This window comes from Microtus pennsylvanicus, chromosome 12, assembly GCF_037038515.1.
Source record: "Microtus pennsylvanicus isolate mMicPen1 chromosome 12, mMicPen1.hap1, whole genome shotgun sequence".
Taxonomy (NCBI): domain Eukaryota; kingdom Metazoa; phylum Chordata; class Mammalia; order Rodentia; family Cricetidae; genus Microtus; species Microtus pennsylvanicus.
Genome location: NC_134590.1, coordinates 3,362,118 through 3,476,056, shown reverse-complemented (window position 1 = coordinate 3,476,056; position 113,939 = coordinate 3,362,118). Strand labels below are relative to the sequence as shown.

General features: G+C 46.3%; 1 protein-coding gene across 3 annotated transcripts; it reads left to right on the top strand.

Moving 5' to 3' along the window:
- Positions 1-20,353: 20,353 nt before the first annotated feature.
- On the top strand, positions 20,354-97,917 carry Lrrc8c (leucine rich repeat containing 8 VRAC subunit C). Of its 3 annotated transcripts, XM_075942474.1 has the most exons (5): positions 20,489-20,627; positions 44,300-44,375; positions 53,976-54,077; positions 67,300-67,441; positions 91,556-97,917. In XM_075942474.1, exons 4-5 carry the CDS (start codon positions 67,304-67,306, stop codon positions 93,827-93,829), a joined length of 2,412 nt encoding a protein of 803 aa, XP_075798589.1. In that variant the 5' UTR covers positions 20,489-20,627; positions 44,300-44,375; positions 53,976-54,077; positions 67,300-67,303; the 3' UTR covers positions 93,830-97,917. The 3 variants fall into 3 exon arrangements, with proteins under 3 accessions (XP_075798588.1, XP_075798590.1, XP_075798589.1); XM_075942473.1 differs by lacking the exon at positions 53,976-54,077 and having other exon boundaries at positions 20,354-20,627; XM_075942475.1 differs by lacking the exons at positions 44,300-44,375; positions 53,976-54,077 and having other exon boundaries at positions 20,383-20,627.
- Positions 97,918-113,939: the final 16,022 nt, after the last annotated feature.

The window sequence follows — 113,939 nt, the reverse complement described above, 5'->3', positions numbered from 1 at the left end:
TAAGTAGGCAGGAACTCCATTTTATAGGTGAAAAATAGGCTCAGGCAACTTGACTGCCATACCAGACTGTATGTTAGATTATACAGAAAGTCGGTACCACCGCTGGGTTTTGAGCTAGAGACCAAACCTTGCACCATATCTCTACCGGTTACACACACTAACACTGCCGAGGTCACGTGTCTAAGGAGTATGGGGTTTGGAGTACTACAGGCCCTTTCTAATATGAGGGTCTGAAATGAATATTCTGAAAAGGGGATGCAAGTGCCAGCTAGTATCCCCACACAGCTCTAAATGGGATGCAAGTGCCTGCCAGTACACCCACCCAGCTCTAAACACATCTTAGTAGAAATATGCCATCCAAGTGACTGTTTTTAGACTGCATATATTTAAGCATGCATAGCTTTTATTTCAGCGCCTTCCCTTGAGCTGCTCTCATTTGAAGGAAGGGAGACCCACTGGGCTGTGTAGCCTACGGCCCCTATCTATTGAAAAGTTGTTACCATTGTGGTCTTGCTCCCAGTTTGGGTTTTATTGTAGACAAAGTTACAGATTTAGTCCCACTCCCGCAAGCTCTGATTTATTATAGGAAAATGCTGGCAGGCATCTCAGACTTGCAAAATGAATTCCTCACACAGTTCTGCTACACTGCCCCCCTGTTGTGGACTTAGCTCCTTGGAGCATGAGGAGGAGGGGCGAGCTACACCGTCCTTATTGAATTCATCCCTTGTTCCAGATAAGAAGCTGTGGTCTGAGCTGTAAGCCCAGCTCTGCCCCTGGCTGACTGCATGGCTGAGCACAGAGAAAGGCAAGGCCCAAGCTCTCCCGTCCACTGCCATACAGGCCTGGCTCTCTTGGTTCTCCTTGTGCTCTTCAGATTGCTCGCCCTCTGAGACATTATGCACGTGAAACCTCCACAAATCAAGTAGCTCAGCTGCCTCCAAAGCTCGCCCACACTGACGGACTGCCTGCCGTTTTGGGGCCCCCACCCACATGCACTGAGATCTGCTAATGGAAAGATGACTTCCTGTGGCTCAATCATACAAACTGTTTTCTTCCTCCTTGAGAAGGAACCCGGCCCTTCCTTTCCCTTTGCTCCCTCTTTGGTAACGGCGGGTGTCTGAGAAGAGCTGAGGGGTTTTGCAAAGCTGGAAATGAGTTCAATGGCTGCTTGGGTGTTGGTGTAGGGTACTCAGGATAGGCACTGGTGAGCCAACAACAGGCAGGCCTGGAGAAAAGCAACCGACTTGGGGAACCTGACTGTGCTGAGGATGGTGAGGGAAGATAACGGTATCAGAGCTCACGAGCCCATCATCTCCAGTGTGCTGTGTCCCTGGCAGCACGCCCAGGGTCATGTCTGACCTCTGCGACCTCGCGGGCTGGTGGGCCCTCTGTTGCCTGAGCCACCAGCTGACGCTCATCTCTTGGTCGTCACACAATGCTGGGTGAGTGGGCCGTGTCGATGAGGGATAGGACTGAGTCATTTTCTTCAGCACGCATGTCACTCGTTTCTTTTTTCGGCCTTTAAAATGATTCACTTTCCTGACACATGAACAGAACTCTTCGCCGAAGAATCATCATTCTTCATCATAAGTGAGTGTGGAGTCATCTTCAAAGGCTGTTCTGTGGGGCAGCCCCATCAGAGAGCCAGGCACACAGTAATGAGAAGCTGTTTAAAATGGATAGGAGCAGGGTCAGCTGGCACGACGCTCAAGTGTCCGTTCTCTGGAAGTCCTGAGCTTGTGCCGGTACAGGAGACCTTAGAGTTGCTCTGCCCCTCCCCAGCTTGACCATGGGAAGTGGAAGATGTCCGGCATGCAGCCCGGGTCCTCCCAGAAGGAGATCCCCGCAGCTTGGGGTTCTCGGGTTTTGTTCTCAAGCTCTAAGCATAGGTGTCAACTTGGCCACATGGCAAAACAACTATAGGCTGGGAACTCTGCAAAGGATTGGCTCTGACTGGCTCCTAGGGGTAAGCTGTGCACTGTCAGGCTTTCTGCTATGCAGAGGCCTTCCTGCAGAGGGCACTGTGCATGACCTCTGTGCTCCAGTGCCCAAGCCAGGGCTGACTGCTGACTTCACTGCACCTAGAGGAAGCTAAGACCTCTGTCCTCAGTAGGGCTGGGCTGTCCTATGGTCCAGCAATGGTTAAAATCATTGTCAACTTAATGACCTTGAGAATGACCTGGGAGGTGGCCCTCTGGGCGTGCCTGTGGGGAATACTCTTTATGATGTTAATAAAGATATAACCACTGTGGATGATGACACTATTCCTTGGGCTGAGATCCTTGGCTGTATAAAAAGAGAAAATGCGCTGAACATGGGTGTCCATCGCTTTCTTCATGACTGTACACCAGCTGCTCCTAGCTCCTGTTGCCATGACGAATGGCCCCTGATACTGTGAGCCAAGATAAGCCCTTGTTCCTTGAGTTGCTTCTGTCAGGATAACATCATCACAGCAGCTCAGGGAGAAACTCAGATAGGCAGCCTGAGGGATACTTGTCTCCGTGCTGGGCTAGGGTCCTGTTTCCACCAATTATCCTTGTTTCTTTGTCTCCGCCTCGGTTCCTCTTTTAGAGGTATAAATGCCCTTCTACAATGATCTAGTCCCTGCCGCTACCCAGGGCTGCCTTAGGTAGTGACCGAGCAGCTGGCCCTTTACACACTCAGGAAGTGTTCATCCTCCTGCATGAAGTGTGACTCCAGCATGCCACTAGCCCTCTCAGGACCTCAGTTTCCTCTTCTATAAAAGGCGACGTGAACGACATATCCCTAAGGCTGTGTCAGCACTGCAGTGCTGTGATTACTGTAGCGTACAAGCGGGTTTCCTAACATGGGAATTAGCTGAACTGGGGAGACAGTTCAGAGAGTAAGGCACTGCCCCCTGGGGATTGCAAACCCCTGATCCCTGAAACCCAAGTAAAGGTGGAAGGAGAGAATCAACTCCACGGAGTTGTCCTCCAACCTCCACACGTGAGCTGTGGTAAGCATGCTTGCACATACATCGCATAACATGCATGCACATGTGCACGTAACAGTGAATGTGTTCATTTTCCCTGAAGAACATTTTCATGGGCCACCATCCTGACCCCAAAAGCTGTGTAATGATTACAGGTCTGATTATTCTTCCCTAGTGAGTCTTATTCCTAAACTGTTTCTAAGATGTTTGCGGTGCAGCTGCTAGCCCTGAAGAGACGGTTGTCGGTACCTGCAAGATCCCCAGGCGGGCTGGCTGAGCCCGCCATGGGACAAGCGGCTACAGTTTCCCACCAGCGGGAGGGCACGCGCCGCACGTGGGCGGTGGCGGCGGGTAACACGCATAGACACAAAAATAGGCATAAAGCTAAAACATTTATTACAGGAGAGAGGGAGAGAAAGAGAGAGAGAGAGAGAGAGAGAGAGAGAGAGAGAGAGAGAGAGAGAGAGAGAGAGAGAGAGAGAGAGAGAGATGGCGGCGGAGGTCAGAGGTAAAAAAGAAGTGGGCGTGGCTAGGGGCAGGGACCGAAAGAATAACAGTGAGTATTTCAAACATGCCCGCACAGTCCAGCATAACGTTTCTGAGTTCACTGTGAATTTCTTTTCATCTGAATAGTACACTTGAGTGATGACCATGTTCCCACTTGCTCCCCGTGGTTTATGCAGTTCTGAGTGTGACCAAATACCAGCCTTGCACAAGACTGCACCATTGCTTCCCGCCCCTGCCCCACCTACACAGCTGTCAATCAGACGCACGGGGGATGCTTTCTGGCTTCAAGCTAGAACTCAGGGTAGAAGACTTCTGAAAAGGACTAGGTCCAGGATGACCTCTGAGATGCAGGGTTCCCAGCCCTGCCACTCTAAAACATCTTGGTTTCTTGGGTTTTTAAAAGAATCCAATCTGCATGATAACTCCTTTGATGTGATTTTTATTTGGCAGGCTCTGCCTGGTGCCATTTCTCTGCAACATTCAGAAGAAGATACAATCTCTTTGAGTCAGCTCCATAGAGTGGACCTCTCCAAGTATTAAGAAACATCTGTCCTCCATCTGCAGGGCCTTGGGAAACAAGACTTTCGTTGAGTGCTGTGTAGAACATCAGTGCTTGCAAAGAGCAAGAATTTCTTTCTTTTTACTAAAATCGTGATAAATGTCAAACAGGATCTTTTCATCTTGCATATCATTTTCCAAAGAGCACCCCCAAAGGCCACTTTGGCAGCGTGGTTTAATGAGAACCCGAGCTCCACAGCAGCCAAACGCTAGTCAAACGTTCAGTGTATCGTGTGCCATCTGTGTAATCATGCAGTTATTTAACCCTGATAATTCTTGAATATGTAAAGCAGAGAAAATGCTGGCACCTTCCCTAAGAGAATATTCTCTCGAAAACCAGCACTGAGTTCTCGTTGTTCCTCTGTTGATGTTTCTGCTGTTGATATGAGAGGCACGAGGCCAGGTCCCTGGTGTAGGTGTGAGAACACAGGACTGAGTATCAGAACCCTGCGGTGTGCATCCCACTGCTGCCACTTAGCATAAGATGCTGGCAGAGACACTTGCTTCTCAGTTCAACTGGAAAACAGAAGTAGGTGTCTCAGATGACATCATGAGGCTCAAGGAAGACGGTTGCTGGGGATTCCCTTGGTCAATTCGAACTCTACAGATGTATAAGTATTATCGGTTATCCTCTGTGTTATAAACCAGGTATTTGTGTCCTGTAGCACGATTAATAAAAACCCAGAGACAGAAATTGGGGTTCAACCTCAAGGTCAGAAAAGCAAAACAGACAGCTACTGACTCTTATCTCTGCCTCCTTCTGAAATGGCGATCCTGCCTCTAGGAATCTCAGAATGAGACTGTCTGAGAGCTGTTCCTCCCATTTTATAATCCTCTCTAGTGCTGGGAGAAAAGGCGTGCACCACTACCACCTGGTTTCTATGGCAAACTAGTGTGGCTACTGGGATTAAAGGTGTGTGTCCCCACTGCCTGGTCTGTAATGCTGATCAGTGTGGCTGTCTTACTCTCTGAACTTCAGGAAAGGTTTATTTGTTAAAATACAAATGAAATATCACTACAGTGTCCCCCGGAAATTCCTATGTTGAAATTCTAACTCAAGTGTTAAGGTACTAGAAGGCAGGGCTTTTGAGGGAGGTTAATTAGGCTTGGAACAGTCATGAGGAAGAGCCCATGGCTGGAAACCAGGGCCCTGGTAAGCAGTGTCTGACAGCCCTCTCTTTTAAAGCCAGCTGTCCACTAGAAGGAAGAAACCGAATCTGTGGCCCCTCAAGCCTGCACCCCCCAGCCTCGGGCGTGGTCAGAAGCAAACGTCTGTTCTCTAAGCCACCTGACCGCAGCTCTTGTTACGAAACCCTAACTGACTGAGAGACTGAGACATGGAGTCACGATCCTCGCTGAAAAACACATCTCTTTTTTTTTTTAATTCAAGAATTTTCATTTACAGTAATTGTTGTGTTGAACTCAACTGATTGCAACTAATTACCGCCCAGTCACAGCAGAGGGCACACAGATGGACTGAGGACCAGCTGAGCATCGGCCTTCCCGGAACTCTGTCATCACTGCGAGCTTGACTTCCACACAGCCTCTGCAGGCATCTAAAATGCATGCTGGTCAAAAGCCCGTGTGTCTGCAGAGCGTGGCTCTCCCGGAGCTGGATTTGAGTCAACAAATGCTGGTTTTCCTGATTGACCTCCCTTCCAAAAGCCTTCAACTGCTTGGTCACTTCTGCCCTTTCCTCATGGTGGAGTTACGAGCTTGAGATCTTGTCACCAGCCGGGCTTTAAGTGAATCCTACCTCCTCAGTTGCCCAGCTGTGTCATCCTTAGCAAGCCACAGAAACACTTGGCAGGTCGTCTTTCCCAGGGCAAGACTGTGGAATAGCCCCCAGTGAGTTACTCAACACCAAGTGGTCAGCCTGAAAACATACACACTCAAGTAACAAATATAAGGACTGAACGGGTTGTACACACACACACACACACACGCATCTTTTCTTTCACTCTAGCCCCATGTTTACTCAACGCCAAAATGTTGGTTGTTTTTTCACTCTTTGGCTGTTTACTCTTTTGGTTCTTATGTTCCTTTGCTCTTTGGAGGCCCACTACCCAGTTCCCAAATAAATCACTCAGAGACTTATGAACGCCCAGCCTTAGGTTGGCTTGTTTCTAGCTAGTTTTTCTTATCTTAAATTATCCTGTCTATCTTTTGCCTCTGGGCTTTTATCTTTCTCTATTTTTGTATACCCTTCTTTCTTTCTTCCTCCCTGGCTGTCTGTGTAGTGGGGTGGCTGGCCTCTTACGTCCTCCTCGTTCTTCTATCTAGCTCCTCCCAGAATTTGCCATCTCTTTATTCTCTCTGCCTGACAGCCCCTCCTATTCTTTCTGCTGCCCCCACTCTTGACTGTTCAGCTCTTTATTAGAACATCAGGTGTTTTAGACAGGCAAAGTATCACAGCTTCACAGTGTTAAACAAACGTAAAAGAATGCAACACATCTTTGCATCATTAAACAAGCATTCCACAGCATAAACAAATGTAACACATCATCAAATAATAATCTACAACACACACTCACACACATATTGCACATTGCAACAGTTGAAGAAAAGAAGATCAAGAGTTTGAGAGAGAACAAGAGGTGTGCCCATGGAAGACATACAAGGGAGGAAAGGGAAAGTGATATATTTTAACTTCAGAAAATCAAGTTTTCAACATGGGCAAGAATGATAATACCTTCCAGGGCAGCTCAAGAATTGAGAGAGCATCCTTAAAACTCTTCCTCACACCTGGAACCATGTGTTCTTCCCAGCTTCGCTTTCCTGTCCTGGACACTCTTTCTAAACACAGAGAAACAGAAGGAAGGCACAGGGACAGATACACCTCAAAGGCCCCATCCAGTGCCCACTTCTTCACCTTTTAATAATCCACTCAGCTATGACTTAATTGATGAGGCGACACAGGATAATATTTATTTATTTTAGATCCTGGCTACATTTCCTTTCCCTCCTCTCCTCCAAGCCTCTCTCCCCACCTCTCCTCTACCCCCATCCACTCCTCCTCCATTTCTATACTTTTACTTCATTAGGTTACATCATACACTGGTAACATTAACTTCATTCATTAGTTTTTGCCCATTAGAATGGAGACACCAGAGAACTTGGGGTCAGTATGGCTCCTGCTACAGTTCTCTTGTGCAGTGCTGCTGAGGACTCTCCTTACCTTAACCAACTCCTTAGGTCTTCAGGACCTTAGAAACACACATAACCTGACTCCATTCAAGTCACGGTTACGTTGCTTATGTAGCTACTGAGAATATAAAGACTAGCCATACAGGAAAGTAAGGTAAGCTTCACCAGGTCTCTGTGTGAGCCAGGGCCTGGCCAGGCCTGTAAGACTGCAATAGGTTCTAATAAGTAACTCACCTCCTCCGCTGGAGTTCCAGAAGGTCCCCACACTAATATAAATACATGGTCTTCTCTATGACATTAGTCAAGGGTACCCTCTTTTGTATCAATAATAATAATATATAACAATAATAACAATAGTATAGCATTTGGATATATACACAATATAATTTTTTGAGACAAGGCCTCACCATGTAGCCCTGGCTGTCCTGGAACTTACTCTGTAGAGCAGGCTGGCCTTAAACTCACAGAGATCCATCTGCCTCTGCCTCCTGAGTGCTGGGATTAACCATGCCTAGTTTTAATACTGTATGGCCAGTACCATGACTTTCCTTGATCTTCCTTTTTCCCTTAAGAAATAGACATTTTTTAAAGGTCTGGTCCACCTGGATTCATTGTAGGGCACATACCTTGGTTCTGGAAAGGATCCTGCCACACACCTAAAGGTAGTGAAAGCTACACAAAGAGCCTGTATGAGCAGACAGCTTTGCTGGAAGACAGGCCTTCTCCCACGGAGTTAGATAGCATCCCTCCCTTGTACACAACCACACTGCTACTGACGTCATTGGGGTCAAAGCCAGGAGCCTGGCGGTCCTAGCAAGCTGTGCTTAGCCACCCAACCTCAGTAAGAGAACTAAAGAGATAAATAATAGTGACAATCAGAAGAAAGAGATGTATTCAATGTGGCCATGCTGGGGAGAAGGACAAGGAGTTTGGTGACATCATAGCTCCCTCTTTGGGGTCCTCAGAATAGGCTTAAATACGGGGAAAGTGGTGTGTGTATAACAGTCCAGTCTAGATTCGGTCCCACTCATCAGTGACTGAGAACTCTCTCAGCCCCAGTCCCTCCTGGACCATGGCCTGACAAGTTGACAGGAGTGTATAAAATTTCTTTCCAAGCTTCTCCTCCTGGCTGACACCAGGTCCCAGACTTCTCCTTGCCCAGCATGAGATTTTGAGGGAAATTCCAGTTTCTGGGGTCCACTGTTGCAATAGTCTGCTGGGCAGAGAGAGGCTACAGGGCCTATGCAGAGGATCTTCAGTCCAGGACAGTTCCAGCTCTCTATGCAGCACACCCCAGGTCCCAGGGTGACCAGGAGAGGATTTGCCTCCTCTGCCTCCCGTGTGGAAACATTTCATTTCATCCACTTGGATTTATTTTTGCTTTTATTTTATCTGTATGGGTTTTTCCTGCATGTGTGTCTGTGCACCATGTTCATACAGAAATCCCATGGATTAGAACGTGGGCCTGAGGACTTCTTTGTCCTGGTCACTCCAATCTGGTGCAGGAAGGGACAGTTGAGATCTGACAGGAGATGGCAGGCTAGTGTGTCACAGGGCGTCACTTTCCATGATCCAGATGAAAACCCTGCTAGAGTGTACTGAGCTGGAGCAGAAACAGCCAGCTCAGCAGGGTTGCTGGCAGGTCCTGAGCTCAGGGACCATGGTCTGAAGACATCTACCCGAGCGTTCCTCCTAAGACTGGCTTTCATGTTTGTTTTCAGCTGTAATTTTCTGGATAATGAAAGTACCATCTGTCTATCTCTCTAGGTTCCCATCAAACCAGGAAACCAAAACGCCAGATGATTGCAACAGATTTCTGCTTGTTTTCATGGGAAAACAACTGCCACGAACCCTCGGGAAATGAAGGGAAAGTGTGTTCTCTGGTTAACGCCTCCACTCTGTCTTCAGGCAGGTCCCACAGCTGCTCAACATTTCAACTCTAGTGAAAAAGCACCCTGCTGGTGGCCAGGTGAGACCTCAGAGGTCAGAGGGCCCCCTGCCCAGGACACTGAGTACTGTACTCCAGGGCCCCCGCTTTAAGTCCCTGACCAACCACACTAGTTCAGGGTTCCCGCCTAGCAACTAGAAGACACACACTGATGCAGAACGCAGCCTCATTGGCCAGTGTGCTTCAACAGGCTCCAGCCATGGTACCTGTCATCTGGAGGGTCGGGGACAATGCCCCGAGGATTCTTTCTGTGTCTTGTTGGGCTATCTACAACTAGACAGAACTAAGTTGGTGGTGGGGAAACCATTTAATAAAACCCAGTGGCGTCTGACCTGGGTGACTGTACCCAGGATGCTTCTAGGGTGCTGGTGAGGCTGCTAACACCTGCCCAGGACTATCACCAAGAGGCCTGAAGAGATAGTGGGAGGAGGAGGGCTAGAGGTGTCAGTGTGGTGGTGGTGGGAAGCTGGACTACTGGAAGACTGTTTCAAGGCTGGCTTTAGTTAAATGTATGGTTACTTTTCTTCTTGTTGTGATCAAATGCCTGACAGAAGCAACTTAAGGGAAGAGGGTGAAGATTCAAGAGGGTGCTGCCTGTCATCACGGAGGGGAGCTGATGGCAGAGCTCATCATGGTGGGAAAGTTACTCATGGGGAAGTTTATTATAGAGGAATCCATGATGACAGAGCTCATCATGCAGCAGGGTAGGGCTGGATGGAACTCATTTCTCCAGAGCTTAGGAAGCAAAGAGAGAGTAATGCCAGCACTTAAATGGCTCTCTCGCTCTCTCTCTTTCTTCCCTCTCTCTCTTTCTCTCGTGTGTGTATGTGTGTTTGGTACCCAAATGAGAAGCAGTCTAGTAAGTATAGTGAGCAAGAAATAAACACACATACACACACTCACACACACCTACCCATATAACATACCCATATAACATACACACACCTACATGCACACGCCACACACACACACACACACACACACACACACACACACACACACTGCAAACAGAGCCCACAATTCCAAATCTCTACAGTGTGCCCATTGCCTGTCCTAGAAAGAATGCTCAGATAACAGTGGGGCAAAGGTCACCCGTGTGGTCTTTTGCCAAAATCAACCATGGCTGTGACTCCATGGAAATGAGAACATAGATTGCAATGCAACTGAAATGCCATGCTCTGGCCGTCCAAACATTCTGACTCCTCTAGTCTGCAATGACTCATGAGCAGGATGTCTTCACAGGAGGCCACAGCAACAGAGTCCGTGTGATCATGTTAGAGAAGACAGCAGCGTCATTCTGTGGTCCCAGAGAGGCCTTGGGTAGTCAGGTCCCTTTGTTGTTTTATCACGGCTGTGTTGCATCGCCATGGTTCCTGAGAGTCACCTTCTAGGGATCCCAGCAAGTAGAGCTGTCCCGTTTCCAGTTCGACTCAGACACTTAGCTACCCGGAGTTGGCACGAACGCCCCTGCCTCCGGGGATGAAGAGACAACAGCACCATTAAATTGTCCTCCTCTCACGTGAAAACTACAGGAAGTCTCCTGAGGCCTCCAGGCCACCCACACTCCAGCCCAACTGGGATTGGTGAGGTTACCATGACCCCCTTGTATTCAGCAACTCACTGGGGTGATTCACCCAATCCACAGCTTTTTTAAAGGACACACTTCAAGAGGAACCAAACAGACATATAAGGCAAGAGGACAGCAAACTCCATACGTCACCCCAGGGGTCTCCCCAGGGGTCTTGGGGAGCAACACCCCCCATGATGAAAAGATACACACAAATCCCAGCAAAGAGTGGGTGTTAGCTCTGGGTAGTTTGTGTCAGGAGAGAGTTGGGGTGGAAACAAGACACGGAGAATACGAGCTATCGATAATGCTAGTAATACTAGCTACCAGTAATGTTAGCTGGTAGTCATTAGCAGAACTGTCAATCAAGTCTCTGGGAGGCAGAGCAGCAGGAAAGCTGATTCACTGACGTTTCCTTTGCCATAGCTTCTACCGCCTCTGTGGAAGTCATGTGACTTCCATTCCACTCTACTAGCAATAGAGACAGACAAGGAGAGCCTCGTGGTAGCATGTAGACTCCTAGAAATGGGTTAATTTAAGCTGTAAGAGCTAGTTAATAATAAACCTGAACTAATAGGTCAAACAGTTTGCAATTAATAGTAAGCTTTGGAGTGGTGATTTGGGAACTGACGGGCTGGAGAGAAACCTCCGGTTACAAAGAGGAGTCTGGTAGGTATGAGCAAGTGAGCCCAAGCACCCATCCCCAAAATCTTAGCTTATGTGCAAGGAGAAATAAAGGAAGAGAGACTGTTTAAAGTAGCAGCTCATCACTAACGATTACACAGTGTTGACCGGTGCTCACTACACTGCATGTACCCTGGGAAAGGTGGCTTGTTCTCATGTGTCTAATTTGTCCCTAGCAGCACAGAGTCTGTGTTCACCCGCCTGAGATTGTCATTGGCCCTCAATAAAGAAAGCTTTTATTTAGATTTTTTTAGATATATACAGGATGGAGGGCTATAAATGCAGCAGTAGTTGGCCTAGAAAAGCATTTATAGCAGAGGGTATTCATAGACAGGAATGGCCAAGGAGGGGAAAGACGGGAATACCAAATTACCCTGCCACTGCCCAGCCACTCAGGAGGAATGTCGGGGGCCAGCCTCGACAAAAATACCTCTTGCCAGGGTAGGGGTGTTGGATTTTAGAAATGTTAGTAAAGAATACCAAGACGCAAAAATAATAAGACAGAAAAACACAGAATAGTATCGGGATTTGCCTGGCTCAGCAGATCCACAGAAATGCTCTTAAGATCAGCCCCAGGCTGTTGTGCAACAATTATCAATGAGTAATTTTACCTTTTCCCTTTGAGCCCTCAGAACATGTGCGCCTGTCTTCCACAAGCTGCAGCTACATGTTTCTCAAGAAGCATCCTAGAACCCAGGGGCTAAAAGAATTTGTAAATACAAGGGAGATGAACCTGTGGTAAAGAAACAAGCTTGTGTTTTCTATATGAGTATGGGCCTGTTCTTAGGAGACATTCAGGAAATGAGTTGACAGAGCCTGTAATTCAAGTCTTTTTGTTTTAGATTTTTAAATATCTACTTATGATTTTTATATATGTGTGAATGTATCTGTGAGTGTATGTATGCTGGTGCATGCATAGGGAACATGCAGAACATCCAGCTTGTTATGTCTGCCCCCCCTCCCCACACACACACAGTTAGGGTTACAGGAGTGTGCAGAACAGCCAGATTGTTATATGGTTGCTGAAAGCCACACTCCCGTCATGGGGTTGGGTGGCAAGCACATTTAATACAGAACCAGAATCTCTTGAGGCCCTGATGGCTCTATACACACCAGCCATGTCTCCCTCCCAAAAGACACTGTAGCTTCCACAACTTGAAACCGTGTGTTCACATACCTGAGCCCACGGGGGAACATTTCAGACCCAACCCATAACAATTGCCAAGTAATCTGTGTTTGAACTTAGATAACCCAGAACACCTAGTGAGCTTCAGGTGACATAAGAATGTATAAAATTGGGGCTGGAGAGTTGGCTCAGAGGTTAAGAGCATTGTCTGCTCTTCCAAAGGTCCTGAGTTCAATTCCCAGCAACCACATGATGGCTCACAACCATCTGCAATGGGGTCTGGTGCCCTCTTCTGGCCTGCAGACATACACATAGACAGAATATTGTATACATAATAAATAAATAAAAATAAATATTAAAAAAAGAATGTATAATATCCCTTCTTATTAGTTTATTCTGTGAATTAATCCACAGACAACCTGTAAACCACAGTGGGCTTTACCTGGCAGAAAAGTCATCTCTGTTTAAGAAAATATAGAAACTAGCTTGAGGAAGGCAGTCTATTGCAGGTTCTCGCCAGGAAGGGGGTGGAGGGTGGGGAGACAGAGAGAGGCGTTTCCTAGAACAATTCAGTGTTTCAGCAAACATTAACAGAGTGTCCTAAATTTAATTAAGTTCTGACTCTGTCTATCTGGAGATAGCATCATCCCTCCTAGGCTGCCCTCTACCTGGCTTCAGATAGTATGGTGGTTTCAAAGAAAATGACTCCCAAAGTGAGTGGCAGTATTAGGAGGTGTGGCTTTACTGGAGGAAGTGTGTCCTTGTTGGAGGAAGTGTGTCACTGAGGAGGCGGGCTTTGAGGTAGCTTCACTCAGTGTTCTAGTCAGACCGCTTCCTGTTGCCTGCAAGATGCAGATCTCTCAGCTACTTCTCCCGCTCCCTGTCTGCTTGCATCCTGCCATGTCCCACCATGACGATAACGAACTGAACCTGGGAACTGTTAGCAAACCACCCAAAGAAATGTTTCCCTTTTTAGGAGTGCCCAGCAAACCGTAGGCTTGGCCCCACCTGGAAACCCACCTCTTCAACAGAAGGCCATGTTCAGTTGAAAGGGGCTTCTAAATAAATCACAGAAGAAACCCCCTTTATGAAATTTAATAAACCGAGGACAAAACCCAGAATGTAAAGGATCTCGCATAGCTCTAATCACTTAGAACAAAAAGTGTGAAAATTACAAACCAAGAAACATGAATGAAAACTGGAACACGAATATCTTAGACTATGGTGTAATGACTGCATCACTGACTGTATCTATCACTGGTCCACCTGAACCATTCTAAGAATGAGACTTTCTCCCAGTCTATGTGGCATTGCTTAAACTCTCGCAGTCACACGTCACGATCTCTCATTAAGAAGTTTCTGCTGGCCGGGCGGTGGTGGCGCATGCCTTTAATCCCAGCACTCGGGAGGCAGAGGTAGGCAGATCTCTGTGAGTTCGAGGCCAGCCTGGTCTACAAGAGCTAGTTCCAGGTCAGGCACCAAAAACTACAGAGAAACCCTGTCTCGAAAATCAAAAAAAAAAAAAAAAAAAAGAAGAAGAAGTTTCTGCTGGGTGTGGTGCACGCCTTTAATCCCAGCATTCGGGGACAGAGGCAGGCAGATCTCTGTGAGTTCAGGGCCAGCCTGGTCTACACAGTGAGTTCCAGGACAGGCTCCAAAGCTACAGAAAAACCTTTTCTCAAAGGAAAAAGAAAAGAAAAAGAAAAAAAAGAAGTTTGTTTCTTTTTTACCTCACTGTGGTTGGAGATGTGAGTTCTCAGCTTCCTGCTCCGGCTACATACCTTCCAGCTTGCTGCCCCACTTCCCCGCTATGATATAGTCTTATCCCTCAGAAAGTGTAAACCTGAACACATTCTTCTGTTTAAAAAAAAAAGGAGATGGTGGTGTGCACCTTTAATCCCAGCACTCAAGAGGCAGAGGCAGAGGCAGATGGATCTCTATGAGATCAAAGCCAGCCTGATCTACAGAGAGAGTTCCAGGACAGCCTGGAAATGCTGTCTTGAATTTCCTTATCAGTGCTTTGCATTTACAGAGTGAGCAGTGAGACCACCACAAGAGGGTGCATCTGGGATGTGCATTCCCGGGAGCGTGCAAGGGAGTGCAGAACGGAATGAGCCCGGATTAGTGGGTGGCGGTGTTTTCATACAGGCCTCACTTCCTGAATTCAGTCTCTGGGTTCCACGAGGATCAAAAATGAGGAGCTGCACGTGGCAGCTGGAATATAACCGGTCCCCATAATCCCAAAAGGAGGGGCACTATGGGGGTGTGGTTTTGTTGGAGTGGGTATGGCATTGTCGGAGGAAGTGTGTCACTGTGGGGGTGGGCTTTGAGCTGTCCTATGCTCACAATACTACCTAGTGTCTCAGTCAACTTCCTGTTGCCTGAAAGATGTAGGACTCTCAGCTACTGTCTCCAGCACCATGTCTGCCTGCCCACTACCATGCTCCCCGCCATGATGATAATGGACTGAACCTCTGAACTGTGAGTCACCACCTCAATTAAATGTTTTCCTTTATAAGAGTCGCTGTGGTCATGGTGTCTTTTCAACGCAATAGAAACCCTAAGACACTACACGAAACAACTACACAAAGCTGTCTTCTGATCTCCACATGTGTGCCATGGCCCACGTGCACCTGCACACACATACGCACATGCATGCACACACTACATTTTAAAAAGAAAATAAAACTTTTAAAAGAATGGCCGAAAAGCTGCACCACTAACAGCGACAGGTTCGTCTAAAACTCCTGCTTCTTTCTCACAGGATTGAGGAGTTGTGTATAACTCCCAAGTCAGGCTCCTCTAGGTTCACATATAACTCTTTCCCTCAAGGCTATGCGACCTTGGTTTGCTAAAAGAGTTTAATAAGATTTGGCTCATCCTCTGTCAACAGGACACACTGACGCTGCCCATTTCATGGGGCTATGGTGATCGTAAATAAGCCCGTGCAAAGGAAGCTTCTATTGGTCTGTAACATGTACGCCACACACACTGGTTCAAAACTGTTTCCATAGAAAATTTCACAAACAGACTGAACCAAAGTCTTCTCTCTTCTTTAGAAGAATTTAATCTAGAAGCATTTTTCTTAATTTTTACTCCCCCCCCCCCCGTGTGTGTGTTCCTATTTCCACTGTGGGCTCCAGGGCACCAACTCAGGTTGTCAAGCTTGGCAGCACCTTCACCAGCTGAGTTCTCACCTGCCCTGGATCCAAAGACTTAAAGTCTCTATGTTTAGGTCACTGGGCCCATTATTAGGTCATTTGTCTGGTGCCCGTTCGGCTGCCATCACCACGCTACCCAGCCAACTGCCTGAGCAGAGGCCGTTTCCAGGCAAAGGCATTCTTCGCACTGTTTTAGGGGTTGTGATATGGTGTAAAGTAGGGATTTCAAAGCTGTAACTCAAGTTGTCTCAAATTGTTGCAACAATGTTAACAGCTGAAACTTAAAACAGGCTGTTTTCTGTTAGTTCAGTTCCTTCCCACAATGCCAGAAAAGGTCTGGCTAGTGGATGCGTTGATGGCATAGAGGATTCGAGAGTAAAACCCTGGGGGTGGTTTTGACTGAGAACTTAAACTTGACTTTCGTTCTTAGCAAACAGATCAACTGACATTAAAAAGCAAGACAAAACGAAAACAGCACGTTCACCCTAAAGAATAATTCCAGCATTGAAAAGTCAGGTGTTATGGCCCATGCCTGTATAAAATACATAATGTTAGTATAACTTTTAAAGTGAGATTAAGAGTTTTGAAATGTATTAAATTAGCATACAAAATATCTGCCCCACTTTCATATGTATTCTTTACTAAGTACAAATTATTTACTAGCGAGAGTATTCAGATTTCAGAGCCTACAGTATGAGTTATACTGAAGGAATCAGTATAAACCAAATTTTAAAATATTAGAATTTAAGAGAAGGCTCTAGGCTAGGTACTGATAGCAGGTGTGAAGATGTATAATTACAGCTGCCGCTCTAGGGAAGCGCCCAGACTTCATGGTAAAGCAGACATGTAACTAAACGCTGTGAGAACACAAGAAAAAAAAATTTCCAGATGCAAGCACCTGACAAACCGATTCTTTAATTGTGCCTTCAAAGTATGAGGTGACAGTTTGGGGAGTTTTTCTCCCTGAAGCTAACAATAAAACAAGGCAACCACCTCACCATTTCCACACCACTTACAAGATAGCCCCCGTCTCACTGCAGCCCTAAAGAAGGTCTAGGAAGGAGATGAGGGAGCTGAAGTCTAAAGGGAGAAGCTAAAAACGACAGAGCTGGTGGCACGGAATCTGAGCCCAGATGTGCACAGTTCTCACCCCGGCCCTTTAGCCTGGCCCAGTCCAGAAGAGCCTGCTTGAGCTTCCTATCCAAACTGTCTGTGTTTAGCTGTTTACCTGGCATCTGCAGAGTCTGGATGTGGAACCTGAGAGTCTGGGAGCTCAGACAGAATGACAACTTTCTCTAGGGTAGAGGGCTTGCCCAAAAAGAGGCCGCGAGTTTGTCCCCAGTTCAGAGTGGGAGAAAGGGACTGGAGACATGCGTACAAAGTCAAGATAGAATTCCAGTTTAAACAGCCAACAACAATCTCTTCTCTCACTGAAGGTGAACCACAGTTTGAAGATGAAGACTTACAATTTCATACATTTCCCGGACTCCCTCTCCATTAACACCCCGAAGTCAACAGATGAGCCTTTGGACTTTGCCGAGATCTTGAGGACCAAGCACTCACATATGCCGACCGACTGCTGATTCATCCAGGGTTTTTACAGAGAGCTTACTAAGCATGTGGATTAACTGAAAAGACTAGACTTAATGTTCATAAGCTAGCAAATAAGAAAAGATGACCAAAACAGTATAGCGCCATGGCCTTTAGACTCCATATTTAATGTGCACTGTCAACCACCTGTCTATAGATGCAGAACTGTCCTGGTCACACTGGGAGTCTGGTAGGTCATCACAAATGAGGTCTGGGTACAGGCAGAAAGCAACTCTACAGAAGTCTTGACAAAGGGATGCATATTTCATTCCAAAACTTAACATTGTACCTCTTCTTGTGCTTTTCAAGACTGCTAAGAGGAACGATTTCAATAACTGTTCTCAATAAATGTACTGAGTGCTTACAGTGGGAAGTGCTTGGTTCACTCCCTTGGTGCTTTATGCTTATATGGAATCCTCCCAGCTCCCTGTGGTCTATAACTAGATCACTGATGGGTGTGTGAAAAAGAGCAGTTCTAAGAGGAAGAGCAGAGACAAATTCATTTCACCTTCACCAACAATCTAGGGAAGCAGTTCTCAACTGCTGACCCTTTGCGGTGGGGGGGTATGAACAACCCTTTCACAGAGGTTGTCTACCAGCTATCCTGCATATCAGATATTTACATTATGATTCATAACAGTAGCAAAAAATACAGTTATGAGGTAGCAATGAAAATAATTTTATGGTTGGGAGGAGGCCACCACAGCATGAGGAGCTGTGTTAGAGGATTGCCTGTTGGGAAAGTTGAGGACTACTGGGCTAGGGGCTGGTGGTGTCTTAGTAATAGTTGGGATGCTGAAGACAACAGCATGCTGATGTGGCCTGGGGAAGCTTCTGGAGACTAAGATACTGCACAGGAGGTTTTCAGCTTTAGGAATTGCTTTTCTGAGATTTATGTTTGGTGTTTGTGATCCAAACTCAAGGCCGCTGGAGACACTAGCACTGAGCGGCATCCCCATCCCAGTCCCTGCAGTATAAATTGTTTGAATTGGGAGCTACCTCATGGAACAGTTCTGCATCTACCTTGTCGGGGTCCGGTGCTAGCCACGACCCTCAATTATTTCTCTACCAAACCCCAACATAAACTATCTCTCTCTGGACCGGCGTGGAGGACACGAGAATAAAGACACGACTCACATGGTTTCATCGGGAGGGAGATTCTCAGAGATCCCTCATGATATGCTGAGTTCACATCCTGAAGAATTCCTCTCGTTTATTCTCCAAACAACCTTTATACCAAAACTTAATTTCAGGGAAATACCTTAGCATTCTGTCTCCTAGGTAACCAGGTGAATGGCTTTCAGTCTGTCCACAACTACCTGTGTGCTAGCTGTCAGGGAGGCTTGAATCAGCATCTCTATCAGGCATCCTCCAAATTACAAAGAAAGGAGCAACAACATCTTGACCTTTTGTTAGGGCAGTGACAGCCTGTCTGCAGGGCTATGTGACCACCGCAGGTGGGGCCTATGGCTTCAGAGCCTGGCTGCCACACCATATAGAAATATGGGCCTACACTACCTGCTGGGTTTCAGTGTAGTCGGGTTTCTTTTTCCTTCCTCCCTCCCTCCCTCCCCCTTCTTTCCTTCCTTCCTTTCTTCTTTCCTCCCTCCCTCCCTCCCTCCCTTCCTTCTTTCCTCCTTCCCTCCCTCCTTTCCTTCCTTCTTTTCTTTCTTCTTTCTCTATCTCCCTCCTTCCCTTCCTTCCTTTTTTCTTTCTTCTTTCTCTCCCTCCCCCTTCCAACAAACTGACAAAACCAGTCTCTGTCCTTCCCCCAGAGACCCTGAGACACCCCCCCCCCTTGTTTCCACCCCAGGTTGTTGGCTGTCCGAGGTTAATGATGCTCACGCAAGGGCAATTCCCCTAAGGCCTGAAGGGATTTAAGGCTATCTTCGCAGTCACCAACGGAACTGGGATTAGAGACAGTGTAGTATTTTATTTCGTGATCCCTAAGAACAGTTAAGAGCCTGAGGGAGGGTGGGCTTTTCTTTCTTTTTTATCATTCCTTGGGAAGTGATTGCCCTCTAAAGACGCAACTGTGCAAAAGCACACAAACTAATGGCTGTTGGCTGCCCATTTCTTTCCTCTCCTCTGTCTCTCCCAGGCTGCCTGGACAGCATAATCCTTATCATCAGTGCACTGAGGACAGCCAGCTGGGCCTGACAAAGCTCTCACTCCCAGCAGACTCCGCTACCGTTATCTTGTCTGCACCCCCACACACACATCGGGGAATTTTTCTATGTAGGGAGCTGCAAGCTTTCAGAATGTCGGTTTGCGCTTTCGACCTATAATTGGGCAGAGGGATGGAAGGAGAAACCCACGGTTCAAATCAATGGGTAAAATAGCACCCCTCCCTCACAGTCGTACAAACAACAGGTGGTTTGGTGCACGCTGTTAACTCTTACACACACACCACCCTGGCGCACACAATATCGTAGGCGGAGCTTTCATACTGAGTGGCACCTGCTGGTCAGAGCCCAGAAGCCCATCTGGCAGGGACCGGCAGATGGGGACTCCTGCCAGTGGGACACCAGGCTTGAGGTTGTCCAGGGACTTGAGGCTTCGTGTACTATGGACATTGGGTTTTTTCTTTCTCCTCTGTCCCTCTCAGTGTATCCCACCGCCCTCTCTACCCACTTCCTCAACCTTCGGTTCTCCGGGGAAGGGTTATCTCCATTCTGACCCTCCAGCAGTTCCCGGAAGGGCTATTTTTAGCAATGGCCACTCGCTCCAACTAAGCTTCAGGAGGAGCTGCGGTGTGGGAGTCGACGCCGCCCGCACAGAAGCCACCCGCTTTCTGGCATTGTTAGGGATGCGCATGGGAGGCTGGGGATGCAGCTGGTTTCCTCTGCAGTGCCCGCTAGGTGGGCGGTTCCGAGCAGCGCAATCATCCAGCGGCGGAGAGGTTTGCTTTCCCGGTGCGAAACGCCGTGTTCATCAGCCAGCTGCAGCGCAGGCCCGCCCGCCTCGGGCGCCGGGTGGTCTCTGCAGAGGAGGAAGTTCCCGGGCACCGCTGCCTGCGTCACAGCGGGGCTGGCACCGCGGCGGCGGCTCGGCAGGCGGCAGCGACCCCGGGGCCGGGCGCTGGGCGGCGCTGGCTACCGCGGGCCAGGCTGTGCGCGGGGCGGCGCTGGAGGCGGCACCGCTCGCGGCCGGGGAGGCACCGGGGAGGAGGAACAGGGCTGCGGAGCTGGGGCGTTAGCTGCGTCCCGGCTCGGAGCCCGCGAAGAGGACGAGGACCAAGGCTCTGCCGTGGCCGCGGCCGCAGCACTCTGGGCGCGACAAACCATGAGCAGCGACACAGAGGTCGCTGGCCGCCGCTGAGCCCAATCCGGACACAGCTCGCCGAGCCCCGGCACCTTCTCCTGCCAACACCCTCGCCCCCAGAGGTAAGGACTGGGGACTCACGGAGGGATGGAGAGGGACGGCCGACACACGGCCACTCGACTCAGTCCTCCCGGCGCGCCCCAGCCCGGATGCGCCCACCCCGCCTCATTCGTGTCCCTGGCTCCTCCGGGCTCTGGGACAGGCACAATGTGGTCGCCTGCCCAGCGTGCGGTCCCGGGAGCCCGCCAATCCCAACCCCACCCAACCCACAAGGGTCCTGGGATCCGTGTCAGGGACCCCCCCAGCCTGGCGCCTAGCGCAGCTCGACCGCACCAGGTTCTGGGGACTGGGGGAGGGGCGCACGAGGAGAAAACGCGGTCGCGGTAGGGATGGCCTGGGCGAGTCTCCTTTTTCCATACCTTCAAAATCCCAGAGATGCTGGGGCCTGTTTTTTTCTGCTCTTTCACACAACGCTCTCGCCTCCCAGGAATGCCTGAAGTTACACTTTTTTGAGGAAGGAGGGGGAAACCCGTGGTCTCCGTGGTGATAGAGTGAGCGCAAGCCCGCTCACCTGCAGGACCAGGGGGGCGGGGGGGGGGCTGCTGCGCATCCCAAGGCCCGGAGGTCAGGTGTGTAGGCCCGCAGTTGCGGCCAGGACATCTGCCTTCATCCCAGACTGAGCCTTGCTGATCCGTCGTTTTCTGTGGTTCCCAGAATAGAGGTGTTCGAGATGGAGCCAGTCCCCCAGGAGCCTTAGGGTGTGCTCTGTAAATGCCTTTCTCTTGTCCAATAGCCAGTTCTTCACACACACACACACACACACACCCCACATGCTCGGCTGTGTTCCTCAGATTTCAGTTATTTTCAAATCCTCCGAGTTTACCTGGCTTTTCAATGGCTCAGCCCACCCCTGGTCCCTATGTTTATGCGGATGTTTTATTAGAGGGTGAGGGCAAAACTTCACTAGATTTCCAAGTCCTTAAGCATTTTACCCTCACAACAAATCGGCTAAACACTTTCGGGATCCTATCCTTAAACTGGAAAAAAATAAGACTTAAGTGATCATTGTGACAGTTTGGCTCGGAGGCTTGCAGGACCCGTTAGAGCCTGCAATAGTCTAAGAAGTGTGGCCCCAACTGACGGTTGCTAGCGTTTCTGCCAGGTATGCAGTGGCTTTCAGAAGCTGGAACAGGACTTCAGAGTGGACCAGACATTGAGATGCCATCTAGGTGACAGGAATACAAGTGATTTTAAACCTCTTGGTTCACACCAGTCTGCAAACCGCCAAGCCTCTCTTATTCTCTAACGACTTGTACAAAGCTATGAAACCTGGCTGTAATCAGAACTTCTTAGACTCTTACCCAGATTTGCAATCCATGCTGGACCTGTGGACAAAGCTATCGGGTTAGATGTACACAACTCCGTAATAGTAGTATGATAATAGAATTTCTTATGACTTAAGACCAGCTGGGAGGTAGAGGGCAGTTTTGCAAGCACAAATATTTCCCTTTTTTTATATCCTAGACTGACAGCAGGTAGGGCCACCATCTCCATGGCTGTGAAAGGCAGTAAGCATGATTTACTGTTCTTTTATCGATAAAATCACCTGAAGCCTTTGCTAATGACATTAATCTGTTTCTCAGACTGATTGTGCACTTTATTTAACCAAATCTTGTGAGTTTTTGTTTTATTGGTCTCATGTAGCCCAGACTGACCTCAGATTTCCTATTTACCAGAGGATGGCTTTGAATGTCTGATCTTGCAAGTGTTGGCTTTAAGGGGAGTATGCTACCATGTCCATGTCCAGTTTATTCTGTGCTGGTGACTGAATCTGGGCCTTTATGGGTACTAGCCAATCTTATCAATTAGTTGCATTCCAAAGAAGAGCTTTTTCTTTTCTTTTTTTTTTTTTTTTTTTTGAGATAAGGTTTCTCTATGTGGCTTTGGAACCTGTCCTGGTACTTACTCTGTAGCCCAGGCTGGCCTCGAACTCATGGGATCCACTTGCCTCTGCCTCCTGAGTGCTGGGATTAAAGGTGTGCACCACCACTGTCCACTGTAAAATTTATCTTTTCAAACAACACAGAGCCAGAAATATTCTTAACTCCGAAGGCCCAGTTTTTATAAAATTATTATGGCTGTTTTATTGGTTGAGACAGGATTTCTTTGTGTATCCTGGCTCTCCTGGAACTTGTCCTGTACCAGGCTGGCGTCAAACTCAGAGGGCTGCCTGCCTCTGTCTCCCGAGTGCTGGGATTATAGGCATCAGACCCATCGATGGTTTTTAAACCTTTTGTAGTATTTTAATCTATAGTCATTGGTGTCATTATAATATAACCCAAGTTTAAAGAGAAATGAGGTGAAATTTCTACTTAATCCAGCGAGACTTGTCTTAATGATTTAGTGTGCGGCATCTCCTTAATGTAAACTGGCTGTCCTGATATCTTTCCATCCACCCTGAGAGAGATGGTGCTGTATCCATTTTATAGAATGGAGCTCAGAGTGTATGACTTGCCAAAGGCCGTGCAGCTGGAATAAATGCTAGGTGAACGCAGACAGTGTTTGAGTTTAGGCACTACGTCACTCTGCAGCTCAGGCTTGCCTCACAGTCCTGGTAATCCTCCTGCCTCAGCCTCTTGATTGATAGGGTTGCAGATGTGAATCTCCATACCTGGTTCTCTTGAATTTTTAATGTTACACTTTCTCCCCACTATCTAAGGCCCCCTCTTTTTCCTCTGACCTAAATATGCTTTTAACTAACAGTAACACCTTCACTTGAAAACGGAAATTAAGAACAGATAGTGACCTCTCTAGGGTATGCCAGGCCTCTGCTATGCAACACAATTTGAATTTTGAATAAGGACAATTACTTCCAAAGCCTATGTTCTTTTGACTGATTGTAATTAAGTGAATAATTTGAAACACCCCAGTGGACCATTCTGTCCTGCCCATTGGCTGGGCTTGTCCACATGGCAACAGTGTCTCCTGGACTGTAACACATTGCCAGGGTTTCCTACTTCTTCTATGGAATGCTGGCTGAGTCTCTAGTCTTGGTTCATCCCTGATGGCATGTTACAACCCATGAGGATGACATTCCTGTGGATGTGTCTTTGATGCCACTTCTTTTAAAATATAAATGGTGGCAGTGCCTGGTGAGACATTCTGTAATCCCAGCACTCGGGAGGCAGAGGCGTGAGGATTGCTACAAGTTTAAGGTGAGCTTGGTCTCCGCATTGTGAGTTCCAGGCTGGTCTGGGCTACAGAGGGAAGCCCTTTCTCAAAAATAAATAAGTAAATAAAGCATTAACATATATCATAGTAGAATATCTGCATCATTTTAAGTTGGACTGTTGTACAGAGCTTAGCCCCAGGTAGGCATAGTCGCTGTCAACTTCTAGATGCAGTGCAAAATAAGTATTCAAAGGGCCCACGGGATTGAGCCATGCCGAGCCCCCGTTTCCCTGTGTAGTGGAGTGTTAGAGTCTGTGTCGTGTATGAATTAGATGAAGCAGTACCCGTGAAGACAGCGCCCTTGTCTAGCAGAGGAGCAGTAAGGACTCCTTCTCTGTAACCGTCTAGATGTCTAGAGCCCACGGAGGTCTCTGCTATCACTTTCTGTGTTTTTACCTGCAGGTGGTGATTAGTCAATCTGTCATAGACTCACTCTTCCTCCAGCTATCCGGGGTTGGTCTAAATCCGTTTTTAGCATATCTAACTTTGAATAACATCCGTTCTTGAAGTCTTGAGTTAGACGCTCTCTCACCTTTTTTAGTGTTTCCTTTGTTCTGCGCCACATATTTTAAAGAACTTACTAGAACTGTATCAGTGGATTGGAATGTGTATGCTTTGGCAAACAAGTGTTCCTGTTTTTTGCCGCTCAGGGTCTCGCAGCCTTGCTTATCTCTCAAACACGACGAGGATGCCAGTATCTCCCCACCACACACCTCACCCTCCACCACATCACTCCCCTCTGCAATACTGCGCAGCTAAATGCTCCCTCCTCTCCAGCCTCTGACCTCCCTCTGTATCTTCCCTCAGTCCAGTTGCACTTCCAACAGGAGCTCTAATGCTTCCGTTTTTTTTTTTCACGTTTTTTTCCCAGGTATTATTCTACAAACAGCAGTAAGTCGTTGAACGTAGCAGACCTTTTTCTGTTTATTTTTCTTTGCCGAGGGTAGCATCTTGATGTTATTTATGTCCTGAAAGAAAGACAAGCCATGTATTTGTAAGCGATCCTTCCACGGCATCTAGGAAAGATGCCCACATTCCTTGCTTACCTTTAAGACTTATTCATCTCAACATCTCTGCTTGTTCTTTTACGTGGATGTATGTAGGGTATGTGCTGTCTGTGTTTGCATGTGGGCTCTGTGTGTATGAAGCTTCACATATGTACGAGCTCGTGTGGAGGTTTATGGTTATCAACCAGTCTTTCCTGAGCACTTCGTCTTATTTATTGAAGCAGGGTTGTTTACTTGATCCAGGAGCGCACCATATAGCTAGTCTAGCTAACCAGTTTTCATCTGAGCTCCCCTCTCTCTGAACTCTGATTCCACCTGACATTCACATAAGTTCCGAGGATCTGAACCCAGGGCAAACTCTGAACTTGCAGGGCAAACTCACACCTCCCCCGCCCCTTTCTTCACTTACCATGTTTCACTAGTATTACATTTACTGGAAGGTCACAGTTCTTAAAGAACTTTAGACACCATGAAAGAAAGACATGCTTCATTTATAAATTGCTCCTAGAGTCATGTAATAAACATCATTGCATTATAAATCTGTTGAGCACATTGGAATCAGATTGCCTGGAGCAAGGGGCCGGGGTGTGTGTGTGTGTGTGTGTGTGTGTGTGTGTGTGTGTAATGCCTTTACTGGAGAGCAAGGCAAGTGAGCCTCAGAAGTGTGAGGTAGTGAGCAAGGAAGATTGCAAAACCTTTGTGTGGGATATAGAACTGGCCATGACACTGCTGGAGGCTGCAGCCAGAATTCACTTTCAAGAGAAAATTAGCCCAGATGTAAAGCCCAGTCCATTTTACTGCTGATGCAAGGAATGGAAAAAGGAGGCTTGGCTGTGTGCTGGAGGCCTGCTGCCTGCTGGTCGTTCCTGGGCTGTGAAAATGAGTCTGTGGGATCGAGAGCAACAGGAGTTCAGAGAAGCTAACCTGGCCTTGAACACCTAACACGGAAATGGAAATGCTCGCCCCCTTACCACCGCCCCCTGGCCAGCACAATAGTGCCGGAGGGTTCCTTTAGATAGTTGGGTGGGACTCTGTGGGAACTGACCCAAGTGTTGAGGTGGAGAATGGCAGTCAGACATGAGAAATGCTGGACCGTTTACTTAGAAGAGTCCTTTCCCATCACAAACTGTAAAAGGAAATTTAGGAACACTTCCTGATGTAGAAGCAGTGTGCGTGTGTGTGTGTGCGTGCGTGCGTGCGTGCGTGCGTGTGTGTGTGTGTGTGTGTGTGTGTGTAAACAGGCAAACATGAACTCAGGAGTCAATTCAGGCCTTTGCACAGGCTTCATACATCACATGCTCCTACTGAGTCCCATCTCTGTACCCTTTGTCTGTGCCAGCTCTTGGGTGGTTTTTTTTGTTTTGTATTTTGTTTGTTTTAATATTATTCTGTAGTTGGTGATGTGTCTTACCAAAGAGCTGTTGATTTTAAAAAATTGCAATGCGGGCTAAGGAAAGTTTAGCAAAATTCAGAAATCAGCTATCAGAAAGATATTTTGGGGGTGGGGTTTGAGAGAGGGTTTCTTTTTTTTTTTGGTTTGGTTTTTGTAAGACAGGGTTTCTCTGTGTAGCCCTGACTGTTCTGGAAATCGTCCTGTAGACCAAAGGTCTGCCTGCCCCTGCCTCAGAAGTGCTGGGATTAAAGGTGTGCACCACCATCGCTGGGAAAGATGGGATCTCTTGTGTAGTCCTGGCTGGCCTTGAACTCAGCCACTGTGCCCAGCTCAGAAAGATGTTTTATAACTTGAGAAAGTCATAGAAAGTGTCTCAGATGAAGAAAGTGTTTGAGCTAGAGCAATCCAGGATTGGCATGTGTTCCTTAAAGAATCTTTCCAAAGACCCAGGAAAATAAAAACTATTCCCATGCCAGAAAAAGCAGCAAGGCCCCAGAACACAGGACAGAGCGTGAGAAAGCTTAATACCGAAGGTCCATTGTGTTTCTGTGGACTGGTCTTGGGTGGACCACAGTCAGTAAGAGTTGTTTGTGCCTCCCCCACCTCTCACTTTCTGCCCAACCTTACCTTTTGCCAGGGCAAGATGACCTCTGTTGAACTCATGGTTACAGGGCTTCCCAGCAAGATGACCCCTGTTGAACACATGGTTACAGGGCTCTATGATACATTTAGAAGTCACAGAGGAGCCATGTACAACTGAAGGCAGACAGAATAGCCAATATAACAATATATTTTTTGTGAATATATATGATGTCTTAATTTTTAAAACCCTCTACAATTATCTTTTTATTTGTATTTATAAGAAACACACTTAGCTGGATGTGGTAGCACAAGCCTTTAATCCCAGCACTGAGAAGGCAGAGACAGGTGAATCTCTTTGAGTTGGAAGTCAGCCTGGTCTACATAGTGAGTTCTAGGGTAGCCCGGGCTACATAGAGAGATTCTGTTAGAACAAACAAATAAAAAAGAAACAATTTGCCCTGTGCAGTGGGGCAGCGTGTGAGGTCTGTGTCCTTCTCATGAGCCATCCACCTTGTTTTTGAGATAAGGCGTCTCACTAGGACTGGTTCTCTGATAAAGCTAGGCTGGCTCACCAGCAAGCCCCAGGGATCTGCTTGTTTCTGCCTCTCCCCTGCTAGGAAAACAAATGACTGGCTTTTAAGAAGAACTTGGATGCTGGGGGTGTAATTTATGCTCGTGATTGACAGCTATTTCTCCAGCCCCCGTTGTCTTAAGCTGAAATTCATTTGTAAAGAATTAAACTGACTACCTAAATTTTACATTGACAAAATTCTTATACCCTTAAATTTGTCTCCCAAAGCCTCCTTGACCGGGCATCCCTTTGTCTCTTGATGGGCATCCCCCCTCAGTTTTCATATCCATCACCCCTCATCTGTTCCTGCGGATGCTCTGATACAAGCCAAGCTTCTTTGGGACTGCTCAGTTATTTATCAAGTATGAGTTTGTCTGTCTCAAAGAATTTATACTTCTTCATAATTACAACACTTCCTTATTAAAATATTTTAGTGTGCAGATATTTGGGGAGTGTGGGGCTCCCGGGGCTTTCTTGGCTTCCTGGTTTCTTGCACAAGTTCCCTGGGGAACAAAAGCCTGGGCTTCTGGTGCATCTTCTGGAGCTGTGAGAGGTCTGTTTCCCCAGCTGTTGGCCACATCTGGAGACTGGCATGCTTTGGCACGCTCCATCTTTACAAACAGGCCATCCTTCTCTTCCCCAGCTTTCATTTTAACTATATTTTCCTTTTCAACTTTCACCTCAAACCTTCGGAAAGGTGTTTGGTGACAGGAAAGTATCCGGGACAGCAAGAGCCTCCTTCCCTGTTCTTTCCTCAGTGCTCAAGGAGTCCCTGGGACACAGCCATTCAAGAACTATTGATATTATAGATGTTAGTGGCGAGACTTCTTACCTTCTAGCTGGGAGCTTATCATTTCCTTCTGATTTTTTTAAAAATGTTTATTTATTATGTATACAGTGATCTGTCTGCATGTGTGCCTGCAGGCCAGAAGAGGGCAGATGGTTGAGTCACCATGTGGTTACTGGGGATTGAACTCAGGACCTCTGGAAGAGCGGCCAGTGTTCTCAACCAGCCCCAATAATTTTCTTTTCAAGACAGGGTTTCTGTGTAGCTATGGAGCCTGTTCTGCAACTCACTCTGTAGACCAGGCTGGCCTTGAATTCACAGAGATCACCTCTGCCTCCCAAGTGCTGGGATTAAAGGCTTGTGCCACCACCATCCGTTTGTTTTGTTTTGAGACAAGGTCTCACTGTGTAGTCATGGCTGCCCTAGATCTTGGCTCACTAGCATGTGTAATTATTCAAAATAATGTGTTGCATTATGACATTTCATTCATGTATGTAATACATTTTGGAAATATTCACCTCATCACCCTCTTTTGATCCCCTCCCACCCATCCCCTGTCCCTTTCCTCTTCCCGACTGGTCCCCTTCCACTTTCCTTTTTTTCTGTGTATTTTAAGCACTTGTCAAAAATCACTAAGAATCACTTAGTAGTCACTTTTAAATATCTTCGAGTTTATGAAAATTAGAAACATTTTGAAATATCTCCGTGCTTTTGGTAAATGGGAAAGATGTAACTTGTACCCACCTCCTGGAACAATAGGCAGATGATTGCTTGGCCAGTCCTTTCTGTTTTGAAGCCTTACAGAATGACTTCACTGGGAAAGTATTGTAAAGATAAATCACTCTGCCTCCCTGGACCTCAGCAAAGCCCAGTACAGTGTGTGTATCCGCGATGTTGGGAAATGCTGTTCAGATTGCACTCGACCTTCTGGCGATTGCGTAGCTCTGCAGAGCATTCCTCCAGCCATCGGAGGAAGTGGGGGGCTGCAGCAGAGGGTGGGGTTTGGCCATGAGTTAGGAACTTCGGCGTTTTGTGAAGGCTGAGGTCCGCATGCTAGAAAACATGCATCTGACAGTCACGTGAGTCCATGATGACAGTGCTAAAGCAAGGATTTAGAACGAGTTTGGTAGAATGAAATGAAGAAAAGAAACAGGCAAGTGATAAGGGACCTGTTTGGATGAACGTGCAAGGTGGCCTGGGAAGAAAAAGAAGCCGTGTAAGCACGCGTGGTGGCGATTTGGTTGTTGTCCATGCAGGTGTGCTAAAAGAAGGACTGAATGAGTGAGGGAAATGCAAGGCAGAGAAAGGCTGTGCGCCATTAGCATAAACGTAGGTCTTCCTAGGTAGATGGTGCTGGCCAGCTAGCAAGCTGCTACAAAAACTTGCTGGATAAATAATTTATAAAAAGTGGTGTTGGGGTGGGATGGGGGATTCATCTAAAAGTGAATTCTGAGCGTCACTTGATGTGAGAAGTGGATGGTGGACTTGTTTTTAAAACGTGGATTCAAGAGTATTACTAAACTGTTGTTTTGAGACAGGTCTCGCTGTGTAACCCTGACTTGACCTTCTGGAGATCCATCTGCCTCTGTCCCAAGAATGCTGACACTAAAGGGCAGCCTACGTTACTAACTAGACCCTTGACTGACAGCTAGTAATTAATTAGGTGTCCAGGAAACAGATTTCCAAGAACATGTCTGCTCTCTATTAATGTTCATTTAAATTTTCTTTTTATCAGAGTCTTAATTTCCTCGCTGAGGGAGACCGTGGCAATACCTTGCAAATAGATGCTGTCCCAGATCAAGTTTGAAACTTTCCGGATCACTTTTGTTTCATTTTGAATTAATTTTTAAGTTGGAATACAAAGTCATGGGTTACATCCTGGTGTGCATGCGTGCGTGCATGTGTGTGCGTCCTGGCATGTGTGTGCACACCTGCGTTTGTTTAGTCAAAGAGAGTACAATGAAACATGTCACTCCTGACAGTCTCTACAGATTGTCTTGGCCAAGGAAATACCATCCATCGCATTCTGTTTTTGTGTTAAGATATTTGAGTTTGTCACTCTGGATTTCTTTGTCTATATTGTGTTTTTAGAGTTCTGATGGTCAGCACTGATAACACACTGGTATTTTTAATATTTTCAAAACATAATCTAAATGAATACTGTTTCACTGTGATCTAATTAATACAGTGTGTGCACCTGGCCTCTGTGTGTTTGTCCTGTATATTCAGCATGTTGTCTTTTAAAAGGTAACATCAAGAAGTACGTATGGCCACCTGGTGCCAATTTCAAGCTAGAAATGATTTTGCCTATATTATTAATCCCCGTGGGACCCCTATTTTTTGAGAGGCCCCTAAGACTTATTCTGATAAGAAGTTATATTCTTTTTAAAATATATATATTTGAGTCTTTCAAAACGACTTTAATCTTTTTTGAGGCAGGATAGCCCTGGCTTCCTGAACTCCATTTGTAGACCAGGCTGGTCTTGAACACACAGAGATCCACCTGCCTCTGCCTCCCAGTACTGGAATTAAAGACAGGCACCACCACACTCAGCAAAAATTATATTCTTTCCTAAAAAGTTGAGATTCTGAGGCTGGGGGAAAGAGATCAATTGATAAGTTCCTGCCACGTATGCATCGAGAACCTGGATTCGGATCCGCAGTACCACGTAAAAGCTAGGCAGTGCACGTCCGTAGCCCCAGTACCTTGAGCAGATCCAGAAAGACCCCTGGTGCTCACTGGTCAGCCAGCCTCGCCAAGGTGATGACCTCTAGGTTCAGCAAGAGACCCTGTCTCAGAAAGCAGTGTGCAGGAGACCGAGGAAGACTGTTGATCTTCAGCCTGCAAACATCTGTGCACCCCCATACACACACGTGCATGCGCACACAATTGGCATTCTCAGGATAATGCAGTGTGTTCAGGAAGGTTATTGTGGGCCTTGTCCCTCTTATGAAAGTATAACCCTAGAGCCTTCGGAGTGGGATTGGCGTGCTAAAGAAATTCATCTCCAAACGTGATGGTCTCAGCGCAGCATGTCACAGTAGCTTTGCTCAGTTACTAGCTGCGGGGAAGGACAGATTGTAACAAATACTTGCATATTGATACATTGCCTGGAGCAGTAAAGGGCTCAGGGCACATAGGAATGACGTGCAGCGCTATGAACGGAAGAAACTTGCGTCTTATTTTCCATAATAAGGTGCTTTTCAGCAAGTGAGCTTTTCTTCTATTGCTGGCCTTCTTTGAGTCAAGTTTGTGCAGATCGTCCATTACAGAACCTGCCTGTGCTTTTCCGAGTTCACTTTCAAAAACTGCAGTTGTTCACAGGATTCCCCTTGCTCTCCTCCGCCTTCACTAGGTAATGCTGGCGGCTCCCCGGTTACTGTTCCTTACCGCGTGTTTTCTCTCACGGTGTTAGAATGCTAGCAGTGGTGTGTGACCCAGGACGGTTACCCTTCAACCCCTAAGATGGGGGTTTTGGCTCTCCTGGCATTCTTTGGCGATGTACCAGTGAGATAGAGATTTGGATTTTGATGGAAGCATCAGGAATCACCAGTTATCGTAGACGCTTACATAGAACTCCTCTGGGTTTGGTTTAGTTTTGTTGTTTTGTTTTCAAAGGTGCTCTACACTGAAATAACCTGCTAGATTAAGGGTTAGAAATAACTTTTTTTAAAAAGAGGGGCTTGCTTTAGCAAATGTCTTTCAGAAAACAAGTTAGACAAGGAAGGCATGAGAATGCAGTCAACACCAGTATGGTGTGCAGGGCTTTCTAAGAGAGGGAACTGCACTGGGTGAGGTCGTGCTAGGCTTCTCTTTTGGAACCTCTGGGTGCTTCCTGCCGCAGGGAGCTGCTCCATCCTAAACCAAACGCTGCAGCCCTGCAGTCCTGCTGACTTGGAAAGCAGAGGGTCAAGTCAGAGCCTGCCAGTGGCAGCGCAGTGGAGGGAAACCCCCAAATCCGCACATAAACTCCTCCCAAATGTTTGCCTGATCTCAAAGGAGAGACATCGATAGCTGGGCAGATTTCTGGCCTCGGTCCACGCTTGAGCCCCTGCCACTGTGTGGCACAGAGTTAACAGTTTGAGGAGGACCACACCGCTGATCTGCTGCAACTAAAACCAGCGCTTTCCAGAGGCATTTAGAGTAAACATCAGTAATTAGACACGGAAACACACAGGGGAAGGAACACAACCCGTAATAAGACAAAGACTATCATCTGAAATTAACTTCGGAATGAGCCAAGTGATGGAATTAGGCAATAACAAGTTCCAACTGCTGTTGTTAGCAGTGTGGAAGGAAAAGTGATCCTGACGGCTCCGCAGATAGGAACTCAGCAAAGAAACAGAAACTGGAACAAAATGCAGTCTAAAACGAAAAAGCCCCTAGTAGCTTGAGAAACCATTGGAGAGAACACACAAGTGTGCGTGTGTGCGCTTGCGCGCGCGCGCGCGCGCACACACACACACACACAGTTTTGTAGTGTAAAGGGTAGAGTAAAGATCTGAAGTAATTGACACACAGTGACACATGGGACAAAATCAATACTGCAGCCGTCTCTCTGTGAGCAGCCTGGGGTGACTTGTAAAGCAGTTTGGTATTCTTAACCCAGAAAACTACACAAAATCCTGCCAGTCCAGAGGTCCAAATCTTTGTGTTTACTTCCTTTGTGAAGCTGCCCGGGCCATCGAAGCATGGCATCCCCAGAGCCCAGTAGCTGAAAAGCGTTGGTTGAAAGGAGCAGCCTGCAGCATCTTGCAGTTACGATGGTGGAGTGGGTAGACTGGGCACAGGGTCTGTGGTCTAAAGTGCTGGTAACCTTTTGCTGTGGTGATATTTTGTTTGTGCTTTAACAAATAAAGCTTGCCTAAAGATCAGACAGAGTACAGACATAGCCACACCTGTTAGCCATAGAGGCTAGGCAGTGGTGGCACATATTTTTATTCCCTCAAAGAGGTATTCAGATCTCTGTGAGGTCAAGGCCACCCTGGGCTACAAGAGATCCAATCATTCTAAAAGAGAATCAGAGCCTAGTGGTAATGGCGCACACCTTTAATTCCATCACTAAGGAGGTAGAGACAGGAAGTGATAGGGCTGGGCAGAGAGAGGAATATAAGGCAGGGGAAGACAGGAGCTCAGGACTCAGTGTGAGGCTTCATAGAGACAGGAGGATTCAGTAGAGATAAGAACAGGATCACCCCTTTGGTCTGAGGATTCAGTAGAGATAAGAACTAGTCGCTTACTGCTCTGCTTCTCTGATCTTCAGCATTAACGCCTCTATCTGACTCCAGGTTCTTGTTATTAAGACCAATTAGGATTCGCAGTACATTTGCTGTGTACGTTTCAAAGTGTAGTGAGCGTGGAGCGCCTGATGGTTCCAGTGCAACATTTCTGACCACTGGACTCAGCCAGGTGAGCAAAGCTCCCAGGATGCACCACGGCACACAGTGAGCGCATGGTCGGATTAGACATGGCTGAGCTCCCAGGATGCACCACGGCACACAGTGAGCGCACAGTCAGATTAGACATGGCTGAGCTCCCAAGATACACCACGGCACACAGTGAGCTCGTGGTCAGATTAGACATGGCTGAGCTCCCAGGATGCACCACGGCACACAGTGAGCTCGTGGTCAGATTAGACATGGCTGAGCTTGACACACTGAGATGATGGTCACAGAAAGGAACACAGAAGAGCAGATTCCACAGAAGAAGGAGTATCCCAGAAGCGAGTAAACAAACAAAAACTTACGCCAAGGGACTAAATTTAGCACAAAGAAATAATGAAATAATGAAAAAAAAATGTTCAAGAAGGATAAAAAATAGGGAAAATAAGAAAGAAAAAAAAACGGTTTCAGATAAAGACTATCAGTTGCCCACATTTGACAAAAGTAAAACGTAAACTTCACATTACACTGCAGGCAGGTTCAGCACAGGGAAAGCATCCCTTGATCGTCGCCATAGACTGACATCTGGAAAGAAAGAGAAAGCTATGAAAGTGTGCAGAGAAAGCAAAGCATGTTCCCTGCAGGCCGAAACAGTCAGAATAAAGGATAAGTTTTCCTCCAGAAAAATAGGGGCTGGGAAGGTTGCTTGGAGCAAAAGCTGCTTGTGTGCAAGCTTCATGGCCTGGATTTGGTGTCTACAGCCCTCTACACGCCTGCCTCTGAAGTGTATGGGAGCCCATACTCACAGACACGATACATAATTTTTATAGATTGGTTTATTTTTATTTTTCACGTATGAATGTTTTACCTGCCTGTGTGTCTGTGCACATTGTGCGTGCAGTGTTCACAGACACCAGAAGAGGGAGTCTTATCTCCTAGTACTGGGATTATGATATGATTATTAGCCACTTTGTGGGTGCGGAGATCCAATCTGGGTGGGTCCTCTGGAAGAACAGCCAGTGCTCTTAACTATTGGGTCATCTCTCCAGTACCATTAAGCGATTTCAAGAAAGAACAGGGTAATCTTATTTGTATTTTTTGACCACTTTGAAAGAATAAGATACTTAGAGGAGGGGCTGGAAAAATGGGTCAGTAAGAGCACTTGATGCTCTTCCAGAAAACTCAAGTTTGTTTCCCAGCACCCACATCAGCAATCTTATCTCCAGTTCCAGAGACCAACGCCCCTCTGGCCTCTGCATGAGCACACACATGCCCACAGTTTTTGTAAAGACATGTACAAGAAGATCAATGCTTGGTCAGTAAAATGAGTAACTTTTATGTACTTTTATTTCAAAAGCAAATTCAAGAAAATGTTAAAACATTCCCAGCACTGAATAATAAAGATACAACGTCAAAATTACTAGGAAAACATGATGAAATACAGCTCAGGTGAGGCATAGGTAGGTTGGTGGATGAACAGATGAGAGATAGGTGGACAGGTGGGCAAAGAAACTTTATAGGACTCAATGTGTTTATATTAGGAGAATCCTCGGGTTGGGGATAATCTCAGCGGCACAGTGCTTGCCTGTTATGTATGAGCCCTGTGTTTATTCTGTCACGACTAAAAAGCAACAACCAAAATAACAATAAAAAACAGCTCACAAATTTAGTTTTATCTAGTTTACATATGAGAAAGTAAGTTAGTCCCCCAACTAAAGAAGGAAATAATAAAAATAATAACAGAATCAGTGACTTGAAAAACAGATTTAAAGTTAAGTTTAAATTTTTAAGATATGGTTTAAAAATAAGTAGGTCAAATGTTTGTTCTTTGAATCAGTGTTAAAATATTAGTTGTCATTTTGATGGAATTAACAAAAATAATTCTGATCAGTTATTTGTTATCAGAAATATTAATTGAATGCCAAAATTCTATTAATAAATTTTGTTCTTTGGCAAGCTCATACATGACCTGGTCCTTTCCAAGATTTGTGACTTTTAGTTTTGTTTTTCTGTTTATCCAGGGCCATCCATGCGGCCAATGGCTTGAGACTCCATTGGAGTCACCAATGGGCTCACAGCTGGAGCTAACATTCCCTCCTTGTCCCTGATCTATCCGTGGCCTATGGTTCCACTACGAGGGATGTGCATCTGTTGGAAGGAGGGGACTGCTTGTTCTTCCCAGCTGCCCCGCTAGCTTACACCCGAAATAATCACATAGAAACTGTATTAATTAAATCACTGTTTGGCCCATTAGCTCTAGCATCTTATTGGCTAACTCTTACATCTTAATTTAACCGATTTCTATTAATCTGTGTATCGCCACGTTTCAGTGGCTTACCGGCAAAATTTTAGCATGACTATCTCCTGTAGCAGATCCATGACATCTCTTAACTCCGTCCTTCTTTCTCCCAGCACTCAGTCCAGTTTTCCCCGCCTACCTAAGTTCTGCCATATCAACAGGCCAAGGCAGTTTCTTTATTCATTAATGGTATTCACAGCATACAGAGGGAAGTCTTTCTCTATCCCAAATAACCACTCCGAGACTTCTTCTTAATAATGAAAACATGATCTTAGCTTAGGCTTGTTTCTAACTACCTTTTATAACTTAAATTAATCTACATGCTACCACACGCCGCATGCCTCAAGTTCTTATGCAGATACAATGGACAAGCAGCCTTAGCTGTGATTACAAATGACTGTCTTCCCCACAGATGGCATTTTGTGGTTATCTTCCGGCTCTTGCAACCTTTCTATCTGAAGATGGACCTTTTTTCCTACCGCCAGCCCCAAATAACAACGTGGAGACTTCTTATTAATTATGAAAGTTTTGCCTTAGCTTAGGCTCGTCCCACCAGCTCTTATGCCTTAAATCAGCCTGCTTCTATTAATCGATGTTTTATCGTGTAGTGTTTTACATTTTTATTCTGTATGCCCTACTTCCTCTGTGCCTCATTAGCATCTCCATCTTCCTGCCTAGCTATTGGCCATTCAGCTCTTTGTTAAACCCATCAGCAGGCTCCTTGACAAAGACACATCTTCACACTGTAAACAAATGTAACACCCACCCCCTCTTCTTATCTGTCCCCTGAGCGTTAGAAGGAGTGGGTGTGCACATCTTGTTTTCCCTGGGTATTCATTCTCAGCACCTGTTGTAGCCCCCAGTCTCTGCACTCACCACCGTTCACTGGCATGAGAGGCCTCTTCCACGGAGACTGAGTAGCATTTATGTATGAAGATAAATATGCATTAAAAGACATTTTAGTGCTGTGTCAGCTTAGCTGGCGCTGGTATTTACTTATCCTTAGAGCTTCAGGTCATAGCAGGCATGACTTTTGGGCCAGGATTTTTATTGCAGCAGGTATGGATCGTCCCTGTGGAGCAGGCTTCAAATCCAACCATAATAATAGTGCTTTATACAAGTGGGAGCATCTTGCTTGGAAGGTTGGTCTGGTAATTCACAAATTGGTAAGCCTCCTATTCCTCCAGCAGACACAGAGCACCTCTGGGACTGGGAACATACCAGCAGGATGGGAGTTACAGCCTAATAACATAACACCTAAGGAAGTGCTCAGCATCCTTAGTCATCAGAGAAACGCAAATCAAAACAACTCTGAGATTTCATCTTACGCCTATAAGAATGGCCAAGATCAAAAACACTGATGACAACTTATGCTGGAGAGGTTGTGGGGTAAAACACTTCTGCATTGCTGGTAGGAATGCAAGCTGGTACAGCCCCTTTGGATGTCAGTGTGGTGATTTCTCAGAAAATTAGGAAACAACCTTCCTCAAGACCCAGCAATACCACTTTTGGGTATATATCCAAAGGATGCTCAACCGTGCCACAAGGACATGTGCTCAACTATGTTCATAGCAGCTTTGTTTGTCACAGCCAGAACCTGGAACCAACCTAAATGCCCCTCGACCGAAGAATGGATAAGGAAAATGTACATATACACAATGGAGTACTACACAGCAGAAAAAAATAATGACATTTTGAAATTTGCAGGCAAATGGATAGATCTAGAAAACATCGTATTGAGTGAGGTAACCCAGATCCAGAAAGACAAATATCACATGTACTCACTCATAAGTGGCTTTTAGACATAAAGCAAAGAAAACCAGCCTATAATTCACAATCCCAGAGAATCTAGACAACAATGAGGACCCTAAGAGAGACTTACATGGATCTAATGTACATGGGAAGTAGAAAAAGACAAGATCTCCTGAGTAAATTGGGAGCATGGGGATTTTGGGAGAGGGTTGTAGGGAGGGGAGAGGCAGGGAGGGGAGCAGAGAAAAATGTAGACCTCAATTATATACATATATATATATATATATATATATATACACACACACACACACATACATACATATACACCAGCTTTCTTATCTCATTCACTGTTGTTTGCAAAGTATTGCAGAAGCACCATGGGATCTACATTTGGGGTGCAAATTCTGATTTAGAAATCAAGAAGTGAGGATTTGGAAGACAACCTCAGTTGGACAGTGAGACCCTGTTTCACAAACCTGAGGCCAGAGGGCACTGACCTCACATTCACCCTGCACCACAGACAGAGAGGTTGTTCTGAAAGATTCTCACCAGGTGGTTGCATGCAAATTTCTCGTACCTTGCCCTTAACAACCTGCAGGTTACCCACTTGTTCCCGCTCCAATTAGTGTTGTATGTAAGAAAGTGGAAGTTCTCAAATTCCTCGCTCCAGATGTATAAAGTGCTTGTCGGTGTCTGTCTAGGAGAGGTGACCTCAGAGTTCAGGTTCTGTCTGGAAGGCGGACACAGAGCCTGTGAACAACAGAGCCTCTTCTAATCTTGCTGTGTGTCTGGACCCCCATGCTTTTCTGTACTGGAATTGACTTTACAGGCGACAGATTCTGTCTGGGTCTTTTGGGAGTTACTGTTTCATTTCCCTATCAGGTGCAGAAATTTCTCTTCCCCCTTTGTCTTCTCACCCAGGGAAAGCAGGTATTCCGGTTTCCCTGTCTTTGCAAATTTCAAAGTAACTAGCGTGTACAGCCAGGTCAGTGTTCTCAAACACAAACTCCTGTGGCCATTGAGCCTTCCTTCTTAGTGTTCGGGGCAGATCGGAAGCGGTAGACCTGTTGAGTGTCTCAGGAGCTCATTGGCCAGATAGAACCTCTGACCAACAACAGGTGGATGTACAGGAAACCTCTGAGCAGGTTCCTGAGTGAAGCCTTAAATGTTTGACAGATGCTAATCCACATGACAATGCACCATAGCAAGCAAAACACGAAACTTTTCTGAAGGTTGTCAAAGGGTAATTTTTTAAAAGTTGAAACATGACTTTTCTGCGGGGTGATCATGCCATCAATTTGCCTAAGTAATGAATGGGAGGGAGCCAGGAGGATGGCAAAGCTGCTTCCCAGAGTACTCACGGAGTTTCTTTTTAAAAGAGTGGAGAGATGGCTCAGCTGTTAAGAACACTCGCTGCTCTTGCAGGGTTTGGAGTTTGATTCTCCGCACCCGTATTAGTTGGCTTACAACCCCGTAGCTCCAGTTCCAGGGAATCTGACATCTCTTGTCTTCCCTCTGAGGGCAGCTTACACAAGTAACACATGTAAAATATATGCAAATCATTTTTAAAAAGAATGTTAAAATAACATTGCCCAGTTAGATCTTTGACTAGGAAATGTGTTTCAAAGAAACAAATGTTACTATGTGTTTTTCTCCTGGACACAAGTATCCCTATGGAGTTTAGCTAGAACTAATCAGAAAATCAAAACGAGCCACACTTTCTTAAGTCACCCTGAGTAGGCTGGTTAAATCACCCTTTGGTAGCTCACCAAAAAGATCTCTTCTGTTCACGCTTTGCTTCATTCTGAATTTTGATATTTTCAAAAGCACACACTTACTCATCTTATGCTTTATTCAGAGGACCTTAGTTGTCTCTGTAATATAATAGACATTTATGCTGGGTCAAAATGAGACACTGGCCTTGGCAGTCCTCAGGCTTAAACCATGGGAGAGAAATTTAAGGTCCGTCACTTCATTTCTACACTGACATTGCTTGCACGGCACAATCCTATACCAATTCCACTCTGAGGAAGTGCTCCCACCCAACCCCGGGCTCAGCCAGTTCCTAAGCCTGCTCCCAGTTGACACACTAAGTCATCTTAAGCCCTGTAGACGAGAGACTTTTCAAATGGCCTTTAGACTCCACACTGCAGTGCTCAAACTGTAACATCGCAGCCTTAAGGCTAATAACCAGGGCTCCACTTAAGTCAAGGCGAGTCCACCTGGAGCTTCTCGCAACCCCACAAGATGCAGTGACAAAGCTCACACACTCACGTGGTCTGGGTCTGCTGCCTGCTTTTGCACAGTCCACCTCAGACCTGGCTTTGTATTTTCCAAAGCAGTATATACCAATGGAACATATGGCCACGGTATTTGCTGTCCATCTCTGCCTTTATAGAAAAAAGTGCCTGTTCTCTGAGTTTAAGAAAGTAAATGGATAACTTATTTGCAATATTTTTCAAAATATTATTACTTGCTACAAAGAGAAAGCTCTCTCAGAATTCAAAAGTTGGCCTATTTATTATTTATTTATTGCTTTGGAGAAATGAACCACTGACTGAGCAACATTTCAACTCCAAAGACTTGCTTTGGGTAAGACTATATATAGTTTTTTTGAAAGAGGGTTTCTCTGTGTATCTTTGGCTGCCCGGGAACTCACTCCATAGACCAGGCTGGCCTCAAACTCAGAAAGATCCGCCTGCCTCTGCCTCCCGAGTGACGTCTGACTGGATAAGAATATTTTGTGGAGAATGACAGTTGTGAAAGGCTGTTAGCTTTGACATTGAAAGAGAAAGAAAGCTTACTAGCTCGCTTGTCAGCCGGTCACCTCTGGGTGTAACTACCTGTGCAGAATATGCCTTTGTGTGGTTGATGTTCATAAGCATCAAACACTTAAGCATTTCGCTAGGGATACTGATTTCTTCTGGGAGGAGACTGTAAGTAGCATCATGCACATAAGTTTAGGCAGTTTTTCTTCTACAATGCAGTATAATAGTCTACTTACTGTTTTGAGGCAGGGTTTTACACTGTAGCTTAATCATACTGGCCTTGAACTTGCACTGATCTGTGTCTCAACATACTTCTCCATTGCTGTGATAAAACACTGGCCAAAACCAACTTGGGGAGGGAAGGGCTTAAGGACAGTTTATAGGTGGTAGTCCGGTATTGAGGGAATCAGAAACTAAAGCAGAAGCCGTGAGGAGTGCTCCCTGTTGGCTTGCTAACCCCGACTTGATCAGCTGCCTTCCTGTAGAACCCAGGGCTGGTACCACTTATAGGTTGGAGCCCTCCCCCATCAATTATTCATCAGGAAATCTCCCAAAGACATGCCCACAGTTCAGTCTTATGGAGACAATCTTTCGATTGAGGCACCCTCTTCCCAGGAGACTCTAGTTTCTGTCAAGTTGACAAAAACCAACACAGTCCTCCTCCTTCTGCCTCTAGGTCCTGGGATTGCAGGCATGTGTTCCCACAGTGAGTTTACATGGTGCTGGGGATTGAACCTGGTGCTTTGTGCACGCTAAGCAAACACGCTGCTAACTGAGCCACACCCCACCCTTGCTCTCCACTCTGATGTGTTTCCCCAACATTGCATTTTTCTGTGCACTCATTATTATGATGTTTGTGTTTCATCTAGTCATGCTCGAATGTGTCTCATTTCATTTGGTGCAATTATAAGAAAATACCAAAATCTGGGGAATTCATAATGAGCAGAAATTCCCTGACTCACAGAATGGAGTGTGAAATCTATCGGGACACTGCTGTCCGGGAAGGATCTCTTTGCTATGCCATGCTGCGAGGCGGGGTAGGAGAGCAAAGAGGACAGGAGAGAGAACCCAAACAAATGACCATAGGCTCACCCCAGACATGATATCCCTTCGCTTATGAGAAGGAACCCTATGACAGAAACCCTTTTAAATTGTGACCAATGCCCTGACAGCAATTGAATTTCAACACAAGCCCAGACAGAAAAACCTTCAGGCCACACAAGCATGAGGAAGCTGTTTGAGAGGTCTGTGTGAACAGCAGGAGCAGTCCACCGGAGGCCTTCACAGTCCATGCTCGGGTCACAAGCAGCCTTCTCTTATTTGGCCTCCGGTTTGATGTCATTGCTAGAGGGGTCTGACTCCTCGCCTTCCAAAGTTGCTCCTGAGTCACCCTTATCCTCACACAGCTGGAAAGGGTGAGTGGGGGGAGGGGAGAAAGAATACCGCTGAGATATTTTCATACGTGGCTCTATTTTATCAGTGGGATGGGATTAGGCCTTGGGCGTCTTGTCAAGTATTTAATGAATATCCTCAGGCTTCTGTCCATCGGTGCCCCCTTTGTTATGGGAAAAATACTCTGCATGTTCCGGAAGTCTGTGAGCAGAGCTCCAAGCATTCAGCTGGAAGGACCAAATGTCGTATACTGTCTTTTCTATTCTAACTCTCAGGAGCATGTAGAGCCGGTCTGATGGCTCAGTGGGTAAAGGCGCTTGCTGCCGAGCCTCATGCCTTAACTTCAGTCGGAGAAAACGGAAATTTGAAAGTTGTTCTCTGGGGGCTGGAGAGATGGCTCAGCAGTTAAGAGCATTGCCTGCTCTTCCAAAGGTCCTGAGTTCAATTCTTAGCAACCACATGGTGGCTGACAACCATCTGTAATGAGGTCTGGTGCCCTCTTCAGGCCTGCACACAGACAGAATATTGTATACATAATAAATAAATATTAAAAAAAATTCTTAAAAAAAAAAAGAAAAGAAAGTTGTTCTCTGAGCCCCCTCGTGTGCAGTGACAGGTATACACCCCACTCCACGCACATAAATTAATAAACTTAGTAAAAGCATGTGAAGTTCACAATCTTGTCTACATCCTTGATGGTTTTAATAGAAAATTTCTTTTAAAGCCAAAAATCATTGAAAAAAAACTTGTCCTGAGTCTGCCCTGTGGATCCTTCCCTCATCCTCCCTTCTTCTTTGTGAGAAACACTGTCCATATCAGTTAGGCGAAGCTCAGATGATCTCAGAGGAACTTTCCACCTCATCCCACCCCACAGTGTTGTGATGTAAAGAAAAAGAATATTGCCTTTTTTCTCCCTTATAATACTCTAGACATGATCACATGACATCTAACGCTTGTCTTGCTTATGTCTTAATGTTCTGCTTTGCTGATGTATCCCTAGCTTGTCAAATTGAAGGTAGTTACCCCTGTCTGTATCATGTAAGAAATAGGGACAAGGGTTTGAGGAAGGGGAGTTGCTTTGCTTTGGCAGCTGAGCCCATCATTTCCATGTACATGATGTTAACACTGAGTCGTCACGTGCCCTTACCCACCCACAAGGAACACCAACTTCCCCGTGTTAGAGAAAGGAACTGATCCGCATAGTGAAAGCCCACAGCTTCAACCACTCCTGGGGAGCACAGATTTAGCTTCCAGAAAAGTGGTCTTCAGGGGACATACCAGTCCTATAAAGCATAGCTGAGTCCATCCGGCTCTGCTGATGACACCTCTTAGACCCCAAAGGTGCAGCTCCGCTCTCAAATTGTGTTCTCAAAGTGGTCTAACCACCCGAAAAATATGGAGTGGGGTTGGCCCTTGTTGTCTGCCTGACAGTTTGAGACGTGTGTAGTGTGTTATGCGTGGTATGTTCACACCACTACCTGCTTGTGTCCCCCTTCTTTTGCCTGTGAACTCCTTCTACCTGTTCCTCTATTGGCCTCACCACTAGAGAAAATGACAGTCTTGCCTTCAGCATCCTTGGAAAGGGATGGATCATTCATCCATGGTGACAAGAAAGGGCATAGTCTTTTGCAGGTGTCCGTTGCTGCTGTGTGTGTGGTTGCAGTGACGATGTCATATGCAGAAGGCAGCATGTCATGACCCTGGCTCATCTGTTGTCCCATCATCTGTCATGTTTCTTGGGCCTTGAGGGGCAGTACTGTCGATGTCCTATTAGGAACGCTCATCAGTCTCTAATTCACAGCACTTGGCCCAGACAATCTGCCTTAGCTGTCGCCCTCTGTAAACGGGGGCACATGAGTTACTTTATGGGGATAGACGTAACGTATTGAGGAGGCAGTTGAACAGCATGGCCTTTTAGGGAAATGGCGGTAATGTGTTCTCTGCGCATGGACCCTCATTCCTAAGGAACTCTTCAGTTGATATTATTGTTGGTTTGGGCTACGGAAGCTTCTTGGAAACTTTGGGCCTTGAATGTTCCAGAGATACACCATGCTGAGTAAGCACCAGGAGGCACAGAAACTAGAGACCCCAGACTGCTCATTTGCTGCCTCTGGATGGGGGCAGACTGATGTTCATGGGGTTTGACTGGCACATATGGATTAGAGGTGGATGATTTGAACACTTTGACTCAACTTGAGGCAGAGGGAAATTCCACAGTGTAAATGTTTGAAAGAAGACCCTACCAATTGGCTGTTCTTACAGGTACTTTCCGTGAGCAGCTGGTAAAGGGGCACAAACAGTAAGTGTTCCAGAAGATTCTAAAATAGAGGCTTCGATTTTCTTAAATCAATATTGGTAACTGTTACATTTAAAGACACTTGTTACATTTATTGCCAACACTTTTTTTTTCCTAGTGGCGCATCATTTGAAGAGGTTGAAAACTACCCATTAAAGCCCTACTGCAAGCCTAGATCTTCCTGAATAATGCTTACATTGTAACTACTATACAGAACAGAGCCTGTTGAGCAAAATGGAGTAGAGATGACGTACATTTGTTTTTATTTCTTTAGATGAATGTGGCTGCTTATGACTAAACTTAGAATTCTGGAACTGCAGATGCTCAGTGGAGTAACATACACATATAAGGTAATACCAGGAGTATATTTTAATCAGTTTCACTGTTGACATAGATTGTTCTAAATGAAGGGCTTCTTACAAGTCTTCATGTACAAAACAACTGTACTTAGTTCAGAGAAAGCAGAATTTTCACACATTGCCCTTGAGCCTCTGGATTCAATGTTGTTCATGTAGTAGTTGGTACCCGAAAGCCTGTCACGTCTTTTAAGGGGTATCTTCAGTAATCAACCGCCATTGTGTCTGGGAAGATACTTATATGATCATAGTTTGCTTCTTCAAAATTTGCTGATGGGTTTCCATTTTAATATCAGAGAAGAAAATTAGACCTAAATGGAGCAATGCCTATTAATGTATATTGTAATATTGTAAGCCATTATTAGCTTTTTGGGTTTTGGTGATAGTGAGTTGTTCTTTTGAGTCGTCCCTCAGTATTCCAGCCGGGCCTCGAACACAGCGCTTAGCTAAGGATGACCTTGAATTTATGATCTTCCTACCTCCACACTCTGGGATTACAGGTTTGGGCCAACCACACCCAGTTTAGGAAGTGCTGGTCTGGATCCCAGAGTTTTCTACATGCTAGGCAAGCACTCTACTAGCTGAGACACGCCCTCAAGAATATTTTATAAGTCAAAACAATATTTTGGGGGAGGCAATAAGGTATACCAGTGGTGCCGAAAAGCAAGTATCTCTTTAGGGCCGGCCCCTCAGGAATGTAGTGTATACCCGTGGTCGTCTTTACATTCCCTCAGCTAGAGGTTTTTAGTTGAAATATACCATGCTTCCATAAAAACCCCGCATCCAGGCAGAACTATAATAGACACCTTACATGAGGAGAGCATGAAGCCTGAGAACACAGGTTTTCCTTGATGGCCTTGGCTGCCCTGTCGTTTGGCTTAACCAGCATTTCTGGTAAGGGACTTGTTTTGAGTCTCGGGATTCGTTCGCTCTGAGGTTTTATGTTTCCGCCAGACCTCTTCCTGTTGACATTCTCACTGAATCAGAGTCGCTTGTGTGGCATCATAAGCAAGATTAAGTACAGTATCTGAGGCCACTCTACGGCTCTGATATATTAATTAATCTATTTGGGTGTGTTTGCTTGGAAACCTGGAAGGGAGCCTGTTTTAAAATACGTTTTGTTTTTAGAATGTCATCTGAAAAGAACCAGTTAGTTCTTTGTCTTGTGAAGGTTTTCAAATAGTCTTTCTGCTTTTTTCAACATGTCAATCTCTGTGGCATTTTATTTAGGAGCGGCAAGGGTGGCAGGGTCACCGTGACTTAAAAACACACATCCCTGTCCTTATTCTAAGAAAGATTCTTCCAAGTGCCATCCAGTTTAATATTGAGCTCATCCACGGGCAACATTGAGAAATCCTCATTTTTTCCCTAAAATGAAACAGTTGATTTGAAAACTAAACCTGTGTGCCGCTACTTCTTGTGTTACATGTTATGACAAATATTTAATATAAATATGCATATGGGCTGTCTGCTCACAGAATGGACTTGCTGAGTGGAGCAGAGTCTACCTTTACATTCTGTGATGTTATTAACCACCCAAGAGGCTAGAGAGATACAAGATTGAGAAACCAGTGAGAGAGGAAACAAAGTATCTCTGACATTTGTTAGCTCCTAGGAAATGCAAGGTAGCTACAGCATCCATCTTAGTAGACAGTACCCAATGCGCTAATAGAAGACCATGAGGGTGAACAGGATGAAATTATGCTCTGTGCTTATATGAAAATGTCACAGTGAAACTCATTCGGTACAATTAATAAATGTTCATTTAGCATCCCTTTTGAAGTGGGGCAGAATTAACAAGTGGGAGAAGAAAGAACAGCCTTTCTTGTTGATGAATTCCTGCCAGAGATCAGGAAGAAAAACAGTGTTATCTTTAGAGTATAACGTTCACAGTACCATAAACAGGCTCCCTGGGTGACGTTCAGGACCGTACTTAGCTGTCACATCCAGGCAAAATGGGTAACTCTCTAAAATCTTCATTTCTCCCAAACACATAGGCTTGTAGGACCTCGAGCCTTGGGATAGTGAGGAGTTAAACATGCAGCCCACATGAAATGCCTGCTCCTTCCAGGTGCACTGGAAGCCGTAGTTTGTGTCCCAGAGTTCTCCGTTATGCATAGAGGGAGCTTTGTTAAGACCAGTATTGTTAGTTTCCAATTATCAAGCAAACAGAGATCCCATCAGTACTACAGCTTTTATGTTCAGAGCACTGTCCACATTCAGAAGGTATTTGAGAAGGCCAAACCATGGGTGCACACATACAGTTCTGTCATATAAACCGTTATTCCCAGACAACTAGCAGGAGTACCCGAGTGAGCACTCAGTCTTTGCCCTTAGCGTTCACAGTGTGGGCGGAGAGGTAGATGCAGATATAAAAAACCCAAGCACTGAAGGAGAGACCAAAGCAGGTAGGAAAGTCTTGGTCTTGGGTTGTATGTGGAAACACTCAGCCGTGGACTTTCAAAGTAGGGTTATGGCCCAAGCTCTGGCCCAAGCTCCCTTCAGTATTACTTAGGCAGCCTGCTTTTCCCCAAGGCCGAGTGCGTGGGGGAGTCTGTCCATCCTGATGTCGTGTGAAGGAAAATATGCGCTAAAGACAGGGTATTAAAACACAAGGACTGGCCAGGCACAGTGGCATTGCCTTTAATCCCAGCACTTGGAAGGCAGAGGTAAGGGGTCTTTTGTTCAAGGCCAACCTTGTTTACCTGGCAAGTTCCAGACCAGCCAGAGCTACACAGGGAGACCTGTCTCAAAATAAATGAATAAAGTACAGGGACTAAGGCTGTAACTCTGAGGTATAGCATGTGTTTAGCATGTTCAAGGACTTCTTCAGTTCCCTAGCAATCGATCAATCACGAGTACTAAGGCAAGAAAACTACCTTTGTGAGGGCAGCTGTAGCTCTGGCTATCTGTCTCCAGACCTTATCGGATGTGTTTCTTTACTTTTTAAGATGTTTCTAGGAAAATAGGTCCCAATCTAGGACTGCATAAAAATACCTCATGCCTGGGTCCCACACCTGGGACTCTAGTCTTGACTCGTTCAGGAATTGAGGTCTTAAAGGCTTTCTGAACGGCCCTGCTGTGTGGCCAAAGTTGAGGGATCCCCACACCTGCTTGGGTTTTATTTCTCCCAGGATTTTGCAGTAAATCCTTCAAATGCTAGCACAGCTAGGATTAGCAATAGGTTCTCCACGGGGCAGTGCCCAGCACACACTTACACAGATGTACTCAATCATAAAACACTGTTCGTGTTTCAGAAGTGACTCCCAAAGGATCCGAACTCCCTAGCAGGGCACCAGAAGCCTTTTCTATACAGTACCCATCTTCCATGTTATCATGGGATAGCCAACCCATAGACTTTTGGTAGATTCCTTTTTATTGTTTGTCTTGAGAAAGTGTTTCATTATGTAGCCCTGGCTGGCCTGGCTCAAACTCAAAAAGCATTTGTACTTGGTCCTGGAATGTACTCTTATCTGCTCTCAACCTCCTGAGTGCTGGGATTAAAGGCAGGACTACCGCGCCTGGCTGCCGTTCTAACTGGGACAGGGTGTATTCTCACTATAGTATTGACCTGCAGTTCTGATGCCGAGTAACTGAGCATTTTCCATAGGTTTATTGTTCGTTCTGTCTTTTGGAAACTGTTCATTCATTTCATTAGTCCATTTATTGGTCTGGTTGTTTGATTTCTTGTTTAGCTTTTTTGTGTTCTTTATATATTCTAGATACTAATCTGTCAGATGTATAAGCAAAGATTTTCTCATTCTATGGACTTCTTCAGTTGACTGTTTCTTTTAGTTTGATGAGGTCCCGTTTACCTGGGGTCCAATTGAGAGGCCCTTGCCTACGCCTGTAACTTGCAGTGTTTTCCTGACTTTTTCTCTAACAGTCTCTGAGTTTTGTTCTAGAATCTGTCATGCATGAGCTTAACCACCAGTCCTTCCTAAATTTCTCCTTTGACAGATGGGATCCTGGTGCCATGCAGCGCTTCAAAGCTTTGTATTTGCATGCGCTGGAGTGTACATATGCACTACTAGGCCTTTGATGTGTCTGTTAGCCATCCGTATCCCCTTACTTGCTTTCTCTTCCGTGGCATTTCTACACGCTATTTCTGCTTCTTGAACTGTTTGATTAATGTGTGACTCAGGTAGAGGCTGTTCTGAATGCTTGGCACAAAAATAACTTCCAAATTAAGCATTAAAAGAAATCCCTGATTTAGTGGGAATTCAAGTTAGAGAGGACAGAAAAGGAAACATATTCACACACACACACACCCATATGACACACATGCATTCAACTTTGATAACTGTTGTGGAAGGGGAGAGGAAGTGTGGACTGTGAGGTTTAGTGTTAAATCAGCTTTGCAGTGTTATTGTCCAAACAAGAGGTAGTGATGGCAGACACCATCATGGTGCTGACAAAGGGGCCTAAAAGGTGGTTGAGATCTGGGTCAGATTCAATAAGCGCTGAAGCGGGTGAGAGGCAGAACCTTACAGACTCCAGAGAAAGGAATTCCGGGTGGGGGTGTGTCAGGGACGAAGGTCCCGAGACAGGGACGGGTAAGGAATGTTTAGGAACGTCTAGAAAGGCCGGTGTGGCTAGAGCAGATAAAATGAGCAGGCCAGAGCTCGCTAGCAGAAGACAGGAGTGTAGGATTTTTGTGCAGCTGTTGACCTTTCTCCTGAGTGAGACGGAGAGTTGTCGGAGGGTTTGGCTCACAGGAAAAACCCGGTATTTTAAGAGTGTGGTGGTTTGAAAGAAAATGGTCCCTAAAGGGCGTGGCATTATTAGGTGTGGCTGTGCTGAAGTGAATGTGGTCTTGTTGGAAGAAGTGTGTCGCTGGGTAGGCAGGCTTTGAGGTCTCATATATGCCCAAGCCACACCCAATGAGACAGACCACTTCCTGTTGCCTGCAAGATGTAGAACTTTCAGCTACCTCTCTAGCTCCATGTCGGCCTGCACACTGCCATGTCCCACCATGATCATAATGGATTGAACCTCTGAACTGTAAGCTGCTTCCTCAGTTAAATGTTTCCCTTGTAAGAGTTGCCGTGGTCACGGTGTCTCTTCACAGCAATAGAAACCCTGACTCAGAAAGTTTCCTTCCGGCTGCTCAGGGGAGAGCAATCTACGGTAGAATCAGGGAAATCGATTAAGGGGCTTCTGCGGTCATCCAGTCACACCGTTACCGTGAATGGAGATTGGTCAGAAACAGAGACTCAGGGTGTAGACCAGGGGTTCAGGGCTTCTGTGGAATGTATTACCAAAGGTGGAGATGGGGAAGGTAGTATGTAAATGGTTAGTGCATATATATATATATATATATATATATATATATATATATATATATACACACACACACATATATATTATTTTCTCACATTCCTCTTTAAGATAGCAGCCTTCCACACTCTGGTGAGGAACCCACCCATTGCGTCATCAGTGTGAGCCTGCTCCTGTGTCACCCCCATGAAGTTGTCGTACTCCTTTCCGCTGTCCCTGTTCATTGCTGGCCATGTACCTTTCCAAGAGCGCCTCTTGCCTTACCCCTCCCCTTCCTTCCCCCCCACCCGCTCCTTGAAGAAGACAAAAGGTTTTGTGTTTTTAGATTTCCACTCACACGCACACGTCTTGATGGCCTCTCACACACCTGTGCTGTCGTTCAACGCCTTGGCAAAGCGCAGTGTCCTGAGAAACACTAATCAGTGCGGAGGAGCTCATGGTTCTCTTCTCAAAACCAAGTCCACCTAACTAAATTCTGGAGTCAAATGAATGTTTCTTGTATGCGTGTTTTGTGGAGATTTATTTGTTTTCATTTTATGTTTGACTGCCTGGTGTCCACAGAGGACATCAAATCCTCTGGATCTGGACTTCCATGCAGGTGGTTGTGAGACTGTGGGGGGGGGGGTCCTCTGCAAGAGCAGCAAGGTGCTGAGGACTGACCTTCTCTGCAGCTCTTCTGCTCTGCATTTCTGACCACCAAGAGAATTTCCAGTCGTGTGTACACTGGTTTTCACTCATTCTTTCTGTGATTGTCTGCTGAGGGCGTGGATGTGCCAGAGGCCATGCTGGGCATTAGAAGGAGGGAGGCCCCTGATCCCTAAGGAGTTTACCTCGCATAGAGGAGACAGACCAAACACACAACACAGGTGGGGACGATCATGCTGTGAAGTGAGCGTGACGATGGGAGGGTTTGGAGGGTCGGAATCACATGCTGCTGTCCAAGGGTCAGCACTAATGTGTGTGTGCGCGCGCACATGTGCACACGTGAGGCATATGCATATGTTCTTCTGGGGGTTTGGAAGGTTGGAATCACGTGTTGCTGTCCAAGGGTCAGCACTAGTGTGTGTGTGTGTGTGTGTGTGTGTGTGTGTGTGTGTGTGTGTGTGTGTGCGCGCGCGTGCGTGTGCACACGTGAGGCATATGCATATGTTCTTCTGGGGGTTTGGAAGGTTGGAATCACGTGTTGCTGTCCAAGGGTCAGCACTAGTGTGTGTGTATGCAATGTGCACACATGTGTGGCATATGTTTTTATGGTTTGTACATATGAATGTAGAAGTATGCATGCATGTGCATGTAGAAACCACAGGTTGATGTTGGGTGTTTTTCTCGGCTGTTCTTTCTTCTTTGAGAAAGGGTCTCTCACTGAACATGGAGCTCACCAATGCTGTGACCCTGGCTGGCCCACAAACCCCAGAGCGTCTGTCTGTTTCCCAGCTCCCCAGGCTGGAGTTGTCAGAGTGTACAGCTATGCCTGGCTTTCACGTGGTTGATCGGGATTGAAACTTAGGTCCTCATGCTTGTATAGCATGAGCCATTTTCCAGCCTCTAGCGTTCGTATTTTCAAGAGGGCCAGCTAAAAAAAATCTCCAAAAGTGGCATTCATGCAAAGACAAGAAGGAAGTTAGAGAAAATATTCGTGCCCATATCTGGAGCAAAATGTTCTTTGTTTCAGGAAGTCCTTAGACAGCTTTCCTGTCTGTATATGCCCTAAGTGGTTTTATCCTGTCCCCTGGTAACAGTTCATATGTCCTAATCACTCCTGAGTTTGTTCTGCTAGCCAAGACTTTTGGACTCTGTCTGGTGTATCCAACTGTTTACGAAGCCCCTCCACTTGGACACCTAACTTACATTGCCTTACCCAAGTCCCCATGGGCTCCTCTGCAGATGAGCTCTTCCTATAGACTAAGGCTTCTTTATTCCCTTCAATTTTACAAAAATGAGTAAGAACCTTGGACTTGTCTTGACTTTGCCAAACACCGTGTCAAACCCTTCAACTAGAGCCCAGGTTCTATATATTGGGACAAATTTAAGAGGGAAACTTGGAGCACCTGGATCTAAAAATTGAGTTCAGATAGAAATCTGAGCAATGATAGAGGCGCCTGCAGGGAAATAAATGTTTAATAAAATAATGGAAGCCAAAGCCAAGGGTGTGTGAGCCTGGGACTCCTACAAGTGTGACATCACCCTCAGAGAGGTCGGCTCTGTGCGTTGCTATGGCGGGATGGAGGCCATGCATTAGAAAGAGGTTTTCAGTACTCATGGAATATTATACATAAAATACACCTAAAGTGTTTCCTGCCTTTCGAAATATTTTAAGAAGAGCAGAAAGGGGCCAAAATAGTCATTATATTTTGTTTTAAGATTGAACCTTCAAACTAGTCTTCAAAAACCAACCATTTTTTGTGAGCGTATCTGCAATAAAGCAGAAACTTAGCTGAAACATGAAGGAAGCAAGATCCTGGTAATTTTCTTAGGGCGAGAGATGGTTAACAAGTAGCCAAAGCAAATTAATTTGCACAAGAACAATGAAGGGGAAGTAAGTAGTTGGTGTCTTTTTATTTTAATTTGGTGTAAGTTTCCCAGTATTCAATTCTCGGTACGGAAGGTTCTTGCTGTTTTGCCACACCGAGTTCCTGGAAGTCACATCCAGATCCCCCTATTAGGAGACTGTGTCTGGGAACCACATTCTCCACCCAAGGGTTTAGCTTCAAACAGAAGCGGTGAAACTGAGTGTAATGTATTAATGGAAGTGTTCCTGTAGCACTGTCTGTAAATCTCCGCTTTTCTAGCTCCCAGCGACTGACAGGTCGGTTCCATACTAGTGGCTGTGTGGACAGAAGCTGGGTCCTCAGAACCTCCACCAAGCTCTTCCCTTAGATAGCATCTCTCTGTGTATAGAGCCGAGGGCATTGTGTTCAGCTCACAAACATGATTACCACGAATACAATCCCGAGAGAGCTCACTTCCCGAATGAAACAATTCTACTTGTGACGTGTGATGAGCTTGGATGTTGGACTCCGACAGATTGGAGTTGGGGGTTTTGCTCTGCCGTTCACAGACTTTTCTAACGTTGGGGAAACTAACTTGTGTGTAGGTTTCATCTTCTGTAGAGCAAGCCAGTGCTCTCTGACAGACTTAACGTAGAGTAAAAAAGACAATGCTTGGCAGATACTGTGTTCGTGCCTGGCACATTATCAGTTGTCAGATCTGCCTTTCTTGTTTAACAAAAACGAGAAATTTTATTCGAAGGGTTTTGTTTGTATTTATTCTTACAATAGCCACAATATGGAAATAACCTATCAAGAGATGAATATATCATGTGTGTGTGTGTGAACCTGTTAGTTTAATTGAGGCTGCTTATGGGGCTGAGAGAAAAGGAATTTACGGGAGCAGGGACAGCTTACCAGTGGCTACACCATTGAAGAAAATGTCTTTCTCTCCTCCAGATACAGTTAGATCCTCAGAGAAGGGTGGGGCCCTGTGAGCTCTCTCTGGAAAAAAAAAGTGTCCACCAGCAATGGACTGCTTTTCAGCTTCCAAAAGTTAGTTCTTCAGTATGTGATGGCCTCGATAAGCCCTGAAAATGTCATGTTAAGAGAAACAGGTCAATCACACAGTGACATGCTGTGTTCTCCACCTGCTTGGCACATCTACACTAATCAGAGGGTTTCGAGCAGAAAGGATAAGTGGCGGCTACTGATCTCAGTGTCTTAGTTCCTTTTCTGTTGCTGTGGTAGGACACCGTGACCAAGGCAACTGACAGAAGCCAGTGTATTTGGTGGTTACAGTTTCAGAAGGGAAGTCCAGGGACAATATGCTGGAGATACAGTTGCGAGCTCACAGGAAGAAGAGGCATGCTGGGAATGGCTGTCTTCTGAAGCCTCAAAGGCCACCCCCATGACACCCCTTACAAAAAAAGCTACATGGCCTAACCCTTTCCAAACATTTTCACCAATTGGGGATCAAGCTTCAGACATAGGAGCCTATGGGAGCCATTCTCATTAAAACCACCACAAATAGATATAACATTTCAAGTAGAAAGATACACACATTTTGGAACCTGTTGCGAATTTTACAACTGTGGTTAGTGAAAATCACATTGTATATATAGGTAGTTTTTCTTGCTGAGAAGGTAGATCTTATTCTGAAGTTTTCTTACTTAAACGACATACAAGTTTTTCCGTTGTGAACTCCCTAGCATACCTGCCAAATCTAATCGTTGCCTCTGCTGCCAAATATTGAGCGCTAAGTACCTGCCTCGCTGCAATTAGTGCTTACCGTAATCGTCCCTCACACACTTTCTAACTCTTACAGAGGAAAAGAACTGTTCCAGTCAGCCTCGTGAGGGCGAAGAAGCAAAGGATTATTGGTCTACTCACCCGGTTCACACGTGGCAGAGTCAGGATTCTGACCCAGGTACTTCCACACGAGGGCCATCCTGCCGAGCCACTGTAATTCTAGAGTCTCACCTGACTCAGTGGAGCTGAGTAAGTTCTCTGCATGTCCAGGTCCCTGAGTTCTTTTGCCAGAACCAAAAGGAAAGTTAATAACGATAGTAATACTGCGGAACTACACGAACTGTGGTGATATTTTGTTTGTGCTTTAACAAATAAAGCTTGCCTAAGGATCAGAGTGTGAATGATCCACCAGTTAACCATAGAGGCCAGGCAGAGGTGGCACACACCTTTAATCCCGGCACTCGGGAAGCAGAGTTCAAGGCCACCCTGATTTACACGAGATTGATCCAGTCTAATAGAGAAACAGAACCAGGCAGTGGTGCTCGCACCATTAACCCCAGTGCTTGGGAGTCACGCACTAGAGGTGGAGACAGGAAGGGATATGGCTGGGCAGAGAGAGGAATATAAACTGGAGAAGACAGTAGCTCTCGGCATTCAGTCTGAGGATCTCGCCCCCCTGGTTCTGAGGATTTCGTGGAGGTAAGAACTCTAGTGTGGCTGCTCGGCTTCTCTGATCTTTTGCTTTCACGCCCTAATATCTGACTCCAGGTTTTTATTATTAAATCGATTAGAATTCCCACTACAACTAATTGCCAGGGAGGTCTACCTACTGCCTTAGTAGCTGAGGACCTTGGTATAGATGAGACATAGAAAATATAACCCAGAATGGTGGCAGTATCAATCTTTCTGTTGCTGGGGTAAGACACCACGGCCAAGGCAACGTAGGGGGAAAAGGCTTTTGAGGGACGTGTTATGGATGGTGGGTAATGTGGCCACAGAGAAAGCAAATGCAAGCAGGGTGCCCAGCCCTGGTAACATACTTCCTCCTGAAAGGCTACACCTCCTGAATCTTCCCACACAACGCCACTAACAGGAGATCAAGTGTTCAGATACCGAGACCATGCAGGACATTTCTTATTTAAACCATCACTGGGGCTCTGGCCTTTATGTTTGTTTACTTAGGTCCCCCCCCCCCAATAAACCATTGCTTTAGAAAGAGTGCAGATTTGAAGAAACAGGAGTTGGTAGAAACAACACTTAGCATTTAAAACTGGTTAAGGTTTTAAAGGAAGTTTCCCTTGATCCCTGCAAGCCCTTGTGAGGGACGGAATTGGCAGTGGATCCGTCTGGTCTTCATTGCCAGGCTTCTCCCCCTTGGGAATTCTCTGTTTGATCGGTTTATGTGGGGTTTTTGCATGTTGCTATGGTAAACCTCATTCCGCATGTCAGAGACCTTCCTGCCGAGGAAGATTTTGTTAACGTTATAGCCTGCATTTTCATTTCCACATTTTATCTTGGTGTTACCGGGGCAACCAAAATGACTTCATTTTCTCTTTGAAGTTGAGGCCTGTGGGCTGCTGCTGCAGCTCCTGCTGACTCCCTTCACTCACAGGGGGTTATTTTGTTCTAGTTCAATTCCTGCAGCTCCTTCCCTTCTGCTTCCCTTCCTGCCACCATCAGGTTGGGCCCTGTTGGTACAGTGGTTAAATATTTCAGGGGAGTACACATCTCATTACTAACTAGAAGAAAGACCCTCTCATCAGAAAAAAATGCAAGTTTAAGTAACGATGGAAAGAAGTATTGAATATTCAGAAGACTATCGAGGCATCTCTCCTCCATGTCTGTCTAGTTCTCAGGATTTGGATAGCGAGTTGCAGGAGTTTTCCGGAGAAAACTCAGCTTGGAGAGTGCAGCCTCAGGTGACAAGCTCAGCTGAGAGAGTGCAGCCTCAGGTGGACAAGCGCTTAGATCAGTCCCCAGCCCTGTGTAAACTGGATGCAGCCCATGCACCTGAAGTATCAGTACTCTGGTGGTGGGCACAGGAAGGTCAGAAGTTCAAGGTCACCCTTGACTGTATAGCTAGCTAGAGTCCAGCCTTAGCTACTTAAACACTACCTCAAAAACAAAATCACCTAAGCAGAGTTTCCATGATAATCTGAGCCCCTGTACCTCCTCGGGGCTGGGAGAGATGAAGTTAAAGAAGCCCTGGTTTTCTCCTCCCCATCCCCAGTCCCACTTACTCCCAGGAATCCCCAGGGTGGCCTTGCTTGTATCCAATGCCTTGAATACAAATGAGCCAACCTATCTTTTCAACATCCCCATGGCTCCATGCAGGGGGCACTATTTATCCCGCAGTAACTTTTATGTCTATGTAACCATTTTCAGGCCCAGGGAGCAGTGATCTGTGTTCACTTTTGAGGGTGGGTCATCTGAATGGAGGAAACAGACAAACAAACATCTCCAGTTATTCCATCAACTGCCCTTTCTCTTGGCTCTGCGCCTGTTTTCCACCAACCAGAAAATCATCTGTTAAATTCCCCAGTTCCTCTTCAGAGCTCCAAAGGGCTCTCATCTCCAGAGTGTTTGACTTTTAAAAGTAACCTTTTTCTTCTTGTTTATGTCCTACTTTTTTTCTATGAAATTTTTGCTTTTAACCAAACTTCTCAGATTTTCCAACTATTTATTTATTTATTTATTTGTGAGACGGGGTCCCACCGTAGTCCTGGCTGGCCTCGAACTCACTAGATAGACAAGGCTGGATTTGATCTTAGAGATCTGCCTGCCTCTGTTTCCTAAATGCTGGAATTAAAGGCGTGCACCACCACCACCATCCCTCTGATTGATATTTTAAGCCTTTCAATTTAACAACTCTGTTATTGTATTGAGACAGGGTCTCCTGTAGCCCAGGCTGACTTAGAACTATCCTTGAATTCCCATCTTCTCCTCTGCCCGGAAGTGCTGTTGGTACGGACACACCTCACACACCGACATGCTTCCCATGCTAGTCCAAGGGTACAAGCCTTAAGCCAGCTCTGTTCCTTCCAGACACACTTTTCATCCAGCTGATGAAATGCAGATCAGAAACCAGCTGTAGATGCCAGCAAGCAGGCTGATATGTCATTGGCCTTATGAATCTTACTTTCTAGATCTTTCAACGACTTTTAAAAATACATCTGGCAAGGCCATAGACAGTTCTGAAATGGGTTTTTTAAGGAAAGCCTCATTTAGTTCTAATCCAAGATTTTTACTAATAATAGCACCTGGCAAATAACTCCTTTCTAAATAGTATACAGCTTTTCTGGGAAGGTGGCAGTGTGCCAGGAATGATGAGGGATGCCTGAAACCTCAGAGACTTGGTAGGCTGAGACAGGATGATGATCAGGCTATACCCTACCTGAGTACAGAGAGAGTTCGAGACCAGTCTGGGCAGCATGCAGATGGTCTGAAACATTTAGAAATTAAAGAAGGGCTGAGGATGGGGATTTGGCTCATTGGTAGAGTATCATGCATGCAGCCCTGGATTCGGTCCCCAGCACCGTATAAAGAGGGTACGCTGAACACACCTGTAACCCCAGCACTAGGGAGGTACAGAAAGAAGTAAGAGGTTCAGGTCACCCTTGGCCACTTGGGGGTGTCAAAGCTACTTGAGACCTATCTCAGACAAGCAAACGAATACCCAGCACCAGCCATGTGGCAGACAGCCTGCAGGTAGAAGAACCTTCAGAACCAGAGACCAGGAAAAGACCACCTACCCCTCATGCTGGTCTATGATCCGTCTTTAAGAGGCTGTTAGACGCCACCTAGTCTCAGTTCACTAGGGATCTCTGAATGGAGGTGAACTTGAAATGTACAGAGTGACCATTAAGTGGTTGGTGTCATGATGACATCACTGAAGTGTTTTAGCAAAAATCCCCAAGGAGTGAAAGCCTTCTTTTCCAACCCTAGCAGCATGTGGACAAGCAGAAATCCAAGCTCAGTTTCCAGCTGTCTGCTGTGTCATAATGTTCAGCCCAGCTGCGTTGGCTTTTTCCCTGGAGCCAAGCTGAGGTGGAGGAACGCGTTTCTGTTAGCGCACCCTCTCCAGCGGTCCATCAAGCGGGCTTCGCTGATCCTCGGCTTCGTATTATACATATTCCCAGATTCTTTTGCTCCTCTCATGCATTCTCTCTAATACCAGATGGGTTTTGGTTAGTCACTTTTTCCAATATGCATCTGTGTATTAATGCTTTTGGTTTTATTTATTGTAATATCAAGCTTTTAAAAGAGTAACATATTTTGTGCATATACCCAAAGATTGCTTAATCATACAACAAGAACATGTGCTCACTATGTTCATAGCGGCATTGTTTGTCATAGCCAGAACCTGGAAACAACCTAAATGTCGCTCGATCAAAGGATGGATAAGGAAAATGTGGTACATTTACACAACAGAGTACTACATAGCAGAAAAAAATGACATCGATGAATCTAGAAAACATCATTTTGAATGAGGTAACCCAGACCCAGAAAGACAAATATCATATGTACTCATTCGTAAGTGGCTTTTAGACCTAAAGCAAAGAAAAACCAGCCTACAATTCACAATCCCAGAGAACCTAGACAACAATGAGGTCCTTAAGAGAGACATACATCTAATGTACATGGGAAGTAGAAAAAGACAAAATCTCCTGAATAAATTGGGAGCATGGGGATCATGGAAGAGGGTTAAAAGGGGGGGGGGAGAGGAAGGGAGGAGAGCAGAGAAAAATGTAGAGCTCAATTAAATCAATTAAAAAAAGAAGAAAAAGAGTAACATATTGGAAGAATTTGCTGTTTACTACAAATTGCTTAATTGGGTGTGTGTATCCATGTGATTTCAACTTGCCACATGATACAATGATAATTTCTAAGCCCCTGCTGTTTTCTAGAAGATTCCAGAATAAGCAACATATAAATTTTATCTCGATTAAAATAAAATCAATCTTTAGAGCATTGGCACACCCAGTAACACTAATCAATACTGATTAGAAAGGAGAGCATTGTATTGCCAACTTTGTGGGAATCCTGATCGCGGTCCCCTTCCCTGAAAGAGCGTGTGGGTGGGAACTGGTACGCCGTCTGCTGTGTTCTCCTCTGTTCCCCGAGCCCCTAGCACAGGGCCAGGCATAATTCGCTCTCGTAGTTCATTCACAGCAAGCCAATTCATAATGAAAGTGAATCATGCTTGTGACAGGGAGTTGTCCCAGCAGCTCCTGCTCAAAATATACGACACACTTTTAGTAGCCCCAGAGGCCAGTGGCTACATAGAGATCCCAGAAGCATCATACAAAGGCAAGGCCTTGGTACATGCTTGTACACGTTTACAGAAGGAGAAGGCTGGAAAGGAAAGCCTTCTTTTCTCTGGTTAAGACAAAACTGCTAACTAGGAGCGATTTTCACTTCCTGCCATCACTACCCTTGGAATCATGGGAGATTCTAACTGAAGACTTTTCGTATAAGATAACTGAGCTATCCACTCACTGGAAACTTAGGAATGTATGAAAGATGCAAGGAGACGATTAATACAAAGGTTTATCTTGGGTCACAAGGTCAGCTTCACCATTAAGCTTCTTTTGAGTCAAAGTCTTTTATCCCAGGATGGCTTTGAGAGCCACATGTCTGTAAGAATCATTTAAACGTTAATAGCACTCTCTGGTTTTTATTGCTCACAGTCCAACCAAGGATGTGATGGCAGACTGAGCCCAGGAGAAATTCTATTTACATCCTTTGTTTAGAACTCAATAGGTTCTTTAAATCCTCGTCCACATCCTGTGACCTCATCAAAGAACTCCCGAGCAAGAACTTCAGCTAGAAGTTCCGGTTCTCCACTTGCTAGCTATCGTCCTTGATCAAGCATCTGGTTTCTCTTGGCTCGGGTTTCTCACCCTAAAACGATGGTATGAACGGGATGACCAAACTCCTGGGCCCTCTCAGTGCTAATTTGTAACGCACTTATTCCTCTTCTAACAAACTGTATTTCTATATCATCGTCCTCTGGTGGACTCTTCTAGGAATATGTTGTCATGTATACCTCGTAGTAAGACTTTAGCCAGAGTCACTTCCTCCCATGGAAGAAAGACAGACTGTGTATGTGATCGAGAAGGTGTGCTATTCATTCCTCCTCACCGCTAAAGGACAGTGTTTGCTTGGTGACTGATGCTTGTGGACCCTGATGGCTCCCTTTGATACAAATGCAGTCTGTGTGTGTAAAATCCTATGTGCCTTCTCCATACTGGCCTTCACTGTGCCCATGCCCTGGCCCTGCACAGAGGGAACTTCTGCCTGGGGTGGTACCCAGATGCATGTTGATTTTGCATGACTGTTCTAAAATTGATAACAATTTACCCCTCTTCCTCACTAAAATTACAAATATTCACTCTATTTTATGTGTGTGTCTGTGTGTGTATGGGATATTTCTATAGTACACACACACACATCGCGTGTATGGGTGAGTGCACTCCAAAATTTATGCAGAGTCCAGAGGAGGACACTGAATACCTTGTCCTGTGACTCTCTGCCTCATTCACTTGGAACAGAGTCTCTCCCTGACCCCAGTGATAGGCATACTCAGGTCCCTGTTCTTTCAAAACAAGAAAAATCCTATCCCACTGAGTTATCGCCCCAGGTTTGTTAACTTCATCAAATTTTGTCCTATATTCTCTAAGTACCATTTTCTACACATTTGTAATACATCTGTGAGCAGAATAGAACCAACAAGGAAAAAGAGTCACCTTTTTGAAACTTAGATTGTCACGTGAGGAAAGAAGCGGCTCAGTGAGAAACGGTGTTAAGCTTCCTTTTGACGGAGTAACTGTGGATATAAGAGAGAGAGTGAAGGGTGACTCAGATTGGGGACCTCGATCACTGGAAGGATGCGGCTGTTCTTTTGAGCTAGGAAGGCTACATATGAAGCAGGGCTTTGCCGTGAGGGTGGGAAGTAAGGGTTGACATGGATAGATTTTGGAAAACCAAGCTTGACTTACCTAGTGGGTAATGAGGTGTCAAATAGGTAGCTGGATATTTGCATGGAGGTGAAGAAACAGTGATGTAGTCACCCAGGGAGTGAAGGAGTTAGAAAGAAAGGAAATCACCAAAGACTTAGCAGTGGTCACTCAAAACACAAGGTCAGGGGAGGAGAGGGGATAGGAAATGGAACAGAATGGGAGAAACAGCAGGGGGTCAGAAGCAAACCACAGCTCACATCACATTCAAACTTCTTCTTGGGGGGTGTATTTGTAATAAGCTTACAAACTCTGTTTTCATGAAACTTCTCCATACATTCTTAGTTTGGGTTAAGTACCCACACATACACATAATTTTCCTTCACCTTCCTGTTCCCACAGTTAATGCAGAGACTCATAACTGGTCACAGCCCTGAGAATAAGTGACCGTGAACACTCAGCCATAGATGGGACATCTATATCAACCCCCCCCCCCACACACACACACACACATGCCTGAACATCCTGGGAAAACCATGGAAGTGGGGCAGAAAGATGCACGAGCCGGAGGATGGAGAAGAGTGTGTGAAACTCTGTCTCTTAGCTGCGACACTGCACAGACAGCCTGCAGGCAGTGGTCACCTGGACGTATGCAAGGCCAAGGCAGTTAAAATCCCAGCATGGACGGGTGGGGCTCATGTGGCGCCACCCTAGCTAAAAAGCTGTTGGCAGTTAGTGACTGGGAGGGAGAAGCACATTTTCTAGGGGATGTTGCCATTGGTGGGTTGTTCAAGCCCCAGTTTGGACTGAGAGGAGTGGAATATATTGAGGAGAGAGAGAGAGAGAGAGAGAGAGAGAATATGAGTGTAGGTTATAGATACAACCAATATATTTTGTATGTATTAATGAAAATTTCCAAGCATAATCGTGTAATTTAAGAAAATCAGGTTAAGAGATGGACAGTACATGGAGGTTTCTCCCCTGCTGTGTATGCTTACCTTGAACTCGGGATTGTGTGGCTGCTTTTTTATGCATTCTGTTATGGAGCCACTGATCTCTTGTTGACAAGAATCTACTCTTGTAGCTGGGCAGTGGTGGCGCACGCCTTTAATCCCAGCACTCGGGAGGCAGAGGCAGGCGGATCTCTGTGAGTTCGAGGCCAGCCTGGCCTACAAGAGCTGGTTCCAGGACAGGCTCCAAAACCACAGAGAAACCCTGTCTCGAAAACCAAAAAAAAAAAAAAAAAAAAAACTACTCTTGTTTCTCTGAATGGCCTATGGCTCTGCCCATTCAGGGTACAGTGCCATTTCATGACTGCCAGAAAGTCACAGAGGAAACAAAAGTGAGGCACACCCACCCAGTGATGTTGGCAGGCGGGATGGAATCTAAATGTTAGACTAAGTTTGACAGCCTTTGAGCTATGGTAAATAAATAGAGAAGAATATTAACTCCAGGCAAGAAAGTATCAGTGTTGTCTGGGATGCAGTTCTGTGCTGGTGAGCATACGCTGTGTTAGGAAATCGTTACACAATGCCAGCATTTCTGGTTTGTGAATGTCTGTGTACTGCGCATGTGTGCACAAGGTGGCCACGGAACAACCTCAGGTTTTATTCTGAGGTACTATCCACCTTGTAAAGTTAGATCTCACTGGTTTGGAGCCCCTCAAGTAGATGGAGCCACCTTCTTGTCTGTCTGTAGTTGCCTAAAACTGGGATTGAAAGCGACCTCACCACACTGGGCTTTTCTCATGGGTTCTGGGCATGGAATGCAGGTCCTTATGCTTTCAAGGCAAATACACAGACCGAGTTGTGGCCCCAGCCCCACTTACCAATGTTTTTTAATCAAAGGACTGAATGATATCTTCAAGCCGTGAGCATTGAGTGCAGTTAGAACAAGTGGCGTTTAAAACCTGTGCAGGCTGAGCATATCCTCAGCCACCAGACAGCACCCCAGCTTGCAATATAAGCAGACATAGACTGCAAAAATTTATGTTTCTAAAATTGGAGTATCTGACCCTTTTGAATTACTTAAAATATCTTACTTGGAGGAGTAGAGAGCTGGCCCAGGAAGGAAAGCACTTGCCTCATTTCTTAGAGTTTCTATTGCTGTGAAGAGGCACCATGACCACGGCAATTCCTACAAAGGAAAACATTTAATTGGGGATCACTTACAGTTTCAGAGGTTTAGTCCTTTATCATCATGGCGGGAAGCATGGCAATGTATAGACAGACATGGTGCTAGTGAAGGAACTGAGACTTCTACATCTTGACTCTCAGGCAACGGGAAGTTACTGTCTCACTGGATGTGGCTTGTGCATATATGAGACCTCAGCGCCCACCTCCACAGGGACACGCTTCGTCCAACAAGGCCACACCTCCTAATAGTGCTGCCCCTCTGGGACCATTGTCTTTGAGACCAGCACACCTCACAAGCTTGCTTTGGCTCCTTAGTTCACCTTTATTTCCCATGGTAAAGTGTGATACCTAGGAAACACCTCCGCCAAGCACTCAGGGAGTCTCACGTGCTGTGTGTTCCAGACCCTTGCCTTTTCGAGGAAAGCAGGGAGCCTCTGCCTTGGTAGCTCGTGGAACCCACTAGCCCAGACCTGTGAGACCAGCATTTTGTGATGCTAACCTGTCATTTGCCTTTGTTGCTGATGATGCAAAATGAGTAGTGTGTAAGGTACTTTTCATAAGTGGAGATCAAGGCCCCAGACTGGAGGGGGAGGAGGATGGTCCTCCTAGGTACACACTGACCAGCCTGTTTTTATCCTTAACTCAGTTTCCCATGTCCCTTGACTCAGTGTCACTGAATTCTCCCAGTCATGTCGGTGTCATCTGTGCCCATCCAACCACAAAGTCCCCAGGAACCTCTCATTTGCATCTTGCCCTTGTTCTCTCTGTAAGGTGTCTTCTCAGCTTTGCTCCTGTAGGTATGTACGCACATATGTCCATCAAGGAACTTTCTAGACCTGTAAAACAACTCAAAGTTAGCGTTGTGCCCTCTGTATAATAAAAGTTGGTTTGTTGTGTGGCATAGGTCTTTTGCCTGCAAGTATGTATATGCACTACATGTGTGCAGTGCCCTTGGAGACAGAAAAGGGCATCGGATCCCTTAGAGTTGGAGTTGCAGACCGTTGAGAGCTACCGTGTGGGTGCTGGAAACCTGTCTTCTAGAAGAGCGCCATGTTCCTAATTGCTGAGCCTGTCTCCCCAGCCCCATACTGAAACCATGTAAGATTGGCAGAACAACAACGAAGGTCCTGGGCCACCGTCCCATAAATGACAGTGTGGTTGTAAAGATGACCTTGGTGAAATACTCAGTCCATTGCCATTCATGCCGGTCAACCATCGGCCATCTCAGAAGTCTGTAACTAAGGAGATGCTAAAGTAAAACATGAGCTAGGTATAGTCCAGCCTGAAAACATTCCATATGTTCCTGTCGATAGCTGGCTTCCTCATGCTGGGCACCCATGGAGCCTCTGCCTTTCTCCAGCATTGATGAACTCAGTGGAGCTGGCTCTAACTGATTAGTTTAGCCTAAAGGAAGGAAGAATACTGCTTGCCTCCTTGGCTACACCAGCCTGTAGTCAGAGTTGCTGCCTGCTTGGCAATCATGCCTGGTGATCTGGGCAGCTGCTTGCCTGCAGGCAGGTCTCATGCCCCTTAAGTGACATTGCACTGTATCTAAAGCCAGCTGGTGCCTCTGCATCGGCCACAAAGGGCCTGTAGCTGGGTGAACATTACATTTCAGAAGAGAAAGATACAAAGTATACTCAATGGAGACAACAGGCCACCCTCTAGTCAAGCTTAAACCTTGCTACCTCCTTGGTTCTAGCCCCCTATGTATCAGCTGATGCCCATTTGATACTCTCTGGGCCCATAAGAAGCCCTTATAGTGAGACTCATTGCTACTTCCCTATTGTCCATGTTGTAACTAACTAGTCAAGGTCTCAGAAATAAATATCCACAGTTACATGAAAGCTATTAGCATAGTCCTTGTATTTCCGAACTCACATTTTTGTGAGGCTGTGTTCAGTCTCATGCATTTTAGCCCAAACAGCATGTCACAACACGCTGACATCAGACCCAGACCTGAGAATCCAGCTGGCATCTCTATTTAGATATTAGGGAAATTTGCAAAAGTGAAAAATACTTCCATCTGATGTTTTGGAACATTTGACTTTTCATAGTAATATATGTAGACATGTGATGAGGATTTTTTTTCCAATTCTTGAATTCATAGTCTTGTTGATTGACTTCCATGAGAAACATTCATTAATGTGCAACCAACACTTTTCATATTGTACTTTACTTTTTCATAAATGAATGCATGCTTTAAAAAAATTGTGGTTTTCACGTCTAATGTTCAATATTCAAGAGCATAGCAAGCACTTTGTGATTCTCACTACATTTTGAGCATGAAAGGAAGAACAAGGCTGAGAGCCCACTGCTCCGCTATGGCATGTTCTTTCCTTCCTGAAATTGTCTGCTACCTGAGTGAATGAGCCCAGTTCTTTCAAAGGTTTCGGAGACTTGTGAACGACACAACAACCAAACCCATGAAAGAACCGGTGCGCAACATAAAGTGGACCAGGACACATGTGTAACTAGGACCCACGTGTGTAACGTAGAGTAGACTCGGCTCTCAGGAAGCTGGTAGTGGCTGGTGGGGTTAGCCTGGAATTATGTTTCAATAAGATGGAAACTCACTTCAGTGCTGCTCAAATGTCAAGTAGACAACGGGCTAGCAGAGCTGAGGGCTGAAATTCCCACAGTCATTAATGAATAAACCCAAAAGAGCAAAGCCCGAATTGTTTAAGAAACAGTTGTAGTTGGCTGTGGTGGTGCACACCTTAAGTCCCAGCACTCGGTAGGTGGATCTCTATGATTTGGAGTCCAGCCTGGTCTACATAGTGTGTTCCAGGACAGCCAGGGCTATGTAGAGAGGCCTGTCTCAAAACAAAACAAAAAGTATGTAATTATGGTAGCTTTTCAACACTGTGGCTACCAACAAATCCACAGGCGTTCTGGGTCACAGTGAAGGCTCTGAGAATGGGCATCTGAGAGAAGAGACGAAGAGAGCATGCCCATTTCCCTTCCCCAGAACCTCAGGGGCACCGTGTGTATTCCACTGCTGTTGTTTACATAGCAGTAGCTTTTAAATATTTGGAGGAAGGACTGGAGAGGTGGCTCAGCACTGAAGAGCACTTGCTGTTCTTACAGCGGACTCTGGCTCAGTTTCCTCCTCCAGCAACCTCTGAGAGCTACCTCTGAGAGCTCCTCAGGCAGCCTTGGGCCTCACAGCCCCGCCCCAGCTCACAGTGGAATGTATTAGGGCCCAGTCTCATTCAAATGTGCAGGTGTCCACGGTGGATATGTGTTCGTAGTTGTAGGTGCCACGTCCTGTCGAGGAAACTGTGCTTCATAACTCCCCTCCCATCTCCTTCCCGCCTCCTCTTCCGCAGCTCCCTAGGCTTTGTGAGGATGGTGTGCCTTCAGCGGTCATTTTAATAGAGAATCTATTTTTATGTTCATCTTGTATCACTGGAACAAACATGCTGGGATAAATCATCTTCGAAAGACCATGGGTCGTGGTTTTAAACACTTTATCCCAGCGCCTGTTTGCCTATTGCTTTGGCGTCTTTGGCATGAAATCACATCTAGGGAGGAGCACCGGGCAGGCAGGAAAAACTGAGAGAGAAGCCAGCACTGGGGTCCCTTCAAGGGATGCTCACAGCGACCTAATTTCCTTCTACTGAGCCTGACCTCTTAAAGGTCTTCCTCCTCCCAAAGCACCACAGGCTGGCGGCCATACCTGGATTAACCCTTGGCCTCTAGGGAACACTTACCCAAAGTGTAGCGAGTTTCCAGGATAAACTTATTTCTCAGAATAGAAAATCAGGATGTGTTTAAGATTCACAGTGGAATACAACATGTAAGAAATGGAAAAGGAATTGAAACAAAGGCATTTAGGCAAAAAAGATGTGGAGGAAATCACACACGCACGCACACACGCACGCACAGGCACAGTCTACTACAGGACAGTGGCCATGGAGCCACATGGTTTCCCATCTCCCTGGAGTAAGCGAAGTACCCACTAATCCGTCCTGGTAAAGCAGTAACAAATGGACCCCATCTCTGAGGCAGCATCTTCATGCTACACTTGAGGGAAATGAGGATCCAGGGAATACCTGTCCACGGAGCACAGAGGCAGCGTGGCTACCAGACAAAAACTCAGCTGTCTGTGGCTCTCTTAAGTTCTCCCGTTGGTGGTCCCTCACTGGCTCAGGAGCACTGTGCGTCTTGGGAACCCTTTGGCTCCAGAAGGTCCTGCTCCTGCGATTCACAAAAGTGCTTCAAATGTTGCTTAAATCACAGACAGAAATGCCCTGTGATGTCCAGAGAAATGTTAATTCACCAGTGTTCTCTCCTTTCTTAGAACCATGATTCCCGTGACGGAGTTCCGGCAGTTCTCCGAGCAGCAGCCCGCCTTCCGGGTGCTGAAGCCGTGGTGGGATGTGTTCACGGATTACCTCTCGGTGGCCATGCTGATGATTGGAGTGTTCGGATGTACTTTGCAGGTAAGTGCCCGACCCTCTGACTGGTCAGCTGAAGGGCTGGCTCTTCTGGACTGGGAACGCAGCTTGCTGGTGGGGGATGCCTGCAATAAATACTTGAGGCCCTGGGTTCAATCCCCAGCATTGTACGGGGCAGAAAGTGGGGGTGGAAGGGGCAGGGAGGGAGAGGAGCGAGCTGGCTGCATGGGGGTGAGCTGGCTGCATGGGGGGGGGGCATGTAAGCTGGCTGCTAGGGGGTGAGCTGGCTACATAGGTGTCGCGGGAGGTCCTCCCGCAACACGTAGGGGTGGGGGTTGCAGGTAACCAACAGGCAGTCTTCTCTAGATCTATGGCATTGGTAATCATGACATAGAGCCGGAAAACTCATTTGCTAAACTTTCTAGATGAGACGGAGCTGTGCTAGAATTCAAGGAAGCCACTTACTCAAGTGAGGTTTTGACGTTGTTAACATCCAGAAGGGCTCCTTGCCTTTCACGGCCTTCACAGTGACCCATTCGCAGGGCCACTTCCATTGTCACGTACAGCCTTTTGCTTTTCTTTGCCTCTTATGCTTGAGCGTGTGTTTTTTTCTGGGAGAATTAATATTTTGGGGAGAGGCAAGGTGCCCCCGGTGTTCAGTTCTGAGTTAAAGCATAACTCAGTCACAAATGCATTCTGGATAGAAGCCGTGTATCCATCTACACAGATATATCTTCGTGCCTGTTGCTGTGCCAGGCCCCGCACTCGCAGGGCCTAGATACTGTGTGTAGTTGATTTCTGAGGGGAGGTAAGCTGACGGGCAAGCAGAAGAGATGGTTAGTGATGCCGGCGCCACAAGTAGAAAGGAAGTACAGAGGAAGAAACTCAACTTAGTCTAGAAGAAGAAAAAGGGAATTGTTTAAAATACAAATTGAAGAATTGACTGGCTAGAGGGTGGGAGCTGGAGGGGTACGGGGAGGGCAGGGAGAAGGTGCCGGGATGGGGAGGAAGCGAAACAAAGAACACAGCATTGGTGGGAAACCCTCAGAAGGACTGCTGCAGGTTGGGTGTCCTTCGGATGACGTCGGTGTGGTGCCTGGAAGCATCCAAAGGTGGGAAGGAAAGGAGGCCCTGAACAGCACTGGAGGGTTCTTGCGGGAGGGATGGGAGGTGTAAGGCTGGGCGGAGAACAGGAGAGTCCCAGGCTCAGGAGGTGTGGGTAACAACAGCAGACAGCTCCCACCCAACTCACCTACTAAGGAGAAAAAAGTAACATCTGACCCTTAGAAGCCTTAGTTCAGTGGTTGGACAAGTGGATGGAAGTTAGAGGCTGTGGGTGGGTAGGACCTTCAGGAAGAACAGCCTGAAAGAGGAAGGAAGAAAGAAAAATCTCCAGAAATAATACAGTGTAGAAATAAAGGCCTTTTAAGATTTGGTATTGTTAATCGTTAAAGTGCGTCCTAACATTGCCTGTGTGCCGGGTGTCTTTCTGGACATGTCACTCATGTGGCAAGTCATTCCTTCCTCGTGCCAGCTCTCAGAAAGGAGCTGAACTTCCCTGTGGGTGGCAGAGCCCTTCTTTAACCCAAGGGATTTGGATCCAGAGTCCTTGTTCTTAGTCCCTAATATCATGCTCATTGTGCTTTATTTGAACAGTAAAAACATTTTGCTAGCTAGCCTGGTAGTAAACACTCAGAATCCTAGCACTTGGAAATTGGAACCAGGAGGAGTGGAATCAAGGGCATCCTTAGCAATGTAATGAGTTCCAGGCTAGACTGAGCTGTGCGAAACCATGTCTCAAAACAAACAAACACACTTTCCTTCTCCCCACCCGCTCAGAAGAGAATACCAAGGAGAAACCAAAGTCTAAAACAGAGGGAAAACATAGATTAATTCATAAATAAAATAACCTGTGTGCCAGGCTCTGCTCTACTAAGAATTGACAGTGGAGGAAGGAAGAGAGAGACAGAAACCTCTGGCTGGTGAGGTGCCAAGCCTGACCAGCGAGCAGAGCTGGATCCTCAGAAGCAATGGTAGAGAGTCCTGACTTTAGACAACTGTGCTCTCCTGCAGCACATGCGAGAGCACGTGCACTGAGTCATCAGAATGCGCCTCGAGCTGAGGGAAAGGAAATAGGAAAGCAAGCACAGTGAGTCAGTTATAAACCGAGAGGCGATAGATACATGCAAGACCTCCAGTGCGTTCCGAAAGGTTCCACCACGCCTGATGTTTCCTGTTTGTTCTCACATTATATGGATCTTAGCAACCGCAGCAAATCTTTTTCTTTTTTTCCTTTCCCTATTAAACTGAGACTTCTCTTGGGGCTTTCAAGTTATCCATCGCTTCTTCTGGTATTCAAAGGTCACTTTGAGTTTTATTTTATTAAATAAAATGTATTCATTATATTTTATGAAAATATGAATTACAGGACTGCAAGTGGCGAGATGCCCCCACCGTCACCCTGAAAACCAAGGCCAGATGCCCCCACCGTCACCCTGAAAACCAAGGCCATTACTAAGCGATAAATACCACACTGCTCAGTGTGACGTGCGATTTAAAATGTATGAATCACTTACTTCTGAAATTTCCGTTTAATATTTTAGGACCATAATCGACAGTGGGTAGCCAAAACCACAGAATTGCAATTTATGGATAAAATGCAATTGTTAGAAAAAATTAGAATGCAGCAAGGGCAACAGAAAACTCCGGCACTCAGACAGGAGAAAGACCCAGGGGAAGATCAGTATGGGTTTGGGCCAAGGAGTGGAAGATGGGCAGGAACAGGCAGCTGGACGGAGCACTCTAGGCTAAAGTTGGAGCAGGGGCATAGAGACGTGGGGTGCTAGACCCTCACTTCCCAAAGTTGTATTTCTTCACTCCTCATCCTTCTGTTCCCCTGGAGACCTGATACAGGTAAAGTTTCGATTCTGTTTCTGGGGAGCAGCACTTAGATTCTAAGTGACCACTGATTGGTCAGCTTGTCTAAGCTGAAAGAGCACAACATGTCTGACAGGGAGCCATAATGCTAGACTTCTCTGACTTGGAGGGAGCATGTGTGTCCAAGCAGAGGTATAGACTGTCCTGTCATATACGCCTGGCAAGAGGGAGAAGGGAGATGCTCAGAGACCAGTGTGGACCACTCCACCAACAGATTCTCTGTCAAGGACAAGGCTCAGGGCTTAAAGCTGTGGGTACAAGCTGCCGCTTAGTCCTTTCTGTAAGTGATTCCAGTGCCATGTGAGATGAGGCGAACCTAGGAAGCCCCTGACAGGGACCCAAGCAAGCAAAGGTTTCCCTGGCACAATAAAGGTAATGCTGGCACCTGAGAGGTTAGCAGCAGTCACGTCACGTAGAGCTTTGTCAACTTCTGAGGGTGGCGTCAACTTCTGAGGGTGGCTTTGCTCAAATGAGATAGGACCCACTTGGACCATCCCAAGCAGAGGGTTTTCATGAGGTGGTATTATCTGTCTGTTTATCTATCTGTTTGTCCGTCCTCCGTCTATCCATCCACCATCCATCCATCCATCCATCCATCCATCTTCCTTTTTTTCTTCCTACTTACCTACCTACCTACGTATTTATTTGTTTTGGTTCTTTTGAGACCAGGGTCTCACTGTGTAGCCCTGGCTGTCCTGGAACTCACTCTGTGGAGCAGGCTGACCTTGAACTCACAGAGATATGCTACCTATGCCTACCAAGTGCTGGGATTAAAGGTGTGTGCTACCACACGGGACGTGAGGTGGTATTTTAACAAGACCACTCCAACTGTGGAAAATCAGTGTAAGCCCAGGCAAGGTGGCATGCTTCTAATCTCAGCATGCAAGGGTCAGAAGGATCACAAGCCCAAGGCCAGGAAGCAAGTTTCAGACCAGTCAGAGCTACGTAGTGAGAGTGTCTCATAAACTCAAGTGTTGAAGGTGCGACTTGCTCTTGTCTAGATAGAAGAAGGTGTGGCTTGCCCTTGTCTAGATAGAAGAGAGAGTGAGCAAGACCTAGGCACTTTCGCATGGGAGCTCGAGGTGCAGTCCAGCTGCAAAGGAAGGGAGCATGCATCACTTGGTTACTTGGAAGCCAGTACAATCATCCAGATATTAAGCTAGTGCCTCACACCAGACTGGGAGCAGTCGCCATGGGTGTATTGAGGGAAGCAGGCCAAGCGTTTCTGAATGATTGAACGTTAAATGTGAGGACAAAAGTGATGGCGATGTCTCTAAGGTTTTCAGACCGGAGCTACTGAAAAGGTTGAGTTTTGAGCATGTTACATCCGAGTTACATGTTAGGCACCCGGATTGTGATATTGTGCATAGGTGGCTGCATGAAGGGCTGTCAGGAAGGGATGGATACAGATGCAGACTCACAGCCAAGCACCAGGCGGAGATGGGAGATCCTGCAGAGGGGGAGGAGAGAGGAGTGTATGGAGTACTCATCTCCAGGAGTGAGGACACGGTGGGTCCAGGGAGAAGGGTCCCCCTTGATTGGGGCAGGAAACCCCTTGACTGGGAGCATCAGCTACCAGAAGGGAACAACGATGTCTTTTATTTGGAAGGGACACGGAAGATGGGCCTTTGTGGATTGGTTTCTCTGTGGTATAAAAGGAAACACATCTGGGGAGACTTGTGGCTTGGCTGCGGATGACAGGAAATGGTACCGAAGGAAGTAGTGCCATGCCAACCTCAAAGAATGGGACAAAGATTAGCAATGGCCACTTTGGGAAGTAAAGGAAGGTGCCTGGGTCAACAGGAAGACTGCACATTTATTTCTGACTGTGAGGAGCTCCAACACTGGGTAGGAGCTTCCTAACAAAACCACATTCCAGGGTTTCCAGGGCTGGAGAGAAGACAGAAAAGAGAACTCAGAAATCCAGGAGAAGTAGCCCTTCTCTGGAAACCAAATCAGAAAAGAATATGTCCACCAAAATATCTGTAGTGCAACTGGGGGTCGGCTCGTTTAGCAGAATGCTTTATAGCATGCTCAAAGCCCTGGGTTTTATCCCCAGCACCAGGCTTGGAGAGGTGGAGGCAGGAAGATCAAATTCAAGGTCATCCTCTGCTATGTAACAAGTGCAAGCCCAGCCTGGGCTACATGAGAACATCTCTCAAAAAATAAAGTAGTGTCTCCAATGGGCATCACTCAGGAGAGGTGTCTGAAGTGTCGGAGGCTTGGGGGAGGGGCTGGTCAAGCATACTTTAAGCCTCCTCTTTTCTTACAAGATGACAGTATCTGTCTGCAGCAGATCCCCTTCCTGTCTATTGTGCAGAAGCCCTCGGAGTACCCAGGACCACCCACCCCTGCTTTTGTGACTCCCAGAAGATAGGTTAACTAGCCTGGACCTTCTGCACATGTTGTTTAATCTTTCCAGCCCTTGAGAAGGAATCTGATGCCAGTGGACCAGATACAGTGTAGTCTGAGATGCCACCGTTCCGAGAAGTGAGAACATTGCATCACGTTACCCAGTCTGCAGAGTTCAGAACTCATTCCGACACAGCCCAGCCCAAACCCCAGTGTCAGCAGTCTGAAGATCTTGAGGATACATAAAGTGACCCTTTGCAGTGTGTGCATCTCAATGACTCGTGAGAATATTTAGCGTGGTGCCAGCATCTCAGTCACAGGAAGTTAAGAACTTGAAGAGAAGACGATCTAGTGAATTCTCAAATAGTATGAAAATGGGAAGAAAAGTCAGCGTAAGCAGGAAGCAGCCTGGTCATTTCACAGACCCTCCTGGGATCCACAGTGTCAGAGGCCCGGGTGCCATCTTGAGGGCGGAGTCAAGACTAGCCAGCATCCTGTTTGTGGTTTACAGTAGAAGAATCCCTGTAGCCAGAATGCTAGCAGCACTGCTACTGAGCAGCCTGTAAGCGATCCGCACTCGAATCCATATGGACTTCTTCTAGTATGAGCCTGTGGCAAGAGAAATCCTGTTTCTTAGATAAGGATTTGGAAGGATAAAAGTTGGGATGGCTTGCCCAGCTGAGAAGTGGGTATAGGCAGAAGCTAACCAGCTCTCAGGACCCCTCTCTCTAGCCCAGTGGTTCTCCTAATGCTGCAACCTCTTAATACAGTTCCTCATTTTGTGGTGACCCCAACCATAAAATGATTTAGCTGCTACTTCGTGATTGTAATTTTGCTACTGTTGTGAATCATAGTGCAAGTATCTGATATGGAGGGCATGCTACCCTTAAGTGGTCAAGACCCTGAGGTTGAGAACCCCTGCTCTTGCTCATACATACACCCTGTGGAATATTCGCCCTGCGCACACTGGTGTGGAATATTGGGGGAGGGGTGTACACATGTCCAAACTTCACTGTATAAAACTATATTTAAAACAAAAAGCAGAAAGTGATAACGGGGGACATGAGGCCAGTGCGGAGATATGAAGTTATAGAGTGTCTGTCTTATGGATTCAATTTTTTTTAAAGACTGTTCACTGTTGTCTGCTATAATAGCTTCTGCATTAAAGAAACCGGGGGGGGGGGCTGCAATAAATTATTAAAGAAGGATTTAAAAGCGCTCGGGAGCCGCTCCGCCATGGGCATGCTGGTGCTGGGAAAGTGTTCTCCATATGCTCCCATTCAGGCTGTGCGGCGGGAATCCTCTAACACTGGCTTAGTAACTGGCAAATCCTAAAACACAAAGGGCCTCTGTGCAGCTCGCATTCCTTTCCCGTCTCCATGGCGATAATAAACCAGCTAAAAGGTGCTCAGTGCCTCGCTGCTCCCCATGAAGAAGGAAGATGCAGTCCTCTCTGGCCTTCCTTACAAAGCAGATTAATTCCTAGGTTAGAACACACAGCAGGGCGAAATCCATAGAGGTTGGGCCATTGACCGACAGTGGAATAATAACCCTGCCGCCCGAGCCTCTTGAAAACTGCTTCCTCTGTGAGCAGTCATGTTTGCTTGTGTTTACCCCTAAAATATACTGTTCACATAGAATAGCACTGGGGAGTGACATCATCTATACAGGGGCTATTGGTTAGGCTCTTCCCTGCCCTGAAACGCAAAACTTAGAATCAACTCTTGTCTTATTTGTCTGACAAATATTTACTCATTTCTAAGCAAGTAGCTATTTCAAAACTACAGTGGCAGAAAAACATGTGGAAATAGCATTCCTTACGTGACACCAGTCCGCAGAAGAAACAGGAATCAATTCTTCATAAGCCAAGAGAGTCTAGGAGTGTGCGTATCCTATTCCCGTACGGTTATTCACCCTCAAGGACCCACAGGATAAACACCCAGCCTTGTGCTATCAACAGCGCTGTTCAGACGCTCGGCACCCTCGGTAAAGCAGACCAAATCCTGAAAGGTCAGTCTGCTGCTTCCTGGAAAAACAGATTATTTTAGATTTCAATGACTCCAGGTTATCTTGTAAACCAAATGCAGGACAGCCGACGGCAGCCTGGTACAAATATAGAGTGAGCAGTTGGGGACCAGAAACAGGAATTGGGGGATGCAAGTCCCGGGAAACCCCAGGGACCTGCCCTGTGATTGTTACACAGGAACGGCATTTCCTGCTCTCCAAGTTGGGTGGGGGCCACAGGAGAATTATTTCAATGACTTGAGACCATTTTCCAAAATATTTCAGTGGGTTTAGTCCGAGCACTGGGGGAGGGGGGTGTCGGTCTGAGCACTGAGACGGGGCAGGTTAGTCCAAGCACTGAGGCAAACCAGCCAACAGGTTCATGCTGTCAGCTTGCACAGCAGAGTTGTGGGGCTCACTTTGGTTTCTGGTTCACGTGGAAGTTCATCTCTACTTCTCTATCAAGCTATGGCAAAGGACTTTGGGTAAAAATGCTCACAGGCAGCTCCTGGAGAGTCCAGGCAGGAGAAGTCATGAACTTCGGAGTGATTTCACAGAACTTCGTTTGAATGCTGTCCTCTGGATTTTGCTTTTCCTATAAGTGAAGCCCAAAAGTTCTTACACAGACTTAGTTTAAGGTGAAGTTCAATATCCTGGAAAATAGCAGAAGCACCAATAAACAGGCTTAAAATAAGACTTCAGTTGGGTGTAGAGACTCAGACTGGGCTCACACTTGGGAGCTGAGGCAGGTGGAGTACCATACACTTGATGCCAGCCTGGGTGCAGAGACCTTGTCTGCAAGAGAAAAAAAAATCAAAGACCTCATCTAAGATACGTATAAATTTCTCTGTACCCACATCTATGTGACCATTCTACTTGGGACTTTGGGCTGTTAAATAAACATCATTTCAGCTGTGAGATTTGTATCAAAGGGTCTTCCCGTGTGCCGTGACTGTAGAGAACCGTGAAGGCAACATGATTCCAAAGCCCCGCTCCACCCTGCTGTGGAAATCTTGCCGCCTTAGGACTCCCATATCCTTGTGGGTTATTCAGTTCAGTGAACTTGGTCTCGCTTGGAACTTTGCTTCTCTTCTTCCCATTGTGAGTTCCTGGCACCCAGAGTAAAGTATAAGCTGCCTTTCATCTCTCTCTCGGATTTGGCAAAGGGCAGGAATCCAGGTGCTGTTCTTAGACCCTCTGGTACCATGCATTGCCAGACAGTGAATAATTTCCCTTTCCCTCGACATTGTAAATTGATATTATTTTGTTGCTTGTTTCTTTGGCGGGGGTGGTTGGGGGTTGAGACAGGGTATTTCTCTGTGTAACAGCCCTGGATGTCCTGGAACTCTCTTTATAGACTAGGCTAGCCTTGAACTCACAGAGATCCACCTGCCTCTGCCTCCTGAGTGCTGGGATTAAAGGTGTGTGCCACTACTGCCCAGCGCCTACTATCTCTTAATATATCTTTTCCGTCGAATCACAAGGTGCTGATAGAACACCTTGCTTTTCTCTGTGTGAGTCCTTAAAACCGCTGTTGAAAGATCTGGATCAGCTCCATGTGGTAGTTCATGTCGGCCCAGCTCTTAGAAGGCAGAGACGGGAGGACTGGTACAAGCTGGAAGCTAGTCTGGGCTACATAGTGAGTTTCAGGCCTGCCCAGGGGCAGACAGTAAAATAAAAGGAAGAAGATGGGGTGGAAGCAGAGAGGGGAATGACCTTGAATTTCTCCTCAAGGCGGTGACTGCTTCCTCAGTCCTGACTTCAGGTCCTCTCTTCCTCTCCCTTCCGTCCTCTCTTCCCTCTCCACTCCCCCCACCCCAGAACACTGGTGATGCTTGTGTCCCCTCAGGAATCAGAGGCGCTGCGATGAGTAGGCTAAAGCTGAGCCACATTTCGATTGCCAGCTGGGAAGTTTCTAGCTCGTGTCTGGAGCCTTTCAGTTCATACAATGTGTGCTGCTACTGCTTCTCCTTAGGCTAATTTTCCATGCATTTCATAATTCTCACCCTTTGGGAATATCTAGCACTCATGTGTGATATGGTACTCGGCATTGCATGGTATCAGATGGACTGAGAATAACATGTGCGTTTCTGTTCTTTGTCAAGCCCTGGAGAGCTGGGTAAAGGCAATCCACAGATCATCCTTGGGGCCAGGAATTCACTGCATGTAATAGGTGAATGAGTCAGGCATGACTTCGCATGTCAGTAATCCCAGCATTGCAAAGATCAGACAAAGGGATGGGGATTTCATGAGCAGGCTTGGTTACAAAGACACAACCTGGGTACATGAGACCCTGTCTCAGCAAAAGGATAAATGAATGTATTGATTAATTAATCATTAATTGAGTAATTAATGCTATCAGCTAAAAAGATACATACCAAGTAAAAAACTTATAAGGGAAAAAAAAGTGCCATTGAAAAACAAAGGAGAAACCGAGTATCTGGGATACCAGCCAGCTGTCAATAAACAAGACCTTCTCAGGAAACGTTTAGGTGTCCAGTGAAAACATGAGATGTATTTGAATAAATAGATGATACACATTTCAGATCACACAGAAGTGAAGCTATAAACACATCCGGTTCCCAGAATTAGATCCACAGCAATACTAATAAAGTTCTAGCTAGATTTTTCTTGAGAGACTTCATACACTTCCCCCAAATGAATTCTTTTTCATCCTGATAATGGGAAAGAATGATTTGAAGAATGAAAAGACAGAAGGGGAGCAGCGTGAGGGAAGATGGGGACCACATAAAGTGATGAGGTATGTCCCTCCATTCGAGAACATGCACAGTCATTCCCCTTTCCTGCGTGTCTTCATACATGACAGCCATGTACAAATGCATGTGTGTGTGCACATTTGTGCAGGTGTACACTCAATTCTCCCCTCCCTATAAAGGATTCTCCTGTTCCCCTTCTAGACTGTATCACACATTCTTTCCAGATCTCATCCCTCTTTTCAAATGTGGCCTTGGAAATGACTTGTAATCATGAATAGATGTTATTAGCACTAAGTTTCATAAGGAGGAAAATTACCCGCTCTGAGGATACATCATCCCTTACTGTAGAATTCAGTTGTAAGAATATATATCCAGGGTCTGGAGAGTTGGCTCAGCAGTTAGGAGCACTGGCTGCTTTTGCAGAGGACCCGGGTTCGATTCCCAGCACCCACATGGCAGCTCACATCTCTCTGTTCTGGAGAATCCAATACTCTCGTGCAGGCAAAGCGCCAGTGCATTTTTCAAGAATCTATATCCAATGTATCAGATTATAAACTTAATAAGACCGAGCCCCATCTGTGGGTCTCATCCCTATACCCTCAAAATGGAAACCAGCAGCAAACACATGGAACTGCTTAACAGAGTGGATTTAGGAAATGACAGAGTGTTACTGATGGCACCCGTTAGCCGGCTACTGACAGCGAGCATGTGATAGCATCGGGAAAATGCCCGGGACTGTTGGATTGCATGCATGCCCTCATGGGCTCCGTTTCCTCCACAGACCCCATTCAAGTTTCCGGCACCTCCAGTAGCCTTTGTCCATTACTGGATGAGTATATTGATGAGGTCAGAGCCCTAATGATCCAGCCCCTCCCAGAGACCCTGCCTCTGAGCACTGCTGCCCTGGGGATCAAGCCCTCGCTACAGGAGCTGTAGTGGGAATCACAACAGACTTCCATAAGGAAAGTATCAGTGGCTTAAGCTTTGTCTGTGCTTCCTAGAACAGAGGTTTAGTCAAGATCCTTCTGGAATGTTATGTTGGGTCATGAGTTTCTGAGATCCCCTTCAGGAGGTTGGGGGACACAGGAGAAAGCTTCAAGAAGAATCCATGTGTCATGAGGATTCAGTAGTGATAAAAATGTCTGCACCCAGGCTGGGGAGATGACTCAGTGGGTTAGAACACTTGTGTGCATGTGTGAGGACCTGAACCCAACTAAAACCTGGCACAGTCACTCAGATGCTTCAACAGTGAGACAGGAGGTGGAGACGTATGAGGCCCCAGGAGCTCAGGGGCTGCCCAGCCTGACAGGAGCCCCTGTGAGGGAGGGGCGAGCCTGTCGCAATGTGGAATGTGAGGGCTGGAACCTTGAGGTCGCCCTCTGATCTCCACATGAGTACCATGGCAACCGCATGCAAACACAGAGACAGAGAGACAGAGGGATTTAAAAAAAAAAAAAAGCTCTTTGCATGAAACCAGCAAGTACATCTGAAATACAACTTGAGACTTAAGTCCTGTGAAAGAGTGAAGCCATAGAGTGGTCAAGCAGAATAGAACAAGGGAACAGAGAGGAGGGTGTGGGCATCCACAAAGGAACAATCCACATGGAGAACCAAGGAGACTGGCAGGGACCGCAAGCGTGAGGCAGAGTGGTCCCTTTCACGGTGGACCCACAGAGGGGTCACTTCAGTGGGACTGGGGTAAGCGCTGAATCACATTGAGCATCCATCACCTAGTCTCCCCAAATGCTCGGCTTCCCAGGAATGCCAAGTGTCTTGGATTTCAGCTTCCAGCTGTACATCTGACTCCTCGGAGTTAAGAAGAGGTGAGGCCCTCACTGTCTTGGGAGCTCGGACTACAAGGATTATCAAAAGCAATTATCATTACCTTCTCATTAACACTTGGCCAGCTACAGTTCAGGACAGACGGTGCATTGCTTCTATAGGAGCCAGGCGGCTTCCAGGCTAGACTCACGCCTGATTCTCACCTGGTGCCTTCAGCTGTAGCTTCTGAAACCGTGGGTTATAACCTTTATGGGATCACACATTGAATATAGGAGAGTCACAGAATTTTAGCAGCAGTAAAGGTTTCTTTAAAGATTTTGTTGAGAATTTCATGTTTGTGTCTAGTGACTCCCCGTCCTCCTGATGCGTCCCTCCTAACTTCATGTTTCTTTTGTAAATCCACCGCGTCCACTTGGTGCTGCCAGTATGTGCATGGGTGTAAGCCATCAGCTTGAGCATGGGTAGCCTATCAGGGCCACACCCTGAAGACACTGACTTCCCCTCCCCTGGTGGGCATTAGTTAGCAGTAGTCCCTCGGATAGAAGTGGGACGTGGAAAGCCTTTTCCCAGCCTGGGCAAGAGTTTTGTGGGTTGATCTTGTATGAGTCTTGTGTAATACAGTTTCAGCATCTGTGAGTTGGTGGTCTTAACAACCATGGCATGTCTGGAAAATATCTTTTTGCCGCAATCATCTACTACTTCTAGCTCTTACATCTCCCTGACCCCTCTTCCATTATGATCTCTGAGCTTCTCAGAGAGGGGTGTCACCATCAATTAGGGCTGAGCACTGTCTGGTCCTTTTTTCTCTGCATGTTGACCAATTGTGAGTCTCTGTATTAATCACCATCTACTACAAGAAGCTTCTGTGGCAATGGGAAAAGAGATGTACTAACTGGTGGGTATAAATGTAAGTGCATAGTGGTCACTTTAATACTATGTTCATTTCGCAGAGTAATCATGGTAGATTCTCCCCTGGGTCTCTGATCATCTCAGTCATGGGTTCTTGGCCCCATGAAAAGCACCCATGAAAGCCAATCAGAGAGCAGTTGGTTGATGCCATAACATCCATACCACTATTGCCCCAGGGAGGCATCTCTTGCCAAGCCAGCCATTATTATAGCTCGCAGGGTAGGAGCTGGTTTTCCCTGCTGATGACTTTTCTCCCCAGGTAGTGTACGTCCATCTTCCTGCTCTGCCAAAGCTAGTCAGTAAGATGGAGCTGATAGGCTGGTGCCGTGTTGGAGCCCCATGTCCTGTGACTTACGTGTGTGTCATTTTCAGTGGAATATGCTTCACAGCTAGACATTTGTTTCAGTTCAGTCGGCTGCGGTTATTTAATTAAAAATTTAAACTGTCAGGGTACAACCAGGCTTTTATCTGGTTTGCCTATTCTTTTTTTATATAACATTTGTTTTATTTGAAATTTCATGCATAAGTATTTTTATTTTTAGTTTGTTATTTTCCAAGGAATTTTTTTGAGATTATAATTACATTTCTCCCTTCCCTTTCTTCCCAAACCTTATCATATACTCTCCCATTCTCCTTTAAATTCAAGGCCTCTTAAATGTAGTAACAATACATGTCATTGAATGTTTATATGTATATACATATATAGCCTGCTCAGTCCCTGTGTTTATGTAATTTCTCCCCACCCACCAGCTCCTCCTGTGTTCCCTCTCACCTCTCAGATTCATGACCTGTGCTCTTTTATTGTTGTGAGCATTCACACACACACGCACGCACGCATGCACGTGCTACATCCCACTGAGTGTAAGTGTTGCTCATGTGTGTATGTTCTCTAATTGGCGGATCTAGCTCTGAATGCGAGTATATAACCTGTCGTAACCATAGCAACTGGAAAAGTAAAACAGGACCATGGCAGGGAACTCTAGAGACCTAATTTTACCATTATGCAGATGTTACATGTCACATCTCTAGGTAGACATTACCTGCTGTGCTTGGGTTCTATAGTGTCATTACATGACCTTGTTCCCTTGGGTTGGATTTTTATGAACTGACCTGAGCCTTAAAACCTTCATCTGTTTTCAAGAGAAAACATCTTTTTCTTCTAAAGCAATTTAAAAAGATTATTTTATTTTGATTTGTGTGTGTGTATGCCTCATGTATGCATGTCCACGAGGAGGCCAGAGAGGGAATAGGGTTCTTTGGAGCTGTGGTTACAGGTGGTTGTGAGCTACACGACATGATGCTGGACCAAACTGAGGTCCTCAGGAAGAGCAGCAAGCACTCTCTCCAGTCTCTCTCCAGCTCCCTCTCCAGTCCCTTTCCTGAGCCAGTTTTTAAGTGAACGTAGAGGCCTTGCTTTTGTTCACCCGTTTTTGACCGTACTTCGTCATTCAAGGGTTTACAATGTTTCATGTAAAGATCAGCATTCTTCACTAACAGCTGGGTTTTCGTGAGGCTGGCTCAGTCTTATCCCTGAGGGCTGTGGTCTTGCACTGTTACATTTCTTTACAAAGTATCAAGGAAATTTGAAAGATGTGCATGGAAGTCCAAGGGAGATAGTTTATCCTTGGCACGGGGATGCTCTCCCTTGAGACCTTCTGGGGGAGAAGAGCCCTGTTCTGTGAAACTTGCACTCCGGAAAGTGCAGATAAATCGGTGCACATTAACAGAACGTTGACTGAGTTCCCAGGACTGTGTGGGGAGTGCATAATATTTAAGACTCCGTCTCTGCCCCAGAGGGTTGTATGGAGTCGTTACAGAGGCCAAGCAGCACTTAAGTTGTTCACCGGGTCAGTTTACCCTGTAGCTGCAGGCACCGTGCTTGGTGATGACTACCCCAAACTTCGGATTGAGTCCTAAAGATATTTAAACTGTCTCAGAGTAGAAATTTGTGTGTGTACTCCTTAAAACGCTATAATTTCTACAGTGGATATCTATAAATATCTGTAGAAATTATAGCGTTTTAAGGAGTACACACATTTATAAATAAATTTCAGATTTATTTGTACAACAGAGAAAGGAGACTAATTCTACCTTGGAACATCAAAGCCCTTAATGTTTTACACACAATTAGAAGAATATAGGAATAAATTATGTTTCTGAAATAAAGTGTTACACGGTGGGATTTGTAAGACTAGGTTAATGTTTTCATAAATGTTCACATAGAGGATTCTAGCCAATAACGACTTTGAGCTGGGAGATAGGTGGATGATGGATGGATGGATGGATGGATGGATGGATGGATGGATGGATGGATGGAGATAGATAGACACATGGGGTAGCTCTTCCTGATAGAAAGAATAAAGATGTGAAGACTGAAGAGTAGAGGCCAGAGGTTGGCCTCAGGTATTTTTCTCAATTCCTTATATTAATTTTTTGAGACAAGTTCTGTGTGTCTCTGACTGTTCTGAAACTCACTGTTTACATCAGGCTGGCCGCGAACTCCAGAGATCTGCCTGCCTCTGCCTCCTGGTGCTGGGGTTACAGATGTATGCCCCTGTGCTCAGCTTCTGTATGTGTTCTGGAGATCTGAACTTAGGTCGCCCACTGAGCCGTCTCCCCAGCTTTGTTCTGAAAAATGATTCACGGTGGAGTAGAAATCGGTAGCATTTTTCCTCTATAACTTCGAAGTACCTTCACTTCCTTTGGGACATTTCCATGTGATTGAAGTGTGAGCAAGTTGGGTAAGCCACTCAGAGACCGACCGAGAGAACCCCAGGATCCAAGGTCACGTGTCCACCTGCTTATCTCTGCCAGTGGCTGCCTGTACTACTCCTGCGGGAAGTATTGCAGAAGATGTACAGTCATAGAGGGAAAGCCAGGCAAGAAAACCATTTAGCTAACGCCAAGGCTGTGCCAGTCCTCACTAACACCCTCCTGCTGAACTGGTCAGACCTCACATAAGTCACAAAGACTTTCTCTCCTGTAAATGTCTCAGAAGGGAAGAGGGGCTGCCTGCCCTCCTTGGTATTGTGGTCTGTCATGCTCAGAACAGCAAAACTAATAACAACAACAACAAAACAAAGCAGGAACCAAGCAGAGCTACATAAATTAGCAAAGAAATGAAAAGGGGGTGGGGGAAGAGAAAACAGAGAAAGGCTGACATCCCCATCTGAGCTGTCCTCCCAGGCCACTGTCTTCCTAAGACAGAGCAATGCTGGAGTCATCCTGCTACGTCAGCTCTGAGAAAGGAAAAGCTGCAGAACATGACTCCTGGCTGAGGGTGTGGCTCGGGGCTAGAGAGCTGTCTCCCAGGTTGTACACAACCCTCCCCACACAGGAGGGCTCCAAAGAGAAGCCTTAAGGAGAGTAGTCACACAGACTGACTTCAAGGGAAATCTCACATCCAGGGCTCAGACTCAAACCTGCTAACCCCTGGCAACCAGAAGGTCAAATCGTTCTCCTCAAAGATGAGCATCTCTGAAGCTCTGGTCCTCCCTGGAACAAGAGAGCAAAGAGGAGACTTAGCTCTGCCCAGACAACTGCCTAACAATTGTAACAGCCCCCTCTTAATGGCGGGGCCCCTGTGATGTCACAATGAATGACAGACAGCTAATCTCCTTTAAGAATAATATGATCTGTTCCTTCCAACAGATTGAACCCTGGCAGTTGGCATTATCACACTCCTTGAAAGCTATAGAATATTGTTATCATATAGACAAATATTATGGCAAACTCATTAAATAATCTTCATTTTAAAAAAATCCTCTTTGAATGGTTTTCTTATTTATTTGGGTGTTTCTAGTATCCTTTGTGCTGTTGATATATTGTAGGTACGCCAGAAGATTTATGTTTTTTTTTCTTTAAACATCCCCAATTTCTCTGGTTCTATTCCCCCTTACAAACTGTAGCTGCTGAACAAGATGTCCGTCTGCCCTTGCATGTCGCCTCAGAAGTAGCTTTTCCTGTATTGCTTCAGGGACATAATTGTAGGTAAATATCTCAAATTTACCAAAGACATAAGCCAAGCCGAGTAGTCATATACAGTATATATTCCTGTAGCTTTTTATATCCACTAAATTTTCTCATGTGTTTTTAACTTTGAAATAGGTGTTTCCTAATAAAATCTTAAATTTCCATGGATCCAGCAATTCACTGATCTACTTGGAAAATATCATCAGTCCCTCCAATTCCTATACCTGCCCTCAGCTTTCAGTCTAATTCCTTGTTTGCTGGGAAGCTGTGTGCTTCAGCAAAAGAAAACAGACAATGTCAGCATAATCAAAATACAGGAAATGAGCCCACCGCAGATGGCTGGGAAGTGCCAGGCCAACCAGGAGTCAGAGGCATTAACAACAAACGACAGGCATTGCCATAGCGTCACCTCTCTCAGAAATGTACACATCAGTATCTGTGGTGATGAAAGAATTGTGGTGATGAAGCCGAATATCAAAGCGCAGAGACAGTCTTAATGTCAGTGTGTCAGCCTCCCGACTCCGGCACTCTCTGAATCTTCAGCAGTCAGCACTTAGCTCTTGCGATGTGGAGAACGTGCATAAGAAATTGCAGATAGCAGACAGACACTTCCAGATGTTAATGCCATCTAATTATAGGCGTATGTGTATCCATGGCCACTACTGGGGCTTGTTCTCCTCGGGGAAAGACGGTATTTACTCATCTGATCTTCTCTGCGTCCGTGATGCCGCTATGAGAAGCTGTGGTGACTGTCTCTGCGGAACCTGCAGTGTTTAGGTTTCACTTGGTCGGGTAATAATGACATGGGAATGAATGCCGTCCCAGTGGCATTTCATATTCCTCAAGCCAAGAAATTCCTGTTGATTTATAGCCACAAAATTTGCCTGAAGTCTGGTTTCTTTGAAACATTTAGAATGTGTACGACTGCGGGGTGTGCAGGAGGCTGTGGGGTGTGCAGGAGGCTGTGGGGTGTGCAGGAGGCTGCGGGGTGTGCAGGAGGCTGCGGGGTGTGCAGGAGGCTGTGGGGTGTGCAGGAGGCTGTGGGGTGTGCAGGAGGCTGTGGGGTGTGCAGGAGGCTGTGGAGTGTGCAGGAGGCTGTGAGTGTGTGCAGGAGGCTGTGGGCATGTGCAGGAGGCTGTGGGGTGTTCAGGAGGCTGTGGGGTGTGCAGGAGGCTGTGGGGTGTGCAGGAGGCTGTGGGGTGTGCAGGAGGCTGTGGAGTGTGCAGGAGGCTGTGAGTGTGTGCAGGAGGCTGTGGGGTGTGCAGGAGGCTGTGGGGTGTGCAGGAGGCTGTGGGGTGTGCAGGAGGCTGTGGGGTGTGCAGGAGGCTGTGGGGTGTGCAGGAGGCTGTGGTTATCTGTGTCTGGTTTTTCTTTCTTTTATTTTCTACATATAAAACTTCCCCTATGCACACATTACTCCCTGACCATCTTGAAAGTTTTGAGCATCCTCACTAAAAAGATAACCCAGACAACAAACTATTGTTCAATGCTGGGGTGGAAGGTGGGGACACTTGGCCTCGTTTCTTCTTACAATTAATAAAAACAAACTTTTTACTCTGTTTTTGGGTTGCATATGTGAGCTGCAAAATATCACACTCGGGGTCTCCTGCATGCTGATATGTAGGAGTTCTGACACTGAGCTACAGCCCGAGCTAGTACTTATATTATTAAACACTAGTTAAACTTTCACAATTTGCTTCAGACTTTTTTTCCTCTTTTGGCTGTCTGAGTCCAAACACTCTCCTTGCAGTATGTGCTGTTTCCTAACCATTCCGTCAGTTTTAAACACCATCCCTAAGAGGGAATCTAGACAACTTGTTGCTATACAGTACTGTCAAGAAGAAACCGAGCCAGCTGCAAAAACACAGAGGCACCTGGGGAAACAGTGTGGAGTGACAGAATCCAAACTGGAAAGCCACATACCATCTCATTCAACTGTGGAACATTCTGGAAAAAAGCAGAACTGTAAAAAGAGGTCAAACATGTCAGTGTTTGGGGAGGCAAGGTAGGGTTCTGGAAAGGACAGAGGTGTAGGCTAAACTCAGGAGGCCTTCAGGCTGTTAGAGGGCTCTGTAGGATGCTATAGCAATGGATGTGTGCTGCAGCATTGCCCATAGAGAACAAGACCATGGGAGACTACTAATGTAGCTGTGGATTCTGGGTAATAATGACACATCAATATAAGCTCATCTTGTACATTGCTACAATGTACCACCAGGCTGTTAAGAGGAGTTTGCGTACCTATGAATGGGAGGCTTATGGGGTATTGCTGTATCTTCCTTCTGTTTTGCTGTGTGTGTGTATAATATATATAATATATATTATCTTTTCTAAATGAAAAATAATAAAGCCCTTTAGATGACAGGGTAAAATACGTGTGCGCAGAGACAGGAAGTGATGGCACTGCCCAGTCTGGCTTTCCCGTTTCCCCAGGAGACAGAGACCGTCTGTCATCCTGGGGATGCAGCCTGTGTGATTCTCACGGATGTCTGTCTTTGCACTTCTGGGGTGGTTGTTCTGCATTCACAGGGCTCGGCTCAGAGGACAGCGGGCTTATGAAAAAGACATCTAATAACCCCCAAAGCGTCTGTTCCTTTAGCACCATCTGCCCTGATTTTTCAATTCCTCCTCATCCCCTGAAATCTTTTATGATACTTAAAACATTTTCAATACCCTTGAAACACAGTCAGCATTTTCTGAATTAATCCTTCTGCCACAGAACAAGACTGGTTCCTGTTGGCAGTGGCTTTGTCCTCTGGGCTCTGGCTTCTGGGAGACAGTACTTAAGTTTGCTCACTAACTGATACCTCAGTGGCCTGAGAGTTACTTCCGGGAGAAGTGAGGAAGAGTGACAGCCTATCTTCCTAGTACTTTTCACTCCCTTCCACCGCAGCATTTTGCTCCTGTCCCTGGAACCTACAAGGCTCTGACCTTCCATTCCCCGGTACCCTATTCAAGTCTAGAAGCTTCAAGACTGAATGTAGTAGTTGTGTCTCTTCCTGGAGCCCCACCCCTACCCCCTCCTCCACCCAAGCTCTTACTGCACTTCCTGTGCCACCCTTGTGGAGGGCACACTGCCTTGTTTGTGCTCTTGTTGATGTGTTGTACAGCCAGTTACGTCTCTAGCAAGGCCGTGGAACAAGCCTTATGTGTACCACTCTCCTGTCCTGAGGTGTCAGCCATGTATAGCAGACCCCTGCTCAGCTTTAGCTGATAAAGAGCACTTCCTCGGTGTTTCTAAGCAAGCCATGGAGAATACTTGGGGATGCATTTCTCACTGCAGGGATAACTTGATTTGCTCTGTCTGATTTGGGGCACCTCTGGTTATCAATGCTTTAGGGGACCACATTTAGTACCAGAAGGACCCTGGAAGAATGGTAATGGACTGGAAGCTAAAGGTGGTTCCTCATTGGGTACTGCCCTAGGGTACCTCCCAGCCAGAGCTCCTGTCAGCCTGCTCCGTGTGTCCCAGCATGGGCCTGGAAGGTGATAACACCCCCAGGAAACACCAGAACTCTGTGATAACACCCAGGGATGGTCCCCAGAGCCAGATGGATGCAGACATCACAAGAGCACACTCAGGCAGTGTAAAGCCACCTCCCACTCCAAACACACCTTCCCTAGAACAGGTGAAGAAAACTGAAAAAAGGCTGAGATCAAGCTGGGCTCATATATAATCCAAGCTCTCAGAAGGTCGCAGTATAGCATATCCAGAGTCCTCTCTGCACGGAAGTCCCCCCTATACTCTCCTGTCAAGCTATTGGCCACTCGGCTCTTCATCACACCAATCCCAGCAGTACACCTTCACACGGTGTTCAGATATCTCACAACAGTTGCCCAAGAAGTGACTTCTGGTCTCTCCCAGATCCAAGCAAGAGAGAGAGGACCTCAGAGTGCACCAAAGATGGGCAGCAAGGCAGGAACATGTGTCCACAGGAAGAAAATGATGGAGCCGTGTGGAGTAGCATTGGCAGATGCTTTCTCAAACTGAAGAAAGTTGAGTCCTTTGTGCCATGTATGGAGCAGGGATGATCCACATGTATCCAAAATTAAAGCAGCACTAGGAAGATCCAGGATTCAGTACAGTGTTAACGGCTGCCGTAGAGAAAGATAGATTGCTCACTAAACAACTAGATTGGCAGCAGGCATCTCTCTGGCAAATAAGCAGGAGGAAATGAAATCGTGTTTTCAAATGCAAAGGGAAATTGCTTTCAACACAGAATTGTAAAGCTTACCAACAAACCAAACTATTCCTCAAGATAGAAAGCACCATTCTGAAGCTACCCCAATTAAACAAGTGCACACACACAAAAGACTTAAATTGGGGCCAGCATTTGTTAGGAAGAGAAACATTCTTGGCAGGAGGAGGAGGGGGGAATTAAAGGGGGTAACAAGAGATGAAAATGTATAAACTGAGAAAGAATAAAGATAATTATATAAACATATATATAGTTTATTTAACTTTTATTTTATGTGCACTGCCGTGAGGATGTCAGATCACCCAGAAATGGAGGTACAGACAGTTGTGAGCTGCCATGAATTGAACCCCAATCCCCTGGAAGAACAGCCAGTGCTCTTAAATGCTGAGCCACCTCCCCAACCCAAATAAAGATAATTTTCTAATTAAAAACATAAAGGTCGGTGAATAGATGGCTCTCTGGCTAAGACCACTTACTGCTCTTCTGACTAATCCAAATTTATTTCCCAGCACCCACGTTGGGCTGCTCATCACCCACCGATAGCTGCAGATCTAGGGGATGTAATGCCCTTTGCTGGCCTCTGTTGCACCCAAACACGTGACATGCATACACACATACACAGGCACATATATATGAGAAAAACACAGCTTTAATGAGATTTTTTTAAAGGCTAAAAGCAATAAAGACATTTTCAAACCTATCAGTTATGCAAAATAACAGGATGTAGGCTCTGTGATGTCACTAAGTCACTTAATGCCTTGGTATCTTGAACTCTAAAATGGGAATCATAAGCACACTGCCTTATCAGATTAAGGTGACAATTAAATCAGGCACAATGACACACACCTGGAATCCTAGCACTTACGACGTTGAAACAAGGAAAGTAGGCATTCAGGGTCATTCTCAGCTGCATGGGATGTTTGGTACCCATGGCAACAACATATTACCCTATCTAATAAAATAAAACTAAAGGAGGCGATTCACAATTAATCCTGTGATACTAGAATAAGGACAGTTGTGTGTCGAGTACAACATACTTGTGTTGGTGTTGTCGTCATCACCACCATCATCATCCTCATCCCTAGAAGAGGTGTTCTTCCTGCTCTCCCTGATAGCGCCCACTCCCAGACGGACTGTTGGGGGCCTGGGTGTAGGAGAGGTGTTCTTCCTGCTCTCCCTGATAGCGCCCACACCCAGACGGACTGTTGGGGACCCTGGGTGTAGGACAGGTGTTCTTCCTGCTCTCCCTGATAGCGCCCACACCCAGACGGACTGTTGGGGACCCTGGGTGTAGGAGAGGTGTATAGCGCCCACACACAGCAGGACTGTTGGGGACCCTGGGTGTAGGACAGGTGTTCTTCCTGCTGTCTCTGATAGCGCCCACACCCAGCAGGATTGTTGGGGGCCCTGGGTGTAGAAGAGGTGTATAGCGCCCACTCCCAGACGGACTGTTGGGGGCCCTGGGTGTAGAAGAGGTGTATAGCGCCCACTCCCAGACGGACTGTTGGGGGCCCTGGGTGTAGGACAGGTGTTCTTCCTGCTGTCTCTGATAGCGCCCACTCCCAGACGGACTGTTGGGGGCCCTGGGTGTAGAAGAGGTGTTCTTCCTGCTGTCTCTGATAGCGCTCACTCCCAGACGGACTGTTGGGGACCCTGGGTGTAGAAGAGGTGTTCTTCCTGCTCTCTCTGATAGCGCCCACTCCCAGACGGACTGTTGGGGGCCCTGGGTGTAGAAGAGGTGTTCTTCCTGCTGTCTCTGATAGCGCTCACTCCCAGACGGACTGTTGGGGACCCTGGGTGTAGAAGAGGTGTTCTTCCTGCTCTCTCTGATAGCGCCCACTCCCAGACGGACTGTTGGGGACCCTGGGTGTAGAAGAGGTGTTCTTCCTGCTGTCTCTGATAGCGCCCACTCCCAGACGGACTGTTGGGGGCCCTGGGTGTAGAAGAGGTGTTCTTCCTGCTGTCTCTGATAGCGCCCACTCCCAGACGGACTGTTGGGGGCCCTGGGTGTAGAAGAGGTGTTCTTCCTGCTCTCTCTGATAGCGTCCACACCCAGCAGGGCTGGTAGTGCCCCCAGGGTGTCTCTCAGCAAGTCAGCACGCGGGTACCATGTATTTCACTAAGCCTTGTCTCCCTCCGCTGGTTGTTAGCTTTGTGGGTCTGTCTGGTGGCCCCAGTGCCGATATCACCCTCTTGTAATCACTTACTTAGTGTCCACTTTGCAGTGTGTTGAGTTTCTTCCTCTGTTGTAATCAGGTCCTTGCTCTTGAAGAATCACAACGCACTGGGTTTCTGATCTTTAAAGATATAGACTGACTTGTTGTTTTCTTGTTTACATTTGTCTATTTGTGTGTGCATATGTGGAGGTCACTTTTCTCCTTCCACCTTGTAGGTCCCTGGGCTCAAACTCCAGACAGCAGGCTTAGCAGCCAGTGCCTTTAGCCACCACCTCATCAGCCCCAAACCAACTGTCCCTGAGTTACTAATCCCATACACCCTTACTCTGTGCTCTTTGGTTGTTATTCGTCCTCCGAACTGTTCATTGTCCAAACTGTTCCATGTTCCTGAGCCTCTGTGTAAGGGTGACTTCTCTAATGTGATTTCAGGAGTCCCCTGCCTCCTCCCAGACAGTTGGTACCTTGCCCCCTCTGTGCTGCCCTCCTAGGACAAAGCCCTGGCAGAGTGGAGGGGCTCAGGACTGTTCTCCACGACAGCACATTCATTCGGGAATGGGTTGCTATTGAGCATTGTGTCTGTTCTCTCAGCTCTAAAGAACGTGGGAAAGCTTCCGTGAGAGCCCCTGAGAGCCTGTTACATCAAAGCCAGTTACATTAATCACGCATGGAGTGGATGATGTGGGTGAGGAAAAAGCCGTAAACAGGAACACCAGGAACTGGTTCCATCGCTCTTTTTTCCAACGTGTACACGTCTCATACACAAACGACGATGGCATTGAAAACCATCCAGTTCAAGGAAAAATTCCCCCCGGCCACAGTGAGAGAAGAAATACAAAGATTAAAATGATTGGATATTCCCTAAATACTCATGTTGCCATGACGACAGTACCACTGCCTTGTGTCAATCTTTGATATGGTGAACAAAATCAAAGATTTCATGTTTCCATGACATGAGCTAAGAATAAAATCTTGGTGCTGGAATTGAGTGTTATGTTCTCCAGGCAGAGGAAATGGACATTTATTGGATGTTAATGCTACTTTCTTTGCACTAATGACATTACGAAAGCTCTTTGGGTAATATAATTTGAAACTATCATTTCTGCATTTCAGGTCATGCAAGACAGGATCATCTGCCTTCCGAAAAGAGTGCAGCCGGCTCAGAACCACTCTTCCGCTTCCAATGTCTCTCAGGCAGTTATCAGCACCACCCCACTGCCTCCACCTAAGCCGTCTCCAGCCAACCCAGCCACCGTGGAGATGAAAGGGCTGAAGACGGACCTGGACCTCCAGCAGTACAGCTTTATCAACCAGATGTGCTACGAGCGAGCCCTCCACTGGTACGCCAAGTACTTCCCGTACCTCGTGCTCATCCACACCCTGGTCTTCATGCTCTGCAGCAACTTTTGGTTCAAGTTCCCTGGTTCCAGTTCCAAGATAGAACATTTCATCTCCATCCTGGGGAAGTGCTTTGACTCCCCGTGGACCACGCGGGCACTCTCTGAAGTGTCTGGGGAGGACTCCGAAGAGAAGGACAACAGGAAGAATAACATGAGCAGATCCAACACCATCCAGCCCGGTCCTGAGGGCAGCATGGTCAACTCCCAGTCTCTCAAGTCAATTCCTGAGAAGTTTGTGGTTGACAAAACCACGGCGGGGGCTCTGGACAAAAAGGAGGGCGAGCAGGCAAAGGCCTTGTTTGAGAAGGTGAAGAAGTTCAGGCTGCATGTGGAAGAAGGTGACATCCTATATGCCATGTACGTTAGACAGACCGTGCTCAAGGTCATCAAGTTCCTAATCATCATTGCATACAACAGCTCTCTGGTTTCCAAAGTCCAGTTTACAGTGGACTGCAATGTGGACATCCAGGACATGACAGGCTATAAAAACTTCTCCTGCAATCACACCATGGCTCATCTGTTCTCCAAGCTCTCCTTTTGCTACCTGTGCTTCGTGAGCATCTACGGCTTGACGTGCCTTTATACCCTCTATTGGCTCTTCTACCGTTCCCTGCGGGAATATTCCTTCGAGTATGTCCGGCAGGAGACGGGCATTGATGACATCCCAGATGTGAAAAATGACTTTGCTTTTATGCTTCACATGATAGACCAGTATGACCCTCTCTACTCGAAGCGGTTTGCCGTGTTTCTGTCTGAGGTCAGTGAGAACAAATTAAAGCAGCTCAATTTAAATAACGAATGGACCCCTGACAAACTGAGGCAGAAGCTGCAGACAAATGCCCATAACCGCCTGGAGCTGCCTCTGATCATGCTGTCTGGCCTTCCGGACACTGTGTTTGAAATCACAGAACTGCAGTCTCTGAAGCTAGAAATCATTAAGAACGTCATGATACCCGCCACGATTGCCCAGCTAGACAACCTTCAGGAGCTCTCCCTGCACCAGTGCTCTGTCAAAATCCACAGCGCGGCCCTCTCTTTCCTGAAGGAAAACCTCAAGGTCTTGAGCGTCAAGTTTGACGACATGAGGGAGCTGCCCCCCTGGATGTACGGGCTCCGCAATCTGGAAGAGCTCTATCTGGTCGGCTCTCTGAGTCATGACATCTCCAAGAATGTCACCCTGGAGTCCCTGCGGGATCTCAAAAGCCTTAAGATCCTCTCCATCAAAAGCAACGTCTCCAAAATCCCTCAGGCCGTGGTGGACGTGTCCAGTCACCTCCAGAGGATGTGTATTCACAACGACGGCACCAAGCTGGTGATGCTGAACAACCTGAAGAAGATGACCAACCTGACGGAGCTGGAGCTTGTGCACTGTGACCTGGAGCGCATTCCCCACGCTGTGTTCAGCCTGCTCAGCCTGCAGGAGCTGGACCTGAAAGGAAACAACCTGAGGTCCATAGAGGAAATCATGAGCTTCCAGCACCTGAGAAAGCTGACTGTGCTCAAACTCTGGTATAACAGCATCGCCTATATCCCAGAGCACATCAAGAAACTGACCAGCCTGGAGCGACTGTTTTTCAGCCACAATAAGGTAGAGGTGTTGCCTTCCCACCTCTTCCTCTGCAACAAAATCCGATACCTGGACTTGTCCTATAATGACATCCGCTTCATCCCGCCCGAAATTGGGGTTCTGCAAAGTTTACAGTATTTTTCCATCACGTGTAACAAAGTCGAAAGCCTTCCAGACGAACTCTACTTTTGCAAGAAACTTAAAACTTTGAAGATTGGGAAAAACAGCCTCTCCGTCCTTTCACCAAAAATTGGAAATTTACTATTTCTTTCCTACTTGGACATCAAAGGCAATCACTTTGAAGTCCTCCCTCCTGAGCTGGGAGACTGCCGGGCTCTGAAGCGAGCCGGGTTAGTTGTAGAAGATGCTCTGTTTGAGACTCTGCCCTCAGATGTCCGGGAGCAAATGAAAGCAGAGTAACTTATTTTTCATCAAAACATGACTGAAACACGCTTCTACCAAATACGACATAAGGAATTAGGTAGTCTTATTGCCTTTCCTATATTACTTTTGTTTTGTTTTTTTGGGGGGGATTATTTGCTTTTGTTTTTTCACACAAAGACAAAATGTTCACAAAGATTGAGTAAGGATTATGTATTTTTTAATAAAAATTTAATTGTATTTTTTTCAGTATTAATATTTTAACATTTTATTTGTCCTGGAAGCGAATGCATCTGATGTTATTTTCTACCGACAGGAATGGGTGAAGGGTTTGTTTTTTTCACTTCAGTTCACTCTCATGAAAGGAAAGGGACAGCAGGTCGTGTGCATTTTGGCATATTTTAAAAGGCTGGAGATAACTTTGCCAACGCCATTTTAACCTTGTTTCTACTTGTCTACTTGTTTGTGTTTTTATTGTGTGTCATGGCGTCTGTGCCAGATGGTTTAATATCAGCTGCCTTCTTCATTGGCCAACTTTTCCACTCTGTAGACACTCCAGAGTGTAAGATTCACATAAGTGCATTGTCACCGAGTGTTAGAGAAAATTCTCCCTCCTCCGACACGGTTAGTCACATCATTTCCTGAACAGCAGCTTCGGTTAGCCTCGCATGGGCTTCTAAGTGGTTGAAGCAGGCCACCCCCGTTACTTATCATCCTTGTGATCATTTATCATTTGTTGTTTAGCTGATTTATATTTTTACCAACACCCTAAAATTTATCATTAAAAATTAAGCCCCCTCCCATCCACCTCAGTATTACCATGTGGCACTGGTGAACAACCTTAAGGAAATTAGATTTATTTTAATATTGTAGCAGATAATTAAATTTTAAATCATAGAATCAGAAGCCTGTCTTGAGTAATTTAATCATTTTCAACATCTTGATATGTGGATGCATCAGATGGTAAGCAATCTTGCTACTAAGGCAGTCTTTTAAAAAGCCGATATAGTCCACACAGGCCCTGCCCCTTCCTTGGGCCCTGTGCAGTGATGATCAATACACCTCCTGCCTGCTGATCAGAACAGCCCAGTGCATACATAGGTATAGGTATCAGCTTCCCGCAAGCCTGCCCTCGACGCAGATGCTCGTGATGCAAGCATGGGAACCCCTCGACTCTCTGCTTATAATCGTATCTCACTTCAGTCGGCCGGTCCTGTCACTTTCCAGATGTGTGACCAGCCAATTGGTGTGGTCACCTGGCAACAATTCTGCCTGGTGGCTGGCAAAGCCTTGCCTTGCCTTTGTCTGCCTAAAATCCAGTGAAGTACGCAGACTCGGGCTATACAGTCCACTGACGTAAGGAAAACCCTAATTCAGCACTGAGAGTAGAAAGGTGTCCTGGGGTTTGACACTCTGTTTGAAGAATGCTTTCTTGGCCCCTTGGCCTTGCCCAGCCCTGGTTTTTGTGCCCTGCAGACGTGTAGAAGGCAACTCTGGGAGGCACTGGGCAGACACAGTTTTGTCTGATGAAGATGAGAGCTGTAGTTAGTGGCCGTGTGTCCAGCAGCGTGCCCCAGCGCCTGAGCTGAGTCCAGAACGGAGCCAGTGCTTACCATCCTGGGGCCAGCCAGGTGGAGCAGATGCTTCTGTTTGCCGTCTGAAGTTTCAGCCACTCTTTCTTTAAACCTGGAATGGAAACAATAATATTTTGAAATACTGTTACACCATTATGAAGAAATGATCAATCTTAGCATTCGGAGATCCCAAGTATTAGTGCTCTGTCCTGCTCAGAAGCAGCTCTGTCTTAGAGAGGGGAATTATAGGCAGATTGTTATTGAGCATGTGTGACCTGTTATAGAAAGGTAAACCGAGTCAGTGGCCTGCACTATCTTGCTGGTTAAAATTTATGGTTATTTCCATTATCACCCTTTAAAGGGAACTATTCAGGTCAAATGCTGTATTTATGCCCAAGTCTTTCTTTATTGGCATTAGCTGAAAATCCCATATGGCTTCATAATTAAAATAAGTCACCAATAATTCAATTTTATCAAGCCTCCAAAATAATTTGATTTATTTTCATAATGACTCTGCAGACTGGCTCCCAACCTAAGTTGTAAATAACACTCAATAAACCACTGTAATTCTGTGACATTATGTTTTTACCAAGAGAAAACTATTCATAGATCTTTCTACTCAATTTTATAAAACTTCCAAAGCCTCAAACTTAGCTTTGAAGACTTTAAATTTTCTGATGCTTGTCCTTTTTAATACAGCAAGCTTTCGTTCACCTTCTTGAGTAGGATGCATCTGATCACTGTTCAGCCTTCCAATGAGAAACTCAGGTACCTGAACTGCTGTTCCTAGAGTTCTTTGATCCAACTCAGTGCACAGAGGCCATTCCCCTGGTCACTCTGTGTTTTCCAAGTGCTCTTGCCGAGGAGGTCAGCCAGCTCTTTGTCCAACCTCAGCTTCACAACAAACTGCTGTGTTAACCTCAACTGTGCCGTCTGTATTCTTCTGTATTCGTAACTGCAGGGGCAGCTTCAGGCTCACGTGGACAAGCTGTACAGTGACGTCTAGTCATGGAGTACAGAACAAGCCGCTGTCTGGTGGTGGTTTGGTTGGGAGGTCCTAATAGAGCCCCATCTAAGGGACTGGCTGTGTGGGTAACAGGCACTTGCCACCCAGACTAAGGACCTGAGTTTGATTCTCAGGGTCCACACAGTGGAAGGAAAGAACCAGCTCCCATAAGGTGTCCTCTGCCTCCCACACACGCACCATGGCGTGAGCAACCACACAAAAACGCATGCACTAATTAATGTCATTTTTAAAATCATAAACACACCTAAAAAGATAACACCTCAGAACAGTATTGTGTTTTCTTATTACAGGATTTGATCTGCTTTTGAATATCAAAATTCTTAATGAGATCAAGTCTGGTGCCTCCATGTGGGTTTCTCATGTTGCCCACCTTGCTGTTGTAATGAGCTCCAACAATCTCCACGGCATCTTGAACAGCAAGCAAGTCTGCTTTTACAGGCCACTCGAGAAATGGTCGTGCCCTGTGGGTTTTGTTCATTTTGATTGTAGGTCCTGCTTTGGAAGGGTCTGAGACAACGCAGGCTCTTTCTTGGGTCTCTTGGAAGAGGAGTTCAGTTTCTTAGAGCATGCTGGTTTCTGTTTTAGCTTCTCTCACTCTCTAGTCCAGTTTCACCCCAGATGTCCAATCAGCAGTGTTGGCATTTCAACAAGAACATTTATGGTCCACTTATACAAAATCCATTCACAGTACTCTTGCAAATAACATAAATTGTTGATATAACTTCAGCTTTTCAGAAAGTAGGCAGACACAGCATCCGTGTTATCCTGTGATTCCGAGTTTACACTGGAGCAGGCAGGATCTCGAGAACAGGGTCAAACTCAGTGAACAAAATGCTATGGTGGCCACGAGAGTTTCTAGAAGGCTCTACGTGAAGCTCACATCTTGTGTCTTTAGAGACAAAGTAATAAAACTCAGTCTTACCTAGGGCCACCATGAGATTTCAGATTTAGCTCCCGATCTTCAAACTTGTTATAATTTGACATCAGCCTTCCAAACAAGTACCAACCCCATTCCCCTTTCCCAGAGTCACCCACTAATAAAGATGGTGTCTTTATGTTGGTCTGAGGGAGAGAGAAGAGAGTCAGAAGGATATAAAACAAGTACTGCTTAGCCTATTGACTAAATAGCAGCCACTATGTGTTTGGGGTTTGGTTTGGTTTCTGAGCCCAGGCTGACCTTGAACTTGAGAACCTCTTGCCTCACCTTTCTGGGTCCTGGATTACAGGTGTTCCCCTGACCTGAATGGTTTCTGATGTGTTTGTTTGTGTCTCCATTCTCCTACTGTGCTCTTGGGGTTGACAGTCCACGCCTTACGTGCTCGCTCCGCGTTTGTCTCGCATTTGTTTACAGTGTCCACACGCATTCAGACTGTCGAGTGCTGGCAAACTTCTGGGACTGTCCAGTAAAAGGACTGAGAGTTCATTTGTCATAATACATGTTCATGAAAGGAAACGTCTTAATGTTACTTGGCTATGTAGTGTATAGGAACAAACGTAACTTAAATAAAGTCATTTTTGTAACTTAACTTGGGGATACGTCCTTTTCTTACTCGTTTATAGAAATTACGCGTCTCCTTCTCTCTTTAGCCATTACCAAGGTTCCCTGGGCTGCAGGAAACAGGCTCATTCGCTCTTACTGTTGGAGCTAGTTTTTATAATTGTAATTGTTTCCTTCCTTAATTCTGTGCTGCATCTACCCAAGGTGTCCCTGGAGTGTCGTTTGTGTAATTAGCACTTTAATGTATAATCAGGAGGACAATTTTTGTACATTTGCCAAATCAGATTGTACAGTGTCTACCCAGCTCAGCCTTCTGTAAATACCCTTACTGTTACTTAACAGAGTAAGGACGGTCCTGCACAGCCAGGGAGGCATTCTCTAATTAGGCACACACTTACGGAAGCCCGCTTCAAGACAACTCTACATACCCTTGCATAGCGTAAGAAAACCACGAGGAGTATTGACAACTCTCGTGGCTGAGCTCTCATCACACGTATTTTCTGGGTAGAACTGCATTGCTGGTAGTCATACCTGGGGCAGGATGGTTTGATGGGGAATGATGGAGCATGGTGGGAGGGCCTGAGTGAGCTATGTCTCAGAAAGAGAGCGCTTAGAGACGAAAGCTGACGCCCCAGAGTCTGTGTGCTGTGACTTCAGAGCAGCTCACACACCAGAAAAGTCCCTGCTCCGTCACTGTTCCATCTTCCAGAATGTTCTTTCATAAGGAATATTAAGATAAACTGAGGCCAAGAAAACAATGAGGTTAGTTACTATTGTTGCCCAGCCTTTCACTAGAGGGGGAACATAAAGGTGCAAGGAGAAGTTCCCAAAGTTCTTTGAGACTTGCTAGGGATGTATCTTAGTCATGTCTGTGTTGCTGTGATAAAACACCATAACCAAGGCATCTTACAGAAAGAACAGTTACTTGGCTCATAGCTCCAGAGGGTAAGAATACACCATGGCAGGGAAGCCACCAGCATGCTGGCTGGAGCCGCAGGGTAAGTTCACAGCTCCAGCTGCAAACAGGAAGCAGGTATTCTTTCTGCCTGCCAGCCCCACCTGTCTCTCTACTGCCTAGCTACTGGCGGCTTGGCTTTTCATTAGATAGATCAGTTGCATTAGGAAGGCAAGGTGAAACGGCAACACATTTTTTCATAACTAAACAAATGCAGCAAAAGCAAATGTCCAAGATCTTTACATTGTCAACAAAGGCAGAAGAAACAAATGTAACACATCTTTACATTGTTAACAAAGGCAGGAGAATCAAATGTAACACATCTTTACATTGTTAACAAAGGCAGGAGAATCAAATGTAATATCTTTACACAGTTTACTTGGAGTCTGCAGCAGGAAAACAGTTTGCTCAGAATCAGAAGGCTGCTTTTATCTGCTCTCCTGTACTCTGAAGTGTGATTCAGTGTAACTCAGTGTGAAGTGTTCCTGGTAGTCACACACAACAGAGTCAGCCTGGTGATGGACTTCACTGTTTTATGCATCTAGAAATGGACAGGATGTTGGCAGCCCTTGGGTCTGTGTGTTCAAAACCATATATTCAGCTCCAGTCACAACAACTCCATCTGGACAATTACCTGTGTAAACGTTTAAGTCTAGGTAACACGTAAAGGACCAGATTGTATATACACAGACACCGCCAGAAGAGTTAAATAACCTTTGATGTGGGCTGGGGAAATGATGCTGCCACTTGCTTAATAGGTGACCTCCTACTGTTTATGTGATTTAAAATTTGGAGTTTAGTTCAGATGCTAATCTTTAAAAATAGTCTCAACCAGAGTAAACCAGCTGGATATTATTATTCCATAATCTGACTCAAACTCCTAGTGACTACAGATCTAATCAAGTTTCTGTATCAAAAATGAAAGTCCCAAAAACAAATAAGATAAAATTTTAAAATTAAAAAGCTGGGCATGATGGCTCACACCTCTGACTTGGCATGCAGAAACCGGAGACAGGAAAATCCCAAGTTTGAGACTAGCCTGAGCTCCGTAGCAAAAGCTTGTCTCAAAAACAAAATGGTATTAAAATAACTCTAAAAACTTTATGACGTCATTTTCTGTAGCTCTGATCACACTGTAGGGACAGTTACCAAGCACAGCTTGTATTCGCTCCTCGAAGCAGTTTTAAACACTTTAGAACCCTACATGTTTTCAGTGTTCACAGGGAGAAAAGGAAAAGCATACAAAAACTTATCCCATCCTTTGTAGGTGCTTAAGGGACCAGGAATGTATAGGGATGAAGTAGCCAGAGTCTGTGGAACAACCTGAGATATACTTTTAAGGCATTTAAGATATGTAGGTTTCTTTCTAACATTTTAAATTTGCGTTGTGACTTGGGCCATTCTCAGCCTCATTGGGGTGATCTTAGGCCCTGTCCTGTTTCTCCTTCAGAAGCCCAAGACGTGCAGAACTAAACCTTAAGTGAGCAGCACTCAACACCGGGACTCTACCAGGTTCTACCAAGCAGGCTCCACGAAATAAGTAATAAATCAATAGCGCTCACTCAATCGAGAGGCCTGGATGAGGTCCTCTATCCATTAAGGTCCTTCAGTCCTGCACACAATTCCTCCTCAGTGAGTTTCTTAAAGCTGCCACAGTAAAGGAGCACAAGCTAGGAGGCAGAAATAGACATTTAATATCACAGAGAGAAAGTCTAAATTGGAAGTCTCCATCAGGTCTCTGCCCTCAGAGATGGAGATCCCCACAGAAGAAGGGGAAGAATGTAGGAGCCAACGGGTCGAGAACAGCAGGAGAACATGACCCACAGAATCAGCTAAGTGGGGCTCACATGGGCTGCCAGAGACTGAAGCAGTGAGCACATGGTCTTGTGGCCTGCTTGGGTCTGCCAAGTCTTCTGTGTGTAAGTTGTGGTTGTTATCTTGGCGTTCTTATGGAACTCCTAACTGTGGGAGCAGGTGTGTCTCTGACTCTGCCTGCTCTTTTTCCTTTCAGGTTGCCTCGTCCAGCCTCCATGGGAGGGCTTTCACCTTGTCTACTGTATCATGTTTTGTCCTGTTTGGCTGTCATCTCTTGGAAGCCTGCTCTTTCCGGTAGAGAAAACGGGGAGTGGAGCTGGGGAAGCAGAGAAGCAAGAGAGCTGGGGGGGGGGGGGGGGACTGTGGTTAGGATGTTCTGTGTGAGAGAAGAATCTGTTTTTTAAATTGAAAAAAAAAAGAAGAAGAAGGCATTTAACATCACAGTTCTGCCACTTGGTTTTGGTTTGGGCTTTGCTTGGGGAGTCTCACCCTGTAGACTCAGCTGGCGTCAGGCTCAGTGGTCCCAGCTCTCTAGCTGTGGGTACTGCAAGAATGTTCTGTCACTTCCGGCTTCTCAGTTCTGCATTGGAGGCGTGTCTACAACAAGGCCGGGTTTCTGAGGGCTGGGAGGGGTGTGGTGGTTTGCAGGAAGTCCTTGGTGACCTTGACTCATGGATGCCTCACTCCCAGCTCTGCTTTCCTTTTCAAATGGCGCTTTCCTGTGTGTGTCAATATCTACGTCCAAATTTTCCCTTTACAAGGACATGGTGTTCTAGTTTCCTTTCTGTCGATATGATAAAACACCCTGACCAAAAAAAAAAAAAAGCAACTTAATGGGCCAAGCATGGTGTCGCATGTCTTAAATCCCAGCACTCAGTAAGCAGAGGCAGGCAGATCTTTATATACGTGACATAGAGTGCCAGACCAGCCAGGGTGACATAATGAGACCCTGGATTTAACAACAACAACAACAACAAAATTAAATTAAATTAATTTTTTAAAGGAGGCTAGAGGGAAAGAGTGTACGTTAGCTCACAACTCCGGGTAGTTGGTAGGAACCTAAAACAGCCTCATCACATCCATAATCAAGAGCAGGGAGAAATGGGTGCATGGAGGCTCAGTAGCCTGCTTGCTCTCTCCTCTCTTATGCAGTTAGTGACCTCCTGCCTAGGGAATTAATTGTGCTTCCCACAGTGGACTGAGTCTCCCCACATTAGTTAGGATAATCAAGGCAATCCTATGCAGACATGCCCACAGGCCAACTTGGTATAAGCCATCCCTCACTTAGATTTACTTCCCCAGAGATTCTGTACGGAGTCAGGTTGACAGTTAAACCAACCATTACAGATGACGACACTGGATTTCTGCAAACACTATTTTCACTAGTGTCTTAGACTTGATCTTAATCAAAACAACTACCTTCTTGGTATGGAGAGCTGGATTTCAGCACCGGGAGACACACAGACAGAACTGAACCTGAGATTCTGGGCAAGTTACTTTACTGTATAGCTAAGTCTATACTAGGCTCATTAGAAACAGAAGTTGGATTCTTGAACACTGCTAATGCAGAAGTTTTCAGAGAGTGTGATGACTTAGGGGTTAAAAGCATGTACCTCTCTTGGACAAGATCTGAGCTTGGTTCTAGCGTCCACAGCCAGCAGCTCACAACTGCCTCTAACTCTGGTTCAGAGGGACCTGACACCCTCTTCTGGCCTCTTTAGCCAGTCATGTGCACATACTCCTACAGTTACACATTCATAGACATGATTTAAAAAATAAAAATAGGGGCTAAAGAAATGGCTCAGCAGTTAAGAACACTAGTTGCTCTTCCAAAGGACCCAGGTTCGATTCCCAGCACCCACATGTCAGCTTGCAGCCCCAGGAGATCTAACACCCTCACACAGATATACATGCAGGCAAAACACCAATGTACATAAAATAAAAATAAATAAATATATCTTCTTTAAAATATAGTGTTTCAAGAAGCTTTAGTTCTTCATCTTGGGAAGACTCTGGAGCACATAAGTTTCTTGGTTTTATATATGTTCTAATTAACAGATATCAATGTGTATCTATTTCGATATAGTAAGCCAGTCCAAACTTCACAGTGCAAAGACTATTCCATGACTTTCATACTCTGTCAGTAAGAAATTTGGACAAGACACCAGGAAGACAGCTCCTTGGCTAGCAGGACTTGATGGCTGGGAGTTAGAATCACGTGGAGGCGTCTTTAGCCTCTATCTGGCATTTGGCTCTGTTCACAGACTGAAACCTTGGCTGGGCCAACCAGCCAGAACAAGCTTCTCCACACAGCCTGGGCGTCTTCCCAGCATGACAGCTTCAGAGTGTGAGATGTCTTATGATAGCTTGGGGCTCCAAAATGAAGGTTTGAACACACAGGAGGGAAGCGGACGACCATTTATGGGCTGATCTTGAAAGCCTCACACATCACTCCTGCTGTGTCAGTGACCCTCCATCGAGCTGGTCCAGCTTTGACACAGAAAGCACAGTCCCCAGCTTTCTGTTGAAGAAGTGTCAGAGAAAGAAAGAGGGAGAAAAGAGGAGTGAGGGAGAGAGAGAGGAAGGAGACAGAACTGGGAATACCTATGATCGTAAGTACCCTGTTCTGGTTTCATTTCCTGTGGCCATAATAAAATAACCTAACGGAAAAAAAATTAAGGGAGGAAATGAATTTATTTTGGCTCATAATTCCAGGCTACAAACTATCGTGGAAGAACTAATCACATAGACAAAAGCAGAGAGAATGAATGCATGCATGCCTAACTGTGTTTAGTCTTCCTCCTTACACGTAGACAATGCAGAATCCAAGCCCCCCTGGAATGCTGCCTCCCACAGTGAGTTGATCTTCTGTTGGGGTCCAGCTTCAACAGGGTTCAGACCTTTCAGGGTAGGGAACCTGTGGATTAGAAATGCCGAGCAGACGGGACAAAAGAAATAGACAGAGACACGGAATAGAACCAGGAGGGCAATCCAGTAAATACTGAATTCGCCTGTGTTTATTTTCTATATGATTACATACCCCAATCCTAAAAGGGTGGGAAGAAGGCAAAAGACATCTTTAACATGATACAAAGAGCCAGGCAGTGGTGGCGTATGCCTTTAATCCCAGCACTCAGAAGGCAGAGGCAGGCAGATCTCTGTGAGTTCGAGGCCAGCCTGTCTACAAGAGCTAGTTCCAGGACAGGCTTCAAAGCCACAGAAAAACCCTGTCTCTAAAAACAAAACAAAAAAAACAAAACATGTTATAAAGAACAGACAGAGCAATTACCCCTTCGATACCTGAAGCATCAAGCAACTATTCCCTGGGCCAAAGCTCCTGCCATATCCTTGAAGGAGCAGGAATAGGCTTGAATTCTCTGACGTTTGGTCAGGGTGGAACGAACCCACTTGCTCCCACAGTCTTCCCACCCATTTCTGAAATATGTCACAGACATGGCCAAAGGCCAGCCTGATCTAAACAGTCCCTCATTAAGACTTTCTTCTCAGGTAATTCAAGATCATGTCAAATTAACAATTAGTACTAACCATCACAAATCTGTACATACATACATACATGCACGCGTACATACATACATACACAGTATTGTGACCATCTACCACTGTCACGGAGTCCCACCCAAGCCTTTCCCATCATAAATGGAGGCAACACTTCTACAGTGTCCCATGTGTAAAGCCCCAACCTTAATGTTACTATCATTTAGAGATGAGAAGTATGGGGTCCATAGAGAATAAGTTTCATTAATTACACCAATTATTGTAGAAAATGAGAAGATTGAGATAGCCTTTTCTTCTTCACCCTTTTCCTGTTTTAAGGTAGGACAACTCGGCAGAGTGTGCATTATAAAATAGCTTGAAGAAAACTGTTGTTCTTTTTTTTACCAAATCTCATTTTTAAGGATTTTATTACTTTTTGTAGAAGAAAGTAGTTTCTGTCCTGCCCAGTACTACAGCCATTCAGTCCCAAATAAACACACAGAGGCTCATAACATAAACTGTTTGGCCTATTGCTCAGGCTTATTATTTACTAGCTCTTACAACTTAAATTAGCCCATAATTCTTGTCTATGTTTAGTCATGTGGTTTGATACCCTTTTTCAGCAAGGCATTTTGCTTCCTCTGCATCTGGCTGGTGACTGGGCAATGGTGGCATGTGTTTTTAATCCCACTACTTGGGAAGTCCCAGCTCTGTGCATAAATTTTTAAATTAAATATATATGTGTAAGTACACATGAGTGTAGTGCTTTGAGAGGCCAGCAGAGGGAGTTGGATCCCCTGGAGCTGCAGTTATAGGAGACTGTAGGCCGCCTGGAATGGGTGCTGGAAACTGAACTCAGGTCTTCTTCAAGAGGAGCAGTATGTGCTCTTAATTACTGAGCCATCTCCAGCCCTGTCACATTTTAAAAATCATATTTTTGCAGGGTTTCAGCTAACACTTTCAAAGTTTCATTTAATTATCAGATGTTTCTCCCAGTATAAGCGCAAAATGTCCAATAGTGATTAGAAACGCACTCACTGTACACAGATGTACACCCCGGTGACTTACGCAAATTGCTGAGAGAAGATGCCTTTTGGGTTTCACTGGTTAAAAAGAGAAGGGAAACTGGGTGCCCTTAACAAAGCCCTTTATCTTCTTTCTATTTTCATCCCTATAGAGCCCTAGCCAGTTACCCCCCCCCCCTTGGCCAGCTTTAGTGAAAGTGACAATCCTCTACAGTATCCAAAATGGTCAGGCAGACATGCCTTGAAGGCATAGATCCCTTCAGCCAGCCACACCCTTTCAGCTCAGTAGGAACATTTGAGGCTTGTAAAAGTTTTCTAGGAAACAATTACTCATGAGCAAAGGGACCAGAAAAGTTCCAGAGATGATCTCCAGCAGGCAATTTGACTAGCAGTGGGCAGCCTGCCGAATGACACCCAGTAGAAACTATCTGTGGAACACCGGTGAGATCTGCCTGATACCTCCAGCCTACCGAGTCTTCAGAGCAGCTCACCGAGGGCTCCCCTCACTCGTGTTCACTCCTGTGAAAACCCACCAACGTGTTCAGCTCCAGAAGGAGAGGAGGAGGAAGAGGACAAGGAAGAAGGAGGAGGAGAAGGAGGAGGACAAAGAGGAGGAGCAGGAGGGAAGTAGAAGAATAGGAGGAGGAGGAGGAGGAGGAGGAGGAGGAGGAGGAGGAGGAGGAGGAGGAGAAGAAGAAGAAGAAGAAGAAGAAGAAGAAGAAGAAGAAGAAGAAGAAGAAGAAGAAGAAGAAGAAGAAGAAGAAGAAGAAGAAGAAGAAGAAGAAGAACTGGCCAATAACATGTCATCTGCTGGTCTATGGGTCCCTTCAGATTCAGAGGAAATTAAACTCTTCCCTACCCTCATACCCTGCCCTCTAAGCCTCCTTCCTTCTTTTGAGATGCATGATTTCCTAGTGTGTTAATATTTTCGGGCCACTGACTCTGCCCGTTTCTGCAGAGATCTTTCCTTTGTCAGCTCACCATTGCACAGGCTTCCCCCTCCCCCATCTAGTGTTTTGCTCTCTGTCTAGTCCTACAAAGGCAAGTCTTCCCTGTCTTTTCATCTCTCTGGGTACCCACAGCAGGTTCCTGGACACTTGTGAGACTGGTGATCGTTTGGATAGAAGTCAGGGCATGAATGAGAGCAGAGCAAACGCTTTTAGAACTACCTGCTCTAATGGAAGCCCTGCCCATCCCACTTCCTTGTCTCCCTCCCCCTCTGTTCCTAATTCATACCCCCCACTCTTCCTTTCTAAAGGTAGAGCCAATGCTCTCCTTTCCTGCTTCCCTCACTGTTTAGTTCCCCCCTCTCTCTTGTCATTCTCGCAGCTTATCCAACATTGTTGTTTGTTTTGTCTTTTTAGGCAGGGTCTTACTACGTTAGCCAGGCTGGCCTTGAATTTGTCAACGTTGTGGGGTATTCACCGGAACAATTGTTCAGACACAGGTTTAAGCCAATAGAAAGTCTTTATTAGCCAGCCAGCTATTGTACTGTGATCTCAGGATCCCAGTGTAGCAAGGAGCTTTTCTCAGGGTGAGCTTTTTAACCACACACACAGACACACACACAAAATGCCCTGGGTTGACATACTTCAGTTAACAAGAACAGTTAGCCTGAAGCACAACTACAGAAGCCAAAGAAACGCAAGGATAGCACGTTTAGAGACTTTCCCGGAACTATGGACTTTGATGGATTAGATCTTTGTTTTTATTTTGGGCAGATGGTGCTTTCTCTGTCCTGAGTTCTACAGCCTGAATGGCACTGTCACCCTGGAGTCAGAGGTACTAAGGTGTGGAGCCCTGCTCCAGGGGGCTCATGAGATCGTGCCTCCTGGGGAGCTGCTTCAAGCGCTTACCACTGAGTCCGGCTTCAAAGTTCTCCTCACCGCCTACCTCTTTCCAGGGGAATCTGCTCTCTGCTCTGCTACCGACCTGTCCAGTCCCTTCCTGACCTGCACCTCTCCTGCCTCTCCTGTCTTCTCGGAGTTCCCCCTCTTTTCCTGTCCTCTACATGCCAAGCGCTTATGCTCAGTCTTCGGTGCCCCTTCGGTGTCCTTACCCCGCCCTCAGGACCCTGTTTGCAAGATTGCTAATTTAAGGACCTTCCTACAGTGACTTTTAGGTTTCTGCCTGTAGCTGGCACCTCTTTTCTCCCTCCCACCCTGCCTGTGTCCTGGACATTTCCACTTATCCTACCTTCTTAAGATGAAGGAGTTGAAAACAAATATAAACGTGTGTGTGTGTGTGTGTGTGTGTGTGTGTGTGTGTGAGAGAGAGAGAGAGAGAGAGAGAGAGAGAGAGAGAGAGAGAGAGAGAGAGAGAGAGAGAGACCGCTATGGCCTCCGAACAGTCTCCCCACACAGCTCAGGCTCCCTTCCCGTTTTCTCTCCTTTTCTCCAACTCCAGACTAGGTTCGCAGACGTGTTTTCTCTCCTCCTTGGCTCCAAACACCTTCCTGTGTCTGCTCAGGTCTGCAGGCTTCCTTGACTCTCCATATCCTCCCTTCACAAGCTAAGCCTGGCTTATGTTTCCTGTGAGCCTGTGATCACTATGTGGTTCTCTGACGTGACCTCAAGCTGATACATTTAACTCTCTACCCTTTGTTTATAGGAAAGTTATCCATATCCTAGCCTGTGCTGGGTAATTTTATGTCAAGTTGAGACAAGCTAGAGTCTTCTGAGAGGAGGGAGTCCTAGTTAAAAAGATGTCTCCATAAGATCAGGCTGTGGGCAAGTCTGTGGGGCATGTTCTTAATTAGTGATTGAAGGGGAAGAACCCACCCATTGTGGGTGGGGCTAGCCTGAACCGGTGGTCCTGTATTCTATAAGAAAGCCTTGGACAGCAAGCCAGGAAGCAGTTCCCCTCCATGGCATCTGCATCAGCTCCTGACTCCAGATTCCTGTCCTATGTGAGTTCCTATCCTGACTTCCTTCAGTGATGAACTCCGATAGGAAAGTGTAAGCCAAATAAATCCTTTCCTCCCTGACTCGCTTCATCACATTGATAGCAACTGTAACTACACATAGCCCTTCCCCAGAAGCACGAGGATACTTTGTATCCTAGTACTGGGAGCACTCCAATTCCGTCCTAACTGTTGTAAATTCCTCATCATCATTTATTACCAGTCCTGTTTCCAATCAAAATAAAGACTTTGTGCCCATGGCCGCCTTCCTACTTCTTGTCAGTGAGTTTTGATAGCAACAATGTAAAACGAAGTGGCAACATAGCAGAATATGTAAATCAGCCGGGTGGAAACCAGCTGTGTCAAGAAGTAGTTAAGAGCGTGGGGTCAAGTGGAACTGGGCAAAGGACTTCTTCCCCGAAAGTTCAAGAATGTTGGGTTGCTGGAGATACAGATGGTAAGGGCTACGGCCAAATGTCTGGCCTGGCCTTCTAAGCCAGGAATCCATATGACATAATGTGTTCGTGTCGTCTCTGACTGTTTACATCCCATCTCTGCTGCTTCCACGATGCACAGACTGGAGAAAAGGCCCTGGTTTCTGAGACCCAGCCTCTTCATCTGTAAACAAGAGAGGCACCCTAACAGCGGCTGCGGCGGTCAGCATCAGGCTTGTGGCTTACAATTACATATTTAAATAACTCAGCGCTCCAGCACTTATTCTTAAGAAATGTGAGGGCTGGGAAAATAAGCTCAGTCCGTAAAGTGTTTGCAGGGCAAGCACGAGGGCGGGAGTTCAAACCCCAGCACAAGCAGAAAAGGCTCATGTCCAATGCCAGCACTGGGAAAGTGAAGACAGGCAGATCCTCGGGGCTCGCTGGCCGGCTCGTCTAGCCTAGTCAGCCAGGCTCAGGTCCCAGTAAAAGACCAGGTTTCAAAGAACAAGGTGACTGGTTTCTGATGAAAAACCTGGTGTTTGACCCCTGGCCTCCACATGAATTCACACACACACACACACACACACACACACACACACACACACTTGCTGGTTCTATGATGACATATAGTTCAAAGTCTAGAAATGTAAACCAGCCTCAAATAGCACCCATTTTCCTAAAATCAGCACTTACTTAATGCCCACAGTGCCCTGGGCACTGTCTAAAAGACAGTGAATTTGAATCTTGCCCTTTGGAGAGCTGGCGCACCAAAGGCTAGTCATGGGTGAGCAGTCCCCACTGGGCAGCCTAGCAGGTAAGAGTGTGTGAGCGGATCTTTTGGAAACACATGAACTTTGTGGTTGACCTGCACTCTGTGAGCACCTTCCCGGCACCAGACACCCTAGGTGCTGAAGGGTGACAAACGAGGGGCTGGGGAAGAGACCCCAGTCAGATAAGTACTTGACACACACACACACACACACACTCACACACACACACACACACACACATACGATGCGGGGTGTGTCAGCACACACCTGTAATCCCAGCACTAGGGACAGAAAGACAAGAGGATTCCTGAAGATCACTGGCCAGGGAGCATAGCAATCAGAGTCCCAGGACCCAGTAAGAGAAGCCCTGACTCAAGAAGAGCAAGGAGGACAGCTCCTGAGGACACCACCCAAGCTGACCTCTAACCTCCCCCAAGTGCACACAGACACACCCACATCTAGACACACACAGATAGAGAGGAGGGACTGGAGAGATGGTTGTGGTTCACAACCATCATTCTCTCTGGTTTCAGAAGAACCAAGCCCCCTTCTGATGTCCTCAGGCACCAGACACACAGGTGGTACACAGACATATATGCAGACTTTTATCCTCATATGCATAAAATATGTAAATCTGAAAAAAGTAAAAAGAATGAAAATCTAATCATGTGACCTTTGTTATCAACAAAGCTAACACGAAAAGACAGTTGCTTAGTCAAACAGTTGCTTTAGTCAAATAGTCAAATAACTACAATGTGTCATAAGAGCTAGCCCCAAAGCAGGTTCATACTAGAATCCCAAGGAAGCTGGGATCCCCAAGACACCTGCCCAGAGGAAAGATTCCAGCAAGGAACCTAGACAGGATCTTCACGCAGGGTACTCCGCAGACAGACAAGAGAAGACATCAGGGAAAGGAATTCTGGATGGGGACAGAGGCCTGATATGCAGTGTCACTGGAGGGCATGGGGCAGAGGAAGAAACTTCACGAATTGCTTACATAGAGAGCAGAAAAAGAAATGTCAGGGTCATCTGAGGACGCCCTGTAAATGATATGCTAGAATACAGTGTCTTAGCTCTCCAGCATCGGGAAGTAGAAGAGTACAACCCTGAGTCATAGCCGAGACTAGGAAAGGGCCCAGCCTGCAACCGAGTTGGCACAGTGGCCCTGTAGCATGTGTGGAGAGCCCTGGACTCCATCCCCAGCCCTGCATAAAAGCAGACGTCACGGAACAGTCTGCGACCCCCAGCACTTGTGAGGTAGAGGCAGGAGGAACTCAAGGCATCTGTTGGCTACGGAGCAAGTTAGAGGCCCGTCCAGGCTGCATTGGGACCATTCTCAACAAAAGGGGAGGTGGCTGGACAGGTGGGTGAGTCCTTGGGGAAAGAGCTGGCCTTGGAAGTGTGAGGACGTGGGTCCAGAACTCCAACACGGAACATAAAAGCTGGGTGGGGACAGGGGCTGACCTGTACCCACAGAGCTCAGGAGGCAGAATCACGGCATTCCCAAGCAAGCTGACTACACCACACTGGCTGAACTGGGGAGCTCTGGGTCCATACATAGAGAGCTATCAAGAAAGACATGCAGCATCAACCTCTGACCCTCACTGCATACACACATGCACCTGTACACGTGTGAACATGCATATGTGCACACCACACAAAACATACGCAACAAAAATTCCATGGAGAGGAAAAAAAACAAAAAGCAAAGCCAGGGTAGTTTTGCAGAGTTTGAGACCCTCCTCTTTGTTTTTAAGTCCTAATAAGAAGAATCAAAGACCAAGAGAGTATCCGAGGCGACAGACTGACAACGCCCAGAGCAAATTTCTCTGCACAAGCAAGACGCAAACACTAATGCGTCATCTTGTCCTTGACGTCATCGCTAGACCTTAGGGAAAGTACCAAGCAGAGTCATCTTCCTGAGTCCCTGCCTGCCCCCTTTTATCCTCCGCTTTCTTCCCTTGCTCACCTGCCATTGTTTTGGCAATCCTGCCTAGGGCAAGAATTTTGCCATGTTAGGTCTGGGGAGATGGCCCAGGAGAGCGAAAGGACCTAGGCTGGGATCCCCAGCCAGCACTCAGCCAGTTGTGATCATGGGAACTGTAATCCAGCTGCTGGGGGTGCAGAGACTGGACGAGCCCAGGGACTGGTTCGCCTGCCACATTGAGGTGCCTCTGGTCTCCTCAGAGCTCAAGGGAGTTTACCGGGGTCGTGTCTGCCCACCCAGCCCAGGCTGCCTGCTTTTCAGGAAGTTGACTGGAGGGCTAAGGCCACGTGGTAAGGGAAGGTCACGTTCCACTGAGCTAAGTGTCCCCAGCTGACCTGCTCTTTTTCTGTCCCCAAAGGAAAGGTGGAGTCTTCCTGCCCACGAACTTAATTTCTTTCCCTATTCTTTCCAATGCTGCTTTCCTGCCCCGTTCCTGGAGAATAAACTCGGGCTTCCTCAGGGTCAGCGCTGTAGAATCTCTTGGTTCCTCAAGCAGAGGGCATGAATAGGTCAACAGAGAAAAATGCAAGCGAAAAACCTTGAGGTCCCACGTTTTCTTAGCTGGTATCTCTTCTGAGAGTGTTTTGTAGCCGCTACTTCAGTCTCTCTGAGACCTCAATGAGGCAGAGACCGGAAGGACCGCTGCCCCTTCTTGACGCTCTCCATCTTTCTCAGAGAAGGGCAAGGCGGTGCAGAATGCGCTCTGCCTCCGCGGTGGGCGCCAGGAAGTTAACAGGCACTGGAGGAGTGCAGTCTATGCCTCCTGTGGTGCACATGAGCCCCCAGGGAGCAAAACTCTCCCTCCCACAGTTCATCTGTAGGCTTTGTGGTGTGGTCGATGCCTCCAGAGATGCCCCGCGACATCGAGGAGCGGCTGTGCTTTCTCCTGAGGCTGAAACCGGTTTAGTATCGACTATTCATTTGCCATACCCGAGGTTTTCTTTTTCCTCATGGGTCGACCTGCCATTGCAGCGAGCTTTACCTCTGACTACCTTCAGGGAAATCTCTAACACTGGCCTTCTGAACCCAGGACACCACTCTGGGTCTGTTTTTTGACTAATTTGTTCCTGGGCTGGCCTAGACTGGTGTACTATTTATTACCCAGAAAAGGTCATTCTTCAAATCTGCCTTGAAAAGGGATTGGCTCTGGTCTGGGTATTGTCCCTGGAAAGCAGTAGGGAGAGCATTGCAGCCCTGTTAGCAGGGGTGGGGAGGTGGGGGGATGAGGTGGAGAGGATGTGTTAGCAGGGGTGGGGAGGTGGGGGAGGTGGGAGTGGAGATGGGGTTGGGGAGTGGAGAGGATGTGTTAGCAGGGGTGGGGAGGTGGGGGATGAGGTGGAGAGGTGGGAGTGGAGATGGGGTTGGGGAGTGGAGAGGATGTATTAGCAGGGAGGTGAGGGTGGGACACTTAGGCAGTCTCCACAAAAACAGTTTTTTACATTTCTTCAGTTCCTAAATTCACATGAAAAATAGTAATGTCAGGTTTTTTAAAAGTAAGCTTAAAAATTATAGTGGGATCTTTTTTCTTTAATATAAAAATACACATATAAATGCATAAAATTTGGCTAAAACCACATATCTAAATGTAATGTAAAGTTTCCATTTTCATTTCATAGTAAGATTATGGGTTCTCCTTTATTCTCTCTCTTAGTGTGTGTGTGTGTGTGTGTTTGACTATTTAAAAGTTTTTTCCAGCTAGTAATAATCCCAGCCCCAACAAGCAGAGGCAAGAAGATTATAAACTTGAGAACTGTTTGCACTACACAGTGAGACCCCAACTCAAAACAGCAGAATATCCTGTAAATAATATAATTAATTGTGATCTTTATTTTAACTAAAAGGAAAGAAAAGCCTTGGCTTTGCACTCAAAAGCCAGGTTCTGCCATTTTGAGGAAAGACCCTTGATGTGGGATTCCCCTCTGTATGCTGTGAATACCATTGGTTAATAAAGAAACTGCCTTGGGCCTGTGCAGGGAATAGAGGTAGGTAGACAGGGAAAACTAAACTGAATGCTGGGAGAAAGAAGGAGGAGTCAGTGAGAAGCCATGTAGCCCTGCCAGAGACAGACACTGGTTGGAATCTTGCCGATAAGCCACAGCCACGTGGCAATACACAGATTATTAGAAATGGCTTAAATTAAGATGTAAGAGTTAGCTAATAAGAAGCTAGAGTTAATGGGCCAAGCAGTGTTTTAAAAAATACAGCTTCTGTGTGATTATTTTGGCTCTGGGCGGCCAGGACGAGCATGCAGCCTCCTCACTACAGACCCTTGGCTTTGCAAAGCTGTGGCTAAGGTTCTAACAGATCCCAAAGTCTGTGTGATCAGATCAGGTGTTAGGGGGAAGGAGGTGGGACACAGGAATAGTCCCAAAAGTCCTCTGAGGAGTTGATAATGTCTCAGCTCTACGTTGAAAGAGAAATGGGAATTATCCGAAGAAATGGGAAAGTATTTTCTAAGGAGGGTCCAAAGAGTAGGGAAGAAGCAGTGAGATTAGCCTGTGAACCAGCTCTGGCAGAACCAGCTCCAGGAGGGCCGAACCCACTCCCCACCACAAGTGGTTAAGATGGTCACTGTCTATCCATTAAATACCTGGCCTTCGAAGTGAAATGTTACTAATATGACGGGGGGGGGGGGGGGGGACAAAAAAAAGATCTCACTTTTACTAA

Bases quoted from the DNA above. Each gene is read 5' to 3' on its own strand.
- Lrrc8c (XM_075942473.1), top strand. From the start codon at position 67,304: ATGATTCCCGTGACGGAGTTCCGGCAGTTCTCCGAGCAGCAGCCCGCC. The intron at 67,442-91,555 runs GTAAGTGCCCGA...TCTGCATTTCAG, and splicing joins TGTTCGGATGTACTTTGCAG to GTCATGCAAGACAGGATCAT.